A 144,179-nucleotide genomic window follows, 5' to 3' on the forward strand; every position below is an offset into this window, starting at 1 on the left:
AATACAGAAGTTAAAAACCCGGCATGTTCTCGTTGGAGCGAGGGGCACAAATAATAACTTGTGTTATCAAAGCATCCACGGGAATTTAAGTTCTGCGTTGGCGATGCTACTCTGATAAGGGGGTTTTGTGGGTGGCGATTTTCAGTTGCCATTTTAAAGGCTGGTAGGTTTCTTCCCGTCTTTTCCATGTTAAATTGTTTTTCTTCATGTTGATAGGCGAATGGGATCACAGGCTGGCGTTGTGACATGAGCCACACGTTTATATTTGGCTTCTTTCTTTTTTTTTGTAAGCCATTTGAAACATGAACAGTCTTCTGGACTTTTGTTTCTTAGTACGTTTCCTTTTGATTGTAATGAATAATAAGCTATTTCATGACATGACAGTTGTTGAGACAATTTTAAAATTGTAATATCCATATCCTGGAAAAGGCTATAAACATAAAAAGTATGCAGAACAGTTTTTTCTTCTGGAATGTTTCTAAATAGCACCGAAAGCCTTTATTTTAGTTACATTTCACCTTGTGTATGTATATAAATATATATAATATATATATATATATATTTTTATAGAACTTAGAAAGTTGTCTTTGTCTATTCTGGAAAGTGAAACCAGCTGTGTGTATATGTATATATATATATATATATATATATATATATATATATATATATATATATATATATATACAGTGGAACCTCTAGATACGAGTTTAATTCGTTCCAGCACTGAGCTTGTATAGCGAATTTCTCGTATCTAGAACAAACTTCCCCATTGAAAATAATGGAAATCCAGTTAATCCGTTCCGCACCCCAAATATATTAACATAAAAATCAATTTTCCTAACAAATAACACTATTAAAGGTAGACTACAGTATATATAATTTATCAAATAACACTGGTAAATAACATAACTGATTATTAAAAGAATCAAAACAGGTGTCCAAAGTGCAGTAGAGCATTCAATAAATGTTTAAATAAATAATCCTTAAAACAGTTGTGAAGTGGAGGTTTAAAATACACAAGAATAACAATCCTTTAACACAAGGTTAAAACGTCAAAAGGATGCCGTCTTTAAAAAACAGATGACAATCCCCGGTGCTTCTTCTCTGTTAGCGTCTCACCTGCGGGCTCTGCAACAGGCGAGACACTCTTAATGCAGCTGACCTTCTCTACACCGTCCTGCTTCAGCTGTTTGGCTCGCCTGTTCAGCTACACGCGAGCCTGCTCGTCTCTCTCTTTCTCCTTTTACTTCTTCTCCCCCTTAGCCGGCTCGCGCTTCTCTGTATATGCGGGGAGGACATGGCAGCTGCAGCCCATCAGCCACAGGAACAATCATGGATGTGGGCAGTTTCCCACCTGTGCCCTTAAGTGAGAAACGCAGACACCGCAGATCGCGGCTCGCAACTGCTACCACGCCCCCTCGCTAAGCTGAGAGCTATACCCACAGCCTGGCTCGTGGCTCGTTACGCGAGCCAATGCTCGCATTTAGATCAGAAATTTTCGCTCATACTTTCCTCGTATTTTGAATTTCTCGTATACAGAGGTGATCGTATCTCGAGGTTCCACTGTATTATATAAATATAAGCTTCAAAGTTAAGTAAGTGTATGGGACAGATAACCTTTATATTTGATTCTTTGTCTTCTGTTATAAGGACAGGTGCGCAGATCTGCCATGTGCCGCGTTTTTCTACTAAAGGAGCGCTGAGGACTTCAGACTTGATCCGTGCGATCTCCATTCTCGAGACAGAAGCTCTTGTGGTGTGAATGCCATGAGAGACAGTGGGCTGGGGGGTCGCGATGCGGTGGTCCAATACACAATCACAAACATGCAGCGATTTCCCTTTGTGTTGTTCCTTATCATGTTTGTGCCATTTAAGGCAGCGGTGTCCATTGGTTTCACGTTTACATTAGACGGTTTTTCATTGATGCCTGTGATGGTGATGTTTTATTTAAATATGCTTTTTAATTTCAGTATTTGAAGTCTCTGTTCTTGGCTCCAGAATTCTGTTACTCAAAGCCTCTTCTGACTGGGGTCTTCGTGAAGACTTGGCGTGGTACAGTGGGCTTCATCCGCAGTGCTTAGAATCTCATCGCGCGATAGACGCCTTTACAGTTTATCTGTTCCTAGGACTCCCACCAGTCGCCCTTTTATGGTGGTTTGGAAATCCACTTGCGGTCCATCCCATATCTGACTCATACAACAATATAAAGACAAATCCTTCACATGAATGTTTTTTTGTTTTCTTTTATTTTACAGTTCGGGGGTCTGCCAGCAAAAGCGCCAATTTCAAACCGCACTCCTCATTGAGGACTCTGATTTTGAAAAGTGTCGTGTTGTCCTTTTGCTGCGCAGGACGTGGCACACGCAAGTGCAGGGGACGTTCATTCATAACATGCGAGAAGCCAGGCAGAGGGGGCATCGCGTGGATAGCCAAAGCTGCTGTTTAGAAACTTTTTGTATTCGAGTTGCACTTGAGCAAAACTGAAGCAATGTTGTGAACTGTATTTTCATGTTTGTTTCCAAAAAAAATGTTCATTTTAACATAAGACTTTAGTTTCGGTTTGTAAATAGTTCCCTATTTTTTTTATCTTGCAGCACCTTTTTTATATTTAGTCACTATTTCAGTGTCAGATTGATGTTCAGCTATTGAAGCCTTTCTCAGTTCTTTGTCCATAAATATATATATTTTTTTTGGCCAGCTGCTAATAAATAGTTGAACCCGAGGACAAATCAGATGGACTGTTAACACACACTTTTGGATTTAGCGCATTGCGGTGCTTTACTTAACTTTCCGACAGAAGCTCCCGTTAGCTGCTTACTAGCCATTGAAAGCGAGTTTGCTTCACAGCAATAAAAGACTCGGAAAGAGGGTTTAGAAGGCAACGTCTGGGGAGACGACGGTACACGAGAGAAGCTCGCCATCATTTACACGTTTGGTTTGGTATTGCAGTAACAGATGCATGTTAGGTTCAGCCGACTCCCAGAAATGCAATTTTTGTAATAAAATTTACATTGTAATAATTATAGTACTTTTTTCTTCCGAAGGTTCTCGTGTGTAAACGGACGTTGCATAATTTGCTTTTTCTTCTGTACCACCTATTTATGGTTTTAAAGGAAAGAAGCCTTGGTATTAAAATTGGGTGTTTATTAAACAAAACGTTTGACATTGTACTTACTGTATGTGCTGTGAAAATTTTCACTAAACAGTTTCACCATTATGATCTGTACATTCTTGTGTTATTTTTACTAAATGTAAATTAACTCTGCCTTTAAAATGGAAATAGGTTATGAATGTTATGTTAAACCTTGCAAATCTATCCATTATTTTAATCTGCTTAGTCCTCTCGAAGAATTTGGGGGGTTGGAGAAGATCCCAGCAGCATCAGGTACAAGGCAGGAATCAAACCTGTCTGAAACGTGACACGCAAAGGACCCTGCAGTGCACTAATTTACACCCCACTAGTGACGAGTGGCTGCTGATGAACACTGGCCGACTTCCACCCTTAAACACTTGATCGGTAAATTAGACAAATTCTCAAAGAATTATTATTTTTTGTTTGTTTCAGCACCTGCTTTTCTGTGCTTTATGGCAGTTTAGTTGAGGTGCTCCTTTACAGGAAGGATTACAGTACTTGAAGAATTGTCACTCTGCTGCCGCGCAGTCAAACTTTAAGAAAGACAGCGAAGTCAGGAATATTGACTGAGGAGAGGGAACGCGAGGACTCATCCTGTGTATGGAGAGGAGTGCATCTATGGCAGAAATGAAAAGACAAGGAGTTAAAGACCTTCTAGTCTGGTGGTCACTCCTTGTCCGAATGTGGATGGTGAGTGAGTTTGTGCTAATAAAGAATCTCTCAGTTGGAATTAAAAAGAGCAGATGAAGAAGAATTTACCTTCGCAGCATCCTAAAGAATTGGGCTTACTAGCTCAAGAGTGTCAGTTTTAGGTGTAAATGTGTTGAGCATGTTTGCCTTTTATCTGAATTGTGGTTTGTAATTATGACAAGAATTATTTTATATTGTACAAAATATATATATGATATACACATTCCACATGTTTTAGTGTAGTGGTCCTCAATCACAGTCCTGGAGGACCACAGTGGCTACGGGTTTTCATTCCAGCCAAGAACTCGGTCCTTGCTGATAATGATAGTTGGTGTTTAACGCTACGCCTTGTTAGCACTTTCATTCATCAAAGACAAATGTTAGTACTTTGTAGATCAGAGGTCCTCAATTACAGTCCTGGAGGTCTGCTATGGCTGCAGGTTTTCACTTTAACCAGTTTCTTAATTAGAACTCTTTTATTTACTACTAAAGCAATACGTTTTTTGGGCTTAATTTTAGTTCCCTTGCCCGTTACCATTCACAGCCCTTAATTGTTGCCTGTTTTCTTACCAGACATTAGTTAATAATGAGACGCTGATGACCAATAAACCAGCAGCTCTCCAGCTCACGTGCTTACCATGAAGTATCTGTGATAAAAATGTTTAGAAATGAATGAGAGGGGAATTGGAAGGACCATTAAGTTTAAATCTGTTCTGCTCCACAAAACAAATGGATGATATTCTCAGAGAAGGAAACTCTACAGTGCAATTCAAATTGCTGTTGGATGAATGTGAGCATGAAGAAGCCAAATAGCTCAATGCCAGGTTTCATTATCAGCATGGACCGCTTTCTGACTAGGAGACTAGCTGGAATAAAAACCTGCAGCCACTGCGGTCCTCCAGGACCGGTGATTGAGGACCCGTTTTAGGGGATTTTATTTTAGTTTTTTTTTTTTATGGAAATTTAACAATAGGCCTTCAGAATTTCATTTGGTAATAAGAAGTCAACAGGTGGACCACTTTAATACGGGCTTCTGTAAGGCTGGTTATGTAGGAGTTCAACAGTGCTTAAAAAAATATAAAGGATGACGGAAAACAACTGGGAATTGGCCAGTTCTAGAAACACGAAATCACTGGTCGGTATCGGCCCTAAAAACCTGAGCGGCCGACACCAGGTAAACAAAAAAATAATAGTTACCTGTGAAAAACCCACCCAGACACGAGGGGGTCATGCAAACTCCAACTGGGGAGAGAGACTGAAGGCCTGCACAGTAAGACCTTTGAAATGGAAATACCGCCCTTCTAATACTTTATTAGTTATATACTTCAATTTTTAAATACAACGTTGACAACACATTTTCAGAGAACAGAGGTCTTCAACGACTGCTCTGTAAACCTGGACCGTGCAGTTCACCTCCAGCCACACTTGGATTAGATGTGGTGGCTCTTGTTTCCAGTGCCCACTATGTGAGTTTTATTTTATTTAGTCCTCTTCATTTCTTGTGCTTTTCTCTATTACATTAGCAGGTGTTTCTTGATGTTTACCCTCCTACTCCTGTAGGATAAGGTTACGCTCCCACCTGGTGTTTTTGAGGAGCCTTCAGTGCAGAGGTGTTTGATGACGGATCGTCATTTTCCATTAACGTCAGGTGAAGTGTTCAGTTCTGTTTCCTGCTCAGGAAATCTTTCATTAATGTGTGAGACGAGCAAAGGCAAGGTATTTGGTTTGGAAGTTCACCTCTGTGTTGATGTGGTCCTTTCAGTTTCTGGTAGGACAGACGCTGGTGCTCATGTTCACATCTTCATGGTGTCTCCTGCCATATACTGCCACTCGTTTGCAGGTTCTTGGCACTGGACGTAGAATCTCCAGCAAGATCTGCTCCTCGACTTGACGATCCAATTAGTGGATGAGGTGTGTGGATCTTGTTAGATGAAAGAAACTTCAACTTTCCCATCACTCTTTACTTTCACTCCTGTTATTGAGTTTTCCACTTTATTGAAAAATGACTTTTTATATTGGGTGTTGCAGAATATTTTTCTTCTGATGCTGTTAATTGAGCTTGTAAACAGTCAAAAGTCAAATGCCTTGTCCTTTAATTGCATTCTCATAATAATAAAAAGTTAGTTTATAGTCTGCTTTCACTGATTAGCTTTTTATTATTTACTGTTTTTGGCTTACGCCTTTATCCAAGAGGACTTACAACACTTGGGAGGTACAATTGATTACATTTCTTATGTCTCACACAGCAGGATTTGAACCCCCAACCTCGGGGTCTGAAGTCCAGCGCCTTACCCAGTAACTACACGGCCTGCCTGAGTGTCAGACCAGCCTTCTACAAACATAAGCAGAGTGTGGAGCGGAGTTTCGGCGGTTATTTCATTTTGTGACAATTTCCCACCTGTATGTTTTTGCCCTCTCTGAGTATCAGTAGTATACAAATATCAAACTCGGGATAAGTCAATGCACTATAATGCAGTATACAGTAAGGAAAAAGACAAATAACTCGGGCACAAGTCTGAGTTTGAAGTAATGGCTTATTTGTTGCATTTCAGCAATCGCACAGAATCAGAACTGTAGTTTTCAAAGAGCAGTATTGTGGTGTTAATATTATAAATATTTTAAATAAGTAGATCATTTTATTGTTTGACAATGTCACTTTACACAAGCCTGGCTGTTTACAATGCATAGATTCTTTAAAAAAAAAAGTTACATATGAGTAGCATAGTTCTAAAACACGTACGTTCCTGCCACTTACGTTTAATTAAATATGCTGTTTAGAAAAAATATATTAAAAAAATTTGAATTTTCCCATTATTCCGTCACTGTTGTTTTTTTTCCGGACCATTTCGTCGAAACAGTTGAGGCTGTAGCGTAAAAGTTTAACTTGCGGTTTGACATGAAAATCAGCAGGTATCCTCCAGTTCCACATTTTCTGTACCTTGAATGAGTGGAAAGAAATAATTAGGACAGGAGTTTAGCATTCAGAGAGTGGAGAAGGGCACCGCTGGACACGTCAACCCGTGAAAATCAACGTACGGGGGGCTTGGGGACCCTGGGGGATCAAACACACTGTCTGTCTGATAGGCACAAATGGATTGACTGCAGTGTATTTACCCCTAGGAGGACATGAGGATTTTTTTTTTAATATTATAAAATAACAACCCAAAAAAACGAAAGAAAAGTTCAAACTTTGCCAAAGAGATAAAGAGCCGTTGCAGTGGCAGCGAGGCACTATAAAGATGTATTGCCGTACTGTAGGTATGAAGGAGCCCCAGTAGTGAGTTTGCGCTCGTCTGCTAAATAATTTGTTGGCTGAAGTTCTCAATGGTTTAAAAATCTGCAACACGCAGTATTAGTTCTAGCACATTCCTGTCATGTCTACTGTATTGTCTGTTCTTCACCTGCTCGAGTTTCTAGTAAAGGCAGATCAGGAAGTTCATCCCCAGCTGATGATCGAACCACAGCCGCCGCCTTTTAATGTGCTGGTGGCCATATTGTGTTTTTAGTTCAAAATAAACCACTTCTACAAGAATTATACCTGCAGTGCACTTCCTAAAGCTCTCTCTTCACCTTCCTATCTCCTCCCTCGTGCACACTTCTCCAAAGCTGATAGCCGGCACAGTAAACCTGGGATTTATTATCTCTTTAAACTCGGCCCCCTTCAGGGTCACCTATTCACCTCCCTAAAGTCTAAAGCCTCTAAACGTTTCCTTTCCTTTGCTGTCTTGTTGTACGTCATTAACGTCCACCCTCTAGTAAGTATTTCATAACCCTGCTCTCTCAATAGGCGGCCGGACAGCCCGGAGTGTTTCCTCCTTGGCAGTGTACAGGAATTCGGGTCTTGGGGAATCTGTTTAACAGTTCAGGACTTCTGAAGACCCGGTCTTTACAAGCACATTTTAATTTCTTTTTCTATTTACAACTCTGATCCGTGCTCAGGGCATGTGGGGTTTCACTGACTGCCCAAACCCCCCACCCACCAAATCCCACATTCTGCTCTCTGTTTCCCAAGAAAAATTCCTGTGCCTCTGATTTCCCTTTGGTCCAGAGACCTTTCTCCTCTCTCTTCACCCCTCTCACAGGACACAGTTTTTTCTAACGTAAGGTTTTGTTCAGCACACCATTTAAGAATTCCTCACAGACTTTCTCCTACTCCCCAGAATCGGGTGGTATCTGACAGACCTCCCTGCAGACCCTCTTTGTCAATTATGTGCCCTTGGTTTACCTGGCACCGTCCTCCTGTCTCTTCCTTTTGGATACACGTCGGTCACCTACTGTTTTCCTTTCTGATTTTCTGTATTCCCCTGCTGCCTCAAAACGTTCTTCTTTTAGACCTTTCTATCCTCCCACTTAAACTCCCTGAATGTAAGCTGTTTTGTTTGGGTAGCCTGGTAGCCAAATGAATTATTCCCTCCCGACAGAGCTCCTTCGATCACTTCAAACATTTGGAGTTGTCTGCAGCACGCTTTAATGGTGCTTCCAGTGATGTAATCGAAACCTGGTCTGCGGCTGCGCAGTTGTGTAAAGCTCGGTTTGTAATGCCTTTACTTTGTCTTTCTGTGACACAATGAGTGTGGCCTGAGCTGCTACAGTGCCCTTGGCAAAGGTCATTTATTTATTTTATTTACTGTGATGGCAGTATTAATGCAGAAAAGTACATGGAGATTGGAGAGCAACATATGCTGCCTTCAACATGATTTCTGTCCCAGGGGTGTCCATGCATTTTTCAACAGGACAATGCAAAACCACATTCTGCACACATTACAGAGGCACGGCTATAGAAGAAGAGGGTACAGGTACTGGCCTGGCCTGCCTACAGTCCTCACCTGTTCCTAATAGAGAATGTGTGAAGAATTTTGAAACTAAAAACATGACAAAGATGAGCCTTAAGATGTGTGTGTTTGTTGGAAGAATGGCACAAAATAACACCAGATGCACGTCATCACTTGGTATCCGCAGTGCCAAAACATCTTTTAAATGTTGTGAGAAGGAATGGCGACAGTACAAAGTGGTGAATGCTTTACTGTCCCAACTTTTTTTGGAATGTGTTGCAGGCCTGAAATGTAGGAATTAATGTATATTAACAAATTAAATGAAGTTGACCAGACAAAACATGAAATATTTTGGGTTCATACTGTCTCCAATGAAGAAAAAGTCAAAGTAAATTTAAGAATCACTGCATTTTTTTTTTTGCATTGTCCTTTCTCTGTCAAATTATTTTTCTTTTATATAGCAATTTACATTGAGAACAGTAGTTTGCATTTTATGTACATAAACGTTAGTATGTCTACTGAAAAATTAATAAAATACTGTATATGCTGATAGTGCCTATAAAAACCCCTTGGACATTTTCACATTTTATTGGTATACAGCATTGAATCTTGGTGGAATTAATTTGGCCTTTTTGACGCTGATAACTGATAAAGCTTCAGCAGTTTTGCAAAGAAGAAATTATTGGAAGGTTACTTGTGACAAAATTAAATGTAATCCAACTTGTCATCTATGCTGCAGTGTAATGCATGCATACATTTCATTTAAGCATGGTTTTATTATATCATATTTAAAACATATCAACCAAATGAATGATTGCTCTTTACTATGGTGTGCAATTTCTGTGACAGTTTAAAATGTAACACTGTACTTTAATTCATGTCCATAGATCTTGTGTCATAAGTAAAAGCAAAGCAAACATAGTGGATTTCGGTTAGTGGCTGCTCTGAGTGTACAGTGATCCCTCGCTATATCGCGCTTCGCCTTTCGTGGCTTCACTCCATCGCGGATTTTATATGTAAGCATATTTAAATATATATCGTGGATTTTTTGCTGGTTCGCGGATTTCTGCGGACAATGGGTCTTTTAATTTCTGGTACATGCTTCCTCAATTGGTTTGCCCAGTTGATTTCATACAAGGGACGCTATTGGCAGATGGCTGAGAAGCTACCCAGCTTACTTTTCTCTCTCTCTTGCGCTGACTTTCTCTGATCCTGACGTAGGCGGTGTGAGCAGGGGGGCTGTTCGCACACCTAGACGATACGGACGCTCGTCTAAAAATGCTGAAAGATTATCTTCACTTTGCTCCCTTCTGTGCTGCTGCTTCCTTTAAGCGACATGCTGCACGGTGCTTCGCATACTTAAAAGCACGAAGGGCACGTATTGATTTTTGGTTGTTTGTTTTTATCTCTCTCTCTCTCTGCTCCTGACAGAGGGGGTGTGAGCTGCCGCCTTCAACAGCTTTGTGCCGCGGTGCTTCGCATACTTAAAAGCCAAACAGCCCTATTGATTTGTTTGCTATTCTCTATCTCTCTGACATGATCTGCTCCTGACGCGCACTCCTTTGAAGAGGAAGATATGTTTGCATTCTTTTAATTGTGAGACAGAACTGTCATCTCTGTCTTGTCATGGAGCACAGTTTAAACTTTTGAAAGAGAGACAAATGTTTGTTTGCAGTGTTTGAATAACGTTCCTGTCTCTCTACAACCTCCTGTGTTTCTGCGCAAATCTGTGACCCAAGCATGACAATATAAAAATAACCATATAAACATATGGTTTCTACTTCGCGGATGGCTCTGGAACGCAACCCCCGCGATGGAGGAGGGATTACTGTACTGCATTTCGATTCATGACCACACATTAATCAAGTAACAAGGGGGCTCTGCCCCCTGCTCATTTCGCTCGCCTACCCCTGGCGTTGGGTATCCTGAAATACATTAGTCGAGCTCGTTCGTTTTGGAGCCGTGCCCGCGGCATTTCAGACGCGCGTTGTAGGCGCCTGCGTTCATTGATCTTATCCAGGTGGGCTCGTGTTTGTATCGTTCAGCTGTATTGTGTTTGAATTTGGTGTAAAGCGTTCAGCGGTTTGTACAATCCCAAGCAGCACATTATTCCTAACTTCACTCTGCAGTAGTGCCACTCACAATATGGCGGTGACGCCTGCGCCTTCACTCCGCAGTAGTGCCACTCACATTATGGCAGTGACGCCTGCGCCTTCCGTACTATCTTTGTGGACCTGTGGGGCCCTCCATAGCCTCTCACGTTTGACTCTGGGGTGCAGCGCAGAATCCTCTTTTGTGTGTGGCTGTGTCGTTAGTCGTTAGCTATGGGCACGTTGTTGCTTCATTTCTCATTCATGTTAGTTGAGCTCTTTCGTTCTTGCGCCGTGACTCCTTCGTTCGCGGTGGATAAAACTTCGCTTGCGGTTTATGAGACGCACGCTGTACGCGCCTGCGCAATACGTCTCATGGTCCCATCGCCGTGTACCTGCGTCCATATCCGGTTTATTCTCAGTTAGTAATATGGATAATGTAGACCACTTTAGAGAGATCTATTTTCACTTTCACCTTAAGGAGTCTTTTTCTGTTGATTAGTGTCCAAAAGGCCGAAGTAAATCCACTTGTATTCAGCATAGTATGTTTAATAGGGAATGTATTTGTTACCACAGAAAACTGCATTTTGGGCGTGAATGTATACGAGGATTCGAGTAAGTTTTGTCATTGTTAGAATAATGGAGTTGACCTGTTCACACAAGATTAACAGAAGCAGTTTCCACTGAAGTACAGCACACAATGGAAGAGTGGCCTAAAATGAGCCATCTAGAGAAAGAAGCACCTACCTTTGAAGAACATGTCAGCATACGCAAATAAGAGCTTCTACGGTTGAAACCTGTTTAACTCTAGAGAGAGGTCATGGAAAACCAAGAGGAATCTTGCATTCCTCCCCTCTCATTTATTGTCAAACACACAGGATCCTATTATTAGCAAAGAAGAGCAGGCAGTCCGAGTTATTTTGGCTAACCTTAGTAGAAGAGACCTCAGGAGTGCAGTAGCTATAGGAGCCGTTGGAGAGCACTTTGACTTGTTGAGGCTGATTTCTTTTTTCCGAGCTCATACTTAACTCTGATTAAACTGCGCTTATGGGAGTTGAACATACCGAGACTGTGCTAAAAAGGTCAGACACTTTATAGAAAAGAGAAAGGGAGACTTTTGGAAAACCTGTTTTGTTTCCCCATTTCCTTTTTTTATTCCTGTGTTATTGCATAATATAAGTTATTATGACAGTATATATCTTAGACTTTTATTCCAAACTGCAGTAACCTTTAGTAAAAGCATAAGAATCAATTTTTGGTATCTCACCTTCAGGACCCTGACCAGAGGTAAGGTCATGTTCATTACTGGGAACTGAAAAATGCAAGCAAAACCAGGAAAAACAAAAACAGGTATGAAAAAACACTCTGTGACGCAGGAGCAATGCAAATATACAGTACATGGCACAAACAAATAGTTCATTAAGTGCAATTAAAACATTTCTTTACTGCAGTATATGCTGGATGCAAAATTAAGAATAATGCTGCTTCAGAGTTGTGTCTTAATTATAAAACACCCACAGGCCTAAACATTGAAGCCTATTAGATGCATTGTTTTATAATACTGTTTTCTCTTGCAGACTTTTTGTCTCTTGCATAAAATTTACAATTCTTCTTTCTGTACAAAATTGAACAACTTAACACAACACCAAAATATAATTCATAGTGGCAACCATTACATTTAAATTCAATGCTTTAGCCGTTGATCAGAAGATGGCCAAGTAAGCAATATGGTTAAAACAGGCATTATTTGCATCTGAATCTACAACTGAGGGTCATTTTGGGTTAAACAGGTTGTTAGTGTTTATTCTGATAAAGAAAAGGACTTGATGTGTCTGAGGAGTAAAATCTCTCCACTATCCCTTCATTACTACACACTTCATTGTGTTGTAGATTTAATTACACTGGCCAACAACCATTTTGCTACTGGGATTCTTTCATCTGTACTTTAACAAATTTCACTTACTGACTCCAAATATGAAAACCGTTTTCATCCAGCACGTCCTGTTTTTAGTTATGATGTTCCAGGTCTTGGACAACTAGGGTGACTGGACAGTAAAGGTGATGCATTTTTCAGCATTTAAGAAATAAGTCTGGTCTCGAGAAAAAAAGAAGCCAAAATTAAGGAAGGTGTTTTTGTTGGCCCTGAAATCCGTGAACTGATGCTTGATGACGAGTTCAAAAGGAAACTGGAGCCAACTGAATCAGCACCCTCATTCGTGCAGGTTGTCTATAGAATTTTCTTGACAGTCACAGAGCAGAGAATTATACGGAGCTTGTGGAGAATATGCTGAAAGTATATTAGCTTACAGGAGCCAGAATGTCACTGAAGACGCATTTTTTACATTCTCATCTCGACTTTTTTCCACCAAATCTAAGCGATGTCAGAGATGAGCATGGGGAAAGATTTCATCAAGATATAAAGGTGATGGAAAACTGATAATCGGGGAAAATTCACTCCGAGCATGATGGGTGGCTCTGGTATTGTCTTCTGGTTTGTTTTCAGAATAAATACATCAAAACAATTTTGGTGGGACATAGTCCAAACTCCAGATATCGTGTTGATATATTCATATTCAAAAGTGTCAAAACATCAATGATGTGTATTTCAAAAACCTGACGTGCTAGCTTAATTCCGATTTCATATATGAAATCAGTGTAAAAAACTCTGAAGTTCCCAGTGGCAAACAAAAAATTTTTTGTAGACCAGTGTTATAAATGGACAAATCTGCCCATCAATCTACATCCACTTAATGATCCATAGTGACAAAATAAAAATATGCGTTCATAAAGGTTTGGACATTTCATAAAAATCAAAAACTGAAATCTCTCATTCATGTAAGTATTTAGACCCATAATTCAGTACTTTGCTGTCAACAGGGTTTCTACAATCACAGCTTTGAGTCTTCTTTGGTAAATCTCCACAAGCTTTGCAACCCTAAATATGGGAGTTCATTTCATTCTTCCATTAGATTGGATGGGAAGCAATTGTAAACTTCCAGCTTCAGGTCTCTCCACACATGTTCTGGGGGATTAAATCTGGGCTTTTTTGGACCACTCAAGGACAGTCAGAGATTTGTCACAAAGCCACCTCAGTGATGTATGCATCAAGTCATTGTCATTCTGAAAGGTTAATCATTGCCCCAGTCTGAGGTTGAATGTACGTTGTAGCAGGCTTTCTTCAAGGACCTCTCTGTATTTGGCTGAATTCATCCTTCCCTCTATCCTGACTAGTCTCCCTGTCCCTGAGATGCACCCCAATAGTTTGATGCTGCCACCACCATGCTTCACCATAAGGATGGTATAAGATAGGTGGTGAGAAGTGTCTGATCTACATCTTATATAGTGTTTACAGTTCTACCCAAAAAGTTCTCAAGAGTGGCTTCTTTCTAGCCTCTACTATGAACGGCTGCCTAATGAAGTGCTGCTGAGATGGTCATCCTTCCAACAGTTTCTCTCTGTTTCTGTGTTTCAAGTTCTATCCAAAGATTTCAGAGACCAGAACATCTTTCCTCATGCTCTTAAGAGTACTTTAAATGCTGTTGGGTAAACTGCAAGTGGGAGTTAGCCACTCTACCATAAACACCTGATTGGTGGAGTGCTGATGAGATGGTCATCTCTCCTAACAGATTCTTCCATCTCAGCAGAGGACTTCTGAAGCTCTGTTACAGTCACCATTGACTTCTTGGTAACCTCCCTGACAAAGTCCCTTCTTGCCAGGTCACTGAGTTTGATGGTTGTAAACTTCATCCATTTGACAATTATTGAGGCGTCTTTGCTCCTGGAAACACTCAAAGCTTTACAAATGGTTTTAAGTCCATGCCCTTGTCCTGATCTTTACCTCACCACAACTTGATCACAGAGAGCTCCTTGGACTTATGGCCATGTTTTTGTCTTGTTATGCAGTATGAATTGTGGACCTTATATACAGAGGTATGTCCCTTTCTAAATGATCTCCAATCACTTCAGTTTCCCCCAGGAGCACTCCAATCAAGTTCTCAACACAGCTCAGCACAATTTAAAGTGCCACAGCAAATGCTCTGAATGCTTACAGAAATGAGAGATTTCAGTTTTTAATTTTAATGAGAAGTAAAGCAAAATGACACTTTTTATTGGCTAACTAAAAAGATTACAATATGCAAGCTTTCGAGGCAACTCAGGCCCCTTCTTTAGGCAAGATGATTTTTTAATTCATTTGCAGAGATTTTTTTCACTTTGTTCTTGTGGGTTACCGAGTGTAGACTGATGGGGAAAAAAATGGCAAATTTATCCATTTAAAATTACATCTACAACAGAAAGCATACAAAAAGTTACGAGGTCTGAATACTTTCTGAATCCACTATATGTAATTGTATACTGTAACATTCAAATATTTCACTGTCCATAAACTAAGAAGTTAAAAGCCTTTTCTCAGCCTGAAAGGTCCCCTTTTGGCAACATCCAAGAATATTTTTATTCTGACTTTTCTAATCCTGGCTTGACAAGCTAGCACTTATACCTAAGTGCAGAGGGTTCTACATTTTGGTGTAGTGGGTATTATAGTGGGAAATCTCTTACTATAACCTGATAAAGTAAATAAAAGTTTTATATTTTCCATCCAAGAATTGCTCCCATTTTGTGTTGTCAATTTTATTTCAATTCAGTTCAACTTTATTGTCCCAAGGGAGAAATGTTTGTCTGCAGGTCTTTCACCGAGAGACTAAAGGCACTGTCACATTACACAACTTTTCCAGCAAATTTCAGTCCCACAATTTATATAGATAATGTTAGTGAGTTGAAGCAATCATCGCACATTTCCATGACTGTCACTTATATAGCCTAACATACGCAGTAATTCAGTCTGTGACTCGCCCCGATAAAATCAAACAGGTTTGATTTTTGCCTTATCTTGTAGGCTCTGGGACAGGCTCTGTGTGCAAAACTTAAAAGCCAACGAGCACTCATCCAGAAGTACAATTTTGCTGCACCTGTAAAGCCTTCATACAAGCTTTTACATTATTGGCTGTCACAAAAAGGAGAGAGCTCGCAATATTCTGGAAGTGTCTGTAAAGTTTCTCACCCCTGCAATCAAAAGTTGTATCATCTGAGATCCTCAGGCGACAAGATCCACAACCAGAGTCATCAGGTTTGAAATACCCTCCGAGTAGAAGTAATGTAATGTGACAATGGCTTGTGTCATCATATTAATAGCAGAGCAAACAAGCACCCAGCCATCAAACATAACTTTGTACAAATAATGTAAAGCAGTGAAAAATAATGCTTACAAATATCAGCTAATATATATTGCAAATAGAAGTTGTTATGCCTTGAGCAATAACTGACAAATAGTTATTCCTCTGGGTGTTTGTTAGAGTAAAACTTAACTTAAAAGATTAATGGCTTTTGGAATGAAGGTATGCTGTATTTAAAATGGTTGTGAACCCATGTTTTTGACAGTTTTGGCATCCCAGGATCAGTCCGTCAAAGCACTTGCCTATCAATGCCGCCCTTGCCACAATGCATCAAACCCTTATGACTCCTCCTACAGGTGCTGGGCCAACCAGAGCACAGTGAAACTTGGAAGGATGTGATTGGGTATAATGGCATGTCAGAGCTACAGTTGTAAGGTCGTTGGTGCCTGTCGCAGTGGGAATCTCTATACCCGGTGGTGGACACATGTGGTAAAGGGAGCTGTCAGGCAGAAGAAGGAGGACTTCAAAGCTTGTGGAACATCGGAAGCAGCTGACAACTATCAACGGGCCAAGCAGAGTGCAGCAATGGTAGTTGCAGAAGCAATACACTTTGGTGTGGCAGGAGATCAGTGAAGCCATGGTAAATTACTTTCAGACAGCCTCAAAACAGATTCTGGGAAACTGTCAGAAGGGATGAAGTGCCTCTAACCTGAACCTTTGGATATGTTGTAGTTGGGCAGTGGAAGGAACACTTCAAGGACCTCCTAAATCCTACTGATATGCCTTCCTTTGAGGAAGCAGAGCCAGAGGACTTTGAGGGAAATTGACTGGGGCACATGTTTTTAAAGGTATTAAAAAACAACTCCTTGATGGCAAGGGTCTAGGGGGGCTGGATGAGGTTTGCTCGGAGTTCCTGAAGGCTCTGGACATTGCTGGGTTGTCTTGGCTGACATGCCTTTTCAACACTGCATGCAGTTTCGGGACAAGGCTTCTGGACTGATGAATTGGGGTGTTGGTCTCCATCTTTAAGAAATGGAGACCACAGTATGTGTTCCAACTTCAGGTGGCTCACACTCCTCAGCCTCCCTGGGAATGTCTATGCCAGGGTTCTGGAAAAGAAGGTTCAGCTGTTTTTCAAAGCTTTGGATTCAGGAGGGACAATGAGGATTTTGTCACAGTCATGTGACACTGGACCAGCCTTTATCCTCACAAGGATTTTGGAGGGTTCACAGGAATAATCCCAACCAGCCTGCACATGTTTTGTGGACTTGGAAAAGGCACATAAAACAACATCAAGAGCACAGGGTACCAGGTCTACTGTTGAAGGCTATTCAGGCCCTATTCAAACAGAGAGAAATCTTGGTTCAGATTGCCAGCATAAGACTTGATCCTGGTGGGCGTGAGACTTTGGCAGGGCTGCCCTGTTGCTGATTCAATTCATAACTTTTGTGGATAGAATTTCTAGGTGTAGCCAGGGAGTGGACGCTGTCCAGTTTGGTGACCTAATGATTACATCTTTGCTTTTTGTTGGCGTGGTCTGCAGCCAGAATGAAGATCAGCACCTCTGACCAAGTCTGAAGTCATGGTTCTCACCTGGAAAAGTGTGGAATGCCCCATCCATTTTGAGGATGACGTGTTCACACGTGAGGGAAAAAGGATAAACAGGCAAATCGGCACAGTAATGCAGACTTTTCACTGGTCAGTCATGGTGAAAAAAGACATGATCCAAAAGGCAAAGCACTTTTGCCCGTTGTTCTACTTTCTTGCTCTCACCTATTGAGAACTAGGAGGAGGTGGCAGGGAAAAGAGTCATTGAGGCATCTTTGCTTAGACTACTGCCTTTGCAATCCAGACAGGACAAGCTGCAGAAACTGGATTGATGGATGGTTGGATGTGAACTTGATGGCAAGAACTAGAATTGTGAATGTCATGGTTTAATCTTGTCTAAGATGAATGCACTCCGCTTTGTGCAATTCTGTTTATTAAACTGATGTGTCGGATTTGACTGTTCACCCTTGTTATTTTACTGCCCCATTTTGTAATTTCTTTTATCCTGTTTACCGGCTCACAAAATGCACACAACATGATTAATCTCTCATTAAACTTACCAGCAGACTCCGCCTTAGGCACAACGCTGGTCTGACTCACATTTACTAGAGTTTAAAAGAAAACAATAAATATTATAATCACATATTCAATTCCACATTTTTATATTTTGCATTATTTTATTTACTTTTGTAAGAACATATACAGCTCTTTTATCTAGACACTATACTTTAATTTGACACACATTTATACTATGCAGTGTAAACTAGTGATACATAAGCAATAGGAATAACAGTGAAATATACTAAAAATTAATAAAATATACAAAAATATTAAAAAAAACAAACAGGTGGCTATACTGCTGCGTTGAAGCTTCTTTCTCAAATTATGAATAATTATGCAATAATATGAACATATCTGGCCTGTTTGACTTACCTGGGGCTTGGGTCTTTTCAGGTGGACCAGCTGTAGCTGAAAGTAACAACATATTGAAACATATTGAAATCTATAATACATAAATATATATGTCAGTTTATCTATACACTGGTGTTGAATGGACTGTCTAAATGTGCTTTTCCTCAGCGGGACTTCAGTTTTATTCTCAAAGACTTACAAATACAATCTGCAGTTGCAACACATGCCAGAAGATGTTGGATGTATAAAGATCTCGCACTACTGGACTCATACAGCCTTATCTGCAGTGGCAGCACTAAGCTAGTTGTTAGTAGACAAAGAACACAGAAATGAGGACTGGAACAATACATACAGTATTTGCATTTTTCAAAGTATAATGACTGAGATAATGGCTCATGTAGGTAATGCCTGGCCTCTGAAATCACTCCATAGTAACAGGCCATTTACTTTTAGTTTGTCTCCTCATTAAAAAGACATTATACAAACACAACCAAATTTTAAACACACTGTAATCTACATGTTTTTCTTCCATATAACTGAAGTCCAATCAACACTAAATGTTTTATTTAACTATTACTTTGCCTAAAAATCACCCATATGTTCTCTTACTAAAGAACTGGCTTCAGCTCCTCTACCCTTATCTGCTTATGACACTGTAATCAGAATTTTACTGCTTTGAGAGTTTTCACATCAACAGAAGAACATGTAGACTTGGTATTCCTGGTGTGTGTGGATGTAAGGGCATATATTCATATATAAATAGAAAGTCAGAAAGAGATAAATATGTAAATATATACTTTGTGTGGGTATTTAGTGTACTGTATATATTATATACATACACAGGAGGGTATGTCAGAATGTATCTGTATAAACTCTTCATACTGTTGTTTACAGTGGTAGTTGTGCCTACATGAGTGAGCACCGGCCAGTAAACCAACTGCATTTCATAATCACCATACTGACATATTCTTAGAGGCAGACTAAGCTCCTGGTGGCTTTTTCCAAGGGTGTTTCTTATATGTACAGATGTTTGGATCAATGCTATTGGCCTTTTCAGCCAAAGACATAAAACTCTTCAACCAAATGCAATCCTAATCCTGTGCAATTCATGTTAGTACGAGCAGTTTTATAGTAACTGGAAAGTTTTGAGCAACTCATACCTTAGTCTAATGAACTGTAATAAAGAGATCACCGATTCTAAACATATGCCCACTCAGTTCTATGCCACGCTGTAGGCCATAGGCAATGACAAGTGATCTCATGTTCTAAAGTGCAGGATTAATAAAAAATCCAGAAAAAAAAATCAGGATAAAGGTTCTGCCCACAGTTCCACAGAAGAAGACCACCGTGGAGGACAATCTTAACAGACTATAAATGAATTTCTAAAAAACACAAAATCTAATAGGAAAATGGAAATTATAAGGTGAACACAAAAGCTAATGTTATCCTTAGGCTTTCTGTTCTCAGAGCTGAGAAATAATATCCACTTTTCTGATTTTTTAGTAAATCTTCCTTTGGTAGGAGCAAAATGTTTTTGTGCTTCCTTACCTGTCAACATTGTCTGGGCGATAGCACCATGTGAATCCCCTGTAGCTAATGACAGAACAGCAGCAACAAGAGGAAATATTTAAGTACACAATTTACCGTATAATATGCTTCTGGTAATACAAAGGCTCTTTGAAGTCTGCAAGATATTTTGTCCGTTTATAAGACTGCTTTCATATTAAATTTTAAATAATATAAATTTGATTTCTTTACATTCATTCTCTTTAAACTACTTATTACTACATATGGATGCAGAGGGCCACAAGCTTCTGGCACATAACAAAAAAACACCTTGGACAGGGTCACCAAGCGATTGCAAGACATACAGTGTCTTCAGAAAGCATTCAGACTCCTTCACTTTTTTCACATCTTTCTATGCTGAAGCTAAAACCATTTACAGTAAACTCATTTCTCCCCCCATCAGACAACAGTCAATATACCAGAATGACAAAGCAAAAACAGTATTTTAGAAATGTTTGCAAATTTATAAAAAATAAAAAACTGAAATATCACATGGACACTTTACTCAGTACAGGAGCAATGACTGCAAGGAGAAAAAAAAAAAGTTCTACATATTGGTGTAAGTCCATCACAGGCCACACACTAGCACTCTTGCTGGGTCCAATTTACAGTCCCCAAAAACACAAGACTTTGGGCTGTGGGATGGGGAATTGGTGCACTCTAACATGGGGAGAACATGCAAATTCCACAGACAACGACCAGGCACAGGATTTGTTTTCAGGATCAGTAAGGGTGCAGCAAAAACCACCAAGTGACTGTGCCACATTAAAGCCCTGTTTCAAATGCACAGTACCGGCCCCTGCTCCAGTTACAACAGAGTTACAGAATTGATTAAAAATGTAACTTATCAACAACTTACCTGGGGTTGCTGTGTATGAAGCACCTTCAGAAGTAGCACCCGTGCATACAAATAAAATAAAATCATCAATGACAACAATATATCAGACAGGATACATATAAGTGGTAGACTTTGTCACTCATAAAACTGCTTAAAATGTTTTCTGCTTTCTGGATAGACAAAACTTTGCAAACATACTTCTGACAGATTTACTATGGCAACTCACCTGTGGAATCTGTTGAAGTAGTAACTACCACAGGGTCTGCACATAAAACAAATATCAGTTTATTAAAGAAATATTCTAGCAATTAATAATTGACCTTCTAAAACAGCACTGCTAGTTGTTGTGATGTAAGATTTTGCATATAATGTGATAAATATTTTGTATGTCTTTATTTGTAATTTAGGTAAAGCAATGTAATTTAGTGTTACATTAGTGAGAAGTATTCATGTTTACCCCCCTTTAGGAATGGGTCTCTGAATTTTACGACAGAGTTGGGGGAAGTGCTTTTACACAAATGTTTCTCTGCTGAAGTCTTTCAACCCCCGCAAGAAAGCCAGGTTGTCTAACTGCTAAGCTGTACTTTAACATATGGTTTGGGTGCAGGTGTTAAGATGTTCTATTTCCTACCTTTCAAAGACCCAAGAGGACATTGGGAAAAAGATCTCTTAATCAATCAATATATCAGAAAAGGAGTGGAAGGTAGCAATGCAGAGAATTCACTTGAGCTCCATATGTGCAAAGCATAGAATTATTCAACTAAAAATTGTATATCGAGCTCATCTGTCTCACTTAAAACTGTCCAAAATGTTTCCAGGGCAAGATCCAACCTGCGAACGCTGCAACCAAGCTCCTGCCTCACTGGGTGACATGTTTTGGGCCTGCACCAAACTAACATCATTTTGGACCAGAATTTTTAAGTGCCTTTCAGACAGCCTTGGGGGCACAATCCCTCCTAACCCATTAACAGCTCTGTTCGGTGTTCTTCCAGACGGACTTGAAGTGGAGAAGGACAAGCAAACGGTGATTGCATTCACAACACTTGTGGCACGCAAAGTTATTTTGTTAAATTGGAAGATTCCTAACTCTCCTCTGATAAGTCAGTGGGAAACCGATGTTTTATATTATTTGAAATTAGAAAAAATCAAATGGATCTGTACAGAATTTTTTCAAAACCTGGCAGGATCTAATCAATAATATTTCAGAATAAGAGAAATAATTAGCCTATTACCGCTTTATTTCCCTTCTCCATTATTTTTTTTTCTTATTTTATTTACCTATATATATTTCTTCCTTTCTTTTGTTTATTTTTGCCCTATTAAAAAGCCCTAAGCAATTCTCCTTTGGCTAAGCTCTCCTTCTCAAGGGCGGGGTTTGATTTATCTTTAATTCTTTTTTGTTATGAATTAATCTATATTGTATGGAATGATTACAATAAAATTAATTAAAAAAAAAGATGTTCTATTTCCTCATTGGTCTTTAGCATGGCTCTTTGGAATTGACTTCTATCAGAAGCTTTTAACTACCATGATGTCCTATTGGCTGTAGGGGTTGGACAGAGAATCTATAAATCTGCTTGTTCAACCACATTCTCTCTCTCTTACTAACCAACATATGATGAAGAAGTATCTCTCTTACTAACCTCTGATCATGAAGACCAAACTGATGAACTGAATGGACAACACAATGGAGACCACAGCTTGGCAGCCATATTTGAACAGGCTTGCAGCCTATTCTGAAGAAAGCTGAGCACCAATGATGCCTTAACTAGAGACATTTTAAATAACTACAAGTCTGTGTGCTGCCTGAAACTACACATCACCATTTAGTCAGGTTGTATGGTTGCCAATATTCAAATGTACTTTGCATATTGTTATTATTTATGAATATTATCAATAATATATTGTTTTATGCGTAACTTAACTCCTGCTTGTCTTTTTACTACACCTAATTGCCTGAGGTTATAGATATAGAAGGGAAGGTGGGGATAAGTTATATACTGTAATACCTTATAAACAGTGGTAAGTCTGCAGGATTAGGCATTCTGACAAAGGCTACTTATTAATAATAAAAATTACTCTACCAAGATAAAACACTAGTATAGTTTACCTGGCTTTCACAAAAACAACCTTTCGGTAAATCTCCAGTGAAAGAAAATGAACTGCATTCTTATAGTGGTTTCAGAAAGTATTCAGACTTCTTCACTTTCTGTGCACTTCATTGTGTTTTAAATGAAAACATGTTTTTCAGAAAGGTTTGCAAATTTATAAAATCAAAAACTGAAATCTCACATTTATATAATGAGAACCTTTGCTGTGGCGCTCCAAATTGTGGTCAGATGCATCCTGTTTGCATTAATTCTCCTTGAGATGTGTTGAGAACTTGATTATAGTCCACCTGTGGCAAACTGAATTGATTGGAAATGGTTTAGAAAGATCCCATAATTCACACTGCATGCAAGGACAAAAACCAAACCATGAAGTCCAAGAAACTCTCTGTAGATTTCCAGAATGATGTTGTGGTAAGGAAAAGATCAGGGCAAGAGGATAAATCCATTGCTAAAACTTTTAATTATTCCCAGGAACACAGTGACTTCAAGAACTGGGAAATGGAAGAAGTTTAACACCACCAGGACTCTTCTCAAAATGGTCTGTTTGGCCAAACTGAGTAATCAGGCAAAAAGGGTCTTGGTCTAGGACAGTGTTTTCCAAACTCGGTCCTGGGGACCCCTGTGACTGCAGGTTTTTGTTCCAACCACATTCCTAATCAGTGACAACACCTGACAGCACTGATCTCATTAAATTAGCTGGTATTTTTTTTTCTTTTATTCGACATTCAGAAAAGCACAGCAGCATGATTTTTACAGTTATAAGACATTTAGAAATATTTCTGTTTTTGCTATAAATTTAAATGCTTAACTCTCTTTTGTTGATTTCATTATACTTTGCCATTTCTCTGTGCAGTTTTTCCCCCTTCATTGTATCTTAATAATGACAATTTAAAACGAGCAGATCAGACAGCCAGGCAAACAACGCTGAGTAATCAAAGGCTGCAACTTCTTTAGAGTCAGACCCACTAATTAGTAAATAATGGATTAATTAAACAATCGGAACACCTTGAAAAGTAGAATGAAAATCAAGGTGAAAATACTGTTAAAAAGAAAAAAAAATACATTATTCCTATATAACTGCTTGGTACATTTTAATATTTTTTTTTAGCAAACTTTAGTTTTCTAATTTCTATATTGTTCCCTAAACACAGAACTTGGGAAATATCAGTTCACTTAATTAGCCCAGGAGTTCAATTAAAAACAGAAGCTGGTTGGGACAAAAACATGCAGCCACAGGGCGTCCCCAGGACCGAGTTTGGGAAACACTGATCTAGGAGGTGACCAAGAACTCGATGGTCACTTTAAGAGAGCCTCTGCTGAGATGGGAGAACCTGTTAGAAAAGATGACCATCTCTACAGCACTTCATCAATGAGGTGTTTATGGTAGAGTGGCTAACTCCTGCTTGCAGTTTACCAAACAGCATATAAAATAATCAGAGCATGAGGAAAGATGCTCTGGTCTCTGAACTCTTTGGATTGAACTTGAAACACAGAGAAGCAGAGAGAACCTGTCGGAAGGATGACCATCTCAGCAGCACTTCATTAATCAGGTGTTCATAGTAAAGAGGCTAGAAAGAAGCCACTCTTGAGTTATAGGTTTATGACAAATTAAAGGACTCGGAGAGCATGAGTTTAATGATTTTTTGGTCTGATGAGACAGAAACTGAACGGTTTAATCAGAACTCCAAGCACTTTAGCTGACAAAGACTAGGCACTGCTCATCACCAGTCTAATACCACCCCTATGGTTAAGCATTCTGGTGGCAGCATCAGGCTATGGGGTGCTTCTCAGTAGCAAAGACAGGGAGCCTGTTCAGGATTGAGGGAAGGATGAATGCAACCAAACACAGAGATGTCCTTAAAGAAAACCTGCTCCAGAGTGCACCTCACCTCAGACTGGGGTTATGGTTCACCTTTCAACATGACAATGACCCAAAGCATACCACCAAGACTATGCTGGAGTGGCTTCAGGACAAGTTTCTAACCATCTTTGACTGCCCCAGGCTTAATTCCCATAGAACATCTGCGGGGTGACTTGAAGATGGCAGTTTTTCAGATTGTTCTCAAACGATCTAACTGAGCTTGACAGGATTTACCAGGAAGAATGGAATAAACTGCCCAAATCCAGGTTTGTAAAGCTTGTGGAGACTTGCCCAAGATTCAAAGCTGTAATTACTGATAAAGGGACTTCTACAAAATTCTGAATTACGGGTCTGAATATTTATATGAATGAGAGATTTCACTTTTTTATTTTTAATAAATTTACAAACCTTTCTGAATGCATGTCTTCACGTTATCATTATGGGTTACTGAGTGTAGTTTGATAGGCAAAAATCACAAATGTATCCATTAAAAGTTAAATCTACTGTACAACACAATAAAATATGCAGAAAGTCAAAGGGTATGAATTCACTCTTAAATTGCTACTTAAAGCTGTCTATGTGAAAAGATAGGATGCTTCTCTGCAACAGATTTTTCTTCAATATTTTTTAGATAATTATTTACCATTTTTGCAATATATTTTAGATTATTATATAAAATTCTCTTCAGCCATATTTTTTTTTCATGCTTATGCAGGTGCCTATTAAACACAAAGTAAGCAGCTCTTTTCTGTGATCTCAGATTTGAAGCAGCTACCTCTCATACCAGCTATGTCACACTCTGATATGAACCATTTCAGAGGTCAAAATGACAGTAAATCCTTCCTCAAATAGCAGTGACACGGTCCTCAGGCTGCCAAACTGAACACTCACGAAGTCTCAGTAATGGCTTAACAGACTGATAATGAAAATCACCAAAGAGAACAAGAGACAAGGCACACTGTGGACAGGCCCCGATACTTCCAATATATAAACTCTCTTAATGCCAAATATGTAAAACACTTTATTACATTACTTACTTGTGTACTCTAAATACATGTTTTTTAGAAATCTTACCTTATTTTTATCTTCATTAAATGTGGAACAAATACCGTGGAGTTGAAAAAATGTACTTTAATCTTTTCTGGTGACAGGTGAATGCCAATACCTATTTGTTAAATTTTAATTCAATTTCTGGATCATTTCTATTGGTTTTTTTTTGTCAATCAAATACATGCCGATGTATTTTACTCAGTGAAAAACTGAATATCTGATAATTCAAATATATTTTTCAACAATGAGTTCAAAATAGTAATGTTTATAACTTGCCTTTTAATTCTGGTCCAGGAGTAAACTCTTCAACAGTACCTGTAACAAATGCATGACACCCTGTAACTTTAGAACTGCATGGAGCTGCCAGACTCAATTAAATGTTTGTAAGAAATCCATTGTTATAAAAAAAAAAAAAAAAAAAAAAAAAAAAAGAAGGCCAACACTTGTTGGACTGAAATTTCAACCTCTGTTGCTGAAATAATAAAAACAAATGACGGGGGCAGGGAGTGTAACTGAAAAAGAACAACACATTATAACAATAAATACAACAAAACAGAGGAACATCACCTGAACAGTCACAACAGACCACTGATAGTACTTGCAGGAAAACTGAGCCTCTCAATCTGCAGTGGTGACATGTTACGACAGTAGCAGTGAAAAGGTCACATTTCTGAATGTTGCCTTCTAGGGCAACGTAAAGGTGCTCTGTAGGGTTAAAGTCAGGAGGGACTACAGGCAGAAATGGCACCTGCACATTAGCATTCCTCTCAACAGATGTGTCTTGCTATAGAAGACATCTAGGAGCTGTTAGCAGAGGGTCTCTGAGAGGCCAGCACCATGCAGAACCTGTCTCTCTCTTTGTCCAGTCACTGATGGGGATTGTATCTACTGAGAGTTTTCAGCAACACTACAAATGGCAGATTTCAACCAACATCACACATTGCCCAATCTGCTGTGTCAATCCTGATCTGTTGGGCTTACTCGAGGATAATCTGCCCTGGTGCCCTGTTGAAACCTTTCCTATAGTCAGGACACAGGGGAGAGGTATAACCCATAAGGTCTGGCATCATTGGCACATGATATGCTTGTCTATGTCTAGTAGTTGATCCGGTATACTAGATGAAATTCTTTTTCTGGGACAGTTTGAGAAAACTATTTTATCAGTATGCTAAAAATGAGTGAAAAACTTGAGAGCACATTTAAGCATAAAACATACAATGTTTGTGCAAAAGTCAAGTCAAGTCAAGTCAAGTTGGGGAGCATGCACTTGTACAGTGCGTTGCTCCACCCACTACACGACAAAATGACTCGGGATCCTGGTTTGCAACCTCCCAGGCAGACACGCAGTCCAGTCCCACCCTCTGGAAATGACCCTCTATCTGCCGCAGCCAGGTGTTACATGGGCCTGGCCTGGTCCAGCCACTTGGGTTCTCAACAATAAGGATGCTGCAAGCCAGATCACCCTTGGGGAAACGCGCCACATGGCTGTAGTGCTACAACTGACGCTCCCTTACAATGCAGGTAATGTGCCTCATTCGTGACTCCATGAGCAACCGCTCATTCAACACAAAGTCCAACCAACGGTACCCAAGGATTTTCCGGAGAGACACAGTACCAAAGGAGTCCAGTCTTCATCTCAGGTCACTGGATAGCGTCTATGTCTCGCAACTATATAGCAAGACAGGAAACATCAGGGGCCTCATGCATAACACTGTGCATAGAATTCGCACTATAACATGACGTAAGCACAAAAGTGGAAATGTGCTTATGCACAAAAAAATCCAGATGCATAAATCTGTGCGAATGCCAGCTTCCACGTTCTTCTGCTACATAAATCCCGGTCAGCAAGAAAATTAACGCACGTGCCTGCTGTCCTGCCCCAACTCCTCCCAGAATTACGCCTCTTTGAATATGCAAATCAATATAAATAGCCCTTAAGCTCAGCCTTCTGTGAAAAGACAAAGGCAAATGTTGAAGGGAAAATAGAAGAATTTCAGCGAATACCAAGTGGAGGCAAGGAAAAACGCACTATTTGTTGGTTTAAACAGTGGTATAAACAACAAAAGGAAGTTGATCGAGTCACACAGCGTGTCGGAAAAACTCGAAAGCTCAAGTTCACAAAGTCGCACAGTGCCGAAATAAAAAAGAAGTTGTCAGATATCAAAGTCACCGTGAAAAGGTGAGTCGTAGCCCACCGTCTGAGTGTCATATGAAAGCTTATTAGGGTACACAGAAAAAAAAAAGGCACACAGTGTGAAAAAAGCACGAAATTTCCACTTTAATCACATAGTTTATTTTGTCATTAAAGTAGAACATCATAAACTCGTTTAATTTACTAGTTTCTCAAGTCCCATCGTAACTAAAGTAGCACGTTAAATGCTTTGTTTTGTATTTGATCTTCTATGTGCTATGCTATGTGCGTGAATCACTATGTGCTTCTTAAATGGGCTTTCTCTTCCTCCGACAGGACACAGAATCCATTACATTCGTAATATTACAGCTCTCTGAATAATTAAAATACTGAGAAGTATACGTGATATCATTTTCACGATGATCAGAGTTAAAGCGTGTTATTAAACATGGGAACACAGTGGCGCAGTGATTATTCATGTCTCATGCAAGATGCTTGCTGCGCCATGCGCGACCTTCGATGAAATACTTTATTACAGAAGTCTCTTTCAAACGTACTAACCTCCAATTCCTGTCCTTACTTTTCTTTCTCCAAATGCCCAATCGCCACACAATCAGCTCTGTAATAGACGTTAAGCCATCTGTAAGCTTAGAACGCCGATTCTTCAAAACTTTAAGGAACATTGAAATATATTCGTAGTATTTAATTATTCTATCAATCTATCCTTCCAGTGTCGCGCCAGCCACAGCAAGAATACAGTGTGAGGCAGGAACAATCCGTGAACGAAGCTCCAGCTCTTCGCTAGCACTGCGGCACCGTGTAGTTAAAGTTTTATCTGTATAATATAATAAACATTTTGCTGCATTTCATCTTAAAAATGATATCGTCATCATATGTAAATATGCGCTTTATAAAGTGACTCAGGTTGTGCAATATTATAACTGTATCGCAAGTTTACAGTGAGGTAATTGTACTTATAAGTACAAACAGTTCTACAAGGAGCACTTGATGGACTGATTGAGTGCGTTTATAGTTCTTGGGATGAAACTGTTTCTGAACTGCGAGGTCAGTACAGGAAAGACTGAAGCATTTGTCGGATGAGAGCAGTTCAAATAGCGAATGGCTGAGGTAGCATGTGCTTGATGCTGTATACTGATAATTTTCTTTCCGATCAACTGCTGTACAGCTGTGATTCACACTCAGATACAGTGATATAAATATTCCGAGTGGTGCAGTGAGAGTAATATGGAAAAAGATGATCCGATGTGGCAACCCCTAACGGAAGCAGCTGAAAGAAGAAGAAGAAGGTGCAGTGAGAGTAACAGCGCTAAAGCAGTTATGGCATTTGGAATAGTTTGACCATTCTGTGGACCATTATATTGTTACAGGTTAATTACAATCAGATGCATTAAACTAATAAACAATATGCGGTTAATTTCAGTGTATTTATAAAGCCGCATCAGAGATGTGGATCTAAAAAAAGAAAGGATAACCACACAGGAACAGTAGCACTGCTTTGACACTGGGTGCCGCCAGTTTGCAAAACCGAGTGGAGAACTTGCGTATGACAGGGTATGAGCTACCGTGGAAATGTGCGTAGCTTTACGCCAAGTTTAGGTTTTATACATCGCGATTTGAAAGTGGAAACGTTCTTACACAACATTTTTGTGCGTATGCACCGTTTATACATGAGGCCCCAGGACTCAAGACTTGGACCTTCGTCCTTTTACATAGATATCGGGAGCGCCACACACCCCTTTCCAACGACCTCATGACAACCATGCTCTCCCATAGGAAGAGTCACCAGAGACATGAATGTCACTGTCAAGGTAAGTAAACCTCTCGACAAGGTCGACACTCTCTCAGACAGATGCACTGCTGATGGCTGTGCCCAAGAGGTCATTAAAGGCCTGGATCTTGGTTTTTATCAGGACACTTACAAGCCCAGACACTCAGACTCCTCACTCAGTCTCTCGAGCACCCTGATCAGAGCCTCCATTGATTCTGCAAAGACCACAGCATCGTCAGCAAAGTCAAGATCCGTGAATCTTTCTTCACCAACAGATGCCCCACAGTCGCTGGACCCCACGACCTTGCTCAACACCCAGTCCATACAAGCATTGAACAGAGTAGGAGCAAGAACACACCCCTGATGAACCCCAGAATCAACTGGGAAAAACGGAGAGGTTCTGCCTCCACTCTGCACAGCACTCACAGTACCAGTGTACAGGCTGGCCATGATGTCCAACAACCTCAAGGGAATCCCGCGAATCCTCAGGATGTCCCACAGGGCAGCTCAATCAACTGAGTCGAACGCTTCGCGAAAATGTCAAAGGCTTCAAAGATATTCTGCCAATATTCATGTTTGTGCTCCATGAGAACCCTCAGTGCCAGGATGCGGTCGATGGTAGACTTCTTAGATGTAAAACCAGACTGTTCCGGTCACTGGTAGGTGAGTAAGTGATCACGGATTCTATTGAGGACACCCTAACAAGGACCTTACCCAGCACAGAGAGCAGTGTTATCCCCCTGTAGTTGCTGCAATCCAGGCGATCACCCTTTCCTTTCCAGATAGGGATGACAAGTCCTGTTTTCCAGTCAGTTGGGATGATGCCAGTCTCCTAAATGGAAGCAAAGATTGCTTGCAATGCCAGGAGGACAGCCTTACCACCAACCTGGAGAAGTTCACTCCGGATACCACAGATCCCTGCAGCCCTTCCCCCCCTCAGCTGGTTCACCACCTGTGCAATTTCAGTGAGATTGGGTGGTTCACAGCTAATTGGAGGATCAGCCTCAAGAACCGTGAACTCAGAAAAGAAATGGGAAATATGATTTTGTGTTGGAGTATTAGTCTCTTAAATGTAGTGTCTCTGTATGTGAATAGTGTGTAATAAGTGAACTTACCACCCTTTAACAGTATTAACCAGAGTGCTTCAATAGAACTTAATCAGTCCTATTCACTTAATTCTTCCAAAATAACACCAAGTCTAGTGCTGTGTGGATCAACCTGAATGGCAAGTTAATGTAAACAGGAAGGGAGGACAGATAAAAAGAATCTGAGTGAGAAGGGTCTACCGGCAGACCACCAGAGAACTGCAAATGACAAGCTCTGCTGAACAGCCAATCAAATTGCACATTTACAGTATGTCACATGATTTACACAGCAGAAACTCTATGAAGGGCACTCTGTAGCACTGCACAACAGTGTCTCTCTCCAACAGACAGTCCTACTACATGAAACTTCCAATGCAAAAGACACACCTACTCAATAGTTGTCATTACTATGGAGTCTGTTAATCCTCCCACAACCCTGATCTTAAGCAAAGTGTAAGGATGCATTAAGAGAATGAAGTGCTAGATTTGCTATGAAATGGCCTTGTTGTAGAAGACACAAAAACCTGCAGGTATTGCATTACATCACTGACGTATAATGCAAAGGTAACTAAACGTCATTGAATGTGTGTAATTTGATTGGCTTTTCAACAGTGCGTAGCTCTGGAGGTTGGCAACTAGACTCTGTTGGTTTAATAGAAAGAGAGAGAGAGACAGAGATTGAAGTTATTCATTTACTGGTTCAAGAGAGATGAACACTTGTAGTCGAATCTGCCTGACTAGCAGAGAGCAAGCGTTTCAGTAAATAAAGGCCATAACTATAATTACATTAATTAGTAATGTATGTGTTAATGAACAACTTTCAGTTTGAACAGTATAAGCAGATACATTATTCCTTGATCTAGTTACGTCATCAAAAATTTCAGTTATGCTGTGACATGGTTTTTATCCTAATACCACCCACCCCTAAAAGCAGCATGCCAATGGCCCTTTCCCTTGCTTCTGATGTCATGTGAGACTATATGGAATATGGTATCTTATTGATAAAGTAGATCCAGTAGAATTCTTTCACATTAATGGTGAATCACATACTCAACAATACCAGTAGAAAATGAGGGAAAGCACTTCTTTAAGAAAAGAGTTGTGGGAATCTGGAACAATATACTGTGGCATACATTTGAAGAAGAAAGTTTGACAACCTTTAAGAAGAATCTGGATATTGGATAGCTTAGCTATTAGCTAAACAAATATGCTTAATGAACTGAATGGTCTTCTCTCATTTGTCAAATTTCTTATGTTCTTATGTACAGAAAACTGATTTGGTGTAGCCTTTGTCTGGGGCTGTGACCTAAATTTTGAGTGAAGGCTTTCTAATGGCGACTTGACCAGGCATTGTTCCACTCAAATATTGCTAGGTAAATGCTCCTAATGAGCTTTTTGTGTTCTTAAGAAGTTGCAATGGCTTGCCATGCAAACTGGATTCCTGGTCAGAGTGTGAAAACAAATTGACAACTTTTTATGAAAATTCACAAGCTGTAACAATTGCTTTTCGTTCTTTTTTACATTGTACATTTTATTTTGGATTATTCTATGTTACCTGGGAAGTCTGTTTGTAAACTTGTCACATTTGGATCCCTTGAGTCTAAAATAAAGAAAATAATAAAAAGAAAAAAATGAGCAATTCCAAAAATAGGGGAACATATTTTCCTGATTTGTTTCGAAAACCATGGCAACCATACCATGGCAACCATAACATCTTAGTTTAATTCTTATATGATAAGCAACGTATAGTGCATTCAGAAAGTATTCTGACCCCTTCACTTTTTGTTGTTTTTTAAATTTTGCTATGTTGCTAAAATGTCACGACATGGTATTGTCTGAGCCACTTAATCCAGACCAGGGTCACCATTGGGCTGGTGGGGGCTAGGAGCAAGCACAGGGTACAAGGCAAGAACAAACCCTGAAAATGGTGTTGTTTTCTTTTTTTCATCTTTTTTGTACCCACTGGCTATTATTATTAATACACTGCATCTATTTGCACTTAAACAATTCATACCATACTATTTTCTAAATCCACTTAATCCTGAGCAGGGTTGTGGGGGCGCTGGAGCTTAACCCAGCAAGCATAAGGCACATGGCAGGAAAAATCCCTGGACAGGGCACCAGTCCTTGCAGGGTGAACATAAACATGTGCCAAGGCCAATTTAGCATCACCAATTCATCTAATCTGCATGTCCGGACTGTGAGAGGAAACCGGAACACTCTGAAGAAATCCACCCAAACATGAAGACAACATGCAAACTCCACATGGGGGGCCTGGGTTGCGAACCCTGGTCTCCTTACTGCAAGGAGCAGTACAACCACTGCACCAACATGTTAAAATCATTTAAATTCATTTTTCCTCTGATCAAGCAGAATTCTCACAGAGCTGCACATGAAATATCTGGAGTTTTTTAGTTTCATTAAAAAACGCATTTCTAAACACACAAAGGTACCACAGCTAAGCAAAAACCAACCCATGGGAGTCAAGGAATTAATTGCCTGTAGCGCTCAGCGACAGGATTGTGTCAAGGCACAGATCTGCAGAAAGACATAAAAAATTCTACAGAATTGGAGATTCCCAAGAGTGCAATGGCATCCATAATCCTTAAAAGGAAGAAATTTGGAAACACCACGACATGACTTCTTAGAGTTGGCCACCCAGTCAAACTGAATAATCTTGAGAGAAAGGCCTTGGTAAGAGAGGTGACCAAGACTTCGATGGATACTCTGACTTAACACCAGGTAACTTTCGTGGTGATGGGAGAAAGTGGTAGGAGGACAACCACCACTGCCACACTCCACTAATCTGGGCCTTATGCCAGAGTGGCCAGATGATACATGAAAGTCTGCCTGGAGTTTGCAAAAAGGCACCTAAAGCACTCTCAGACTATGACAAATAAGATTCTTCTGTCTGATGAAACCAAGAATGAACAGTTTGGCTTCAACTCTAAATGTCAATTCTGAAAGAAAACAAGCACCACTCATCACCTGAAACAATACTACTCTGATGGTGAAGTGGAGTGGTGGTGCCATCATGCTGTCAGGTTGCTTTTTAATGGCAAGGACTGGGAGACTAGACATAGTTGAGGGAAAGCTGAACAGAGCAAACTACACAGATATCCTTAATGTAAACCTGCTCCAGAGCACTCTGTACCTCAGACTGGGTTGAAATTTCGCCTTTGAACAGAACAAGTCTAAGCACAAAGAAAAGACTAAACAGCAATAGCTTATGGACAACTTTGTGAATGTTCTTTAGTGATCCAGCCAGTGCCCAGAGTTGAACCCATCTGAACATCCCTGGGGAAACCTGGAAGCACCTGTTCACTGATGGTCTCCATCCAGTCTGACATAGCTTGAAAGGATCTGCAGACAGGAGCAACAGAAAATCCCCAAATCCAGGTGTTTGAAGCTTGATGCTTCATAACCAAGAAGACTCCAGGTTATAACCTCTGCCAAAGGGGCTTCAGTGAAATGCTGAATAATGGGTTTAAATACTTGTGTCAATGTCATATTTCATTTTTTTTTTTTTTTTAACAAATTTGCTGAAATTCCTAAAATCCTGTGGTATTGAGTGTTGCTTGAAGGAAAAACTGAATTTAAATGATTTTAGTAAAATGCTGTAGCATAACAAAATGTGTCAAATTGAAGGAGTCTGAATACTTGCTGAAGGCATTGTATATTTATTGGGAAAATTAAAAAATGATTATTTGTTGACCTAACCAAACCTGTGAGTCACTATTTTCTATATTTCCTTTAAGTACATCAATACAAGTACATTGTGAAAAAGCAGTACAGAGGCACTAAACACAAAGCCAGGGTAACACCTGTGATTCAGCTATAATCTTATACATGTTAAATGGGAAAATGTATCTCACGTGCACCCTCATTTATTTCTCTGGTGAGAGGATTTAGTGCTTCAAAAAAATTGCTGTGCTCACTTTTCATGATTTTTATCAGGAACTCATACATTTGACATTAGTGAAATACATGAAGTCATCTTTTAAAATTAAATTAATGACCATTTTCAAGGGTGTATGATGGTGCAATGGATAGTGCCACTGCCTGTTAGCACTATGGACCTTTTATTGATTCCCTGCCTGGACATGCTGTCTTTGTGCCTGAGTAGGTCCTCTTCAGCTTCTCACTCAAATCCAGAGGCATGCAGGGTTACATTAAAATGACAATTTTAAACTCGCCAGGTGTGACTGAGCATGGATGTGTGCACATGTGTGGGTGTGTGCCCTGTTATGGCCTGTTGTGTTCAGCGCTGCTTCTTGATTTCTCATATATGTTTGGCTAACTGTGGGCCTTTTCCCCACTAAAGGTTTTTCTGAAACAATATTACTGTGTTTTTATAAAAGGCTTACTTACCAACACTTGCTCAAAATATTACTTCAGAATTACCTGTGAAATTTGTATGGAGGATGATTTCAAGCTGATCTCCAGCACCTACAGTAGAGAAAAAATAACTTAAAATAAGGTCTGCTATATTAGTGCACATTTTCACTCTGAAAAGCTCTCTGCATTTGAGAACGGGATTAGGAGCAAAGACAAAATAAGAAACACTACATTACAAGAAAAACTACCAAGAAACAGCTGCAGCAAAAATTACCAGTGGGAGCTGCAGAAAATGTGCTCTGCTGATCAAGTGAACCTGAAAAAATATGAGAAGAATGTACCTATAAGTAATTACATTATCTGAAAACATTTTAACATCAAATGATTAGAATTTTGATAAAATAAACAAAAGCAGTAGTTATCACCACCTGTGTTAAGCATCCATTTAATGCTAATGGTTGTGGCGAGTGGCTGGGGGTGGTACCCAGCCAGGACTCCCAGGAGGGCTTACGCCTCCTCCAGACCACGAGGGGGCAACCGTGGCTTTGGGGACCACGGGAACAGAGCTTAGAAGCTCAACCCTATTAGGGCCCGTGGTCACCACCAGGGGGCACCCCAATGCCTGAGGAGCCCTGGCCCTCAGCACTTCCACCACACCCGGAAGTGCTAGAGGGAAGAAGACCAGGGACACCCGGAGTGCTTCCGGGTGTGCAGCCAGTACTTCCGCCACACTTGGGAGTGCCGGCGGAAGCTAATTGGGAGGCACCTGGAGCACGCCCGGGTGTGTATAAAAGGGGCCGCCTTCCTCCATTCGATGGCTAGAGTTGGGTGGAAGAGGACCGAGCTTGGAGGAGAGGAAACAGAGGCAGTCAGAAGAGAGAGAGAGAGAGAAGGAGAGAGAGAGAGAGAAGGAGAGAGAGAGAGAGGCATTTGGAGAATCCAGGACTTTGGGGTGATTGGTACTACGGCACTGGGGTGTGTGCTGTTTATTTGTAAATATTATTGTAAATAAAGGTGTGTTGGGTGATAAAACAATGTCTACCTGTCTGTGTCCAGGCTGTTCCCCACATGGTTTACAACCATTTAATGTTGTTATTAATGCCCAAGGCAAACATGTTTTCAAGGTTTTGATTGAAAGAAAGCAGTTAATAGATTTTTCTAACTGGTGAAAAAAATACTTGAGTTGCAAAGATACATTTCCATCCATCCATCCATCCATCCATTGTCTCCCGCTTATCCGAGGTCGGGTCGCGGGGGCAGCAGCTTGAGCAGAGATGCCCAGACTTCCCTCTCCCTGGCCACTTCTTCTAGCTCTTCCGGGAGAATCCCAAGGCGTTCCCAGGCCAGTCGAGAGACATAGTCCCTCCAGCGTGTCCTGGGTCTTCCCCGGGGCCTCCTCCCGGTTGGACGTGCCTGGAACACCTCACCAGGGAGGCGTCCAGGAGGCATCCTGATCAGATGCCCGAGCCACCTCATCTGACTCCTCTCGATGCGGAGGAGCAGCGGCTCTACTCTGAGCCCCTCCCGGATGACTGAGCTTCTCACCCTATCTTTAAGGGAAAGCCCAGACACCCTGCGGAGGAAACTCATTTCAGCCGCTTGTATTCGCGATCTCGTTCTTTCGGTCACTACCCATAGCTCATGACCATAGGTGAGGGTAGGAACATAGATTGACCGGTAAATTGAGAGCTTCGCCTTGCGGCTCAGCTCCTTTTTCACCACGACAGACCGATGCAACGCCCGCATTACTGCGGATGCCGCACTGATCCGCCTGTTGATCTCACGCTCCATTCTTCCCTCACTCGTGAACAAGACCCCGAGATACTTGAACTCCTCCACTTGGGGCAGGATCTCGCTACCAACCCTGAGAGGGCACTCCACCCTTTTCCGGTTGAGGACCATGGTCTCGGATTTGGAGGTGCTGATTCTCATCCCAGCCGCTTCACACTCGGCTGCGAACCGATCCAGAGAGAGCTGAAGATCACGGCCTGATGAAGCAAACAGGACAACATCATCTGCAAAAAGCAGTGACCCAATCCTGAGCCCACCAAACCGGACCCCCTCAACACCCTGGCTGCGCCTAGAAATTCTGTCCATAAAAGTTATGAACAGAATCGGTGACAAAGGGCAGCCCTGGCGGAGTCCAACTCTCACTGGAAACGGGTTCGACTTACTGCCTGCAATGCGGACCAAGCTCTGGCACTGATCGTACAGGGACTGAACAGCCCTTATCAGGGGGGCTGGTACCCCATACTCTCGGAGTACCCCCCACAGGATTCCCCGAGGGACACGGTCGAATGCCTTTTCTAAGTCCACAAAACACATGTAGACTGGTTGGGCAAACTCCCATGCACCCTCCAGGACCCTGCTAAGGGTATAGAGCTGGTCCACTGTTCCGCGACCAGGACGAAAACCACACTGTTCCTCCTGAATCCGAGGCTCGACTATCCGACGGACCCTCCTCTCCAGGACCCCTGAATAGACTTTTCCAGGGAGGCTGAGGAGTGTGATCCCTCTGTAGTTGGAACACACCCTCCGATCCCCCTTCTTAAAGAGGGGGACCACCACCCCGGTCTGCCAATCCAGAGGCACTGTCCCTGATGTCCATGCGATGTTGCAGAGGCGTGTCAGCCAAGACAGTCCTACAACATCCAAAGCCTTGAGGAACTCCGGGCGTATCTCATCCACCCCCGGGGCCCTGCCACCAAGGAGTTTTTTGACCACCTCGGTGACCTCAGTCCCAGAGATGGGGGAGCCCACCTCTGAGTCCCCAGGCTCTGCTTCCTCATTGGAAGGCATGTTAATGGGATTGAGGAGGTCTTCGAAGTATTCCCCCCACCGACCCACAACGTCCCGAGTCGAGGTCAGCAGCGCACCATCCCCACCATATACAGTGTTGACACTGCACTGCTTCCCCTTCCTGAGACGCCGGATGGTGGACCAGAATCTCCTCGAAGCCGTCCGAAAGTCATTCTCCATGGCCTCCCCAAACTCCTCCCACGCCCGAGTTTTTGCCTCAGCAACCACCAAAGCCGCATTCCGCTTGGCCTGCCGGTACCTATCAGCTGCCTCCGGGGTCCCACAGGACAAAAGGGTCCCGTAGGACTCCTTCTTCAGCTTGACGGCATCCTTCACCGCCGGTGTCCACCAGCGGGTTCGGGGATTGCCGCCACGACAGGCACCGACCACCTTACGGCCACAGCTCCGGTCAGCTGCCTCAACAATAGAGGCACGGAACATGGCCCATTCGGACTCAATGTCCCCCACCTCCCTCGGGATGTGGTCGAAGTTCTGCCGGAGGTGGGAGTTGAAGCTACTTCTGACAGGGGGCTCTGCCAGACGTTCCCAGCAGACCCTCACAACACGTTTGGGCCTACCACGCCTGACCGGCATCCTCCCCCACCATCGAAGCCAACTCACCACCAGGTGGTGATCAGTTGACAGCTCCGCCCCTCTCTTCACCCGAGTGTCCAAGACATGTGGCCGCAAGTCCGACGACACGACCACAAAGTCGATCATCGAACTGAGGCCTAGGGTGTCCTGGTGCCAAGTGCACATATGAACACCCCTATGCTTGAACATGGTGTTCGTTATGGACAATCCGTGACGAGCACAGAAGTCCAATAACAAAACACCGCTCGGGTTCAGATCAGGGGGGCCATTCCTCCCAATCACGCCCTTCCAGGTCTCACTGTCATTGCCCACGTGAGCATTGAAGTCTCCCAGCAGAACGAGGGAGTCCCCAGAAGGTATGCCCTCTAGCACCCCCTCCAGGGACTCCAAAAAGGGTGGGTACTCCGAACTGCTGTTCGGTGCATACGCACAAACAACAGTTAGGACCCGTCCCTCCACCCGAAGGCGAAGGGAGGCTACCCTCTCGTCCACCGGGGTAAACCCCAATGTACAGGCTCCAAGTTGGGGGGCAATAAGTATACCCACACCTGCTCGGCGCCTCTCACCGGGGGCAACTCCAGAGTGGTAGAGAGTCCAGCCCCTCTCAAGGAGATTGGTTCCAGAGTCCAAGCTGTGCGTCGAGGCGAGTCCGACTATATCTAGCCGGAACCTCTCAACTTCGCGCACTAGCTCAGGCTCCTTCCCCTTCAGAGAGGTGACATTCCACGTCCCAAGAGCCAGTTTCTGTAGCCGAGGATCGGACCGCCAAGGTCCCCGCCTTCGGCCACCACCCAACTCACACTGCACCCGACCTCCTTGGCCCCTCCCATAGGTGGTGAGCCCATGGGAAGGGGAACCCACGTTGCCTCTTCGGGCTGTGCCCGGCCGAGCCCCATGGGTGCAGGCCCGGCCACCAGGCGCTCGCCATCGAGCCCCACCTCCAGGCCTGGCTCCAGAGTGGGGCCCCGGTGACCCGCGTCCGGGCAAGGGAAAACGCCGTCCAAAATGGTTTTTCTTCATAGGAGGTTTGTTTAACCGCTCTTTGTCTCATCCCTCACCTAGGACCAGTTTGCCTTGGGTGGCCCTACCAGGGGCATAAAGCCCCGGACAACAGAGCTCCTAGGATCATTGGGACACGCAAACCCCTCCACCACGATAAGGTGACGGTTAAAGGAGGTTAAAGGATACATTTAGATGCATTAATTACTCATAATAGTGGGTTTTGATCTTCATCTGAGTCTGTATAATAGGCAAACAGAATCTGTTTAAATTAGGATACACTCTAGCAATCAGAGTTCTACTTGTTAATAATGAACACACCATTTAAACATTTAATCTTGGTTCAAAACGTCTGTGAATCTCTAGATTAAACAATGTCTCCAAAAGCTAACTGATGTTGGGTAATGAGATGGGATTGGAGGTACAGTTTGAAGGCACACAAAAATTTGAACAATGACAGAGTCTGCTCTCCTCAAGAAAGATTTGTTCATGTGAAAAGGAAAGCCATTTTCAGTCATTCATTCATTCATTTTCAAACCTTCTTAGTCCTGAGCAGGGACGTGGAGGTGTGCTGGAGCCTATCCCAGCTAGCACAGCTTTTAAATTTTTAACAACCTAGCATACAGAGAATGTTTATGCTGCAGTTACTATCTGAATGCCTCCTTTTTCCCTGTTCTGTAGGGTTCATTCTGCATTTTTTTTCTGCAGAAAAAAATATTTAATTCTTAAAAAAGGTTATTTCAAAGGTCATGTGAACTGGAGATATTAGTTAAACATTACCTTTCAGCAGTTAGTTGCAATTTAGATGCAACTTTCATCATACAAAATATTTAAGGGATTTATTTACTTTATTTTCACAGTATTAGGTCTGGAAAAACACACACTTCACATTACAAGAAAAAAGAAAAACTTACTTGATGATTGTGTTGGAAAGTTAATGCTGGAGGGATCTCCTGCAAATTGAATACATCCAAAAATGAGTATACTATTTATACATTTTAGTACAGGATTATCAATTTGATTGATATGATTTATATTTTATTTGTAGATATTAGACAAAAAAGCCACCCTAGATGACCCTGAACTTTCACTTGCACTGTCTATCCACATCTCCTGAGAAGGGTGACTATGACTGTATACACAAAGCAGTCGATATTAGACTACAGTAGACCTCATCCCTAACAAGACTTTCCATCTTTTTGGCACAATATCCAAGTCTGCTTGGAGATGGACTCCCTTTTGCTGTCCTGAGTCACCCGTGGGTGTTCAAGGTGCAACTGCTGTAGAATGTGTGATGTGTAGAATGAATGCATCTTTACCAAATACCGAAAACATTGTTGACCAATGTCCGTACTTTGAGACTTTTTCAATCTGTTGGTCACTTTGCTAATAGTGTCAGCCTTCATTTATGAACAAGAACACGTGCTACTTAAACTTCTCCACTTAGATACAGCTGCTTAATTGGCTACTTGCTTAACAACTGAATAACCAAAATGTCAGCTCAAATAGAAAAAATACAGCAAGTGCTTGGAGTTCATTTACATTGTTGGTGAATTACTTATTATATTTGTTCAACATTAACAATTAATTGATTACATGTATACAGTAATCCCTCGCTATATCACGCTTCGACTTTCGCGGCTTCACTCTATCGCGGATTTTATATGTAAGCATATTTAAATATATATCGCAGATTTTTTGCTGGTTCGCGGATTTCTGCGGACAATGGGTCTTTTAATTTCTGGTACATGCTTCCTCAGTTGGTTTGCCCAGTTGATTTCATACAAGGGACGCTATTGGCAGATGGCTGAGAAGCTACCCAATCAGAGCATGTATTACGTATTAAATAAAAGTCCTCAAATATATTGTGAGCACAGGGGCTGTTCGCACCCGTAGAAGATACGGCCACTCCTCAAAAAACACTGAAAGATTACCTTCACATTGCTCTCTTCCTTGCTGGGCTTAAATGTGGCTGTTTTGTCAAGCGATAGATAGATAGATAGATAGATAGATAGATAGATAGATAGATAGATAGATAGATAGATAGATAGATAGATAGATAGATAGATAGATAGATAGATAGATAGATAGATAGATAGATAGATAGATATGCTTCCTGCATGGTGCTTCGCATACTTAAAAGCTCAAACGGCACGTATTGATTTTTAATTGTTTGTTTTTCTCTGTCTCTCTCTCTCACTCTCTCTGACATTCTGTGCTCCTGACGGAGGGGGTGTGAGCAGGGGGGCTGTTCGCACCACTAGACAATACGGACGCTCCTCTAAAAAAATGCTGAAAGGCTACCTTTATATTGCTCCATTCCTAGCAGCTGCGTTGTCCGGCGGTGCTTCGCATACTTAAAAGCCAAACAGCCCTATTGATTTCTGATTGTTTGCTTTTTTCTCTCTATCTCTTTGACATTATCAGCTCCTGACGCGCACTCCTTTGAAGAGGAAGATATGTTTGCATTCTTTTAATTGTGAGATGGAACTGTCATCTCTGTCTTGTTATGGAGCACAGTTTAAACTTTTGAAAAAGAGACAAATGTTTGTTTGCAGTGTTTGAATAAAGTTCCTGTCTCTCTACACCACCTGTGTTTCTGTGCAAATCTGTGACCCAAGCATGACAATATAAAAATAACCATATAAACATATGGTTTCTACTTCGCAGATTTTCACCTTTCGCGGGGGGGTCTGGAATGCAACCCCCGCGATAGAGGAGGGATTACTGTATAAGGATTTTCTAATCTACTCAAAGTGCATTACATAGACCATGGGAAATCACAAAATCCACCAGGATAATGCAACAGCAGCCATTTTGCAGCAGTGTACTCATCACGCATTACCTATTAAGTAAAGAAGGGGTGAGAGACAGAGTTAGCCAATATGGGACAGGGGATGATGTGGGGACCAGAATAACCAGAATATGGTGTGCAATTTTGCCAGGACATCGGAGAACACCCTACTCTTTTCTAAACATGTCCAGGAATCTTTTATCATTACAGAGAGAGAGGACCTATATTTTTATGTCTCTTCTGATGAATGGCACCAATTTATATAGCACAGTGCACTTGTCACTGCATTGCAAATCAAACACAAACCACAGGGTAAGCTCACCAGAAGGCCTCACCAACACCTCTTCCTGCAGCAGTCCAAGATTTTCCTAGATGGTTTCCCATAGCTGAGCCCAAACATGCTTAGCTTTAGGTGCAGGTGGTACGGCTGCTGGGATTCTATCACTTATCAAATTAATTTTGCAATGTAGAGATGACAACATGAAAGCACAATAAACCACAAGCAGCATGAATATATCTAATAGTTCTTGATACGCTAACTTTTGCTTAGCGGTGGTATCCCAGGGACCAGTCACAACCTTTTAACAATCATCTGTGAAGTGGCTGAGAGTTTGTCCATTCCTGCCTAATTGGAAACGTTCTACTAAATGTCCTAAAGAGGCTGAGGAGTGTGATCCTACAGAGTGTAGCTCTCTTCCAGGAAGGGGGGCAGTACCTCAGGGTGGTTATTCTGCTTTACAGAATATCTGTTTGTTATTCGAGGAAATGTTAACACTGTTTCATGAATATTCATGTAAATAGTTGTAAGGAAAGGGAATTAGAAAAACAGGAAGTTGGTGGGTAGACAGTATGCTTTGCGAATAGTGTGTGTTTCTTAGTCTTATTGAGGCAATGCTTGTAAGCATTATTTTAAATTAACTGGATTAATATATAGCTAATTTATTGTTGTTCATTGTAGACTGCTAATTATTTGCAATTTATTTCTTTTTAGTTTCACTCTGACTTCACGAAAATCAAAATCAAATTGGAGGAAGGTACTATCTCCTGAGTTTATGAATCTTCTGTGAATTAGAGTTTGGCTGCGGTTTAGTTTTGGGTTCAAACACCAATGACGAGAACAGCACACTAGTAGTTTTGAGATACTACTACCATTTTCATGGAAAATTCCATAGATATCCCCAAAATACATTATCTAGCACTTTTGAAATTTCTAGCTGGATTTTGTCCATCACGTAATCTGTCACTCTATAAGTTTCTGTGCACCAGTGATGAATTCTGATTCTATCCAGAGCTTATTTTCAACAGGCTTACTACGTTTATGGAAGATCAGCATGAGGCTGAATAATCACCTTGATTTATTTTGATTTGGCTCATTAACCACATGCAGCTTGGCATATTCTTCTCAGTATCACATAGGCTTACACTGTTTTTAGCATAAATATGTACATTATTGGTTAAGTGGCTTAGTGAAGCTATTGAAATGAGTTTGTCTTTTGGTGGACTGACGTCTTGATCAGGTTTGTTCTTGCTTTGTGTGTTTTGCTGCTGGAACAGGCTCAGGCCTCTAAAGATATGCTGTAAAGGAAGATGTGATTTCACAAAAGGCATCTTTGTCTAATTAAACTTAAAAACACATTTGCATGTCCTCAGCTCAAATGATAATTCACAATTTGCTGTCTTTACCTGCCAAATCCGTATTTAGATAATCTGACTGAGGCATGGTGGCAGATTCCACTCCTGTATAAGAAACAAAAGTATAAAAGACGTTTCAAGTTAATTCAACTTTTAAATGCCATTTTATCTAATTGGTGAATTCAAGTGAATGTTGGGGGGCAAAAATTCCTGGTCTATAGCACAAGAGTAGGGTTTAGTTATTGAATATGCTACTAGGTATTGCACGTTCACAGAATGATTAATCAAAAAGTTGATGGGTGCGTATTTCTAGTGTTTATTCTATAATCGCACTGGTGACCATGTCACTTTTTTTTCCCTAAAAGCCACTGTGGCAGATTTTCAGGAGACAATGATGATCATGTTTTTCAACATTGATGGACATATCATAAAGAGTTTGTTCCCCATAAATGGGCAGTTAGTCAGCCACATTACACTGAGCTGCTGCAACATTCATGGGAAAACATCAGTAAAAAATCCACAGAATAGATGCATGTTGTCAGTCAAAGGCTTTTTGACCAAAAACAATGTGGTTGTTGTTTTGCAACCACTGTTTTGCCAAATCTCGATCCCTATGACATCTTTTTTGTTGTCAAAATTAAAATTTAGACTGAATGGAAGAAGATTAGCTACCATGTAAGAAATCCTGGAAAAAACACAGGAGGTTTTAGACATGGTCAAAGAAGATGAGTACAGCAGATATTTCCAGGAATGGTAGTAGTGCTGGGACAAGTGTATTACATCTGAAGGAACTGCAACAAGATACATAATTATTATTTTTTTTTTAATATTTCAAGAAGTTTTGGGTGCCCCCTCACATGTAGCATTAATAATGAAGATTCCTCTGTGGCTGATGTGATTTCCCAATGAAAGTTATCTTGAAACCATTGTAACTAGATTTTGTCTCTTATGCATTTGTCAGGTTGATTTCTCATATTTTATTTTCACGTACGTACAGGATAGGGGTTATTCCATATTTTTTTTCAATGTGCAGTTTACAGTTTCTGTCAAATCTAAGCATCAGAAAGATTCTTTGGGTTTCAAAACCCTATTTTGCATGGAAAATTTTTATATAAGCTTGTAAAAAAATAAAGCAGCTAATCATAACAATTACATGGAGGCTAGATTTCTATCTCAGTCTTGTTTCAGTCTCGCCTCCCATTACAAGCTATTTCTTTAGTCTTAAAATTAATATTTACAGAAACAAACAATTATTGCTTGGTGTTTAAAATGATACTCTTGTAGGTCCTTCCATTAATCTTCAGTAAGCAAACCTCTAGCTGACTTGGAAATCCAAAATCGATACTTAGGAGGCAATCAGCATGGAAACAAATGAGCAGCACTACTCATAGCTGAGGAAACTATATGCCAAAGAATAAATAATAATTCTTTGCATTAATAAAATAATAAGACTAAAACTCTGCTACAGAGCAGTATGAGGTTACCATGACTAATAGAATACATAAAGGCTATCATCTTCTGTTTCTTACCAATATAAACAACTACTACTCTTCCAAGAGAAGATGGAAATTTGTTTCAAATGTTTCATTACAGAAGAGCTCTTAATCATTTATTGCTTTAAGCAGTTTATAGAATTAGCTCTAAAATGAGCTCAAATTGTGATCCAAAGTAATTTTATTTTGTGTACTGTTTAGTTCAGCATGTTGACTGTAGATCACAAAGAAATTAAAAACTGTGATGGTTATTATACAGAATGAACATAGTAATTAATGGTTATTCATCAGATGTTCTGTTAAAACGTCCAGTCTATTTTTGGATGATTCTGATGCTTATTAATTCAGAGGTCTGTCAAAATACAAAAATGTGACAATGTAACACTTGACAGAAAAACAAACCATACATTGTGTTCTTGTTATATGTTATATTGTTTGTGTTTATCACTTTTTTGAAATTCCTCATAAGGCCACTTAGAGTTACAGTGCTTGTTAGTTTACAGTGGATTCAAACAGTAGACAGTTATTGAGATGGGCCCATCTTCATGAGCAAGCCACATCCATCAAGCTGTAATTATAGACAGAGCTACACTGACTTTAATTTGTCTATGTGTACAGACCCTGTAATTCTTAACAGTCTTTGTAAAACAGACATGTATGAAATTGTTAAAAGCATTTGGTGAATGAACAAAATTAAACATTTATAGAATTATTATTATTATTATTATTAATTACATTTGAACCTTTTATCATGCTATAGCAAAATATGTCTAACTACAACATTCTCACATTGGCATTTATTTCTTTTATATTGGCTCACACAATGCAAGTTTTTCAATTTGGCTTCTTTCATACCATAAGATGGAGAAGCTATGACATATTTAGTAGAAAAAGCAAATTGTAATAAAGCCAGGGAAATCTGACAGTGATGGAAAGTTAACGTTTAACCAACTCACATATTTGCCAAACTCCACAAAACTGACTCGATGAACCTCAGCAGAGTAAAAAAAAAAGATGCTTCAGCCAAACAAAACTGATAATTTCATCCATGTGTAAAATATAACTTGGCATAATTGCTCTTAAAATTGCATGCACTTGCTCTGGTCCAGTGGAACCAGTGCCTTATTAATAAAGTACCTGACTGAAACATCATCAGAAACGCAAGAACAACAGCTACAGTGGGGGAAATAAGTACAGAATGCATCAACATTTTTTTCAGTAAATCTACTTCCAATGAGGCTATTCACATGAAATTCTCACCAGACAGTGGTATTAACTCAAGAAATCCACAAATATAAATAATTTACAACATTAAAGTACAAAATAATGGTACATGTAATCAAGTGGAACCTATTGAACACAAAAAAAAAAGTATTGAACACACTAAGAAAAAACAGTAAACCAATGCAAGGAACCAGCTGAAATCTGTAAGTAGTCAGAAAGTAATTCCACCTCCTATCTGTGCAAATTGATATCAGCTGGGTTAGTACATGCCGATGGACTATAAAAAGGGCTACCAAGGTGTCACATAAGAAGAATCTCATGATGAGTAAAAGAAAAGAGCTCTCCCAAGATCTTTGCAACATATGTACCACAAAAGTCATTAACTTCTACAAAGTACAAAGTTTCTTCACCGGCTACAAAGAAACAAGACTGCACACTACAACCTCAACCATTCTGTTGCCTAGTTGGGTCTTAGGTTCTCTAATGCAGAGAAATAAACCCATTGAGCACTGAAGTTTAAAATGAGTTTAAAAAAGAGAAAGATGCTAGTGGATCAAGAATATGTAAGGGTAATATAAGGTTAGGCTCAAAGAAAGCAAAGCAGGAACAAATACGGCAAGCAAAAACAACAATAAGGTAAAGCACTAAAAGTGATTTCTTTATTGTAACAACATCAATTGCAAGGAATTTGGCTTGATGACACCTATACAAATACAACATTAATATACACAAAGCACATTAAGGAATGATTATCAGTTCCAACAAAAGAATTAAGAAAAATTTTAATGGAAAACACAAAAGATGTCAGATATATGTTAGATATTATATATATTAGATACTGTATATGTTAGACATATCATCAGGTCCAGACAGAGGAGCAGCTTCAGCGACAGACTGCTGTCACTTTCCTGCTCCACTGACAGACTGAGGAGATTGTTTCTCCCCCACACTATGTGACTCTTCAATACCACCCAATGGGGGTAAACGTTAACATTATTCAAAGTTGTTGTCTGTCTGTATACCTGCATTGTTATCACTCTTTAATTTAATATTTTCTTTATCAGTATGCTGCTGCTGGAGTATGTGAATTTCCCTTTAGGATTAATAAAGTATCTATCTATTTATCTATCTAAAAAGAGCACTGAGAAAAGGACAGGCTCTTACCAATTGCCTAATTGGAAATTGAATCCTTAGGACTTTTTTTGGATATAAACAATCACAAACATAAATACGTAGTAACAGTTTAGTAAGTTAGGCATAGTAAGAGGATCTGTGCCAGTAACTGACAGGTACAAGTTGCCTTTTATAAGTGGGATAGTATTATACTGACCTAGGGCAAAATACTGTAATGGTAAACTTAGGAACAGTAATGTGAAGATCAAATATACTTATAGACTAAATATACTACTCTGTATCTATTTATTTAGCAATTGTGAAGCCACAGGTATAGCCAATTATTCAACGTAAATTGACAATCTACCAGTAAGTTAAAGTTTGCAAAATTAACTAATCTGTAGAGTCACCTGAAGGGCTGGAACTCTGATGATCCACAGAACCTGAAACACAAACATGAAATGGGGCAGAACACTGTAAATGCTGCTTGATCACATATATCCGAGGTTTTATTTTGGTGGAAAAGACAACAAAGTGTTTTTTTCCCCTAAACTTCTGTTTTTGTTACAGAAATATTTTATATACCAACATTATTGCTACATAAATTCAGAATGTGACTCAATAAGTTAAAATTAAAAGAATCATTCATAAATGATGAAATACAATAATAATAAAAGTTGAACACACATGTTCCTTAACAATTGTACCTGTCAACACACTGCAATGACACAGTATTTACTAAACATAAACATGCACATGTATTGCTGTAATTTACATCACTGAGGAATGGCTTACTTCACAAAATGTTGGATTTATGTCCAACCCATACTATCAATAGATGTAATTTGACGCATTGTTCAATTTTGATGAGAAACTAGAATATTTTAAAATAATGTATTAATTCACTATCATACTGTTTTAAGGTAAAACAGACATACAGAAGAGAAGGAGCAGAGCTTTTACTCTGTTTAAATACAATAGGATCGGTGTCTTGACTGACATGGAGCTGCTGCAGGTAAAATGCTAATTCATCTGGTATCTATATAACATACTGTATTTGTGTTTTTCATGACCACTGGGTTTGATTTCTGGCCTAATCAATGTTTGGAGTAGACGCATTATCACATCTGAATGAGTTTTCTCCTTTCCCCAAAAGGAGCACTTTTTAGATTATTTAATTGGTAATTCTCAACTGAGGTAAGGTGTCCTAATAGCTCACTAGTTACAATGTTGTAACTCTGCACCCTACACCTTGTTGTTATCTTTGAAAATTTTAATATTCTCCCAATATTTGTGTAGGTTTTCCTCCCACGTAGGTACACTGATGAGTTCAAATTATCCTTTTTGATGGTGTGTGAGAGGGCCCTGTCATGGACTAACACTTGCTTCAGAGCTGTTTCCTGCCTTGTGCCCAGAGTGGCTTACACAACAAACAACCCACTGTGAATGTTTTTTGGCTGAAGCATGTGTGAGAATGTTATATTAAACAGGTATACATTGAAAAAATTGTTTTGGCTATTTCTTGTGATTTTAATATATTTTTCGGTGCCAAATTAAAAAATGAAAAACATTTTTTTTCTATTACGTACCATTGTTTTACAAAACAAAAAAAATGTAAAAAATTTAAAAAAAATAAAATAAAATAAAGAAGTGACAAAAACTAGAGAAGTTTTATATAAGAAAATGAATCTGAATTTTTGTTTTCTTGACATATATGTTTAAAAATATTAAATCAACTAAATATCTTCATGTTACATTCATTACTGTATACATTAATAAATTGTGTAGTTTGTTAAATATTAATTACATTTCTTTTCAATTTTGTACTTAAATATGACAAGATGGAAAACATTTCAATTACATTTTTATAGTGCTTTTTAGGAGTTTAATTTTGCAGATCTGTAAAATGTGTGTAAACTCGACACCACGGGGGGTAGGAGGAAGGGTATGCAGATGGGAAAAAAGGGTCTGAGACCCCTGTCAACTGTACTATCGCACCCTCTCAGTTTTGGATAAAAGAATTTTTAACACTTCTGTCTAAGGAGCTGCACTGGCAATTGGAAGGTTTCCGTTTCGAATCCCGTAAATGCCAATAGGGACTCTGCTCTGTTGGGCCCTTGAGCAAGGCCCTTAACCTGCAATTGCTGAGCGCTTTGAGTAGTGAGAAAAGCGCTATATAAATGCAAAGAATTAGTACTTAGTATTAATTCACATCAAAAGTGACACATTGGCCCAATGTAAATGTCCATCTGTCCAGTTCACTGACTCCAAATTGCATTGAAATACTACAAGCAAGAATAAAACCAGCTGCTTTCATATTCTGAAAATCTTTTGGAGACATTTTTCAACTTCCATGTATTAGTAATTGGTAAAGCACATTGTTGGTGATTTTAGTTTCATTTTACTGTAAATCTGTATTGTGCATTTAGTAGGTGAATTCAGCTTCCTATTTGCAGTAGTTGTGAATATTCACGTATTGCTTATTTGTCCTGTATTAACACTTATAAACACATTGTATTGCACATCAACTAATCCTTTTAAGTAGGTGCATGTGAGAAGAAGTCAAACATATTATGTTTTTTTTCTTTTTGAGCAGTTCATTAATAGGATAATAAAATATCAATTAAATAAAAATCTGACTTATTAAATAAAACCAGATGTTAACAGGAAGTATTCATTATGAATTCAATGTTTATTGGGGATGAAAGTGAAAGTAAAATTTCACTTGAGTAAAGGCTCTGTTTTAAAGAAACTATATCTGCTCTCCTCAGAATTTCAGTTGCTCTGCTACATATTATTTCCAGGTGTTGGCCCTAAAGCTTCTCTAAGTCTGGAAGAAATAAATCATCACTTAATCATTTAGATTTTTACAGTAAGCAGACTTTTATAGTTCTTTTTAACGGAAATGAAATGGTATGCCTTTGTACAACAAGTCCTTGCTTTATGATGTCAGAATCTAACCTTAAAGCTGATTGGCTGGAAAAAAAATCATCCATGAACGCCTTAACCCAAGCCAATACACTAATACTCCTTGCCATAATACAAACCCATAACATATTATTTTAATTATCAATACTACTTTTCCCCTCCAGTTTTTACTTTAAGAATATTACCGCCTCATTACATTACCTGCAGTATCCAAAGGAGAAGTGCTGTGATCCAGAGGACCTAAAATAAACAAATCAACTCAATTTAGTGTTACCTTGCATTTTTAACAATATGTCATTATACAGCTGATCCAAAGTAAAAATGTCAAAGCTGAAGTTTTTGATATGCATTTGCATATATTTTATTGTGAAAATGAACACAATATATGTGTTTGAAAATACTAGGGTGTTTCAGTAAGTAGCAAGTAATAAAACATAAGCAACAAGTCCACTGACAATAAAAACAGATTATTATCTGGGTAGGCATAGTTGTTAATATACGTATTATGTCTGGTTATTCTTTCAGGCGATCAGAGAGTATGATTAATTATTTACTGTGGTACATGTCACTTTGAAGATTGTAGACCATCTCAAAACAAGGTAAAATGTTGGCGTGTGTAGTGCGATTGGATTTCTGCGTGCCAAGGGCTCAACCCCAGCAGAATGTCTCATTGCTCCTTTGGTAACCTGTTTTTAATTGATGATGAGAATGATGAAATATCCTGGCTACACTGCCTTGCCTTGACGAACATTTCTTTTATATGGGAATTTGCCTATTTAGTGTCCCAGTGAAGTAAATGTTTGGACATGCTCACCAATTACATAGAAAAGTACTTCTTGACCATGTCTGTTCTTTTATTGTGAAAGTGGAAACCTTTGAAAAAACATCCAACTGCATTACCATACTTTTGGAATTCATGCAACTTTATGAGGTTAGGCTTAAAAATATCAGTAAATGTGCAAAGAAACTCTGTTTAGTTAATATTTTATACAACAACAGTATCCTAGTTGTTTGCATAAGTTACCCAAATCAAAAATGGTGTCTTGAGTGAAATAAAGTGTCAAAATCATCAGATTGAAAAAAATACAACTAAAGAATGGCTGCTGAGGCTGAACAAAGAAAATTAATATTATTCTGGTCTCACAAATCATCTTAATCATACCTCAAAACAATAGCTAATTTGCATGTCCAGTTATAGAAAGCCGAATCAACACATAAAAGGTTAAGGATGTGTCTGAAGCAGATGGTCACATTATGCAAATTCTAGTATGTCAGACTTGCCGGCTGCTGTTGCTAATCTTATCACATGACAATGTCAATTGACACGACTGAAAATTGCTAGGTATGTCAAATTTTGGCGACTGTGTGGTGACTTTACAGCACTATTGTGATTGCCTCTTTTTCTGACATGTGCTGCCTGACAGAGCTGGTGCTGTATGAAAGGTTAACAGGTATGGGAAGTTCAGCCACCGTCTTCTTTGTCTCCCTACACCCACCACTTTCCTGTCCTGTCTCACCATATCCATAAACCATCTCTTAGGCCTTCCTCTTTTCCTCTTACCTGGAAGGTCCACCCTTACACCCTTAACATCCTCCTCCCAATATACCCAACATCTCTCCTCTGCACATGTAAAGTTACTAACAACATTTCATTTGATGAACGGACCAAGAAGGAATATCATAAAACTTGCTACAATGGTCCAGTGAGCTAGAACAGAAACTCAGCTTCAAAACCAAGTACCCCTGCCACTTCTGAAGTCAGTTATTTTGGGCACCTGCTCAGTGGTCATGACATGAAAGTATATCCTACCAAGAATCCTGAAATGAGGCACACAGAGCCACCTAAAGAAAAAGGATAACTGCAAAGTGCAGAAGACATTAGTGTTGACAAAATGTCTACTGTCATGTCATCTTCTAAGTAATGTAACACTGACACTTAACATTTCATGTTATGCTAATAATTGCTGCATACTGACCTGTCAGGTCTGCTTGAGAACTTGTGCTTGTAATATCTCCATTATCTGAAAGCAAACAAAATCAATAATTTCCAAGCATTATGTAAAAAGGAAATATAAAAAACTCAAGCTATTGACATATTTATACAGTCTCCCACTTAATTCTATTAAATACTTCATATCATGAAAATGAAATATTTTCTGTCAGTAAATATTTCAACAATTCTTTCTCATGATTGAAAGTATCTGTGAAATGATTACCAAAATACACAGCTCTTGAATGTGCAACTGTCTTTAGTAATATTACTAAAATATACAGCTATTGCAAATAGCCAAGTCCTGTATACTGTACTTTATTTTCCATATAAATTTATTTTCCATACAACAGCATTAAAAATACTATACTCTGGTCTAAACCATAAAACTATTGTATTTTTAAGCATTTTAAGAATTAAGCCCAGCCAGAAATATGAGGACTCAACATATCCAGAATCATTCTATTAAAATGTGATTCATTACAAATGCTACACTGAACTCTTTCTCTGCAGTATTATAATGACAAATAATAAATCATGGTGGTCTGATTTTGGATTTTTAATACGTGGTGGACTAATAAATAGCATACTGCATCACTAAGTAGGCAGATACACAGTAGAAGTCAGATTTGTAAGTAAGTGGGCTGTCTTTGCGCCTTCGTTTATTTGTTAGAATGTATTATATGTGCCATGACAGTGATCGTTTTCCAGACTCTGGCACTGATCTTTTAAGTCAGAACTTTAATCATTAAAAATGTACCCAGTCTAGATGTATACAACAAAAAGCCAGTTATCATATTTGCTTCGCAGTATTTAATCTTTGTTTGCAAGCATATTATACTATAATCCATTTTTAAGTAAAGTTATTTCCGGATCGCAAAACAAAATAAAAATATTTAATTGGCCACAAAGAATGAAACAATTAAAATAATGTGAATTAACTAACTTTACAATAAACCCATATACAAGGGACGTTCAAAAAGTTTCCACACTTTTTTAAACTCTATTTATTAAGAGTTTCAAAAACAAAATACATCACTTTTCTACATATTCACCTTCGTTTGCGATGTAATTTTCACCAGCGTCGTAGAAACGTTTTAATGCCCAATTACTACTCCTCCCGCCTTCACCGTTTACAACGAAACTATAAAACTGCGGAAACTTTTTGAACGTCACTCATATTACTAGGACACAACGCTCAAGATAAACCACTCTTACGTTAGTCTAATTTTTAATGTTTACATTTGAGTTAGGATTATGGAAGAAGACGATCAGCTGTGGCAACCCCTAACAGGAGCAACCTAAAGAAGAAGATATTTGAGTTAGGATTAATATTGTGTTGTTCATAATATTTTATAAGGTATTCTAGACCAGTGGATCGAAAAAGTATTTTGGACTGAGGACCACTTTGCTGAATTAAAATCTAACAACGGACCACTTCATAATATTCACCTATTATTTTTTAAGCTTAATTTACGAAACGCATTTGTGTGAAAAATAGCTGGATTAAAACCTAACAGATATATGTTTCAAAGCCCTAGATTTCAGCCAAAGAGCCATAATAATCCTTACCCATAAAGGTCGATTAACAGCGGGTATGTGAGTCACCGGCTACAGGGATTTAAAGAGAAGGTTCTCACGGTGTACGCTCCGAGTAGCTGTCAGGTAATACGTGAAATAAATACATGCCCAAATGTTGCCCTTAAAATGCCCATTGGCTATCCTGCCACCTAGCCAGAGCCTCCACATTCTACTGCCTTTCTGTTCCACCGCTCCGTTTCCGTTACAGACTAGCACACGTAGTGTTCTGTTGGGGCCACTACGAGATTCCACTCCCGCCTCAGCGAAGTCTGCCGCTGGTCACGTGGGGTTCGAGGTCACAGTTCACCTTTGGCGCCAACTCACCGATTCGTATTAAGATCGAGAAGCGCCAGGATTTTTGAGAAAAAGAGCGTTTGAATATATGAGTGGTGTCTTGCTCTGTCCCTTATTGCAATCACTGTTTTTTAGTTTTGGTAAACGTTTTTGATATACCATCATTTTTAGAACAGTTTTTAAAACGGTCAGATGAATTCAGAGGAAAAAACATTGACGAACGAAGATGAGTTTTATCAATTAAAAGACGAGTGGTAGCAATTATTAGTAATACACCTTTACTTTTAGTGTTAGTTAATATTAATTTAGAATGTTTCTTAACCCTTTATTTTTTCATTTAAAGTTAAACGCAGTAACAGACTGAGTGCAGAAGTAGAACCACACAGCCATTAAGAAGGCATGGGCTTCACACATTGACTTTGTTATTTTTCTCCCTTTTTTGACCTTAAGATGTATTTTGGGTTATTTCCTATTTTTTCATCAACATTCATATGTAACTGTGCAATTTTTATAAATTAAAAGTATGGACATTTAGACTTTGTATTTTTTTATTACCTCTCAAGCTACACCACTGTTCTTACATTAAAATAAAGCATATATACCAAAGCATGAGGGGGAAAGAAAAAATACTTTTAGTTGTGCATGGTAATAATAACATACTTAACTTTCTTTTTTTGGTGTGAAATTGTTAACACTTCATTTCATTTTTTGGAGCAAGTACACCAAGGAAAAAGGTTGAGAACCCCTGGCCAAGATATATATATATCACAGCACTTTAACACACATGTCAATAGTTTGCTGAGGTTAAACAATTGCTTTCATTAATAGACCTACAATTATCCAAAATGATACAGTGTGACTACTGTTAGTAGTAATAAAGACCAAATATTATGCTCCACTTTGCACAATTAAGTTTATATTAGTGGTGAGCCCAGAAAAGAACACACAATATTTTGAGCGGCCTCAGCATAGAAAATTTGGGAACCCCGTTCAAGACCTTTATTACCAAAGATGTGCATACATTTTATATTCTTAGTATTGTATTTCTAAAGATAAGTGACACTGCAGCAGTAAATTCAGTATATACTGTATTATCTATGGATATAAGTTGATTTAAATTGTCTACTCGAATTCTAGAAACATAAGTTTACTTTCAGTTTCTGAGTTACTTAGGCTTATTTCTTGAAACAGTTATTTTTACATTCCAGGAACATTTGTTAAAACAGTGTATATGGTGTGGAACAATACCATAATCCATATACAAAAGCAAATTTTGCACCAAAAACCCTTAACTCATGCTTCAATATTAAATTATTTTGTCAATGAATAAGTCAGTGTCAACAAGATGAGAAATTCCTTTCACATTGTGTAGAACCATGGTGGTCAAAATGTTTAGATGTTATGTCTGTATGACAGTGGACTCTGGAAATGTGTTCCTTATATTCTAATTTAAGTCTTCTAGTAGTGATATTATAAAATAATATTTTATTAAAATATTTACAGATGTATTTTCAAATCAAAGTTCTAAGGAAAACAGGTAAATAATTATTAATTCATTTATTAGTTTATATTTAAAAACAGTTATTACACAGTTTATAGTTAATATAGTTTACAGAATATTGATATGCTTAAAGATAAACGCTGAATGATGTGTAATACATTGATGGCTTGGGCACCTCAGTGATTAATTAGCACTGCTGTTACATACCTGAAGAATCTACTGGTTGATGTCCATTATCTAAAAAATAATATTATATTAAAATATTCATAACTATGTTTTCAAATCGAAGTTAAAAAGAAAGCAGGTATATACACATTGATTCAGTTTATTGATTTATGTTTAAAAATAGGTATTACACAGACAGATTTTGGTTAATACGAGTGTATAGAATATTAATATGCTTTAAGATAAACTCGAAATTACACATATTAGGTTTTTACTGTTATTTTTCTAGTTATTTTGTATCAAAATGAAAATTATTCAGACATTCTACAATTGAAGGTTTTACATTCCAGTCTGCAGCTAAAGCAAAAGAGACAAGCATGGAATGTTTGGATAGGAAAATCAGTCTGTGCCATTGTAAGGCCATGGTTAATGACATGGACCATAAATGTGGCTCGTACTTCATCTGGGAAACATCTGAGAACTTTCTGACCCCCTTTTCTATTTTGCTGTCTTGCTTCCATACCTCTGCTACTTATCTTTACTCTTCTTCCTACTCCGTGAACAGGCTGTTGCCCAAGTTCAAAGTTTGCCTGAACAGGTTCCTCCATATTCAGAAGGTACACAAATTTAATTGCACTCAATCTCTATGGATGTGTTTGACAATTCTCAAATCTCATGAGTCCCACCTGTGAGCTAACTTGACAGTAAGTGTCACTGGTTGATCTATGATGTGAGAACCTCCAATTTGTTAGCGAAAGAGCTATAACCACTTTAAATTCTATTACTTGTAGGGATGTTGTTAAATGTTAAATTCTGTATTATTATTTGTGTACTGCTAAAAAAATTAATTCTTTTTTTGTACTAATCTTGAGTGTGTGTATATGCAATAACATTGGTTGTCAAATGTGCCTTTGCTCTTTATCTATTTGTATTTTCCTACAGCTGCAAACAAATTTCCCTCTGGGATAAAAGTCTACTTCAGTGGTCCCCAACCTTTTTGACAGCAAGGACCACTTTATTAGATGCAAATTTTTCCACGGGTGGCACGGTGGCGCAGTGGTAGCGCTGCTGCCTCGCAGTTAGGAGACCCGGGTTTGCTTCCCGGGTCCACCCTGCATGGAGTTTGCATGTTCTCCCTGTGTCTGCGTGGGTTTCCTCCAGGCGCTCCGGTTTCCTCCCACAGTCCAAAGACATGCAGGTTAGGTGGATTGGTGATTCTAAATTGGCCCTAGTGTGTGCTTGGTGTGTGGGTGTGTTTGTGTGTGTCCTGCGGTGGGTTGGCACCCTGCCCAGGATTGGTTCCCTGCCTTGTGCCCTGTGTTGGCTGGGATTGGCTCTAGCAGACCCCCGTGACCCTGTGTTTGGATTCAGCGGGTTGGAAAATGGATGGATGGATGGAAATTTTTCCACAGACCGGTCGGTGGGGGGGGGGGCTCGGGGGGGCAGTTTTATACACAATTTACATAACATTTCTATTATTATTAAGTTATTAAGCAGTTCGCATATGTTTGCAACCCGAGATTTTTCTTCTTTTTTTGCATATAACAAAGACATATGCTTTGCATTTGCCATTCCAGCAGACTGCACATCGCAAACATTAACACTGTTATCGTTTTTTTCGTGTCTGCCGTTTCTATAGGAGGGTGACAATGAGTTAAATTCCAATGGATGTTTTTCAGATGTTGACAAGCAATAAGCAAAAGGTATCACTGAAAACCACAGAAAACAAAAACATCAAAAAAAAAATAGTACGAGGAAAGTTCAAAGAAAGAATTTTTTTTTATAATGTTTCTGTTTGGGGATCGTTGTGTAGCCTAAATGTGTACAACTGAGCTGCTGCCACAGATCTAACTGCTCTGTGGATGATTCATTCAAGCATTTCAAGGTCACCTCGTTGTAATGAAAGCATCTGCTGAATGTACTTTGTAGTAACGAGATTTCTATAGTCTCGTGTCATATGGGGAAACTGTCGGAACCATAAAAATACTTTGTTGTAATACTCTCTCACCTCGGTCTCTCTCCTCTCTCTGGGCCGCTGCAAAGCCCAGCCCACCAAGCATTCTGAAAAGTCTGAGTGAGTCTCTCGCGGCCCGGCTGTCAGACGGCTGCGGACCGGTGGTTGGGGACCCCTGGTCTACCTAACCTAATCTGTTAACCAGTTTAACACTTTAGGATACATTACAATAACTCCATGTAACTGTAATTAAAAAAACAGAATTGACAGATTGTGACAAATGAATGGGCTTTTGTGCATGTGATGACATAAACATTTGTGGTCACGCATCGTAAAAAAAAATTCTGAGATGTGTATTGTGCAGCAGCGACACGTGAAATTGATCACTATGGGTCTGTAATGCCTTTAAATGTCCAGGACTGCCTGCATACTACACTGAAGTTGTTTATGATGGGAACTAAGGTAACATATTGACTTTCTACCTTGAAATGTTGATTTTTACGTACCTGCAGAATCAACCATGGAAATCTCAATTGGTTTATGTCCATTATCTAAAAAATAACATAAGAATTTTCATAAATAAGATTAATGATACATTTATTCAATAAATGAAAGTAATGTTACTATAAGCAGATTTAGTTTATAACACTTATTTTTTATTTTGCTTAATCAACATTATAAACTAAAAACTGCAAAAACTGTGCTTACCCAGCAATACTGCATATACATTAATCTATATTTGTTAACTCAATGGCCTGCACTGTACATACCTACAGAGACTGGCTGATGTCCATTATCTAAAATGAAAAGATTAGAAAAAAACATAATAATAAAAGGAAGAGCACTATGTATGAATGAAAGGTTTTTATAGACTTGTTATGCTGAACACTGTTACGTGATTAAATTACAGCATAAATGGATCCAATACTGAGCCCACTTTTTCCATGGCAGGACCAGTCCTGGAGGAGACTGTGGTCCATTATATAGCACACTCATGTTCAAATGCTCTTTGCCTTATATTGGGCCAATATCAGGATGTCTAGGGTTGGGGCAACATCTTAGTCTCTAAAGAGAACTCTTGTGAGCATAGAGAGTGCAGGCAAAATGCACACCACCCATATCCCAACCAGGACTCTTGCTAGGATCGAGATGAATGGCAACACTACCCTATGCACCACCTCAATAAATTACTGTATATGAATACGAACATTTCCAGGAGTTGGGTTTTCCAAAAAATGCATAGATTCATCGAGATGTGTGAGGAGAGAGAGAGTTCTCCATTTAATGTATAAAGGAATCAAAGTATTTCTTCCCTAATTTCATTGTCTTTTTAGTGTTATTGTTAATGGAAGAATTAGGGGACAAAGGGTCAATTAAGGGATTGTAAAAATACACAAACTGAGGTCAAGAGGTCAGGCACCAGAACAAAATCACCAGACAAAAGTCAAAATCAAAAGCCATTTGCAAAAGTGATCAGTAAAGCAAACTTGAAACCAAAAACAAAGCTATGAATATCTAGGCAATGACTGTAATGTGCCACCTTATTTTATTTATGAAACATGTAGAGGATCATGTGACAATGATTCATAAAATGGCAATGCCTTTTGCAGCAAAAAAAAAAAAACCTATATCAAAAAATAAATGTTATACAAGTAAGAGAAGTATGCCAAAATATCACAATAGTTTATACAAAGCAAAGGAAAGTAAAATACTAGAATAAGACATCAGAAATTGACTATTGATGTCCCATTTTTAGTGTCTATATTTACAATTTTGTTACCTTTTAGGATTTCCTTAAAAGTTTCCTCAAGTAAATTTCACAGACTACACATGACAGGAGAGATGGACAGATTGGCACTTGATTCTTTTGTTTTTGTGTGTTTTCAAAGGCAGCAGATCACACCATGATGATGTGTATGTAGTTAATTAAGACCTGGTCTGTACCTACCTAGGGGCTCTAAGTGGGTAACGTCCACTGGTTTATGCCCATTATCTAAAATATAGAATCAAATAGATTGTAAAATTGAATAAATTGAACCTGATTAAATTAATTAAATGAATTTTAAACACAATATAGAACATTTAACACATTCAATTCTCAGGGCTTTACATACCTGACAAATCTACATAGGTCACATCTACTGAGTGATGTCCATTATCTAAAATATTGAATCAGATAGACTAAACATTTGAAAAGAACTAATGTGAATAATTGAAAGTATTACATTATATGCAGAAAAAATAATCTTAAACACATTTTAGAAAATTTCAGTAAATCTAACAATTGATCTTTACATACCTAACAGCTGATGTCCATTATCTGAAAAAAGATATTTTATTAAAATATTTACAAATACATTTTCAAGTCAAAGTTCTAAGGAAATCAGGTAAATAATTATTGATTCATTTATTAGTTTATATTTAAAAACAGTTATTACGCAGATTATAGTTAATATAATTTGAAGAATATTGATATGCTTAAAGATAAACGCTGAATGTTGTGTAATACATTGATGGCTAGGGCAGCTCAGTGATTAGCACTGCTGTTACATACCTGAAGAATCTACTGGTTGATGTCCATTATCTAAAAAATAATATTATATTAAAATAAACATTACTATGTTTTCAAATCGAAGTTAAAAAGAAAGCAGGTATATACACATTGATTCAGTTTACTGATTTATGTTTAAAAACAGGTATTACACAGACAGATTTTGGTTAATATGAGTGTATAGAATATTAATATGCTTTAAGATAAACTCTAAATTGTATGTAATACATCAATAGCTAGGGGCAGCACAGTGGTTAGCAATGGTATTACATACCTGAAGAATGTACTGACTGATGTCCATTATCTAAAAAATAATATTTTATTCAAAATATTTATAAGTAAATTTTCAAGATAAAGTTAAAAAGAAAACTGATAAATAACTATTGATTTAAATTATTAGGTTTAAAAATCTGTATTACACAGACAAATTTTAGCTAATATAATTTACAGAATATTGATATGTTTTAAGATAAACACTGAATGATGTGTAATAAGTACATTGATGGCTAGGTCAGCACAGTGATTAGCACTGCTGTTACATACCTGAAGAATCTACTGGTTGATGTCCATTATCTAAAAAATAATATTTTATTAAAATATTCATAACTATGTTTCCAAATCGAAGTTAAAAAGAAAGCAGGTATACACCGGTCCTATTCAAAGGAGTGACATAACAAACGAGTGAAACCTCAGATATAAATTTCAAAGGAGTGACAACCATCCAATCAACCATCCAAGTGGTACGTGAGGCGACAACAATTTTTTGGCGAGTGTACTTTCAGTTGTTTGTAGTAGGTGAGGCAAAAACGATTTTTTTGGCGAGCATACTTTCAGTTGTGTGTGGTGGGTGAGCCGACAATGATTTGTCACTCCATCGTTATGTCACTCCTTTAATATGGTATTTATGTCACTCCTATGAAGTGTCACTCCTTTGATACAGACTCGTATATACACATTGATTCAGTTTATTGATTTATGTTTATAAACAGGTATTACACAGACAGATTTTGGTTAATATGAGTGTATAGAATATTAATATGCTTTAAGATAAACTCTAAATTGTATGTAATACATCAATAGCTAGGGGCAGCATAGTGGTTAGCAATGCTATTACATACCTGAAGAATGTACTGACTGATGTCCATTATCTAAAAAATAATATTTTATTAAAAATATTTATAAGTAGATTTTCAAGATAAAGTTAAAAAGAAAACTCATAAATAACTATTGATTTAATTTATTAATTTATGTTTAAAAATGTGTATTACACAGACAAATTTTAGCTAATATAATTTACAGAATATTGATATGTTTTAAGATAAACACTGAATGATGTGTAATAAGTACATTGATGGCTGGGGCAGCACAGTGATTAGCACTGTTGTTACATACCTGAAGAATCTACTGGTTGATGTCCATTATCTAAAAAATAAAATTTTATTAAAATATTCATAACTATGTTTCCAAATCGAAGTTAAAAAGAAAGCAGGTATACTGTATACCGGTCTTATTCAAAGGAGTGACATGTCATAGGAGTGACATAACAAATGAGTGAAACCTCAGATATAAATTTCAAAGGAATGACAACCATTCAACCAACCATCCAAGTGGTAGGTGAGGCGACAACGATTTCTTTGGTGAGCGTACTTTCAGTTGTGTGTGGTAGGTGAGGTGACAACGATTTTTTTGGCGAGCGTACTTTCAGTTGTGTGTGGTAGGTGAGCCGACAATGATTTGTCACTCCATCGTTATGTCACTCCTTTAATATGGTATTTATGTCACTCCTATGAAGTGCCACACCTTCGATACAGACCCGTATATACACATTGATTCAGTTTATTGATTTATGTTTAAAAACAGGTATTACAAAGACAGAATTTGGTTAATACAAGTGTATAGAATATTAATATGCTTTAAGATAAACTCTAAATTGTATGTAATACATCAATAACTAGGCACAGCACAGTGGTTAGCAATGATATTACATACCTGAAGAATGTACTGACTGATGTCCATTATCTAAAAAATATTTTATTAAAAATATTTATAAGTACATTTTCAAGATAAAGTTTAAAACAAAACAGGTACAGTATATGCATATTGATTCAGTTTATTGATTTTTATTTATTTATTTAAATTTTATTGATTTTATTGTAATCACTCCATACAAATAGATACATTTTTACAAAAAATAGGATTGAAAACAAATCAACCCCCCTCCCCTGAGAAAGAGAGCATGGCCAACAGAGTAAAACTTAAAGCTAGTAAAAATAAGTAAATTGATGAGTTTAATAGGCGGATAAAAATAAATGGAGAAGAAAAAGAAATAGAAAGAGAATCTGCCTCCTCAGTGGTTTAAGAGCTTATTCTAAAATATTATTGATTAGATCCTGACAGGTTTTGAAAAAGTTCTGCACAGATCTTCTAAGTGAGAATTTGATTTTTTCCAGTTTCAAATAATATAAAACATCACTTACCCACTGACTTAAAAGAGGAGAGTTAGGATTCTTCCAGTTTAGCAAAATAAGTCTGCGTGCCAATAGTGCAATAAAGGCAATCAGTTTGTTTGTCCTTCTCAACTTTAAGCCCATCTGGGAGTACACCAAACACAGCTGTTAATTGATTAGGACAGATTGTGATACCAAGGCTATCTGAAACACACTTAAAATTTTTTGTCCAGAATGATATTAATTTGGTGCATGCCCAAAACATGTGACCCAGTGAGGCTGGAACTTGATTTCAGCGTTCGCAGGCTGGAGCTTGCCCTGGAAACATTTTGGACAGTTTTAAGCGAGACAGATGTGCTTGATATATAATTTTGAGTTGAATAATTGTATGCTTTGCGCATATGGAGCTTGAGTGAATTCTCTGCATTGCTACCTTCCACTCCTTTTTTTTGAGATGTTGAGTGAGAGATCCTTTTCCAACTGTTCTCTTGGATCTTTGAAAGAGAGGGATTGTAAAATGATTTTATGTATTGCAGAAATGCTGTCTGAGTCCTCGAAACTGAGCAATATTTTTTCCAGCACAGAGGAAGGTGGGAGATGAGGAAAATCAGGCAGGTTCTGTTTAACAAAGTTTCTAATTTGAAGGTAGTGAAAGAAATGTGTTGCTGGAAAGTTAAATTTGGAATGTAATTGTTCATAGGATGCAAATATGTTGTCTATATAAAGATCTCTAAGTAATTTAATCCCAAATGTTTTCCAGATATTAAAAACTGCATATGTTTGTGAGGGTTGAAAAAGGTGGTTCTCATGCAGAGGTGCCACAGATAAAAGATTCTCCATCTTAAAATGCTTTCTACATTGGTTCCATATTCTGAGTGAGTGAAGCACAATTGGGTTATTAGTATATTGGCGATAACTTGCATTTAGAGGGGCACAAACCAGGGAATATAAAGGAGTAGTGCAGGATTTTATTTCTATTGCGTACCAAACCTGTGTATGTTCATCTATTTGTGTCCAGGTTTTTATAGCTTGTATGTTTGCTGCCCAGTAATAAAACTGAAAGTTAGGTAGAGCCATGCCACCTTCTGCCTTAGGTCTTTGTAGGGTCTTTCTTTGGATACGTGGATGTTTTAAATTCCAAATAAATGAGGTTATGGTTGAATCTAATTGCTTAAAAAATGATTTATTGATGTATTTTGGAATGTTCATATTCATCTTAACAACGTTAATTCTTCCAACTAGAGTGAGACGAAGGGTTGACCATCTATGCAAGTCTTGCTTAATTTTTTCCATACAAACAGAAAAATTTTGTTGATAAAGACCTTTATGTTTACTTGTGATATATACCCCAAGGTATTTAAACTGATTTGCAATGATAAAAGGGAAGGTGTCCAATCTAATATTGTATGCTTGAGCATTCACTGGAAAGAGCACACTTTTATTCAAATTAATTCTGAGACCAGAGATTTTTTGAAATTCTGTAAGTGCTGTTAAGACTGCAGACACAGCATTTTATGGGTCTGATATATACAGTACCGTATCATCTGCATATAGAGAAATTTTCTGTTCAAGTCCTTCTCTGATAATCCCCTTTATCTGATTAAGCATTTTGACAGTGAACTGCCAGTGGTTCAATGGCAAATGCAAATAGCAGTGGTGACAAGGGGCATCCTTGTCTGGTACCACGTTCTAGTTTAAAGTAGTCTGAACAAATGTTAATACAAAATGAAGCTTCTGGATTGGTATGCAGTAGTTTGATCCATGCACAAATGTTCGGGCCAAACCCAAATTTCTCTAATGTAGTGAAAAGGTATTTTCATTCAATCATATCAAATGCTTTTTCTGCATCCAACGATAATAATATCTCTGAGGTGTTTGACTTTGCAGATGAATATATTACATTAAACAGGCATCGAAGATTGGAAGTTAAGTGTTGGCCTTTAATAAATACAGTTTGATCTTGTGATATTACTGAAGGCAGCACTTTCTCCATCCTTCTAGCTAGGATTTTGAAAAGTATCTTAACATCATTATTCAGAAGTGAAATTGGTCTGTATGACGCACATTATAATAAGTCCTTATTTTGTTTAGGAAAGATGGTAATTAATGCTTGGTGAAAAGTTTGAGGTAAAATTTGATTGTCTCTAGCTTCTGTAAATGTTACTAATAGGAAGGGAGCTAGCTGAGTGGAGAATTTCTTATAAAATTTGACAGGGTAGACATCAGGACCTGCTGCTTTCCCACTCTGAAGTGACTTTATAGCATCTAGTAATACTGATAGTGCCAGAGGTTTACCCAATTCCTCTGCACTAAGAGTGGTATCTGTAATGCATCCAGAAATGTATTAGAATGTGTGTTGTCTTCTTTAAACTCAGTAGAATATAAGGATTTATAGTAGTCTCTAAATATGTGCATTATATTTTTATGGTCAATGATTTTATCTCCGTTCGTGTTGGTGATTGCTGGGATTGCATTGCGAACTTCTTGCTTGTGGATTTGTTGAGCTAAGAGCTTATTAGCTTTCTCTCCATGATCATAGTAATGATGTCTTGATTTAAAAATGAGTTGTTCAGTTTCTTTCGTTGTTAAGAGGTTGAGCTCTGAATGCAGAGGCTGCCTTTTCCTATGAAAAGCCTCACTTGGACACCTGGCTGTTCTTGATCTATTCTAGTAATTTCACTGGTTAGCTCTGATACCTTCTTGGTTTCTAATTTATTTCTGTGGTAAAGATATTAATTAATCTGTCATGTTAAGGAGGCCTTTAGAGTTTCCCAGAGTATTCCTGCAGAGACCTTTGAGTATGTATTTGTCTCTAGAAAGAAACTGATTTGTTTTGATATAAATTCTGTACAGTTCTCGTCTGCTAATAGAAGTGGGTTAAGACGCCATCTGCGAGATGAGTATGTGGGGCATAATAATTTTAGCTCCACGATCAGAAGGGCATGGTCAGAAATAACAATAGCGTCATACTTGCAAGATTTAATCACAGGGAAGAAATTATTATCTATAAAGAAATAATCAGTTCTTGAGTAGCAATGATGTACTGGTGAGTAGAAGGAATATGTTCTGGAGTTTGGGTTTAGAAACCTGCAGGGGTCAATTAAAAACTGTGTTATTGTCTTTGCGGTGTTAGATGTCATCACCCCTGTGACAGCAGACCTATCTAAGAGTGGATTTAAAACACGGTTAAAGTCCCCGGCCATTATAATTTATATGAGTGTTTACATTGAAAATGGATGCAAATACATTTTGCATGAATTCCCTATCATCGACATTGGGTGCATACACATTTATCAAAATCACTTTACAGTTAAATAAATTGCCCATGACAATCACATATCTCCCTTCAGGATCAGATACTACAACTGATACAACAAATGAGACTGTTCTATGTAGGAGAATTCCCACATCTCTAGTTTTCTTTGTAAAGCTGGAATGGAACATTTGGCCAGTCCAGTCTTTTTGCAGCCGGAACTGATCTTTGCTTAGTAAGTGGGTCTCCTGTAAAAATACTATTTTCGCATTTAGACCTGTTAGGTGAGAGAATACTTTCTTTCTCTTTAATTCGTGATTCAGGCCTTTAACATTCCAGTTCACAAAGTTAACTGTTCCATCATGGAGACATTGATTCTTAATTTTTGATGTCATTTTGTAGTTTTAACTAGAAGTGAGACAGCTTTAACCTTAATTTCCAATTTTCCCACGAGTTATTGCCATGCAGCCTATTGTTACATTGGTAATTATAATTATAAGGATTAAAAGGATAGATTAGATATAGCTTGCTCTCTTTCTCTCCCCCCCTTATCCCCACCCCCCATATTGATTTATATTTAAAAACAGGTATTACACAGACAGATTTTGGTTAATACAAGTGTATAGAATATTAATATGCTTTAAGATAAACTCTAAATTGTATATAATACATCAATAGCTAAGGGGAGCACAGTGGTTAGCAATGCTATTACATACCTGAAGAATGTACTGACTGGTGTCCATTATATAAAAAATAATATTTTATTGAAAATATTTACAAGTACATTTTCAAGATAAAGTTATAAAGAAAGCTGATAAATAATTATTGATTTAAGTTATTAATTTGAAAATGTGTATTACACAGACAAATTTTAGTTAATATAATTTACAGAATATTGATATGTTTTAAGACTGTGTAATAAATACATTGATGGCTAGGGCAGCACAGTGATTAGCACTGCTATTACATACCTGAAGAATCTACTGGTTGATGTCCATTATCTAAAAATAATATTTTATTAAAATACTTTCAAATACATTTTCAGACCAAAGTTAAAAAGAAAGCAGGTACATAACTATTGATTCAGTTCATTAATTTATGTTTTAAAACAGGTATTACACAGGGAGATTTTAGTTAAAGTACAGAATATCAATATGCTTTAAGATAAACTTTGTATGATGCATTATATATTGATGGCTAGGGTTAGCAATGTTATATCTGGGACTAAGGGTCAAGTGTTCAAATTTTTTGCCTGTGTGCTGTCTATGTGCATCTTGCTCATTCTCCTCTTGTATGTGTAGGGTATTTCTCACACATTCCAAAGGTATTTGGCTAATTTGGTTCACTTTGTTGTTAATATGTGCAAATTTAACATAAATGTCAACAAGTCTCCAAGATGAATTTCTTCTTTTTTAGAACCTTTTTAGGAAAGTGTGGTGTCAGTCAGTCAGATCAGTAAGTTGGGAAACAGTAAACATGTCCAAATCTTACATCACTAAGCCGTGAGCCTCTTATTTTTCAAGGGGAAACACAAATACATTTATTTCCATTCTGATCATTAAAATTGCTATGGCAGAGATAAATACATCAACAGTTCAAGCAGGGTACTTATATTATATCTCTCTATTATATAAAAAAATCCTGGGATGAGACAAGACTTTTTAGCCTGGAACAAGACGTGACTTTTTCAGAGAGATACTTTCATGTGCCACGAGACAAGACTTTGTGCCAAGAGATTTAACCATGCCCGGGTCCAGAAATAAAAGACAAAGAGTAGCTGACAAAGTAGAACATTGTAAAGAGGTTCAAAAACGTTGGTGCGATACACATGCAGAACAGGTTAGAGATCATGGAAGTACGAAAATTCGAAACTCTCAAAAAAAATGATAGTAAAGATCACATTAGCGCAAACAAAAGGAAATTATTACTCAGTGAAATAACAGAACAACAAAAAGAGATTGAATATATTGTTCAGATTTAAACTTTAAGTCGAAGACTTGTAGATCGTCTAATTCATTTTGCCATCAGGGAAAAGTAGTGTTTCTTCCCAATGAAGAGGCGTACCTGCGAGAATTAAAAGATTTGTTGTTTTGTGAAAGTGAAATTCACATACGCGAGTGTCAGAGACGTGAAGTGGCTGGCACTTAATGCGGGCTGAGGGGGGTTGGCGAGTGTAGCGATTTTTATATTATAGTACATACAGGGTACTATATAGTACATTACTTTATATTTACAGTTCCACTTGTGAGGCTCCACTTAAAAATGCTACTAGTAGCCTACACTTTCATATTTGTGTATTCTCTTGACCTTTGACTCCTGTACAATGGGTATTAATAAGATCCCCTGTCTGGCTGGATGAAACATTCACTAAAACACACAGGTTGGGTTAACCTTACCATCACAGAAGCACAGTTTATCTGTTCTAATAAAGTGTATTTTAAATATATGTTTTGGTGTCTTGTTGGGTTTGACTAGCTTTAGTAATAACAAATGTGTGTTGAGATTTTTCAGGTAAGGAAGACAAAAGATCTGAGTAATATTATTATACTCACTAATGTTGGCACTGGAGAGTGGTAACATGTTACATGTTGATTAGCACACACAAATAAGAATTTCACTCTTTTCTGTATACGTGGCAACAATGACCTATAAACTGGCTCAGTCTGTGTGATTGTAGACCCTGCACTGTACTGATGTTCATTCATGGCTTACACCTAACATTGCAAAAATCTGGCTTTGATCCCTTGCAACCCAAATGAACTGACTTAATCTGGTTTGACAATGTTATGTTACAGACATTATTTATTTTATATAGCGCCTATTCTATAGGTTACACCATCCCAGGGTGCTTTTATAAGTGTGGTGCAGTAGCACAACGGCATCCTGAATATTTTTAATAAGCAGAGTTCTGGCATACTAAATGGTTTGCTCAAATTTGTATGTGGCCCTGTGGTCAAAAGTCTTGTGCTGTAGAAACTAGGCCATGCTGCCCTCAGAAGAATGATAGTTCAGTGCAAGTGAGCAGCACTAGAGGAATGAATTTTGTGTATCAGTTTATTCAGTATTATTATTCTACAATAAAACTGATCAGAAGTGTATTAATTTGTAGATTACAGCTTCCTTCATCCAACCAGGCAATATGACAAATTAAAACATTTGAATGCACTTAAGACTTATAATGTCCATCCATCCATTGATCTGTTATCAAATCCATTTAATTCTGTTCATGGATACTAGATCCAGAGCTTATCCTATCCCAGGAACAATGGGCACAAGAGAGGGATCAGTGCATGACGGGATGGCAGTCCATCCAAGGGTACACTTAATAAACAGTCTTTCAGATAGGGTCAATTTGAAGTCACCATTTATCTTGAGTAGAACATCTTTGGGATGTGGGAGAAAACCCAAGGACTCAAGAAAAAAACAGACAACATGTGAGCAGACAATAATTTGAACCCAGGACTGTGAAATTGTGAGGTAGCACTATCTACCTTTGCACCTTCCTGCTGCCCAGACTAGTAATTTTAGAACTTAAAAAACAATACACTTAAATAAAATTTGAATGACTGGTTTAATTTTTACCCTAAATTTCAAGTAGAAGGGAACATTACCTGAAGCTATGTAACGTTACTCAACTACTGTACATACCTAATGAGTCAATCTGCTTACCCGGAGCCTGTGCATCACCTGAAATACACAAAGTAAAACAGAAGAAAAAATCTAATGAAATGCAGGTGACATGATTAATTACATTTAATGTGAAATTTGGGATAATTAAAAGCACATAATTTGCACTCATTTCTAATGCATTAAATATGCTTTGATCAAAATTTACCCAAAAATTTGTCTAGAGAAGTTTCAACTTTCATTATAAATATAAGTAACCATGTGGATTTGTGGAATCAGAAACATGTTTGTGTCTAATAATACAATAATGTTAAGAAGTATTAAAATCTTAAAGCTTTTAGTCTGCCTTTTATTGATAAATTTAATTAAACAATCAACTATAGCTTCTGCTGTCTTACCACATGAAAAATGCATCTAACCATATAAAATGTTTCATATGTATCGTGGCAAAGCAGTCTGCCCTGTGACACTATGTACTAGTATAATGGCAGCATTCCTGACTAAAAAACTGGCATTTTAACTACCTGAAGATGTTCTTGATCCCAATGGATAAGTCAGATCTGATTGGATGAACCCACTTTCAGTTAAGATTTACTGGTTTCACCAAGATTTCCCAACATATTGTCTTCTGGTAATCATTTCATACTCCTCTCAATGTGTAAATTAAACAAATATATGCCTTAAATAGACATTTTATTAAATATTTGTAATGTAATGCTGTAACTTTGATTTTATATATATATATATATATATATATATATATATATATATATATATATATAATACATACATATATATTATATACTGTATAAATAATATATACAGTACATATATATAATACATACATATATAAGTCAATTCCCATTATAGTGAGTACTGAAATAATGACATTTTCAGCATAACAAATACTTTTTGCTGGGCCAAACAAACATTCGTACAGCATCGTGTTAAACAAATTTTGTTTTAACAAAATGAAAATTTCGGTATAATGAAATTTCTGGTCTGTGGCAGTTTCGGCGAGGCTCAGTGAGAGTGTAAGTGCAACATCATACACAGCTGAATTCTGAGTCAGTGCTCTGCCTAGCATCCGTGTGAGTAGTTGTGTCGTGTGGATGCTGTGCTGTTCTAGTTTCATAGCGGTTCTTAAAGTTTTCTTTTCAATGAACAAAAAAGTAAGAAACTGTGTCAGTTTACGTTGAAAGAGAAATTAACAATGCCCAAGGTCTCAGCTTGATGACTTTGTAATCGTGTCATCAGATCTGCGACCTTATGTCTTGGACACTCGGGTGAAGAGAGGGGCTGAGCTGTCAACTAACCACCACCTGGTGGTAAGTTGGATCAGATGGCGGGAGAGGCTGCTGGACAGACCAGGCAGACCCAAACGAATAATGAGGGTCTGCTGGGAACGTCTGGCGGAGCAACCGGTCAGAAAGATCTTTAACTACCACCTCCGGCAGAACTTCAACCTCATTCCGAGGGAGGCGAAGGACATTGAGTCTGAATGGGCCATGTTCTGAGCCTCCATTGTCGAAGCAGCAGAACGGAGCTATGGCCGCAAGTTTGTCGGTGCCTCTCGTGGCGGCAATCCACGAACCTGGTGGTGGACACCTAAAGTTCAAGAGGCCATCAAGCTGAAGAAAGAGTTCTATCGGGTCTGGTTGACCAGTGGGACTCCAGAGGCAGCTGAGGGGTACAGGCGGGCCAAGCGTGTGGCGGTATCGGCTGTTTCAGAGGCAAAAACTTGGGCATGGGAGGAGTTTGGGGAAGCCATGGAAAACGACTTTTGGTCGGCACTGAGAAGGTTCTGGCAAACCGTAAGGCGCCTCAGGAGGGGAAAGCGGTGCTCCACCAACACTGTGTACAGTGGAGATGGGGCCCTGCTGACTTATTGACCGGTGGAAGGAATACTTTGAGGATCTTCTCAATCCCACCAGCATGTCTTCCTTAGAGGAAGCAGAGCTGGAGGACTCCGGGGTGGCCCGTCCATGGATTGGCAAACCAGGGTAGTGGTTCCCCTTTTTAAGAAGGGTGACCAGAGGATGTGCTCCAACTATAGGGGGATCACACTCCTCAGCCTCCCCGGTAAGGTCTATTCAAGGGTACTGGAGAAGAGAGTTCGGTCGATGGCCGAACTTCGGATTCAAGAGGAACAATGCAGATTCCGTGGAACACTGGACCAGCTCTACACCCTGGCCAGGATCCTGGAGGGGGCATGGGAGTTTGCCCAACTAGAGTCAGCACCTCTAAATCCGAGGCCATGGTTCTCAGCCGGAAAAGGGTGGAATGCTCTCTCCGGGTTGGGAACACAGTACTGCCTCAAGTGGAGGAGTTCAAGTATCTCGGGGTCTTATTCACGAGTGAGGGAAGAATGGAGCGGGAGGTTGACAGACGGATCGGTGTGGCATCTGCAGTAATGCTGGCTCTGCAATAGTCCGTCAGGGTGAAGAGAGAGCTGAGCCAAAAGGCAAGGCTGTTGATTTACCAGTTGATCTACGTTCCTACCCTCACCTATGGCCACGAGCTTTGGGTAGTGACCGAAAGAGCAAGATCGCGGATACAAGCGGCTGAAATGAGTTTTCTCCGCAGGGTGGCTGGACTTTCCCTTAGAAATAGGGTGAGTAGTTCAGTTATCTGGGAGAGACTCGGAGTAAAGTCGCTGCTCCTCCGCATTGAGAGGAGTCAGTTGAGGTGGTTCAGGCATCTGGTTAGGATGCCCCCTGGACGCCTCCCTGGGGGGGGGTGTTCTGGGCAGGCCCCACTGGGAGAAAGCCTCGGAGCAGACCCAGGACACGCTGGAGGGATTTTATCTCCTGGCTGGCCTTGGAACGCCTCGGGGTCCTCCCAGAGGAGTCGGAGGAGGTGGCCGGGGAGAGGGAGGTCTGGGCTTCCCTGCTTAGGCTGCTAACCCGCGACCCGACCTCGGATAAACAGTGGATAATGGATGGATGGAAAAAGCTGATTCTGGAATGAAGAAAAATGATGTGGTGAAAGCTTTCAGGATCATGCCTTTATCTTCATTTAACGTTTCGTTTTCATTCTGTATTCATACCTGTATTTCTATAAAAAAAATTACATCCAACATCTCATTTTCAAATATAATATTATTTGCAGTTTAAAAGCCCTGTTTTCTTATACAGGTATTGTCAAGCATAGGTCAGAGAGTTACACAATAGACAGGAAGACGAGTCCAGGTTTTCAAGGAAATTACAGGCATTTTATTACTGTATAGAGAAGGCAGATAAAGTGTCAAGCCTTCATTCAAAATAGGAGTTGTTACTTCAGCATTCAAGCACTTCAGATAGGAGCCACAACATGGTGAAGCATCCTGCTTTAACTCCCATCTTCAGATTAGAAGAACACCACTGGAGAATAGAGACCAGGGGCCTCATGTATAAACGGTGCGTACGCACAGAAATGTTGCGTACGAACCTTTCCACGCTCAAATCGCGATGTATAAAACCTAAACTTGCCGTAAAGCCACGCACATTTCCACGATAACTCATACCTTGGCGTACGCAATTTCTCCACTCGGTTTTGCAGACTGGCGGCACCCAGCGTCAAAGCAGTGCTACTGTTCCTGTGTGATCACCCTTTCTTACTTAGACCCACATTCCTGACGCGGCTTTATAAATACACTGAAACTAACTGCATATTGTTTATTAGTGTAATGCATCTGATCGTAATTAACCTGCAGCAATATAATGGTCCAGGGAATAGCCATAGTATTCCAAATACCATAACTGCTTTAGCGTTGTTACTCTCACTGCATCTTGTTCTTCTTTTTGCTGCTCCCGTTAAGGGTTGCCACTGCGGATCATCTTTTTCCATATTACTCTCACTGCACCACTCGGAGTATTTATATCACTGTATCTGAGTGTGAATCACAGCAGCAGCTGATCAGAAAGAGAATTATCAGTATACAGTTTCAAGCACACACTACCTCAACCGCGGCAAAAAGCGTCAAAGCCTTTCCTGTACGGACCTCGCGTTTCAGAAACAGTTTCATCCCAAGAACTATAAACGCACTCAATCAGTCCATCAAGTGCTCCTTGTAGAAATGTTTGTACTTATAAGTACAATCACCTCACTGTAAACTTACACTACAGTTATAATATTGCACAACCTGCGCTACTTTATAAAGCGCGTATGATGACAATATCATTTTTAAGATGAAATGCAGCAAAATACGTTGCTTATAGTATACAGATAAAACTTTAACTTCATTTAAATAATCTGTATTGTTAATAATTAAACATGTGAGGACACGGTGCCGCAGCGTATAGCTAGTTCAAGGATAGCTCCTGTCTTGCGCTGTATTCTTGCTGGTGCTGACGCGACACTGGAAGGATAGACGAATAGAATAATTAAACATGTACTATGAAGAAATTTCAATGTTCCTTAAAAGTTTTGAAGAATCGGCATTCTAAGCTTACAGATGGCTTAACGTCTATTACAGAGCTGATTGTGTGGCGATTGGAGAAAGAAAAGTATGGACAGGAATTGGAGGTTAGTACGTTTGAAAGAGACAGTACTTATGTAATAAATTATTTCATCGAAGGTCGCGCATGATGCAGCAAGCCTCTTGCGTGAGATATGAACAATCACTGCGCCACCGTGTTCCCATGTTTAATAACATGCTTTCATTCCTATCATCATGAAAAAGATATCACGTATACATCTCAGTATTTTAATTATTCAGAGAGCTGTAATATCTCGAATGTAATGCATTCTGTGTCCTGTCGGAGAAAGAACGAAAGCACGTAGTGATTCACACACATAGAGCACATAGAAGATCAAACACAGAACAAAGCATTTAATGTGCTACTTGAGAAACTAGTAAAATAAACGATTTTAAGATGAAGTTTATGATGTTCTACTTTAATGGCAAAATAAACTACGTGATTAAAGTGGAAATTTCGAGATTAAAGTTGACATTTCGTGCTTTTTTCCCACTGTGTGCCTATGTTTTTTGTTTGTACCCTAATACGCTTTCATTATGACACACAGACGGTGGGCTACGACTTGCCTTTTCATGGCGACTTTGATATGTGATTTCTTTTTTATTTCGGGCACTGTGCGACTTTGTGAATTTGACCTTTCGAGTTTTTCCGACACTGTCACTCGATCAACTTCCTTTTGTTGATTATACCACTGTTTAAACCAACAAATAGTACGTTTTTCCTTTGCCTCCACTTGGTATTCACTGAAATTCTTATATTTTCCCCTGTGCTTTTCCCATTGTCTTTTCACAGAAGGCTATTTATATTGATTTGCATATTCAAAGAGGCGTAATTCTGGGAGGAGTTGGGGTGGGACAGAAGGCGCGTGCACGTGCGTTACTTTTCACGCTGATCGGGATTTATGTAGTGGAAGAACGTGAAAGTATGCGTGCGCACAGATTCCTGCATCTGGATTTTTCTGTGCGTATGCACAATCCCGCTTTTGTGCTTACGCCATGTTATAGTGTGAGTTCTACGCACGGCGTTATACATGAGGCCCCAGGAGAGTGAGAGGAACAGCAGGTCAAAGCCTGGTGTTAAATGTTCTAAACATTGTGCGATAAGCATGTAATGCGGAATTCTTGATCCTGCAGAGGACAACCAATTACTTTGCAATCGGCTTACTGTTTACCAGACACAGCAGAGCACCTCTACAGTTAGAGATAGTGAATTGCTGACGACCTCAGTCACAACAATATACATATTTTCCCCATATTCATTGTAATGTAATTTCCATTGTAGCAAAATATTTTTATGGTACCATAAGTTTTGTTAACAAATGTAATAAATTTATTAAAATAATAATAATAATAATAATACATTTTATTTATATAGCGCCTTTCCCATGCTCAAGGCACTTACAGAATATAATAAAGAACGGTAGAATATACAGTATATAGCATTGTAGATTAAGACAGTAAATTCTGAAAAAAAAACAGACAACATAATTGATGGTCTCGCACACACACATACAGGTTACATGAGCATCTTGACAGAGAAGTAAACTGAGAGAAAGGTAATAAAGTCAAGAAGAGCTAAAAGCCTTCCTGAACAGATGAGTTTTGAGTTGTTTTTTAAAAGAGTTCATGGAGTCAGCTGACCTGATTAATTTCAGTAGGTCATTCCAGAGTCTGGGCGCTATACAGCTGAAGGCCCTGTCACCCATGGAGTGTAGATTAGTGAGGGGCACAACAAGATTACCAGAATCAGAGGACCTTAGTGGGCGGGCAGGCACATAGTGATGGAGAAGGTCACTGATGTAGTTTGGTGCGAGGTTATTTAAAGCTTTGTAGGTTATTAGTAGGATTTTATATTCGATTCTGTAGGACACAGGGAGCCAGTGAAGACGGAGCAGGATGGGTGTGATGTGCTCGCTGCTGCTGGTTCGAGTAAGGACTCTTGCAGCTGAGTTTTGAATAAGCTGGAGGTGTGATATAAGATTAGAAGGGGCACCTGCCAGTAGGGAATTACAATAATTGATGCGGGATGTGATAAAAGCATGGACAAGTTTCGCAGCATTAGAGAAGGAGAGGAAGGAGCGAACACGGGATATGTTACGGAGGTGAAAGTAAGAAAGTTTCTTAATGTGATTTATGTGGGCGGAATAAGTGAGGGAGGAATCAAAAATGACATCAAGATTTTTTACAGTAGAGGCAGGTCTGATGAGATCACTGCCAAGATGGACTGGGAAGGAGCTCATTTTATTAAGTTGCGTTTTAGTCCCAATTTGCAGGAGTTCAGTTTTGTTGCAATTTAATTTTAAAGAGTTCTGCTCCTTCCAGGTTTTAATTTCACTAAGGCAAGTTGTGAGCTGAGAAAGCTCTGATGAAGTTCCACTTTTAACATTGAAGTAGAGCTGAGTATCATCTGCATAAAAATGATAACCCAATCCATAACTACGGATAATATGGCCAAGGGGAAGCATATAAATACAGAAAAGCAGAGGACCGAGGACAGAGCCCTGAGGGACTCCTTGTGTGACTGGCACGGAGTTGGATCTGCTGTTGCCAAGACTAACAAACTCTTGCCTATCAGTCAGATAGGACTTGAACCACTGGAGGGCAGTGCCAGAGATACCCAGCATGTTCTCCATTTTGGACAGTAGGATGTCATGTCTAACAGTGTCAAATGCTGCACTGAGGTCTAACAGAATTAATATGCTAGTTTGTCCAGAGTCTGCTGCCATAAGCAAATCATTGGTTACCCGTAGCAGAGCAGTTTCATAGCTGTGCTGCGCCTATAGGGCTTACAGCACTTGAATTTATGATTTTGCACTTCCAGTCACATAAAATGTTCATTTTACAGGAGAGTTTTTTTTTCTTCTGCTTGTCAGAACTGATTAGAAATTGAAGATTACTGAATTACCTTATAAGCAGGTGATACTAGCTTCAGAGTGCCAGGATTCATGGTTTGAATTGTGTCAGGTGTATTGGCCATTACAATATTTTGAGTGTGAGACTAAATATTATTTAGAGGCAATTGTGTTGATTTTCACTGTTACAGTTTGCACCAATTCCCTGACAATCCTTGGAAAACATTAGAAAGGGGACTGAAAACTCTGTGGCTTAGGGCCATGACCTTCACCAATTTTCAGGAGGTGAATGACACTGTACTAGACAGGGCAAGCCCAGAAGGGATGACTGGAATCCCAGGGAGACGCAAACAAAGACAGGGGAAAAGCAAGATGACTGCTACTTCTAGTGATGTAACCCCAGAGAGGTATACAACAGGGCCAGAAAAAGGTAGATAGTGGAAAGGCAATTAACCTTTGGCACAGTAAGAGTCAGAACCAAGTCTGAAAAGTAACTTGAGATAATAGATTATTTCTGACAAAAAAAAATCTCCATCTTTGAAGTTGGTTAAGACTTTAGAAGACATTTGTTTCACTTTTTCCTAATGTGTAAACTGGATTAAGAAGGGCTTGATAATAAATGAGTTATAAGAACAAACTTACTATTAAAGTGTCTTTGAGCATGGGTAAGGTCCTATATAAATAATCTTTATTATTATTATCAACTTGTTATATGTATTTTTAAACGTCATTTACTTCTTCATTTGCTGTTTTATTTATCGAAGCAGAAAATGAATACAGTAATCCCTCCTCCATCGTGGGGGTTGCGTTCCAGACCCCCCCGCAAAAGGTGAAAATCCGCGAAGTAGAAACCATATGTTTATATGGTTATTTTTATATTGTCATGCTTGGGTCACAGATTTGCACAGAAACACAGGAGGTTGTAGAGAGACAGGAACGTTATTCAAACACTGCAAACAAACATTTGTCTCTTTTTCAAAAGTTTAAACTGTGCTCCACAACAAGACAGAGATGACAGTTCCATCTCACAATTAAAAGAATGCAAACATATCTTCCTCTTCAAAGGAGTGCGCGTCAGAGAGAGAGAGAGAGAAAAAAGCAAACACTCAAAAATCAATAGGGCTGTTTGGCTTTTAAGTATGCGAAGCACCGCCGGACAAAGTAGCTGCAAGGAAGGGAGCAAGCATTTTTCAGCATTTTTTAGAGGAGCGTCCGTATCCTCTAGGCCAGTATGCGAACAGCCCCTCTGCTCACACCCCCTCCGTCAGAGCGAGCGAGAGAGAGAGGAAAGCAAACAATCAAAAATCAATACGTGCTGTTTGATCTTTTAAGTATGCGAAGCACCATGTGGGAAGCATATCGCTTGCAAAGCAGCCACATGTAAGCCCAGCAAAGAAGGGAGCACTGTGAAGGTAATCTTTCAGCGTTTTTTGAGGAGCGGCCGTGTCCTCTAGGGGTGCGAACAGCCCCCGTGCTCACAATATATTTGAGGAGTTTTATTTAATACATAATACGTGCTGTGGTTAGGTAGCTTCTCAGCCATCTGCCAATAGCGTCCCTTCTATGAAATCAACTGGACAAACCAACTGAGGAAGCGTGTACCAGAAATTAAAACACCCATTGTCCGCAGAAATCCACGAACCAGCAAAAAATCCGCGATATATATTTAAATATGCATACATATAAAATCCGCGATAGAGTGAAGCCGCTAAAGTCGAAGCGCAATATAGCGAGGGATTACTGTAATCCTCTAATGACACCTCCTACTATGTACTAAAAATACAATGTATTTTATCAGGTTAACTGTGGAAATATTAGAAAGGGGAGACTAACTGATATATTAAATGGAACCCTCTAAATAAAAGAGGATATGTAAACGAGAACTGAAATTCATCTTCAGTTTAGCATTTTGTAAGACAAAATAAGGAACCTTAACAACTGGAAGCACTGGTGTATACGGTTCAGTACCTGTAGAAGGCACTTGGGAGACATCTGTTAGCTGATGCCCGTTATCTAAAAAGAAATGTACATGTCAGGAAATGCAAAATACATTTAACAAAGAAAGACTGGCATCTTACTTATGATGCTAAATAAGACAACTGGGATGATCAAATGATCTGAGTAGTGAGAAAAGCGCTATATAAATGCAAAGAATTATTATTATTATTATACATGAACCAAAACAAAAACTTTGGATGTGCTGTGTCTTTTAACAAGAAGATGTCTTTTAGAATGGTATCATTTCTCAATGCAGTTTTAATAGTTACATACCTGTGGAATCGACATAAGAAATGTTTATTGCCTGATGTCCATTATCTATACAAAAAATAGTAATATATATTATACATACAGCATGTTCTTAATATCTGCAGCAAATCCACACAGATAGTTTGTATGTACATTTGTAAATGAATAATTTAATAACCAGTAATAAAGTCCCTATTTATCTAACTAAAGGGGGCGTCTATCAAGGGATGTATTGCCTGGCAGATCATCTATCTCCTGATTCTGAATGTAATTTGAGGGGACCAGCAGTGACCCCAGACATGGTGGTTTAAATGGCAGCAGTAAGAGACCAGACTTGGTAAGAGAAGTAAGAGAAGGCAAAGGAGGTGTTTGAAAAAGAATTTTCACCTACACTTGACCTGCCAATGTGCTTTAAGAATTTGAGACACTCTATAAATGGAATATAAACAGCTCAAAAAAATTAAAAGAACACTTTGAAAACACATCAGATCTCAATGGGAAAAATCATGCTGGATAGCTCTACTGATATGGACTGGCTAATGTGTTAGGAACGAAAGGATGCCACATCGTTTGATGGAAATGACAATTATCAACCTACAGAGGGCTGAATTACAAGACACCCAAAAAATCAAAGTAAAAAAATGATGTGTCAGGCTAGTCCATTTTGCCAAAATTTCATTGCAGCAACTCAAAATTGTACTCAGTAGTTCATATGGCCCCCACGTTCTTGTATGCATGCCTGACAATGTTTGGGGGGGGGGAGTTCTGCTCCTAATGAGACAATGAATGGTGTCCTGGGGGATCTCCTCCCATATCTGGACCAAGGCATCTCTGGGCTATTGGACAGTTTGAGGTGCAACCTGGCGTTGTCGGATGGACAGAAACATAATGTCCCAGAGGTGTTCTATTGGATTGAGGTCAGGTGAGTGAGCATGAGGGCCAGTCAATGGTATCAATTCCTTCATCCACCAGGAACTGCCTACATACTCTCACCACATGAGGCCGGGCATTGTCATGCACCAGGAGGAACCCAGGACCCACTGTACCAGCATAGGGTTTGACAAAGGGTCCAAGGATTTCATCCCGATACCTAATGGCAGTCAAGGTGCCGTTGTCTGACCTGTAGAGGTCTGCATGTCCCTCCATGGATATGCCTCCCCAAACCATCACTGACCCACCACCAAAACTGTCATGCTGAACGATGTTACAGACAGAATAACGTTCTCCAGACCCTTTCACGTCATCACATGTGAATAGCACAGGGAGCCAGTGGTGGACCTGCCAATTCTGGATATCTATGGCAAATGCCAATCGAGCTCCACGGTGCCGGGCAGTGAGCACAGGGCCCACTAGAGGATGTCGGGCCCTCAGGCCACCCTCATGAAGTCTGTTTCTGATTGTTTGGTCAGAGACATTCACACCAGTGGCCTGCTGGAGGTCATTTTGAAGGACTCATCCTGTTCCTAATTGCGCAAAGGAGCAGATAGCAGTCCTGCTGATTGGTTAAGGACCTTCTACGAGGGGCCCTGTCCAACTTTCCTAGAGTAACTTCCTGTCTCATGGAATCTCCTCCATGCCCTTGAGACTGTGCTAGGAGACACAGCAGACCTTCTGGCAATGGTACATATTGATGTGCCATCCTGGAGAAGTTGGACTACCTGTTCAACCAAACTCTGTAGAGTCCAGGTATCGCCTCATGCTGCCAGTAGTGACACTGACCGTAGCCAAATGCAAAACTAGTGAAAAAACAGATGAGGAGGGAAAAATGTCAGTGGCCTCCACCTGTTAAACCATTCCTGTTTTGGGGGTCATCTCATTTTTGGCCCTCTAGTGCACCTGTTGTTAATTTCATGAACACCAAAGCAGCTGAAACTGATTAACAACCCCCTCTGCTACTTAACTGACCAGATCAATACCCCAGAAGTTTCATTGACTTGATGCTATACTCTCATTAACAAGTGTTCCTTTAATTTTTTTGAGCAGTATATTATTTTTATTATTATTAAATGCAGATACTAATGCTAAGAACAAAGGCTAAATCCAATGCTGCACATGTGACTGTTCTGTTATTATGGCACAATCAACTGAAGCATTAAACCCCATACCAATAAGAAACACTCGGCAGCCGACCTTTCCTGAAACGTTTGGGGTGATGAAATTCAAAGGGTGATATTACTCTATTGAAACGTATGTGAGCAGAACTAAATGGAAGCATTACATATTTATGTTTAATTTTTTATCTCAAATTGTAATTCTTGAGTCTATTGTGACTTTGATTTAGTTAAAGTAAATCAATTTAATTAGTTAAAGTAAATCCAAGTCAGAAATATAAACACTCCATAATAGAAATGATCTAATTGCTAACAATAAAATTAATTTTCTTTGCATACCTATTGTGCCAGTCAGAGGAGCATTTACATGTCCATTGTCTAAAAAATATTTAAAGATTAGTTAAAAAATTCAGGAAAGCGTTGCAAATTGAATTTATGAAAACCTAACAGCTTCCAATATTTCAGATTCTTATTGAGTTATAGCTCTGCTCAGAAGGCATATTGGAATTCAATGTAAAAGTTCAATCTTGATTTAGATATCATCACTCAGAATTAGTGCTGCTGATCACTGTACTTGGTGATATTCTAAAGTTAAATCTGCTCTCTTAAGAGGCAAAATGAAATAACTTATTTTACTTACCTGCAGAATCAACTTGAGTAACATCAATTGGTTGAAACCCATTATCTGAAAATTGATAAAGAATAAGGAAAGAGAAGTCATATTGTGTTAGTGTGAGATTTAGCAAGATGGGGAGCCGGGCATTGCTAGAAATTGTTACAAAGGAGACAAAATAAAGCATGCCCAAGGGAAAAATATGATGGTGGAAGGGTTGTAATGTTTGAATTCTACAGAGTGTTTACTCAAGTCAGACAGGATTTTGTATTAGCAGTGGCAGAAAAGAGCAAATGTCTGTTACACTGAGTATCCTTTATTCATTACCAAAATCAAATCTCTAGCCGTAAATCTTTAGTCAAAACAAAGCAAGAATTCTTAACCAGAAATTATATTTTCCTAGCAAATGTTCATTTTGCCTGAATATGAGTCTTTCATGGGTTACAATGAGGAACTTAAGTTTTGGATGCCATTCACCTTGGGTTGCTATCTTTTTTTTCTCATAATATTAGTCATGATATCATACATTACCAGTAACGAAGAGCAACCCTGGCGACAAAATGTTAGTGTCCAAATAAACAACCATACAAAACAAAGGCACAGAACAGTGGTGTGTGATGATGTAACGATAAAAACTACTAGAAACAAAAATGATGATTAATAACTACTTTAACCCATTTGAAACCTTTCTGACTTATTGTTGCACATCAGTTTAGTTATTAAAGTTGTTTGTCTTATGATTCTTAAATTTGACCGTTACTTTATGTTAACGTTATCAGCATAGGCACAGCTGTATTTTTTACCATTGCCGGGTTCAGTTACTGGTAATGTTACCTGCGTCAACTGCCTCTTAATTTAGTGTTAAAGGTGGCTAATATGTCATGGTACATATTTAATATGGTGGTGCACAGAGTTAGTCATCATAGCTTTGATTCAAAATATTCATTTTGCTATTCTAAATATTATTAATTTAGTGAGGGATATTTTTTTCTTTGAATTCACCATATTATGCTTGGAGTAATCTCCTCAGATCAGGACAGATTCTGAGAGAATTTCTGTATACAGGTTAAACATTTACTGAATAGTCAGTCATAATAACAGAAACTGCACTTGTTCTTATATACCAAACATTATGGCAAAGTGGGGCTGTTTTGGAGTCAAAAAACAATTGTGGTTGACTTTGGAAAGTTAGTTTAGAAGGACTGGAAAGGTTAACTGTTAATAATTTAAAGAATCAATTAACTGTTTTCATCAAAGGCTACACCTGAAAGTTGTTTTTTTCTATTTTCCATTTCAGAAAGAGCAAAGAATTATATGCAATAACCCCTTTAAGTTTTCTGAGTAACCACTTAATAAGCACGAGAATGTTATAAAGTAATTTAACATTCAATCACCCAGATGAGATAGAAATTAGATGATTAATTTGAGCTTGCCTGTCGACTCCACTTGAAACACATCAGATGGTTTATGTCCATTATCTAAAAAGAATTTGTGAAGAATTAATTAAATATTGTTATAAGATTTCAGAATACTAAATCACTTTATTTAGATAAGGTGCAATTTCGTTTTCGGTATACTAAATGCATATTTCCATTATTAAAGTTGTCAAATTCATCACAGAGCAGAATGGAGCTAGCTGCTCATGAAGTGCAACTGAGAAAAATGGCAGCACTAACTGCCTTCTGCGTTTCTTTGTGCTTGCCAGATGTATTTTTTAATAGCACGCAAACTGTAATTTTAAATTTAAAAAAATGTTAAAGAGGAGCTAAGAGAAACTGCACTTTATTGGTTATGTGTTTCCAAGATACACCCATCCATATTTAAAACCAGTTGCTGTTCAAGAGGACACCCTCATGCACACATCTGCTCTACCCATACATACATAGTGATTTGGTGAACCTCCTGGCTGTCTGCAAATCTTACATATTGGGAAGGTGGTTTGGGGATCATTTTAAGGAAAATGAGCCATTAAGATCAAAGATCTCCCCATGCCTTCAGTTTCCTTGATCATAACCACATTGATCTTTTTGCTTGTGTCTTTGTATCTCCTCATAGGTTTAAAAAACACTTTTCAAAGAAAACCAAAAAATTTCTGCTTATTCTGAGCTTAGATTAAATACTTTCCTTCAGCGCTGAATGACCTACTAACCTTTTGATCTGTCTATTTTTTATGGGTTGAAATAACATTATTATTTCTCCTTTTGCAGATACATGTTGACACAGCCCATTTGTGTGCAAATAGAGTACGGCATAAAATATTCATTGCTTCCATTTAAAATATAATTCTGTTCTATTTCTGGATATAAATTTTTACACTTCTTGGTTTTAACATACCTGTAGGGTCCAAATGTGAAACTTCACTTGGTTTATAGCCATTATCTAAAAAAACAAAACTTGGAAGCATTACATTTAGAAATTAAAGAAAATTAAAGACCCAAAAGAAGAGTGACACATTGTGACTTTGGAGCAATAAATGCTGAACACCTTTGGCTTGACTTGTCAGATAACATATTTATATTTTTAAGATAATTTTCCATTTTCACTTGCTGCTGAAAAACTAGTGAAATCACAGAGAGAGAGAGGTTGGGAGCACCCACCAGTTTTACAGTGCATTGCCACATCCACCACATGACGAACCACCCGGAATAGAAATATTTTAAAATGTATATAACTTTTTAACAAAAAACATTTATTATATTTATATAATAACAGCAGTATAAACAGTTTTGAGTAAGAAAATCTCCACATGCCAAATACAATATTGTCTGTATTTATGTAGATATAATTATTGCACATTTGAATAATTATAAATATTTGTAGAATAGTAAAACAAGTGTAAAAAGAAGAAACAGTCTGACACATGATAATGTTTGTTCAGTGCAGTATGTATAGCAATTTGTGAAATTCACATTTTAACATATATTTCTACTTTACACTTTTTAAGAATGTTAATGAAAAACATTTAAGAGTCAAACAAATAAACACCATGTTAATGCAGAAAATATATGCAAATAACCATTACACACCTGTGGAGTCCACTATTGGTTTCTGCCCATTATCTACAACATGAGATACAGAGTATTACAACACAGAACATTTTCTACCAATAATTTCACTGGGAAGCAAACTATCATGCTTTCAATTCTTCTTGCCCAGACTGCTCAGATATTAATATTCAGCTTCAATAGTGCTCATTTTCTGCTTTGAAATGTTGCTTTTTCCTGTGATTGATGGGTGTCGCGTTCAGGGTTATTCCCTGCCATGTGTCCGGTGCTGCTGGGATAGGCTAGGCCTACCTCTGGATTAAACAATAATGCTTGTGTGTAAATACAGGTAAAATCCCGTTACAACAAAATTTTCATTACAATGAAGTATTTCTATGGTCCTGACAGTTTTCCCATTTCACACGAGTCTATAGAAATCTCGTTACTATGAAGTACATTTAGCAGATACTTTCATTACAATGAACTGCCCAAAAGACCTTGAAATGCCTGAATGAATCATCCACAGAGCAGTTAGTTTTTATGTGGTTCAGTGATGCTCATTCAAGAAAATGTGAGGTTTCTAAACTCTCTTGGGACCTCCCCCAACTGGACAACCCGCCGAAGAGTGTCCCTAAGTGCGATTGCCATGTCTGTGGAAGACTGTTTATCCATTGCTGGGGCAACAGCAGGCTCACAGCTCTGGGGCGGCTCGCCACCGAAGCAAACAGAAAAGATCTCGATGGGTGATGCAAGGAACATTGTAAATGCAAGGAACAGGATTACTTGGCCACTAACCTGGCCACGACCCTGCCTGACTGCTGTGTCGGTGTATAGCAGAGTGGCAGATCCCGCTACAATAAGTAACCATACTGTTCCTGTTTCAAGCTGAATAAAGCTGGTTTTTCTAAAGTACAGTAATCCCTCGCTATATCGCGCTTTGCCTTTCACGGCTTCACTCCATCGCAGATTTTATATGTAAGCATATTTAAATATATATCGCGGATTTTTTGGTGGTTCGCGGATTTCTGCTGACAATGGGTCTTTTAATTTCTGGTACAGTAATCCCTCCTCCATCGCGGGGGTTGCGTTCCAGAGCCACCCACGAAATAAGAAAATCCGTGAAGTAGAAACCATATGTTTATATGGTTATTTTTATATTGTCATGCTTGGGTCACAGATTTGCGCAGAAACACAGGAGGTTGTAGAGAGACAGGAACGTTATTCAAACACTGCAAACAAACATTTGTCTCTTTTTCAAAAGTTTAAACTGTGCTCCATGACAAGACAGAGATGACAGTTCTGTCTCACAATTAAAAGAATGCAAACATATCTTCCTCTTCAAAGGAGTGCGTGTCAGGAGCACAGAATGTCACATAGATAGAGAAAACAATCTCTAGCAAACAAATCAATAGGGCTGTTTGGCTTTTAAGTATGCAAAGCACCGCGGCACAAAGCTGTTGAAGGCGGCAGCTCACACCCCCTCCGTCAGGAGCAGACAAAGAGAGATAGAGAGAGACAGAGTTTGTTTTTCTGTCAAAAATCAATACGTGCCCTTCAAGCTTTTAAGTATGCGAAGCACCGTGCAGCATGTCGTTTCAGGAAGCAGCTGCACAAAAGATAGCAACGTGAAGATAATCTTTCAGCATTTTTAGACGAGCGTCCGTAACGTCTAGGTGTGCGAACAGCCCCCCTGCTCAATCCCCATACGTCAGGATCAGAGAAAGTCAGCGCAAGATAGAGAGAAAAGTAAGCAATCTTGCTTCTCAGCCATCTGCCAATAGCGTCCCTTGTATGAAATCAACTGGGCAAACCAACTGAGGAAGCATGTACCAGAAATTAAAAGACCCATTGTCCGCAGAAATCCGCGAACCAGCAAAAAATCCGCGATATATATTTAAATATGCTTACATATAAAATCCGCGATGGAGTGAAGCCGCGAAAGGCGAAGCGCGATATAGCGAGGGATCACTGTACATGCTTCCTCAGTTGGTTTGCCCAGTTGATTTCATACAAGGGACGCTATTGGCAGATGGCTGAGAAGCTACCCAACGTACTTTTCTCTCTCTCTCTCTTGCGCTGACTTTCTCTGATCCTGACGTAGGGGGATTGAGCAGGGGGGCTGTTCGCACACCTAGACGATAGGGACGCTCATCAAAAAATGCTGAAAGATTATCTTCACTTTGCTCCCTTCTGTGCTGCTGCTTCCTTTAAGCGACATGCTGCACGGTGCTTCGCATACTTAAAAGCACGAAGGGCACGTATTTATTTTTGGTTGTTTGTTTTTATCTCTCTCTCTCTCTGCTCCTGAAGGACGGGGTGTGAGCTGCCGCCTTCAACAGCTTTGTGCCGCGGTGTTTCGCATACTTAAAAGCCAAACAGCCCTTTTGATTTGTTTGCTTTTCTCTATCTCTCTGACATGATCTGCTCCTGACGCGCACTCCTTTGAAGAGGAAGATATGTTTGCATTCTTTTAATTGTGAGACGGAACTGTCATCTCTGTCTTGTCATGGAGCACAGTTTAAACTTTTGAAAAAGAGACAAATGTTTGTTTGCAGTGTTTGAATAACGTTCCTGTCTCTCTACAACCTCCTGTGTTTCTGCGCAAATCTGTGACCCAAGCATGACAATATAAAAATAACCATATAAACATATGGTTTCTACTTCGCGGATTTTCTTATTTCGCGGGTGGCTCTGGAACGCAACCCCCGCGATGGAGGAGGGATTACTGTACTGAGACTCAGCCTCGTGTTTTGGGGTGTAAGACAGGGACTTATAGCACGACTCTAATCTTTTAGGATTCACTTCTGTGGCACTTCACTGCACCGCTGTGAGCTTGCTGTTGCCCTACCCCACTTCAGCGTGACGTTCTCGTTGGGTGGGGGGATCCCAAAAGAGTTCAGAAACCTCACAATATGAAGAAGAAGAAAAGGATGATTTGGCTTCTGATTGATAACTGTGCTGCCAACAACATGCTTCCACATTTAGATAATGTTCGCGTTGAATTCCTCCTACCCAGGTGCACAGCAGTGCATTAGCCATTGGGTTTGGGCATCATTTGCACCCTGAAAGTGTATTATCGGAAGGAAATGCTGAGAAACATTCTCATCAGCATAGCTTGTAGACAGGAGAAGATTAAAATTAACGCTAAAGAAGCTATTGAAATGATTGGAAACGCCTGGATGCAAGTTAAAGAAAGCACTATAGCTACAAATACAGAATCTCATTACAACGACATTTTCATTACAACAAAATATTTTTTAGGCCCCTGGCAGTTCGTTGTAACGGAATTTTACCTGCAGTTTAATTGAGGAAACAGTACATTAGTAGTAAGGTTTACTACATATTGAAGGGTGTGTCATTCTGTCTTCAAATTAGAAATTTAAATAATTCGGCTGAATAATGTTTGGTCTTTATTTTTATACTAGCCGATGCCCGCCGTAGCATACAGCGGTGTAAGAATAGGAACGGAAAACAGTGAGAAAGGAATTCAGAAATCAAGAAGAAATAAATACTTCTTGAAAGACGCAGTGTGCATGTAGAATTTCAGGCCAAGCAGGATTACATGTGAAAGTGATAAATAAATCAGGCTTTCCGAATTTACGTACTGTGGCCATGGCATCCTAATAGTTTTGTTGCATGTATCTTGGACTTCCTGGAAATGTTGACGGTAATATGATAATTTTGCCTACACGTACGTTGTTATTTTCAGCGTTTGCTTGCAGTGCGCACCCTCTGTTTTAACATACGCATCTATGACATACTGTTGGAATAGTTTGCCGCTGGAGTGCAAAATACTAAATGTATTTCTCATTGCTAATCTGTACATGTAAAATTGAGTAAGCCTTACTCGCTTGGCGATTCTTTTATCGGGAACATGTTGTAAATCTTTGTGCCAGCCAATGTCTCCGTAAGGGAATAAAAGTGGGTAAACCATAGGATCGCAATTCATATTGAGCGTGGAAATCTGTTTACAGGAGTTGCCTATGGGATAGATGCAAATGTCCCTTTTGGCAGGCATTTTGCCATCTTCTCCGATGAAAATCGCTGCAACATCGGTGTGACATGTGGGGGCATTGTATCGTTGTAAATCCTGCCTAGGGTTTTCTTTGAAAACCATTCATACAGATGCTGTTGGATTGGACTGAGCGATTTCATGCATGTGTTTGTATGATTTAGCGAAGGGGTTGATGGTTCTGAGCATGGAATCTAGCTGGAGAAGTACATTTTCGCTTGCGCTGTGTCAAAAACATACAACCGTCCATATTGCCCGTGTATTTTTAAACAGTATGGTCCGTGGCCAGGAGGTTGAGTTATCTGTGCACCCATGGAAGCAAACGCTAGAGAAGAGTTGTATTCTCGAATGTGTTCACAGTAATTTTTAGCTTCTGATGTTTGCTGTGTAAGAAGCTGTTGTAAAGACACAGGTAGCTCCCGCAAAGGTGGTAAAGCTACTTTACCGTTGTAGCAGCACCTCGAGTACTTGTTGGATGTATTACACTCAGCAGGCCAGTATAGTGCATGACATGGAAGACGATGAATAGGAATCGAGAAATGCTGTGTCGGCTGCATGTGGGCGGGACCGTTTTTGAAGAGGAGCCGCAGGTAGCGTGGGGAAGGGTTTGGAAGAGGACGAATAGGAATCGAGAAATGCCGTGTGGGCTGCGTGTGGGCGGGACCGGTTTTAAAGTGGAAGCAGGATGAACCAGAAGAGAAATATATATAAGAGATTTTGTCTAGTATTAATTAAGGTCCCCATTCTCATGGAGCGCAGAACATAGTTATTATTATAATACATATAGAAACAGAGAAAATAATGGAATAATGATGAAATACCTATGAATCGGAGTAAATTTTAATCTCCCAGCTAAATAACTGCTCAGGACAGACATGTGAACTAATAAACAGCATGGCAGTATAAGCAAAGACTTTTTAGTGAGAAGTGGTAATGTTATCACGTCAAATTACAGAAGACTGCAATATAAAATGGAAAGGAAATCAAGAAATGTTATTATTCTTAAGGAATAAAATAATTTTAAATAAATGCCATCCTAATACAGTATATAAGAAACTGATAGAAGTACAGACTCAACAGAGCGGATATCTTATTTTTAAGGACAATGTAGGCCAATATTTTTTACATGACAAGAAACAATTGTAAACAATAATAAACGATTAAGTTTTTATTTTTGGTTTCACTTAGTATTGAAGATTGATCAGCCGCCTACCTAAATGGGCCAATTTTCACTAAAAAAGACTCTATTGTTGATTGGTAAATTGGCCGATTATAAAACACGATCTTTTCAGCCCCTACTTTCCTAGGCTTTACAATAATTTAGTTGCAGTAATGTAGCTCCTTTAATACTCCGGTATTACGGTAATTGAGCCAACACAATTTTTATTTGTAGCAAACTTCCTGTAGTGTAAACATAACAAATTTAGGTTTATTTGGCAAGAGAGCAACATACAATTGGAATATTAGCCTTTTTAAAGGGATTTTTAAAGGAATAAAAGAAAAAAAAAATCAGAATATGTATGGGAACTGGGCGATCAAGTAACATGAAATTGTGATTGGTATCGGCTTTCAAAACCTGATCAAAGCAACCGTAAATTATTCTTCTGCATATATTGTTGCATACAAAATATAAACAAGGGAAAAAAATGCAGGTGAAACAACAACAATGCCAGTCACTTGTGGTCTGTTGTTCAGCTGTGAGCTCTGTTCTGCCATGGACAGGCACTAAGATTGTCCTTTCAAAGTATTAAATGCAAAACATTATTGCAGATTTCTCTGATTTTTTTTCTTTTTTAATCAAATTAACTTTATTTTTGAGATTAGATTTTCCTGGACCTCATAGTGATGACTTTGATTCATTAATGAAAATAGTTTTTATTTAGGATTAGAAAATGATATGATACACATATCTGTATTTTTTATATACTATATATAAAATCTTTTTTAACAGATCTTGGAAAAAAAAATAAAAAGGTTTTACCTGGTTGAGTTATACAGTGGCATGCAAAAGTTGGACATTCTTGCTTAAAATGTCTTATTTTTTTGTAGCCAGCTAAAAGTCTTTCAATTCGTACTTGGGGTATTTTTCACCTATTCATCCTTGCAAAAGGCTTCTAATTTTGCAAAATTCTTGGGCCATCTTGTATGCATTGCTATTTTGAGATCGCTCCACAGATTTTCAATGATGTTTAGGTTGGGGGACTGTGAGGACCATCGCAAAAATGTCAGCTTTCACCTGTTGAGGTATTCCATTGTAGATTTTGAGGTGAGTTTCAGATCATTGTTGTAGCACCCATCTTGTTTTTAGCCTCAGATGGTATAATGTTTGCTTTCAGAATTTGTCGGTATTTATTTAAATCTGTTCTTCCCTCTACCAATGTTGTGCCATTGGCTATGGCACAAGCCCAAGGCCTGATTGATCCACCCTCATACTTAATAGTAGAAGAGGTGTTCTTTTCTTGGAATTCACACCCTTTTGTCTCCAAACATACTTTTTCACATTATGGCCAAAAAGTTCTATTTTGACTTAATCAGTCAACATGACTTGTTTCCAAAATGCATTAAAGTGTGTTTAAATGTTCTTTTGCAAACTTCAGGCGCTGAATTTTGTGGCTAGGTTGCAGGAAATGTTTTCTTTTGCCAACTATACTATATTTGTTCAGGTGTCGCTGTACAGTAGACCAGTGTACCACCACTCCAGAGTCTGCTCAATCTTCCTTTTGCTGTCAAATTGTGGGATTGTTTAATTTGCCTTTCTAGCAATCCAACAAGCAGTTCTTTCAGAATGTCTTCCTGGTCTTCCGGACGTCAACTTGACCTCCACCGTTCTTGTCAACTGCCATTTCTTAATAATATTACAAACTGAGGAAACAGGTACCTGAAAATTCTTTGCTTTCTTCTTCTAGCTTTTTCCTGCTTTGTATCAATTCTTTTATTTTTCAGAGTGCTAGGCAGCTTAGAGGAGCCCATGGTTGCTGATTGTTGGAACGAGTCAGAGAATTTATACAGCTTTGAAATTTGTATCACTTGGGGTTTCTGATGAGTGTGAACAAGCCATAGTTGTCCTAATGAGCTAATTAAGGTCTGATACCTTGGTAAAAGTTATCTGAAACCTCAATACAATAATCTTGAATTGAATTAAATGCAGAAAAGAAATGTGATCTTTATCTTTATGTCTTTGGGTGATCAGTTCATCTACTGCTCACTTAACTATTTGCAGTAACAGACATTTTAAGCAAAGGTGGCCAAACGTTTGTGTGCTACTGTATGTGTATAAATATAGATTATCTTTGTTATTGCTAATACTACAGTATATACTAAACAGAGTAGCATTATACTGTATGTCAGTTGGGGTCATGGCATAAAATGTTCCAGAAATCTAATCAATTTACCATGCAGGTATTAATTTTAGGCTTCAGATTTTTGCATATCAATGTTTTTTAAAAGTATATCAATTTGTTTTTAGTAAAACAATAATTGTTGGTGAACAATGTATACATCACCAATATTAATTTTGTGAAATATGGAATGTGCCAACTGTTTGATTATGAGCAATAAATTCAGCCTTGCCATTTTGTACTTTTTTAAATCAGTTCATCTCACTGAATATTTTCTCAATTTTATCCCTGCTTTTTTATTTAACACCAATAACCATGCAACAAGAAAAGTGGACAGTTCCACAAGACCAGTAAATATATGTCATCCGATTTCTTTTTGAATTTTCTTTTTAATATATAAGTAATATGTACCTGTATAGTCGGTTTGTAAGCTGGAGACTGGATGGACAGATGCACCTGCTAAGAGAGAAAACTAAACTGGAAGTTTACTGAAAACGTGTTTCAGAATTATATTATAACATGCACACAACATTTATCAGTACATAATCTGGGTGAAAGATATACTGTACACAATGAGGATTTCACTTCATAACTTTCTTGAAAGTATCAGTTTTGAAAAGAAAAGATTATTTTGTTGCTTTGTTTTCATCTTTAATGAAGAGTTAGAGAAAGCTGGCAGTTAAGATGTGGAGTACCACTTTGACATAGATAGGGATAGATTGAGGCTTCAGACCTGTTAGATATATCCTAAAAGTTGTAGCTTTGTCGCCTTTTAAAAAAGGTTTACAAATAATAAGAACAAAAAACACAAAGAGACATGTGATTGAGGGCTAAGTGTTTTCTGTCAAGAAAATGTTACTAGCAGTATCCTCTTTAATAAAATCCCTGTGTGCGTCCATGTGTCCGTGTGTGTGTCTTCTGGTGAAGTGCGCCTGATAGGGTACTCACGGCCGTGCACATAAAATCCGTGGCTGGGGAGACGCCACACATACAATCAGCTGCACGCCAGCACAGATTAAAATACTTGCTGGGGAACTGCACAGTACTTGCTGGAGAGACGCCACAGCCAGGATTATCAGCTGCACGCCACACATTACATCAGTTCCTGGGGAGACTCTGCTGATTGCCCGCTGTTGTGACAGAAAATTAAACGCATATTACGGACAAGGCAGAAGTACAGGGAAGGGCGGAATGAGTGGCAGAGTCACTGGCCTCTAGCAGATGTTTCAAAGGCCACCTGACGCATCACACAAGACAGAGAGGGCAGGACCTATAAGATATTGCGCGGCTGATTCACCCTGTGTGCGTCCATGTGTCCGTGTGTGTGTCTTCTGGTGAAATGCGCATGCGCAGGGCACTCTTTAATAAAGGACATCATTGCTGGGGAGAGTGCTGATTGGGTACTCGCGGCCGCGCACATAAAATCCGTTGCTGGGGAGACGCCACACATACAATAATCAACTGCACGCCAGCACAGATTAAAATACTTGCTGGGGAACTGCACAGTACTTGCTGGAGAGACGCCACAGCCAGGATTATCAGCTGCACGCCACACATTACATCAGTTCCTGGGGAGACTCTGCTGATTGCCCACTGTTGTGACAGAAAATTAAATGCATATTACGGACAAGGCGGAAGTACAGGGAAGTGGAGTGGCAGATTCACCGGCCTCTAGCAGATGCTTCAAAGGCCGCCTGACACGTCACACAAGACAGAGAGAGCGGGACCTATAAAATATTGCGCGGCCGATCCAATCGGATTTCGGTAAATGAGGTAACACCTAAAACATAAGGCACGAAAAATCCAATCGGGTACTGAGACGCGGAGACCAGCTTCCCCAAAGAGGTGGGATTAGTGTTTGTTGTTGTGCAAGTGTTCACTCTGAGGATATCAGATTTGTGATTAAGAAGCTTGGCCCGGTAAAGTGTAAAGTGTCAGTCGTTGAAGGGGTTTTCCTAAATATACGAATTTTCATGATATTACAATAGGATGACTTTTAAAAGTAGATTTATTTTCGCACACATAAAATCCGTTGCTGGGGAGACGGCACACATACAATAATCAGCTGCACGCCAGCACAGATTAAAATACTTGCTGGGGAACTGCACAGTACTTGCTGGAGAGACGCCACAGCAAGCTAAAATAAAGAGAGGCAGGATAGGAGATCTTCAGACAGACGCAACACATCAATCAACAGCCACAAAGGAGAGGATAAATGTAATATTAATTATACTTACTGTATTGTCATATACGTTTCTGTATAATTTTTATTATTATTTTACTTTAGGCTTCTTGCAAAAATATTTTTGACAAAAAAACTTATGCACTACTGTTCTAGCGCGCGTTATTGTAACAGGCTTAATGTCTAGTAAGTAATAAAAGGCCAGAGAATGAGTGGGTGCTAACTGAAATTCTCAGCAAAATTTGAGGCTGGAAAATAAATACGATCTAGCCCAAAACCCAAAACAATAACCCTAAATGGAAGTTAACATACAAAGCCTAAATTTTGCTTTACAGGAAACATTATCCAAATGAGAAAGTATAAAGTATGTATGCTGTCAAGAATTTATCCACACCATATCGGTCAAGCAAAAAGTTCCAGATCTCCATAAAATGGTGTCGAAAAAACAAACAACATTTTTTAAACTATGTTAAATGCATTATACTATATATATATATATATATATATATATATATATATATATATATATATATATATATATATATATACATATATATATACATATACATATACATATATATACACACACACACACACAGTATATTTATATATACAGTACTGTGCAAAAGTTTTAGGCAGGTGTGAAAAAATGTAGTAAACAAAGAATGCTTTCAAAAATGGAAGTGTTAATCATTTATTTTTATCAATCAACAAAATGCAGTGAATGAACAAAAGAGAAATCAAAATCAAATCAATATTTGGTGTGACTACCCTTTGCCTTCAAAACAGCATCAGTTCTTCTAGGTACACTTGCACACAGTTTTTGAAGGAACTCAGCTGGTAGGTTGTTCCAAACATCTTGTAGAACTAACCACAGATCTTCTGTGGATGTAGACTTCCTCACATACTTCTGTCTGTTCATGTAATCCCAGACACACTCACTGATGTTGAGATCAGGGCTCTGTGGGGGCCATACCATCACTTCCAGGACTTCTTGTTCTTTTTTACGCTGAAGATTTTTCTTAATGACTTTGGCTGTATGTTTGGGGTCGTTGTCCTGCTGCAGAATAAATTTGGGGCCAATCATACGCCTCCCTGATGGTATTGCATGATGGATAAGTATCTGCCTGTGTTTCTCAGCATTGAGAACACCATTAATCCTGACCAAATCTCCAACTCCATTTGCAGAAATGCAGCCCCAAACGTTCAAGGAACCTCCACCATGCTTCACTGTTTCCTGCAGACACTCATTATTGTACCGCTTTCCAGCCCTTCGACAAACAAACTGCCTTCTGCTACAGCCAAATATTTCAAATTTTGACTCATCAGTCCAGAGCACCTGCTGCCATTTTTCTGCACCCCAGTTCCTATGTTTTCGTGCATACTTGAGTCGCTTGGCCTTGTTTCCACTTCGGAGGTATGGCTGCAACTCTTCCATGAAGACCACTTCTGGCCAGACTTCTCCGGACAGTAAATGGGTGTACCTGGATCCCACTGATTTCTGCCAGTTCTGAGCTGATGGCACTGCTGGACATCTTCCAGTTTCAAAGGGTAATCAGCTTGATGTGTCTTTCATCTGCTGCACTAAGTTTCCTTGGCCGACCACTGCATCTACGATCCTCAACGTTGCCCGTTTCTTCAAAAGAGCTTGAACAGCACATCTTGAAACCCCAGTCTACTTTGAAATCTTTGTCTGGGAGAGACCTTGCTGATGCAGTGTAACTACCTTGTGTCTTGTTGCTGTGCTCAATCTTGCCATGACATGAAACTGTCTTCCACAACCTCACCTTGGCAGCAGAGTTTTAAGCCTCCTACACAGCTGTTTCTGTTTCAGTTAATGACTGTGTTTCAACCTACGTGTGACATTGATGATAATTAGCACCTGTTTGGTATAATTGGTTGATCATACACCTGACTATAATCCTACAAAATCCCTGACTTTGTGCCAGTGTACCTGTAAGAATCGATGCTGGTTTGAAGGCAAAAGGTTGTAACACCAAATATTGATTTGATTTAGATTTTTCTTTTGTTTGCTCACTTTGCATTTTGTAAATTGATAACAATAAACAATCATTATTTATATTTCTAAAAGCATTCTTTGTTTATAGCATATTTTCACACCTGCCTAAAACAGTCTTTTGCACAGTACTGTATATATATATATATATATACACAGTTTATATGTACAATATATATATACACTTTTATGTATATATACAAAATTTGAATCCACATACTTCAAAACCCAAAATTGAGTATGAAAAAGAGCAGGAAAGTATAACATAAAAGTCAGGAAAAATTAAAAACTAACTCAAAGTGGGTGTAAGGTTTCTGCTTAAATATAGTATATATGCAGTTAAGGTTGAATCGAGTGACCGCAGAGTAGTTGGCATTGCCAAGCAATGACACAATACAATTGCCAAGCATTGTAATTAGAAAAATAAGCATGAGATTGTGATTGAATAAGAGACGTGTGTTTTTTATAGCATTTGCATAGATAAACAAAGCTCATTATTTTTGATTAACACCAAACTTTTGAAAGAATGTATTAATAAATTGCTATTTAATCTTAACATTTGTGCTTTTTAGGATTACAATATATTGTGTTGATGGTGCCGTTTTTTTACTTTGGATTAAAATGTTTTCTTTAAAATTATATTGCAGGAATAGACAAAATGTGATTGTTATAAACAGTAAGGCTTAAGTCTCACTTACCACCAGGACTGATGCCTGCTATAATTTCTTGCTTACTTCCAGCACCTAAAAAATAAACTTGCTTGTAAACTATTGTCTGAACATTAATAGAGCAATACACGAGGACACGGTTAGAAACTTCTTAATGGCAGATTTCCCACAAATGTTAGAAAGTTTTTCTTCACACAAAGAACCAGAGACACATGGAATAAATTACCAAGTAGTGCAGTGGAGAGCAGGACTTTAGGAAGCTTCAGAATTCAACTCAACATTGTTTTGGAGAATCTATGTGAATAGGATTGGTAATCATGGTTGGCTGTATGGTCTTGTATAGACATAATTGTTTTAATGTTCTGATATGTGGTGTTAATGGAAAATTAAAAATGTCCAGTTAATCCAATGACCTGGGTTCAAATCCCATACCTTGGCCCTTATTTATCAAGTATCTTCAAATTACTTCTAGGCATCCTACACCTAAGCATTCACGTTTGAGAATGGATGATGTCACAGTTTTCTGATACTAATGCTAAGGCTTCACCACAAAAATGATATTATTATTATTATTATTAATAATAATAATATTCAAAGTAGTAGGTGAAGAAAAATAAGCATAATAGAAAACAAGAAAGCATAATAAAGTAAGATATTGCCCTAAGTTGCACGTAATTGTTGTCACTTTTAAACAAGATCAAGAATAATGCCATTTTAATCTTGGACGACCTATGTGTTGATAATATGCTATTGATTGTGCACATCTTGAATACTAATCTGAAGCCTCTTGGAATTGACTTTTTGAATTAAAGACCTGCCTCTTTCTCTCATTCGTTGGTCAAGAATCCTGTCTTCTGCTCAATAAGTCAGTCCCATACAGATTTAGTTTTGTGCTTGTGATGTGCACTAATTTTTCTGGAAGTAACTAGTTGATAATATTTAAGCTGATAAGCATGTACAGTATTTTGCTTATTTTGAACATGTGTCTTGATAACCGACATGTGGATTATGTGACCTGAATAACGTGAGATTTTTCTTCTTTTTTCCATGGAAGTACTTCACATTGTTGGCCATTGCAAAGTATTGGTCACTGTTGGCTTCGATTACGTCATGAACTTATTCTCTCCAATTTTTTTCTCACCCACTACTTTAAAGTATGGGGAAAGTAACATATAAAAAGTATAATTTTTGGGTGAAGTACTTCTTTAAAATAACACACGTCTTTGGTTTGTGGTAATGCAAACCTGAGATCAGGAAAAAAAAATATAGTAGTGGGGAGAATGTATAATTCCCCTCCCTCTAACAAAATGCACATAATAATGCTAATAGTGCAAGTACAATATAAAATTTAAAGTGATTTAACTTACCCTGAACTTGTTCAGATACACTCCCTGGCATACTTTCAGGACCTTAAACAGACAGATTTAATCATGTTGCAGATAACTGAGTCACTGATGCTTTGCAAAACCAACAGTGAGGAGCCATTTGACTGTGGAGAAAAGCAGCATCTTATGCCACTTTATAATTTTTTGCTTTGTCTTCTTTACACTTTGAAATCTATCCAACAGTGGTGTGTGTATGGATTTTTATGAAATCTCAAAGATTGCACCTTATGACTTTCCTGTAATGGTAAAACAGCAGAATCCATTATTTTGCTTAAGGAAAGTCTCAAGGGTATCACCCCCACTCTCAGACAAGTGCTTCAGCAGATAAGAACTTTGAAAATAAAATTAGCACCCTATTATTTTACAAATGCATATTGTCCATTTGTGGCAGTAGTAAAAGATCACCCATTTGGCTGAATGTTGTTGAATGCCAAACAAGACTAGCATAAAATTTTGTGCAACGAAGACATGCAAATATTTTTTCAAAAGCTAAGATATTTTTAAACAGAGTTCAGAAGAATGAGGAAGAACTTTTAACACTATTAAAATGAATGGAAGTTGATGGAAGTATAATGTAAATTAAACTTCCTGAATGACTCTCAAGAACAGCATGATCTTTCAAGTTCATTTCATACATACTCCACAGAATCTTGGATTTAAATTGAGTATGGTAGCTCATTTAGTCAAAAACAGTCCGTGGTAACACACGGACACACTTTGCTGATTTATGATGAATTATCCAAATTTAGTTTGATTAGCAGTTAATGCAGAATGGTCATAGTCCTGTTTATGTATTGTATTACTTTTAGTTTCTTGTGTATTTTAGGCCCATGACTTTAACACATTGTACATCTTTAAATGCATGTTGGGACACACTGCATACAGCTCACAGACTTAAACCTTCTAGATGGTAGAATTAAATTTAGCCTCCATTGCTTCTAACATTAACTGTAGGTAAGTCACTTAAGTCAGCCGAGTTATAATTTTGCTTACTTGTGTGCTTTTAAAATATTACTATGTAAGGTACAATATAAAATAAAAAGTGGTAATAAATGACCTAATACCTATCACGATAATAAGCCTAACATCGACAATTTTCTTAGTTGTTGTTTTGATAACTTGTAATGCAGGTCACCCAGTTTACTGTTCACAAATGTTTCCTAGTAAATGATTGAAGTAGTATTTTTATTAGCAATGTAAGCATTTTCTTACCCTTTTCTTTTGATGATGTAGTTGGCCACTGTGGAATCACTACACCTGGAAAAAAAACATAAGAAAATGGCAGCATAGTGGTTAGCAGTTTAGTCTCATGGATCTAGCATACTGGGTTAGAATTTTTCATCTAGTCGTGTGGTCTAGGTGGTGGTTGCACTTTCTCCCCATGTGTATGTGGGTTGGTTCCTTCTTTGTGCCCAGTGCTGCTGGGAGAGGCTCTAGCTCCAATGAGTGGAACCTGTATTATACTGACTTGGAAATGGAATGTTATGTTGAAAGAAAATGCCAAAAGATGTGTCACATATTATAGTATACTACAAAATGTAGTGAATGAGTTCTTATTTAGTTGATTTCAACTTAGATACTTTTTAAGTATTATTGGCACATGTACATTGAAATTCATGGCAAATTGCATTTGCTAATCAATATGCAAGATGTTATCAGTCTCTGGTACCCTGATTAGTGAGTATGAGAAGTGAACCTCAGAACTTCTGTTTTCATTACCTGAAAGAACCTTATTTGAGACAAATAAAAATGATTATGGTACTGTTTATATAAATACAGAGATGTAGATATATAAATAGATTCATAGAAATATATATAGATATTAAGGTATTTAACTTCATTTTGATATTACATGGTTAAAAAATGAATGTCCTTCAAATTAAAACAATTATGTTATATTCTAGTATTAGCTGTAATTTTTTTTTAATATATTTTAAATTTTATTTTGCTATGCAAGTATTGAATTCATTATAATATAAAGCAAAGCATTATCTTTCTGATGGGTTGTCACCAGAACACAAGGCAGTGTGAGGTATAATGTTGGACACCCTGTACCTGTGCTAGGCAGCCGTGTCCAGAAAACCAGTAGGCAGCAGCACCAGTATGTGAGAGACAGAGAAAGAGGAAAGATGAAAAGAGTACTATCTACTCTGGACACTAAACGGCATTCAATGAGGAAAATGGTGGTATAACTAAACCCCTGTGAAGACAGATAAAAGTTGTTTAGACTTCTCTGGATGCTGGAACACAGTGTAGCCATTAGGAGGCAGCACATAGTGGCAGTTAAAGAAAAGTGAGGCAATATTGCCCTTTTTAAACAGAAACTTAAAGGAGTCCATTAATTAAACTCTAGTCGTGTTAGGTTGCACCTCATGATCCCAAATTACTGCAGAAAGAGTGAGACCATGTTGCCTCTGTGTAAATGAGACAGGATGTGTTCATTGAATATAGTTTTCATCAGGACCCAGGCAGAAGCATGTTGATCATAACCTAGCATTCTCATATTCACTTAATCCAGATAAGGGTTGCTGAAGGTTGGGGGTATGAGGGGATATCATAAAGCACAAACCATGAACCTGTCCATTGCAAGGAAACTTCACCCACATAAGGAGCTGTAGTGCAAACTGCCATTGCAAAGGCTGGTTAATTTCAGGCATTTATTTTAAATTGTTACAAAGGTAATTAATACATTTTATGAAAAATTGTTTTTTTTACACTTGTCAGTATTTATAGAGCAGGTTTTCCTGCTTCACTTAAGTAAATTAAGCTGGTATTTTCAGCATTTCAGTTCCACTGTGTTATCTTCCATTTCTCCCTCTGTAGATCTGACAGTGGCATGGCCAGCATGTTTTGATTCTTACCGTCTCTGTCCTCCTCAGAAATTTCATCATCTGCATCATCTGTATCATCATTTTCAACCTCTTCTGTTTCTTTATCTGCAAGTAACAAGTCATCATTAACCATAAAGTTAATTACTATTTTTCTGCTGTTTTTTTTATCAATCTGCAGTACAAGGTTGATCTGTATTACCAGTTCTAATAACAAGTCTCTGAGCTGTTTTGACTGAAGAGACATTTACATGTAATTTATAATTGTTGTGTCATGTAATAGGGAGTACACCCCATTCAAATAACATGTTGTAGTGTAACTTTAACTGGCCAGTATGAGTGAGCATGGCCTTGTGACTGAGTGTGCCATGAAGTGGACTGGCACCTCATCTAGCAATGGCTTCTGCCTTGCACCTGGGGTTGATAGGGTAGGCTGTTGTTCTCCTTGATTCTACATTTAGACAACTGGGCTAAACAAAGAAAGTAATTCTTCTCTGTGATTTAAAAACTGCTAATATGATTTTTGTTACAGTGACTTATTTTACAAATGTACAATATATTGTAAATTCAGAAATTAACAAATTCTTGAAAGTTTAGTAGAGTGCATTTTAAGAATTTTAAGAATTTTCTACACCCATGCACAAGTATTTGTAAGTCAGAAAGTGATCAGACACAGGGAAATGAACCTGGGAATCCTTTTATTGATTTTCTTAAAATCAACACGATCAGACAAACAGTTCAATGTTTTTAGAAAGGCCTATAAGGCAGCTGTGGAGAAAACACTCCAGTACAATATAAATGTATTGTTCTCACTTCACGCTAAAAATTTGGAAAACAAATTACCTTGCACACAAACATTGTGCTTTAAGGGAAAGCTGTATAGATGTTTCTTTAATGACTGTCCTCCTTAATGGGAGTGTAACTGAATTAACATCATGGTAAACTAACTATATCTACCCATCAACGTGTTCTTTCCCTTTTTGCATTCTCACAGAGAAACTGTTTGCACTTCACATGATTTAAAGAGCTAAAAATCCTATGGTTGTTACTCACTGTAATTCTGGGAATACTTGGGAGGTTTCACTTATTTTCTTTTTACTTTCATTATAACTACTAGGCAAGTTAATGATAAAGTCAGAATTTGACAGATTTACATATTTAGTTATCATTAAACCTGATTTGACCACTTTTGTGAAGAGTGACGTCTGTTTATCAGTATGTGGATGGGTGGAACTGGTGTTACTTCAAAGCACTGTTTCTTGCCAATTAACTCCTTTTCCCATATCAGCAATAAACAGGGCAACCTACCTGAAACACCATCTCTTTTAAATGTCTCTAAATGTACCACCTATGAAAGATGGAGGCACATGGTTTCTGATATCTCGGTATTGGATCGATTCTATAAACAAACTTTTGTTTTGACTGAAACTATGTTTTCTTTTAAAAACTGCATTTTGTATCTTTTACAATGGTTTCTGATTGAAATTCTAGAAATTTTAGAAATTTGGAAGCAATTTTTTTTCTGTGCATTTGCATTATTATGTTTTGAGTACCTTTTTGTTCCTTTATTTATTTAAGTTGTTTAGTTTGCCTTTTTGTTTTCTTTTCCGGCACTGACCGTGCAAGTTTTTTGTTGCCTCAATATTATCCTGTGAAATGGTCTTTTGGGGTTTTTGCTCCATATGCTGGTTCTTCAGTTTTTTGTTTTCTTGTCACTGTCAAAATCCTGGTGACTCAGCAACCAGCTTTCATCGTTAGATATAAATTGGTCAGTGCAGGTTGATAGACAGTAATATACTCATCCTCAACATAGAATGCGAAGTATAAAGTAAAATAAAGAAAAAACACTGCAAATGAAACACAACTGCAAAATACAGAATTCTAACCAAATATTGTATATTATACCCCTCTACATGTATGCCCAGTGTGCATTTAATATATGGTGTCTCAAAAGAGATTTGTCCCTTTACTGATTTGTTTGTTATAGTTTGCGAAGTTGAAGACAGTGTGTACACCAGTGTTCTACCCTGGGTTGATTTCTAGAAGTCCAGTTGATCTTTAATTGACCTAATACTTTTTTTAATGCCATCCTTTCTTTTCTTCTGCTACTTTTATGCTTGGAATACTGTCATTTTAGGTAGATGGTATGGCCAGGTGAAAAAATTCAAGGTTGTCAGGGTTAGTGCCCACCGCTAAATGAGTTACTTCATCTACCTGTGGTGTAATACCAAAAACATATTAATAAAGTTTAGTAGAGCTATGTACATGTAAAGCTATGTGTAGTGAGGTTCACTCTAGAGAGGTGCTATATAGAACATACTATATTGATAACTGAATCAATCGAAGAATTTGCATGGTTTTTTTTTTCTGGAAACAAAATAGCACTTTTTTGTAGGCTAGATTTACGAATTAAAAATCCATCCCTTTGTTGCTCTAAACCAGGGGTGGGCAAATTCATTCCTGGAGGGCCGCAGTGGCTGCAGTTTTTTGTTCCAACCCAATTGCTTAATAAGAAGCACTTATTGCTCTAGAAACACTTCTGCTTCATTTTAGTTATCTCCCTCGTTAAGATTATGAACCCTTATTGCTTATTTAAGTCTTAAACAGCTGCATTCTTGGTTTTTAATTGCTCCTTATTAGCAATAAGATGCAAATGACAAAAGAAACCAGCAGTTATCCATTTTGCTTGTTACCCTTTACACCTGTGTGTATTTATCGTGCATTATTTGGTTTAATTAAATACTTGGAAGGAAAGAGAAGAGAAAAAAGTGAAGGATTGAGAATTACCCATCCGTTTTACACTTCAAAGTATTTGGATGATATCCTTAGAATGGAAAAAAAATCTAGGATATGAGAATGACTTGACATAGCAGAGTTAAAGCACTAACAAGCCATGAAATGTAATTATTGGCAAGGATTGTTTTCTAATTAAGCAACTGGGTTGGAACAAAAACCCGCAGCCACTGCGGCCCTCCAGGAATGAATTTGCCCACCCCTGCTCTAAACTACTTAGTCCATCAAAGAGAAGGATAATGGTAAGCCATTGCAGGGCCACACTCAGTCATGCTGGGCCAAGTCAAGGTCACCTTAGCATATACATCTTTGAGAAGTGAGAGGATACAGATGTACCTTGAGATAACCCAAATGAATGTAGAGAAAAATGTGTAAAATGTAATCAGACAGGAATTTGAACCCGGGTCTGGGAACTGTGAGACCACAACTCTGACCAAATCATTAATACTTGGCCCACTCAATGAATATATTAAATACGATCTGTCCTTACCTTCCACAGGAGCAGCAGCAACTGTAACCACCAGATATGCCAGGATGGGAAATATTATTAGATTTCTAGAAACACAATAAGCGGTTTTAGTATTAAGGTTTATCAAATCCAATATTGGTTTAGAAAAATGAAAACCAAATTCGTTCATCAGTTCAGTGATTTCCCCCCTAAAGCTTTCTCCTCAATCACTCTACTGGTAAGATGTAGCCATGCCTCCATTACAACTTCCTGATTAAAGCCAGATTTCAACTTCCTCTTAATGGATGTGAAATTATCTAATTTAGTTTGGTATTATGCATTTATTGGATACTGTTTATTCACTTATCTTTATTTGCTCTGACTTTATCAGGCCACACTCTGATGTTTGTAGTATTTAATTATGTCTATAATACCATATCTATTACAACTGCATTATAAGGTAATGACATTTCAGTTCAATTTCCTGTTTTTGTCATTGCACTTCTGGTAAACTATTTAGAAGTATACCAACAATAAAAAATGAATACATAGCCAAAATATTAATGTTGAACATTTGATGACGTTATAGTTATAGTGAGTTCATGAGAACCACCCTTGTGTACAACAGTGGTTTGGGTAAGTAAGGAATTGTCTGTTCTTCCATCCATTTATTAAACACATTCTGCAATTTCTCCGTTCTGGGTATGACGTTAATCTGCATCCAGCATTACAAGCAGGTCCTCCAACTTGCAGGGAAAACTTGGGGGTTGGTGGCAGGATTGGCACTCCAGCCACTGTAAAAAAAACTCACACTGTTCAGTGTGGTGATGAGGTGTCACCCATTGCACGGCTGCACTTGGATCTCAATCTGGGTGGTGGGTGCGGCGATGCACTGTAATCAACGCATGCTCCCAACCTCTCCTCTCGCTCTCTCTTAATCTTTCAGTTTTCTAACCCCGTTATCCAGTTGAGGGTTGTGGGGAGCCAATGCCTTTCTTGGCTGCACCACAGTAGACAAAATACATAAATTATCCCTGATTACATCTTGCCTGAAGAAGGGGCCTGAGTTGCCTCGAAAGCTTGCATATTGTAAAACTATCTTTTTAGTTAGCCAATAAAAGGTGTCATTTTTCTTGACTTCTCACTACATCCATTATACCTAACATGATAGAACACCCTAGTACTGCCAATAAGTGTTGGAAAAGAGTAAGACTTCAGAGGTCTTATATAAAAAAAGCCACACAGACACAAGGAGAGTGTGTAAACTCCATACATATAGTGAATGAGCTGGAATTCAGACTTCGGGATTTGTAGGTTTTAGGAAGTAGCTTTAACCACCATCCTGCCCATAGGGAAATATTGTTCTTAACAAATTAGCCTGACCTTAATAAGAACTAATTTAAATTCAATAGAATGGTCATAAATTAAGTTTTTACCAAAAATCTAGTAGGTTTCATATAATATTTCTATTGTACAAAATACATCAAAAGACAAGATAAGATATTGCTGAGTTTTAGAAGGGTGTCTAATGGGAGCTATTTAAGACCATAACAAATTTTACAAACAAGAGGAGAGCATTAAGTCCACCAAGCTCACTTATTTATCTAATATCTAAGCTGTACCAATATCTCATCCAGATACTTCTTAAAGGTTGTCAAGGTTTGTACTGCATCTACATTTCTAGGCAGTTCATTCTAGATTGCCACTACTTTTTGAGTAAAGAAGTGCTTCCTGGCTTCAGTCTTAAATGCCTGTTACTGGTATCTTCAAGTAATAATAATAATAATAATAAATTTAATTTATATAGCACCTTTCCAGTGCTTAAGTATGTGATTCATCATTAAGTTGAAACAATTCGGCTAGATCTACTTTATCAATGCATTTGAGCTGGTTAAAGAAAGCATTACTGTTACTGAGGAATAGACTACATGTGTTACTTTTAAAGAAAAAAAGTGCCAATTTAAATGCATGTTTTTGCAGTGTAATAGGCAGTCTAGGTAGTTGACCATGGGAGTTTATTCCAGCTGCTTGATGTTCTTTTCATGCATTCTAGGTTTAATTGTCCCCTTAGAATTGATCTGTTGAGTGTGTGTGGAGGTCCAGCATCCACAGAAGGTTGTCTCCTGTCTGATGCTGCCTTGATAGGGTCTGCCACTAGTGACCTTGTAATGTGCTATATAGATGCAAAATGCAAAAATGTGCTTTTATATATAAAATATCTCATTCTGCTTTTCCCTCTGTCACAAATCAGTGATAGACCATAAATAGAATAATTATATTTAATTTATGTATTGATGTTTGTATTATTCTCATATATATATTTTTTTCTTTTGAGGAAACATTTTCTGCAATGAAATATCTTTTTAAACTGTGCTAAACTCATGGCTAAAATGTATCCAGCTGCTAACAGTCAATTGAAAGAAGCGAATGCATTAAAACATTTCTCTCTATGAAACATGATATACCCTTGACTAACCAAACACCCTAGAATGGGATTAAGAAATCTTGAAAATTGATGTTTGGATGGGAACATTTACGAAATGAATACTGTATTGGTTAATTCGTTTTCTGAACCTCGTTTTTCAGAGGGATCCATAAATTATTTTAGCGAAACTAGGCATAATGCCAGCAGCACTGGGGCACACTTACACATACTAGGCCAGCTTAGTTTTACCATCCCATCTAACGTGTGCCTCTTTAGAATGTAGGAAGATAGCTGAGTCCCTGAGGGGAAAAAGTAAGACTCCGTACAATGTGCAAAATTCTGACTGCACTGTGAGCTAAACAAGACTAAGAGAGCTAACTGGTGCACTGCCATACCACCCAGACTAAGATTAGGCCTTTTAGAAAAATGAATTATTTATATTTCATATATCAGCATAAAAACACTTATTTTTGTAGTGGACATTACCATAAAGTACTTTAGAATGAAGGAACATCTGTATATTTCCAGTTATTTCCAGTTATTTTTCCATTAAAACACTGGACCATTAAGAGACTTTCTCGGGGTCACATATGGAGTCAGCACCCTTGTGCTTTATACCACAAAATGCCAAGTCACTCACTCACAGCCCTGTTGACCAGTTTCTTATTTAAAACATTACATGAACAATGCAAGCATTATGCTACTGCTTCTTAGGTTTGGTGCAGTTTTGGCCCTGGGGTATCCCATTAGTTTTTGATTTTCTCTCCAGTCAGCCCTTGCCATTAAATTTAATTCAAAATCAATGTAAGCCTGTTGTGATTTTTCTGCTTCTAAGAGCTTAGTGTATATACTGTGATAACCATTTGGATTTACTTATATTTTTAAGGATTTTGGTAAAGATGAGTGTTTAATGTACAGATATAATATTCACTAAACTTCTTATTCCTTTGAAATTATAATATATTTTATATACTTTATGACATAAACATATGGGCAGATGACACCAGCTTTTTCATTATGAAATATCAAACATTATTTTATTGTTTTATACATGTATATGTTCTTCCTAAATGAAAGCTTTGTAAGAAAATTTTTAAAAAGCATGAACAAAGAACACTGTCATAACAAACATCAATCCATTCATTATCCAACCCGCTATATCCTAACTACAGGGTCACTGGGGTTTGCTGGAGCCAATCCCAGCCAACACAGGGCACAAGGCAGGAAACAAACCTTGGGCAGGGCACCAGGCCACAGCAGTCATAACAAACAATTTATTATTAAAGAATGACTAAAGAAAATGAGTTACTTTATCTGTGTTAAATGGCAGCAGTGGCCACAGTATTTCTTATTAAATGCATTATACATACAACACATACTGTATTAAAATGTATTAGGAAAGGAATTAATGATTTAAATACAAAATGTTTTAGTTAAAGGCATGTCTGTGTAGAAATGTTGGCTAAATTTAAAAGAAACACACTTCTCTGCATTGATCATATTTGGTTTCCCTGAGACTGAAGATCACATCAAGTTTGATGGTTCTTCCCCTCAAATGTTGTCAAAAAGATGTTGACCTTGATCATACCTGTACAAATCACACAAGGCCATTGGGTAAACTTTTATTTTGTAAAGCAGTGTGGTGTAATGCTTAAGGCTTTGGACTTCAAACCCTGAGGTAGTGGTTTCAAATCCTGCTACTGACGCTAAGTGACCATGGGTAAGTCACTGCACTCGCCTGTGCTTCAATTGGAAAAACAAAAGAAATGTATCCAGTTGTATCTCAAATGTTGTAAGCTACCTTGGTTAAAGGTGTCAGCCAAATATGTAATACATTTAGGCCAGAATAGATTTTGCCATCCTTTTTATCATTTTAGTATTCTTTGGACATATTTTATAATATACAGAAATTTTGATCTCACAGTAATGAAAAATTGAATGTTACTATAGTAAAAATTCTTCATCTTTAATTTGGTATAGAAACAATCATGTTCAAGATGCCTTGCTATTTGTTTGTTGTTTCATATCAATATCAAATTATTATTCCTTCCGGTTAATTAATTTGAACTAGTCGTCAGCACATCAAGAATTTTTTCTCCACAATAACTTGTTACCTTAATAATAACCCTGCCATGAAGTTCAAATTGTATTTGAACTGTAACATTTAAAACACATTATGTTAAATACATGTTCAGACACTTATTTCTAATTCTGTCAATTGTTTGGAGTTGATGGAACTAACCCTGGATGGGATGCCAGTTCTCCTTCACTGACACCAGTCCAATTATGAGTCACCAGTTAACTAAAGCTGCATGTCTTTAGAATGGAGATTGAAATTGAACTAAGTCTTTGGAGCTATGCAACAGCAGGGATAAACACTGAGCCATATGACACATGTTTATATAAGTAAATACACTTAAAATAGCACTGTTGAAGTATATAATTGTCATAATGTGGAAAGGTTCTTTGGAATCTTCCACCCGTCCACTTAATTCAAACAGCTTATTATATATTATGAAATGCATCTGCTATGTACAGAAATATATTCATAGTATTTATATATGAGTGCAATAAATTTATCTCTCCAACTAAACATTTTAGATCCAAATAAATCTCCTATAGAACCCATAAGTTATTCTAAGCAAAGTAAGTACAAGCCTTTTAAGAAGTGTTTGACTGGCTGCCAGATCTTTTAATCCTGTAACATCTGTGTTTAAAAGACAATGTATTTTTTTCACTTACCGAGACAACATCTTTGCTCAAGGGGCCTGCTTTAACTCATGTGTTAGGACCACTCCGACTTTCCACTTCCTTAATGCTTGACTGGATATCACCTATATGTTTTATACTCCTACAGCCTCCCGACATGAGAAGGGGCAGGGCTTGAACAATAACCCCAGCCCCTGAACTGAAATTTCTTCTAAGATTACTTTTAATTGAAATGCTGGAGATGCAGCAATGCTGAGGGTACCCAAGGATCTTCTGATTCCTGTGGTTGCTTTTTACTTTATTTCTTTATGTATGAGTGGTTTACATTTAATATGTTTTTCCAGTAAATGTTTAATTGAATTAATATAAAATTAGAAGAAAATCACAAGCGAGTTTATTTTTTAAAGCCCCAGTTTATGAAGGTGTTCCAAGTCTGGAATTTTTTAAAATTGGAAATGTATATTGCAGTTTTGTTTTTTTTTTTATAATTTTTTTGATATGAACACTCTAGCACAAAAATGGTTTCTTCTTTTTTGCCTCTTGATTCTAAACATGTTTGGGTGCTAGGATAATTAGTGATTATAATCAGGCCCTGTATGAGTGAGTGTGGTGTGCATGTGTGAGTAGTGCTACATCCAGGGCTGACTTGCATTCAGTGCTCCTGGATGAGCTCTGGCTGCACACATAACTAAAACTGGACTGAATGTTTAAGCTAATGGATGATTGAACAAAATTAACATTTTATATCAATTCAACTAAACTCTTTGGTATGTGTCATGCTTCCCATTTATAAACTAACAGCGATGCATAAATTTATAAATAGAATATAATTAATATAAAGCCATACATTGTGAAGCTTTGTGGCACAGTGGTCAGCTCTTCTGCTTCTAAGATTCAACATCATTGGGTTCAAATCTTATGGTTAATCATTTTTTGCATAACATTTAACACTTTCTCTTCCATGTCTGCATGGGTTTCTCTGTAGCTGCTCATACATATTATATTTAAGTGATTTAAATGTAACTATAGAAATAATTTTTGCCTTATTTACCAACACAATATGCCAATGGGGTAAGCAAAACTGACTTGAGTAGATTTCTTTAAATAAGCTAAATAATCTCAAATGTAAGATTTATTGATTTACCAAGAAATCTGTGATAAGAAAAATAAGACATAATAGTTTGATATAAAAACTTTTCACTTGCTTTGATGTCATTATTTTGCAGTGATGGATGTGATTGCAGTTTATATGCAGTGTGTTTCTGTAATAATTTCTAAGCAATAGTCTTGTGGCCTGCACTAGACTAACAGCCCTTTCTGAAAAATGTAAATTATGTGCACATACTTGAGTATGTATGTACAGAAAATAATAATTTACATTTACAAAAAGATACTATGCCTGCGGTGAGCTTGCGCCCTGCCCAGGGTTTGTTTCCTGCCTTGCGCCCTGTGTTGGCTGGGTTTGGCTCCAGCAGACCCTCATGACCCTGTAGTTAGGATATAGCGTGTTGGATAATGGATGGATGAATGGATACTATGCCTATGTGACATAGTTTGCCGTTCTTCTGTAGTTTCTCTGTCACTGTTTTCAAGTAAACTTTTGAATCCTTCATATCATATCTTGTTCCTTAAATGATGGAGCAAGATAAGATGGGCAATAGCACAGGGTGTATTTTGAATTTGTGATGATTTCAGAAGTGTTGTCAAACAGATTTGAGTTATAGTCCTTATAAAAAAAAGAACGATGTTTTGTAAATGCTACGACATAAGTGTGATAGCAAGTATTTACAGGGAGGCACCTATTTCAGACAAGAAGGAGGGCAGAGCCATCAACCAGGTATTTTAGTGTTACCTTTTTTCCTTTGCCAGTGACACTGTACTTTTAGGAGACTTACCACACCGCAGTCATGTCTCAGTAAAGGGGCCCCTGGAGTTTATCAGCATGAAAAGAATAACAGCAAGATAGTAATTAGGCTGCGGTGGGTTGGCACCCTGCCCAGGATTGGTTCCTGCCTTGTGCCCTGTGTTGGCTGGGATTGGCTCCAGCAGACCCCCGTGACCCTGTGTTCAGATTCAGCGGGTTGGAAAATGGATGGATGGATAGTAATTAGGCTCATGGAGGAAGACCTTCATTTGGGTGGATCCTCTAAGAGTCAAATGATCAGTGAAGCATCTCAATCTGGGTTACTCTTCCCATATAATTTTTTAAGTAGGGTGAGGGGTGTTTCCCCACACTATTATAAAAATAAACAAGTAAGTGTTCAAATAATTAGGAGTGGATGGCCAATATTCTTTTGTAAGCTATGATTTATGCAAGACTCTGACATGGGCACTGTTTAAGCATAAGATCCATCCACCCATCCAGTTAATTTTTTTAACCCACATTCTCCATGACAGGGTTGCAAAAACCACCTATGAATATCATGAAAAGTATTAGAGGACTGTGCTGCGGCACATTAGTAAGTGCTTCTGATTCACAACTCTGGAGCTTTGGCTCAAGTCGCTGTCTGTATAGTCTCACTGGGTACGGGTGGGTTTTCTTAGTTCCCCCCTTCCAAAGGCATGCATGGTAGGTTCATTAAATATGAATAAACTGGTTCTCTATGGTGAATGTATGAAGTAAATGACTGAGATGCAATCTAGAGTTAATTCCTGTCTTGTGCCCACTGATGCTGCTACAGACACCTCAGAAAATTAATGAATTTACTGCAGTGGAAGAATTCTGACAAGAAGTCCCATCATTCATGATAGCGGGGAATTGGAAAGACATGGATGACAAAAGCAACTCTAGACAAATGTATGGTAATGGCATAATATATTTAGAATCTGTTTCCTCCTCCTTATAACATTACACTTCACTACACTACACTAACTTAGGAGATGCTGTTGTTGATTTTTTTTGTGGTTTACAACCTGATTTGTATGCCTGAACATGACATAATATTTGAATGAAATTGGTCTGGCCTAGGGAGCTGTCTGCATGGAGTTTGTTGACAAAATAATTGGCAACTCTAAATGTTTGAATGTGTGAAGACTGTATTGCAACACTGAAGTGACGTAGACAGCTACTGTAAATGGAAAGCTGGCTTCCAAGGTCAGGATACAGTGTAATTGCTTACATATTTGTTTTACAGTTGAAGTATTGGTGAGTTAAACCCCTGTCACATCACATGACATTGTAATCTTCATTTATATAATCTTAGTGAGTTGGGAGCAGTCACAGAATGCTGCCATGATTGCCAGTCATGTTGTAAAAGTCAGACCTATTGCGACTCACTCTGACAAAAATCAAACATGGTTGAGTTTGGTTTAAGTAACAGGTGCGGACTTGTGTGTGTGTGAAACAGCTGACAACCAATAAGTGGTCACCCAGAAGTACAATGCATACAAAGAAGAAAAGCCAGTGTTTTGGATTGCATAAACAGGAGGGAGGCCTGTCTGTCTGATGTCTTTTGTTTGTCAACCCCAACAGAATTGAAAATAGAAAATAAAAGGCAAATGACTGCAGCTTGCCATACCTGTAAAGCATTCATACAGGCATTGGTGCTGTCAGCTCATGACACTTTTAAATGTGAAACTGTGCTGAAAAGTCAGTGTGTTGTCATGTCATTATGGCGATGAGATCCAGCATCTGCAGTTGTTAGTTTGACATCCCCTCTGACTAGTAGTTTTATAAAGTGCCTCCAAATTTGAGTTTCTTAGGATTACACAGTGAATCAGACTTTATTGAACTGGTAGTCTTGTGTTTTAAGGTTCATTGTCTTAACCACTACACCTTACTGCAAGCCTGATAGAACAGACAAAGCTATTTGGCTGGATTTGCATTGATTAAACATACACTCACTGAGCAAAAGTATTGGGAACACCTGTACACCTGCTTATCCATGCAGTAATCCAATCAATCATGCAGCGGCACTTCAATGCATAAAATCATGCAGATAAAGGTCAGGAGCTTCAATTAATGTACATTAGAATAGGGAAAAATGTTATCTGTGATTTTCATTGTGTTATGATTATTGTTGAGAAGTCAAGCAAAATGACACCTTTTATTGGCTAACTGGAAAGATTACAACATGCAAGCTTTAGAGGGGCCTGAGTTGCCTCAAAAGCTTGCATATTGTAATCTTTTTAGATAGCTAATAAAAGGTGTCATTTTGCTTGACTTCTCACTACATCCATAATGACTAACACGGTACAACACCCTAGTAGATAGATAGATAGTATCAGATTGTAGTATTGCTACATTATCTGACTGCATTCTGTTAGAATGTTTAGTTCCATAAACATTGCTTTCTAGATTTAAACTAAAAATTTTATTAAACTCACATACCACAAACCCGCTTAATCCAATTTATGGTTATTTATTAACTTATTTATTTGTCAGCACTAACAGCAAGGCTGGAACCATCCCCGAGCAGGGAGCCAGACCATCGGCATCTATTTAAATATATTTGGATGAATGTGAATTATAATTGTAACAGGTATGGTAAAAGATTCCATAAGATTCCAAAAGATTGTCATTTCACTTGACTTCTCACTACAGTATGATATGAAATTAAAATGTACAGCTTACCAAAAAAAAAAAAAATTATAGAGTAACTATTAGCAGGCGATGCAGGTGCCTCCCACCTCCCTTGACCCAACCCCTCTCTGGTCCATCAATGCTATGCTATGGTATAGCCAGGCTCTGAAATTCACAATAACTGCAATTGTAATGCACCAGCGGAAGGCGCTCTTGTGATTCAAAAACATTTTATATAGATTATGGGCCACTAATCTGAATATATACTGTACAATTTTATTGCTTATTAAATAGTAAAAAATCACTGCAACAGTCTGTGGTTATTGATGAAATTTTATAAGCACATGGCAAAAATCAGTTCTGGATGGAGCACTCTTACTTTGTCACATTGGCCAAGTTTAGAATTACCACTTAATCTAATGTATAAATCTGTTGGGTGAGGGGGAAAATAGTGTCCCCATGAAGAAAATTGACATGTAGTCTTCGTGCATGCAGGCCGTCAATAATATTCAAATCCCTGGAAAAGTGCAGCTTACAACAATGTTCTGCCGTGGCACCACATATTAATCAATTTGCATTTCTGCAAATTGTACAATAAATCACATGATAATTAACATCACACATCTGAAACAGGCAACAAATGAAGTGTCACAAAAGTGTTCTTTCATTGACAGTTCCTTATAAAAAAAAATTACAATCTTTACATTTGCATTATTTGTTCAACTTGAATTTTCTCACCCTTGCAGCAGTGGAAAGAAAGGAAGAGGAAGTGACCGTAACATACTTAAGCTCATTTCCATTAAGAGTTTCAGTTTATATTTTAAATAGAAAAATACTATCTATTGTGGAAGTGGGCCCGGACACGTTCAAGTCACCCACAACACGTTTATTATACATTATGTACAAAACAGTGTACCACAGACCCCCAAAGTCCAGGCCAACAGTCCAATGCCTTACTCTTCAGGCCGCCTCCTTGCCTCTCCTCCCAAGCTCCGTCCTTCTCCACTCCCAACTCAAGCCCACGAACGGAGGGAGGTGGCCCCTTTTATAATCACCCTGATGTGCTCCAGGTGCTTCCCAGCAATCTTCCACCGGCACTCCCCAGTGTGGCGGAAGTGCCGGCTGCGCACCCGGAAGCACTCCAGGTGTCTCCGCTTCTCTTCCCCCCAGCATTTCAGGGTGTGGCGGAAGTGTTGAGGTCCAGGGCTCCAAAGGCATTGGGGCGCCCCCTGGCGGTGACCACGGGCCCCTACAGGGTTGAGCTTCAAAGCTGTGTACCCGTGGTCCCCATAGGTGCCAGGGCGGTCGCCCCCACGTGGTCTGGGGAAGGCGTAAGCCCTCTTCCGGCCCTCCGGGGCGTCCCAGCTGGGTCGCCCCCCCCAGCCACCTGCGACACTATCTATCTATCTATCTATCTATCTATCTATCTATCTATCTATCTATCTATCTATCTATCTATCTATCTATCTATCTATCTATCTATCTATCTATCTATCTATCTATCATCTGCCTGTCTTCAGAAACTGCATAAAATGTAATTTTAAAGCTCTGTTTTCATCTGTGATATACATTTTATTGAAATTAATGGCTAGCTCTTAGTCTGATGTGACATTATAATTTAATTTTCTGATTAATATTCAATAACAATGATACCAATCATTGATTTAATTACAAGTTGCAGATGAACAGGGATAAGCTGCTCACATGACATTGCAATTAAATTAATACACTGGCCCTGATTGTTGGTCACGTATCCTATGTAATATGAAACTCTTCTAGTTTTAAGATTAGTTTAATTCCATATGCCCTGTTACTGCTCTGTTCTTTTACCACAAGGGATGCTGATAGCAGGAAAATTTAGTGCACAAGGTTACAATGTCCTTTACAATAATCTTCTTAAAGTAACTCCTCAAGACTCACAATGCACTCTTTATATTTGTTCACTCTTTATATTTCTTTATTTCCAAGTAAAGTGAATAAGTCCTATGTGTTTAAAAAACAAGCCATTCCTCCTCATTATGAGGTAAGGATTTTCTGCAGAATCATTCTGAGATAAAGTGTCCCACAGCTCTTGCTGATATTTATTAAACCTTCTCTTTCTTAGTAAGGAAATATTATAGTTTAACTTCAAGCTTTACCAATGATCTTTTAATTTAAATTTGACTTCCAATGACCATTATTTCTATTTTCCGTTCATCGTCAGGGAAGCAGGTTGTTACAGCTCACTAGTGTATAAACAGTTGTGAGTTCCAGACAAAAATATCTACTTAATTCAGAGTTTATAAAAATGAACTGATGAATGAATTGCACACTTTCTGTTGCAGATTCAACTACTATTGTGCAAGTATGAACAACAAAAATTGTTATGCAAGATATTTTAATGATGATTACGATCCTAACACATTAACGCTCCTTCTTTTTCATTGTGTTCAGAAATTTGTTGATGCTTGTTGGGAATCGCCAGGGGGCTCTCTTTGGATAATGGTACTCTGCTGACTTATAGTAGTTGATTGCGATGACTGAGAAAGGATTACATTTTTAATACAACAAACCCGCTGTTGTAGCAAGTTTTCCATTGAAAAATATTACATTTAAATGTTGAGTTAGTAGCGTCTAACATTTTTGCATCAATGTGCTGATATGTTCTCTGTGTGCATGTTGCAAGTTTTTGCTGTGCTATGGGTTTTACTCTAGAAATGCCAAAATCCAAAACAACCAGAACAACATGCTTTTAGGTTGGTTGCCAACACTGAATTGGCCCTGAGTTAGTGAGTTTGATATACTGTAAGTGCTTCATTGTACTTTGTAATGAACTGAAAGGCTCAGTTTCTGACAAGAGGGTTCAGAAAATGAATATTTTTTGCACAATACTAGAGCACTGTTAAAACCCAAAGCTCAATTTGCATCTGCTTCCCATTGCTAGAATCTGAATATCTTTGAATTTTCATCATGTTAATTGGGGCTTTACACCTTACTTTCTTTTTTGTGATATATAATATATTGTTAATACAATAGCGAATACAAGCGGCTGAAATGAGTTTCCTCCGTAGGGTGTCTGGGCTTTCCCTTAAAGATAGGGTGAGAAGCTCAGTCATCCGGGAGGGGCTCAGAGTAGAGCCGCTGCTCCTCCGCATCGAGAGGAGTCAGATGAGGTGGCTCGGGCGTCTGATCAGGATGCCTCCTGGACGCCTCCCTGGTGAGGTGTTCCGGGCACATCTAACCGGGAGGAGGCCCCGGGGAAGACCCAGGACACGCTGGAGGGACTATGTCTCTCGGCTGGCCTGGGAACGCCTTGGGATTCCCCCGGAAGAACTAGAAGAAGTGGCCGGGGAGAGGGAAGTCTGGACATCTCTGCTCAAGCTGCTGCCCCCCGCGACCCAACCTCGGATAAGTGGAAGAGAATGGATGGATGAATGGATAATATATTGTTTTATATTATTCTGTCAATTTTTGCTTTGGTGCAGTCATGTTGTTTAGTGTTGCTACAGAATTCCTGTTACTGATTGCCTGAATGGAAAGTTACATGATGTGTTACGTCATCACTCAAATGCTATTTAAGATGGTGATGCACATCCAAAGACATCCTAACTTTTGATCTCATTACTAAAGCCACTTGTTATTAGGACTGATTAAACTAATTCAGCAATATGATTTTTGGTTTTTATTTTTTTTTGGTGGACTTTGGACTCCTTTTGTTGATAGATCTTGTTTGATTCCCCAGGGACTCATAAATTTGGTCTTTTTTTTTGCCTATTCTCATCCTTACCACATCATCCCCTGCTCTCACAACTCCTGTTTTACAGTTACATTTATTTGCTTAGCAGACACTCTTATCCAAATTGACTTACAAAAAAACAGGTCAACATAATCAAATTAACATCAGTCTGGGGGGATTGTTTGGGAGTAAGTGCTACAGGGCAAGGTTGCAAAATTGATCACCACGATTGAAGAGCTCTGAAAAAAATACAAGTGAGTTACAATTCCTAGATAATAAAACCTAACAGTTAATATCAGTTAGACCAAAATTCACCAAGCAAGAGAGTCTTCATATGCTTCTTAAACACATTGAAGGAGTCTGAATTTTAAATGGAGGTGGGCAGCTCATTTCACCAGGTAGGAGCTACATGGGGAAAAAAGTGTGGATTCAGATTTGATAGCATGCATTACCCAAAGATACTCATTGCTAGACCTGAGTGTTCAAGACAGAGCATAGGATATTACAAGTGCCTTCATATTTAGGTGCTATTGGCTACTCTGTAGGTAAGCATCAAGGATTTCAACTTTATACGTGCTACTAAAGGGAGTCAGTGTATTGATCTGAAAAGAGCAGTTACATGTGCCCACCTTGGTTGACTGAAAGCCAGATGTGCCACTGTATTTTGAATCATCTCGAGCAGCTTGGAAACACATATATGGTACTCCTGCCAGCAGAGAGTTGCAGTAGTCCAGACATAACAAGAACAAAACCTGCACCAGAAGTTGTGCTCCATACTGCGTCAGATACAGTCTGATGTTGCATAGAGTAAATGTGCAAGACTGTGAGACTGTAGCAACAGGGATAGTGAAGGACAGTTGGTCATCACCCCAAGGTTGTGCACAGACTTGGTGGGTATTAGCAATAATGAGCTAAATTGAACAGATGTGCGGTGCTGAATAGATGGATGGGCTGAGATATCAGGAAGGACCATCTTTACCACAATGAGCTGGAGATGGTGTTCCTTTATCCAGGTTGCTTCATCCATTTTTGTGCTTATTAATGTCTTAATATGCAGTTTGAAGAATGGGATGTTATAGAATTTCTTGTAATGGAGAAATAACAAGCATTCACACATGTTTAAAAATATATACAGAGACAGTGCTTTTGATGAAAACATTATTAGTTGGGGCTTCAAAGGTTTTAAGAAAGTACCAGTGGAGCTACTTAATGCACCTCACTTTGGTTGGCCAACAACAGCATTCACCCTAGTATTGCCGATGAACACATCCAAGACATTCGATAACAACTGGAAAGATTGCAGCTGATCTCCCAGTATCCCAGGGAAGTATGAACAATATTAATGATGCCTTTGGATAGTCAGAAAAGTGTACATGTTTGGCTGCATGAAACATTATCATTAATCATAAAACTATATAGAAAGGGATGTGTTCAGATTTGGTCTTCTGTCATATGTCAGATGATGAAAGCTTTTTGTCATGGGTTATCACTGATAATAGATGATAAAATATGGATCAATCACTTTGAACCAGACACCACAAGACAGTCACTTGGAATGGAATTTCTCAGCTTCTCCTTAGATGAAGTTGAATGATACTCCATGAACAAAGAAATGTATGGCCACTGTTTTCTGAGTTGCTTGATTTTTATAGACCTTATGTCACTTGCTTAAACCTTTAACCGAGATCTCTTAATAAGCTGCAGAAACATCTAAGGAGAGTTCAACCTTATTAAAACGTTCCTGAAATCCTTAATCAACAATGGTAATGCGTGACCACACACATTTATGAAAACATGAGAAGCAATCAGAAAAATAGTTTTTTCTGACCCATACAAAGAATCGAACCAAACATTTTGGCTTTATTTCAGGTAGGTCATGGCCAAGTAGATCACTGATGCCTTGTGTGTGTCTTGTGGTCATTGGTATGGAATTACAGACAGAGGTTGTCAGACTGTTGTTTAAATAGCACAGAAGCAGTCAGGAACTGTGGCTTAGAGGTTTTTTGTCTCTGTGGGTTGGTCAAAGACATCTCTGCTGCAGATAGGAACAAAGAGCTGTTAGTCTGTTGTGTCACCTTAAGCTCCTTTCCCCCTGTATGGATGTGGTGAGAGAAGACATGCAGGTGATGGGTGTAACAGTGCAAGATGCAGAGGACAGGAGGATATGAAAAGAGATGATCCACTGTGGCGACCCCTAACAGGAGCAGCCGAAATAAGAGGAGGAAGGTCAGGGATATGCTTTCTCCAGCTCGCAATATCAGCAATATAATTCATTTTCATACACTGCACAGTATATGTAATGCTGATGAGGTACATCTGGGGCAGCCGGCCCCAAGTATTTATCCCTTGCACCACAGGGTCTGTGAGTGTTAGTTATGGTGACAGAAGCTCAGGAGACACAGACAGAGGTAAAGGCCTCAAGAGTATTATTTTATCCCATGGAGGCATGTTGGTACAATGGTTAGCACTGCTGCCTCACAGCTCAAGTCACATTTTTGGCCATAATAATCAGTCCAGCACACCTGACTGATGCTTTCCGAGCCCTCAGGGACACTTAAGGGACCATTGCACTATTATAATCCACCCAAAACTAGTTCAGCTTATCCTTCCCCACTGACTTCAATGCATTTTGCTGAGGTCACTGAAATTCCCTAACACATTTTCACAAAACTTGAGGGGAACTGAATTCAACACAGTTCTCTAATCTATAAAGTTTATACTCGTGGTACATTTGGTTAATGAACTGTCAATATACAAACTTCTAAGGGTCCCAATACCACACCTATTCCATTTATTACATATAGTGTATTTGACTGAAGTCCTACTTTCAGTGTGAGGTGGTTTTATAGCTTGGATAACCTAAGGGGCAGATCCTGGAAGGAGAGTAAATTACATAATTTGTTGTTGGGAGGGACTCACAGTGGTATGTGGATGGGAAAAAAACTGTTAGTGCATATCCTTCTCTCAGTTGTTTGTTCAAATCAGTCCCTGTCAGGTACTCGCCAGTCTCATATGGTTAATAAGTGACTCTAAATCTGCTTGGTGTGTGTATACGCATACTGTAAGTGTGCTCTGTGAGGGTCATGGATGCTTTATTCCTGCCCTGTGCATAAAGCTGCTCAAGCACTCTGTGATCCTGATATTGATTGAACTTGAAAATGAACAGATACTTGCATTGTTTGGATAAAAAAAACAACTAAATATATGACTTAATGGTATGTTTTTTACATTTTTTACATGATATGAAGAATTGCTTTGCATGTCCTGTAACTGGAATAACATTGTGGTAGTGCAGAATTTGAGTCACAATATAAGGTGCCTTGGGTTTAGGTGCTCTGGCACTGGTAAAAGTGTCAGTGACACAAGACCACCAACAGGACCACTGTACTCCAATGTAATGAAGCATACTTAGAACATACAGTAAGTGCAGAGAGAACTGGAGGACCTCGAGATACAGGACAGTAGTTCACCAAGCCAATACATAGCTCCCTTGTCCCTGTTGTGACCAAGCATCTCAAGCATAGTTTGTGCCTTTAAAGAAATACTTCACCCTAAAATTATATTTTTTGTATATGTTACTTATCTCATGTAGTTTTTAGTGTTTTCTGAGCAAATGTGTAACATAGAACACAATTAAGATATATTACAAGCTAATGGTGATCAATGCAATGGCAAGAAATGTGAAAGAGGAAAAAAGAAATCTAATGTTACTTGAGTTATCCAGTCATATACTCAAAACGTAAAAAACGCATATAGGGTTTACAGAACAGATAGATTAGTGCACATCATAAACAGTAAATGCATGTCACATGGGATTGAGGTTTTGAATTGAAGGCAAGATTCTTGACCAATGAATAAGGTGGTGTCATGGATCTTCAGTTTTTCATATTAGAACATAAGAACACTCTAGACGAGAACAGGCCATCCAGCCCAACAAAGCTTGCCAGTCCTATCCACTTAACACTTCTAAAAAAAAAGCATCAAGTCTAGTTTTGAAAGTCCCTAAAGTCCTACTCTCTACCACACTACTTGGTACTGTAGTGTATTCCATGTGTCTATGGTTCTTTGTGTAAAGAAAAACTTTCTGATATTTGTGCAAAATTTATCCTCATCAAGTTTCCAACTGAGACCTTGTGTTCTTGAGGAACTCCTTTTAAAATAACAGTCTTGATCCACTATTCTAATTCCCTTTGTTATTTTAAATACTTCAATCATGTCTCCTCTTAATCTTTTTTGAATAAACTGAATAGACTCAGCTCTTTTAATCTTTCCTCATAATTCATCACCTGTAGCCCTGGAATCAGCCTAGTTGCTCTTCTCTGGACTTTTTCCAGCAATGCTATATCCTTTTTTGTAGCCTGGAGACCAAAACTGTATATGGTACTCCAGGTCAGGCTTCACCAGTGCGATATAAAGTTTGATCATATCCTCCTTGGACTTGTACTCTACACATCATACTACATAACCTAACATTCTTCTTAATGGCTTCTGAACATTTTCTGGCAGTTGATAGTGTACAGTCTACTGTGACTCCTACATCCTTCTCATAAGGCATAATTTTGATTTTCAGACCTCCTATTGTGTATTCAAATCTAACATTTTTACTTCCTTTGTGTAATTCTTTACATTTACTTACTGTATATTAAATTTCTTCTGCCACAAATCTGCCCAAGTCTGTTTGCTGCCCAAGTCCCTCTGTAATGATTCAACAGATTCCAGATTATCTGATAATCCACCTATCTTTGTATCATCTGCAAACATAACACGTTTATTACTTATATTTCTATCCAAATCATTTATATGTATTAAACATAGTGACAGACTTAGCACTGACACCTGAGGAAGACCACTCTTAACATCAGCCAATTCTGATAAGGTTACTCACACCATACCACTCTGCTTCCTGTGTCTGAGCCACTTTAGCACCCATCTGCAAATAATACCCTGAACTCACACCTCAAATGCTTTCTAAAAGTCAAGATGAATAATAAATATCATGTGCTCCAATTGATCATATCCTTTTATTGTCTCTTCATAGAATTCCAGCATATTGGTAAAAGATGACCCTTCTCTTCTTAACCCAGACTGACTGTTCAGTAAAACTCTTGTTCTTGTACTTGTGTTGCTCAGTCTTATCCTCAATAATTCATTACTTTAATTTTCCTTTGATGCACGTTAATCTTACTGGCCTATAATTACTTGGATTTGCCTGGTCAACCTATTTATATAACGGGATAATATTTGCCATTTTCCAGTACTTAGGAATTTTCCCAGTGTGCAGTGACTTATAAAAAAATGCCTCTTGCATTTATATATGTACTCGCTAAATTCCTAAAGAACTCAAGGGTAAATATTATCTGGTCCTGGTGATTTGTTTGATTTCTGCCTATATAATCTAAGCATTTACTTCTCCCTCTACAATGTCTAAATTAGTACCTCCTTAGTACTCCCTTTTACCGCTGGGAGATAATCTACCTCCTCACATCTTAATGGTTGCCCTCATGTTTTAATTTGTCCTACGATTCACATTGGAGTTATCAGTCTTATAAACCTTTTTCTGCTGTTTTTTACTTTGCAGCTTTTTTCAACTCTTTTTTGACCCACTGCAGAGGTTTTTGTTAATATTCTACTAATTTCAGTATGTACCTGTCCTGCTTTATATGTAAAATATTTTTAAACCTGTTCCACTGCTCCTCGACAGTCTCTACACTTAAAAGCTTATGCTATTCTATCCTCCTTAGACTTGGCTGCATCTGCTCACTATGTGCTTTACCAAAGTTAAACTTAACAGTTTTAGTCTTTGCATCAGCACTCTTCCAAAACACTGAGAACTCTATTATATTATGATTACTTGACCCTATTGGTTCAATCACCTCTACACCCTCAGTTCTGTCCTGATTATTACAAATTATTAAATCCAGACAGGCTTTACCCTGCATTGGTGCTTCAACATACTGTGTTAACAGTCACTGATTACATCTTAAAACTCTTGCTGTTGTTCTCTGCTATTTTCAAGGTTATCCGAGTTAATATTTGGATAGTATGCTCCCCATGACTAAAATATCCCCTGGTAAACTTGCCTTTTCTGCATTGGGTGGTCTATAATACACTCCTAAATTAAGGCCTATTTCCCTAATAATTTCCAGACAAAGCAACATTTCCTCACTAAGATGGAGCTGATCATCCAATTGAAGAGGACTTTTGTTTAAATTCTGTTTGACATAAACAAGAATCCCACCTCCTTTTCTATTCTGTTTATCCTTTCTAAAAAACCCTCTATGTTATACTCATACCCATCCTTGTTCTTTAATATAATTATGTACCACTACATACAACTCCAACTCACTTGTTTTATTTTTGATACTTCTAGCATTAAGGCAAGCTGTTTTTAATGTGTTTAATGTATTACTCATTTTACTTTTGCATTTAAATGTTGGGTTAAAATTTACATTATTATGCATTTTTATTTTTACACTATTGTTTGTTCCTTCATGTACAGGTCTAAACCTCACCTGTTCTAAATTCCTGGCCTTACCCCCTACCTTACTGTAGTTTAAACAATTCTTAACTAACCAACTCATGCCACTCAAGTTCAGAACAGGACACATCTGTTCCAAAAGGAGTCCCAATACCTCATAAACCTATACCTTTCCCCCCCACACCAAGGTTTAAGCCATGCATTTAACCTTTTAATATTCTCAGTCTTACCTGGACTGGCATATGGCACAGGCAGAACTTTGGAGAAGACTACCTTGTCAGTTCTGCTCCTCAGCCTTGCACCCAGTTCTTTAAATTTGGATCACAGAACTGACAGACTACCCATAAGTATGTCATTTGTTCCAACATGGACAATGACAACGGGATCCACCACCACTCTGGCCAAAAGCCTATCCACCCTTCCAGAGAGGTCTTCCACCTGTGCACTTGGAAGGCAACACACCATGTGAGACTCCTGTCTCTGAAGCAAACCTGCGCTTCAATCCCCCTAATGACTGAGCCCCCAACTATCACTTCCACTCTCTTTCTGGAAGCTGGTTTTGAGGTGGCCCACAGGAACTCCTCATGCCTGCCTTCCACTTCAGAATTTTCAGCTCCTCAAGGACCTGAAAACAGTGTGACACTTCCACTTCTGGGGTTGGTGCCCCCAGACAGTGTGTACTCTTTCCACCCTTTATCTTGCACCTTGTGACTGTGACTGTGATCGTTTCCCATTGTACATCATCGGTTGCCATATACCCTTATTATGTCATAAGCATGTTTTATCTGTTTTGCATGAAAACATGATAGTAAAATTTTTCTTAGCCATTAATGCAAACTTCTAAGCCACCACTTTAATATATGGGGTAAGTAACATATAAAAAATAGAATTTTTGTGTGGAGTATTCTTGTAAGAGAATGCCGAGATCACCTGGGGTTGCTAGGAAGAACCCAAGTTGGACAGCTATAGAGAATCTATAGGCCATTCTTGATGTACCTGTAATGATTTTTGAAAGGAGAAACATTAATCATCAAGGAAATGAAGGCACCAAATGGGATGAAGCAAAAGAGCATTTCAGGGTCAGTCTTAAATATGACAAAAACAAATTGAGAACCAAATCAAAAATCAAACAAAATTAAAAGTTAAGAAATAAAATTGCTCAAAACCAAAAAAAAATAAATAAAAACCTTGCATTATATATTCGTATTGGCAATGGCTATTAAACTTGACTTCTCTAATGGTGATCTTTATTTTGCTGAGAGAGACAAGTTCAGATAATACCTTGTGGGTGCTGTCATGTTTCATAGTGGCAGACTGTTGAAATCAGACGTTGTAGTAACACTGCTATTGTAAACATCAAAAATAAACTGCAAAGTAGCGGCATCCATGAAACAAAGTGGATACACAGAAATCTCACAAAATAATTAAAAAATAATAAAGAGTTCCTAACACTTGACTCTCTAGAAGATGTTTTTGGGTCTAATCCTAAAAGCTCCTTCTAAGCACCAGTATTGTGAACTTGTACATAATGAGGAGAGATGGACAAGGGAAAGAGGAGAAGAGGCTAGGAAGAATTGAAGGAAAGTATAGAAGGTGAGAGGATAGGATTTGTTTTACTGCACTGAAGGTGAGTAGAACAGGCTCTCCATCTAATGGGAAAGGACCGAAAGTCTGTTAGACAGTTTTGTCTTCTTCTCTGTTGCTGGCCATAGCTATTGTGAAATAATAAAGTAATGAGACTCTCACAACAACATTTATACTAAGATTGTCGAACTCTGATCCTGGAGAGCCACTATAAATGTGACGTAAAAGCCACATCCTGATTCTCTGTGGTCATAAAAGATCCCTGAGCATTTTTTGAAAAGAGTAGGGCATTTCCAGATGTCCTGGCCAAATTGCCCACCTCAACTTTGTCATTCTGTTTCCCTAATCATCCTCTGACCCTTATCAGCTCACTATTTCTCTCACCCATTCACCACCTAATAGCTAATGTGTGGTGAGTATACTGGCACAAGAATGGCTGCCATCAAATCATCCAAGTGAATGCTCCACATTGGTGGTGGTGACTGAAGTGGTTCCCCACAGTCTATGTAAAGCACTATGAACAGGTTAGAAAAGTGCTATATAAATGTAATTAATTAATTAATTATTAATCTGCTTCTTAATTAGTAACCACTTGCTGAAGCTAAGTAACAGAATATTTAGGTAATGAAGGCAAATAGACAGGAGGTGCACTTCAGTTAAGCCGATTTGTGTGTTTTCCATAAAATGAAGTTCTGCATTTTAGTATGGCATTGGTGTGGGGTACACATTGACAGCAGTGATTGTTGAAACAGGCAAGTTTCTATTCACATACAGTTTGTTGGACTGACACTAAAAATAATGTAAAATTGTGACGTGAAAATCACAAAAAAAAGTTTTTGAACATTTGCAGTTTTTTTTTTGTGTGTTTGTGGAAAACAAGGATTACTGTTCCTCAAAGCCTCATTTACATTTCTGTTTTTACCTGCTTTGTTTTCAGCTGCTGTATAGCACATTTAATCCATCACACATCAAAACAATCCATTCTGTGTATGTCTCTCATTCACATCACCATGAAGGAGTGCAGTGTTTTGTTTGTTTTTTTTTTAAATATGACATGCTGCTTATTTTCAACACAGAGACTCACTAAAATGCACCATTGTGTACATTACTGTGTTTTCTCTAAAGGAAAATTACGCTACATTTAGGAATTTATGTTGATGCGATGTTTACATTGTCTAATCAATGTGTAGAAGCAATTAAAAAGGGAAATAAAATGTTTGGTTATATCGACTAAACTGTCGAGTATAAATCGAGGGACCATATAATGCACTAGTGAGTCTGCATCTGAAGAATTGTGTGCAGTTCTGGTCACCATATCAGCACTTGAAGCTGTGCAGAGGACAGCAATCAAGTGCATCCCAGAACTTAAGGACAGACTCAGAGAATTAAACCTGTTTAGTCTTAAACAGAGTAGACTATGTTGGGACCTAATCCAGGTCTTCAAAAGTCTCAAATCAATGAATTACATAGATGAGGACACCACTGGAAATTAACAAGGATTAACATTTAGGATTGAACTAACAAAACATATAGTTGAAACAGAAACCTTGACAGCCTTTAAGAAGTGTCTGGATGCAATGCTGGAACAGCTTATTTATTAGCTAAACAAACAAGCCTGAAATACTGAATGGTCCCCTCTTGTTTATCAAATTTCCTGTATGTTTTTACATGGGAAGCAGCCCCCCATGCCATTTCCTAGCAGCTGCTTTTTCCTGTATGTTGATTTTTGCAGAAGAATTTGAGAATATGCACTCTTGAAGTACCATGGAGCTTCAACTTTCTTTTCTGTCTCTGATGCATCTTTAGACATACAATCACCAGGATTGTCATCATGATTGGCAAAGTGGGGATTGCACTACCAGAACACATCTGGGAAGAGTTCTGGGAAATGTCAACACATGACAAGAAATGAGTCTGATGATCTTTGTTTTCCACTAGATACCGTTATTTAAATATTAAACGACAATAACACATATTAATGCATGAAAATGTTTCCAGGCAGCACTTAACACCTTTCTTCTTGTGTCAATGGCATACATTTTTCTGGGAGCAAAACGCAATTCTTTGTATTTTGTTTCTCTTTTTTTTTTTTTATTTTATTGTTTTTTCCCCCTTTAAGTTTCACTTTTTAGCCACCCCCCTTCCTTCTCCCCAGTATAGTTTCTTTAATAAACACTTTTGTTTAATTTACTTGCTGTCTCCTTGAAGTCATTCTGGGTTTGGGGACATATCATAATCATCTCTCCAGTCTACAGTGCATTTAATACCTCAGTACCTTAACTAATTGCATAAAACATTTTCTATTAAATTATGTTTCTTTTCATTTTCATTCTTAGCCTTGCAGTAGACTGGTGTCCTGTCAGGAGCTGTTTCCTGCCTTGAATCTAGCACTGCTAGTTAGGCCGCACCCTGCTCCGACTGTGAATTGGATCAAGTGAACTAGAGAATGAGGTGAGCTGACATGAAACATTTTCAGTATACAAATGACTTTTGGATTCTGGCTATGAACAATTTTACATGTGCTGTAATTTTCAAGAAAATTTGGCCACACTAAAATCACGTTTCAGAATAATAAACAATAAAAAAATGAATGCAACAGTTTGCAACAAACATTTTGAGCTCTGTAAACTTCTGCTAAAATTAAGTAGATCCAACACACTTCAGAGAGTAAGGTGAATTAGCGTTTTCTTTATATTTAAAAGTAATTTTAATTGGCATGTACTTAATAATTACCTTTAAAAACCTATTTTTAAGCTTACCTACTCACAAAAATTAAGTTATTCCAAAGTACTAATTTTTCAATATGTAAATGTATTTTGAGTATCAACTATCAATCCTAGGATGCAAACCCTTGGTATTCTTATTGAGAGGCAGCAATGCTATCACTGCACTGCTGTGACACCTCTTTATGAATCAAGTACTTAGTAAATATAAGTAGGAATACTGTATGCATGTTTAAGTTGACAACATTTCACATATTTCAGTTATTCTGAGTAGTTTTATCTTATTATTTGTTAACATTTACCATTATCAAATTAAATTGTGACAACAGCATAAAAACATATTCCATTATTACAGGAACCAAAGCCTGTATACAGACATCGCATTGATCTTGAGGATGTGCTTGAAAATAAGATAAGTGAGTGTTTCTGAACTGCAGACATGTTAAGTGGGCAGGAACATAGACATCCCATTTCAAATAAAGGTGGAGAGAAATCCTGCCACCCAGCCAACTTGATTAAGTTGCTCTAATGTAATTGTTTTTTATTATAAATTCAAATTACATACAATAGTAAGTTAAAGTAATTACTACTATTATTGTGTCAGTACAACGTATTACATAGCAACTCTGAAGGTTTGACAAAATCATTCAACCATGAATTTTTTGAAGTATTTGCTAAAGTTCCCCTTAATTATTTCTTAGAGTGTATTAAGAAGAATTATAACAGGAGGTGTAGTGTAGTGGCTAGGGTATTGAACTTTGAGAAAGAAGGTTCAGTCCCTGCTTCCAACCTGATATGTTGTGGAACCCTGAGTGAAATGTCTGTGTTGCAAAATGTACAATAAGATGGAAACAATTATGTAATAACTTGGTACTGCAACTTATCCTGGGCGTTATTATGAACGAAACATGCAGTAATTACAATGAAAGAACCTCTTTTTAAGTAATTGTAGGTGAACTTTAAAAAACACAGACTTTTGTCACACAGTTGGAAGGTCTGTTTGCCAAGTTTTCTCTTAACTCTGACCCTTGCTAAACATTATCTTAGCGTAAATGTTGCTACTCAAAAAAGGAAAAAAACAATGAGTTCTTTTTATTGAGTGAAACTATATCAGTAACGTCGTCCCCTGGCGGCAAGCTAACTGGCTGGACTGTTGGTGGACTCTTGGTTTTCTATCCAGCATCATATGTACAGTCCCAACTTTGTTTATTTCCTGCTTAAGATTTTTTTGTAATGAAAGGCTTTCTATTAGACATTCCATACATTTTACACAGATATCAAAAGCTTAATTTAGACTTGTTGTGCAAGTCGGCTTTTAAAGTAAGAAATAAATGCATCTCTATTCTCACTGAAATGGCTCAGACAGGATCTTAGTGGGAATATTATATCCCTAAGAAACTAAACACTTTATTCAGCATTTTACCCCTTTTTGACTGTTTTTTCCCTCCCATCATCTAAAATGCTCAGTCCTTTCACATAAAATGCAACTAATATGTTACAATAATAGAAGAATGCTTCTTTGGAAATGCACAACATTAAAACTTTCTTCCAAATAATAAAAAAGTCTCTATCAATGTAATACTATTCAAATCATGCCTGATGCTGAGCTTTACTCTCTTGTTTACATCTGTATATATTTTATTTTGTAACATTACTGGAACTTGTTTGCTGATGCTGACTCTTTTCCCATCTACTCTGCATTCACTCCTTTTTTATTTTTACATGGTGGTTTGGCAAGCATTTAAATGGTGTCAAAATACAAAAGGACAAAAAAGAGTTGTGGCTCCTCCAGGACTCCCTGTTTAATCTTCTGAATTGAAATAAAGAAAAAAAAAAGTTAACAAGAATGAATCATGCATCGTGATGATTTTCTAAGTCATGACTGTGGTACTTCAGTTCAGGGCTCCATCCTTTACAAAAGTAGGTCCGGCAATAAACCCCAACTTCCAGTTGTTTTAGTTGGTTAAATAGCTGACGTACTTGAAGAGATGGGGCTTGTGGCAGTCGTACTGAAAGTGACATCAGTTGTCCTTTGGTGGCTTCTCATTCTAGAGGAAACAGAAACTACACAAATTATGATGTATCACTCCCCCCCCCACCCCCAATAACCCAAACCATTCCCCGTGTGACACTACCCACACTTGAGTCTATTACAGTGGTCTGGTGTTGTAGTTTGTTGCTTTGCTGCTTGGATATTTACTGTATGTTGTGGGTTACGTTGGCAGAAAGTGTCACAGAGGTGGAAGTTTGGAAAGCCAGGAGATACAGTATAAAACAAGGTTTTCTGGGAGATAACAGAGACTCAGTTATTGAGCAGAAAAAGGGTCAAAATCAGTACAGAGAAATATCTAGTGACTGAGTTCAAAACAAAAAGCAAAAATCACATTCGGAAAGTGAAGAGCCAAAGACAAAAGCAAAACTAGTAGAAGGAAGTCCTTAACAAAAATCAGTTGAGAATTTGTTTGCAATTTCCCTAAGCTATTGCCTAATCCTACCATCACAAGCACCAAAAGGGGAGCAAGCCTCCAAAAATCATCACAAAAGGCCAGACCTGTGTTTAATTCAAGTTTGGGCACCTGGATTAGGCCTCACATTAGACAGCCTAACTCAACTCAAAAGGTAGGCTTTGGCCAGCACAGGCCCAGAAATAGGTCTAAGGCATTAAAAATTCCAAAATAATCAGTTAAAAAAATGGAGAAGAATAAAATTATGAAACCTAAAATCCAAAAAAACTATACAAAATATTTTATAATCAAAAATGTATTAGAAAAAAAAGAGAGCATAAAAGGTAGAACAGGAAGAAGAGGGGAAAACAAAGCAAAAATACTTGTGAACAAATTCTGACAAACCTCAAAGAGAGGTTTAATAAACAAAATTAACCTTAAACCACAGCAACGTACCTGGCTAAAACATAACAAACGCCGGGATACCTTGATTACCAACCTGCCATTTTCAATAGCATTGTGATAACAGTGTCATGTGTTGTAGTTCTGGTGATCACATGCTCAGCAGCAACCGTTGTTGATATAAAAGAGACAATATAGATCATCATAAATCAAAGCATGTGTAAAACAGCAGCGCATACAGAGAAAACCTGTTCAAAAATGGGGTGAAAGTAACATCATTGTAATTAAGAATTATATGAAAAGGTAATCAGTATATACAAAAATGAATGAAAATGAATGTACATATGCCAAAGCCAATTTTCACTATTTATCTTCTTGCATTATATAGAGTGCTTTCTGGTGTTTCATCATTCATTAAGTCATTTTCACATTTCTTGGTGAGGTTTATGGTGCCAACCTATTTTTACTTATCAAAGTTTTATAGTTTATGCTGGAATTTCTGGATGCTTCCAAGACAGCTGAGAAATGCAATTTCACCATCATAGTCTGTCTTTGAACCTGCGTTTTCTACCATTGAGTTGTGCTCAATGAATATAAACTAGGAGAGGAATATGGACTAACCAGTAAACTGATGTCATAATCATTTGTCTAATGTTGTGTTCTTTTGAAGAACACCTACCAAAGGACAAAACATTGAGACTCTTGGACCAGGAAATGAAGCCACACCAGGAGAATTGTTTTCTCTTATAAAGAGGGCACACTGACCACTATGCCACCAAGCTGCCAAGTATTCAGTAATGCTTTTTTAACAATATAATCTAAATATTTCATTTGAAAATTACCTGTATGTTGTTAAAATCTCTGTATTAAAACACTTTATTTCGGATTATAACAAACATGGATTTATACATAAATGGTAAAGATACAAGGATTAATATTTCATATGTGAAACTGAATTTCTTTTCTGAGACATTCACAAGCTAATTGACCTATAGTGGTACACAATCAGCAACATGACCACTGTAAGACGCATCAAATCAGTCCAGCGGTGTACAAAGTGTGTAATGTTTAAGAAAGTCTGGTGAACACATAATTAAGGTTTTAGATACAAAAGGAATCACTGAACTATATTTAAGAATATCCACTGTTACCATGTGGCTATTTTACTTCAAGAATGTCATTTTTTCTGGCTGTAACTCATTAATGAAGATTTCAGCCTTTTCAGTCATTTCAGTCGTTTCTTGTTCTTTACTTTGTTTTGACCACCAATGTTTGCCTTAATGAATTTTTGTGCTGAGTGGGTCAGTGACCTTGTCTATTGTATGGTGACTTCATCTTAAGGTTTTATGTTGCAGATTGTCTGTGACCAGTGAGATTTATTTCTCTGGAAGTGGGCATTTGATCAGTTTCAGCTGGCACATGTTTGATCAACAAGTGGCTAGATGTCTGTTATTAATGAAAGACCTTTGCGTTTGAGCAAGTGAACAGAAAAGATTTTATTTATAAATTTTGAATATATGGCACATACAGTATGGCTGCCATATACTGTATCATTGTATCTGTCCATTTTCTAACCCACCTATCCAGAATAGGATCATTCCGACAGCATTGGATTCAATGCAGAAACCAACCCTGGATAAGGCACCTGTCCATCTCAAAGTACCCTCACAAGAAGTTACTGTAGACACAGGACCACAAAACAGATTTTACTTTACCATTTTTATTCAGTAACAGATAGACCAATATGCAGAATCCAATTGTAAAAAGCTTAGTTCTGTGTAAAAAATTGTAAATTGTAAAAAGCTTAGTTCATTGATGTATCACATCTAAAGAGTGATATACACTTTACTTGAGTATTGGTGGTTACCCAAAGCTCTGAAACAACTGTGCGTTCTTCTCCTATGGCCATTTGAACTGACACCACATATCCCAAGTTATTCAGATAAGGCAGATAAAAGGTAAAGTAGTAGGTGATGTGTTGTGTGTATAGCCTAAACAATAATTTCACTGTAAACTGAGTATGTGACAATAATACCTCTGTAAACCCATACACCAGTAGTTTAGATTTTTTTTTGGTGTTTGGTTGCACTGTATAGCCTATTAACCTAACACAAATGTCTTTGGGGAGGTGGGAGAAAAACGGATTACTCATTAAAAACACATGCAGACACAGAGAACATGTTAACTTGACATAGAGAGGAGGATTATAACCCTGGATGCTGCAGATATTAGGTGGCATGACAGTAGTAAATGCTGCTGCCTCACGGCTCATTGTGATCTAAACATAATAACAGCTTTTTCTAGCTTATGTGTGTTTTATTTTAATTAAGAATTCAATAAAATATTTTGCCTCTGTATTTGTATTTATACCTTATATTCCAGACACTACCGTTGGACACTGTGGTTAGTATTAGCACCCACAGCTCCACATTTTTTCCCCACACACTCTGCTTGAATCTGCCTAGGTCTTTCCACCAGTTTTCCTTCTACATCTTAAAGAGCGGCATCTCTCCATTGACGGAATGTGAGTCAGTATGCCCTGTGATGGACTGGTGTGCTCTCAGCATTTGTTTCTGGCTTGTGCTTAATGATGTTGTGATAATCTCAGGAAGTGAATCAAAGTGGTTCTTATATTCCATCCAGGCGCCTTCTTTTTCTTTGATTAAACAGTAGACAAAATGTTAGTCTATCCCAGGATGCATAATCCTATCATGCCAGGTTAGGGAAAAGCCAAACAATAATAACAAAGGTGTCCAAATCATAATACAGTGTTCTTCATTTTTTTATTACCTAGTTAAAATCATCAGTTGATTGGAGTTTTAAATTTCTGGTTGCTGTGTAATTTGGTAAACCTTCTTTTCTTTGATGTTCTAATAATAGTGATGTTCTTTTGAAAATATATTCACATTGGGTAAAGTACTTACTAATCTTCCCTTAATGATATTGCTCTTACCTCTGCAGACATCACATCTATGATCAGCAGAGCAGAGTGATTTGTTTTTACTTGGCTGATCAAAGGTCCACTCAGGTCATTTTGCCAAGAAGATAAAAGACAAGAGTGATTTAATCAAGTTGCATAGAGCCACCTGGTATCTGATACATCAGAATGGACAGTCTTATGTTTGTTCTTATAGATTGCAGTTACCATGCAGAAAATGTGCAAAATTAGTGTTTCCTTGGTATATATTTTATCCAAAGCAATATGATACTTTGCTTTATTCCTACATGAATTACACTTGTCTGACATCACTGTGTTCAGAATTGCTGTTATCCTCATAATCCAATCTATCATCTGTGGAGGCTTCTTTGGTGACACAATTCATATCTAAGAACAGCCAACCATGTAGCTTTCAAAATTTGAGGTTTTCTGCTTTCAAGCTTTGTGGTAAATTTGCTGGTTGGAAATATAAAAATCCTCTTTTTTGTGCAGTTGTTGATGCTGCATTTTTCACTTTTTCACTATTATCAATTTTGCATCACACTATATATGTACCACTCTGTCATCTGTACATCATGGATGGTTCTTCCCAACTTGTGTTTTTTTGTGGTTCAGGTGCAGTTTTCCTTTTTAGGTACATATTGCGTGAATCTCTTTAAAAAGAGACCCACTCAGAATTGTAATATCTCTCGTTCTCAACAGTCTCTCGTCGTTCTATACGTCCCTTAATAAAGTTTCCTTTCTGGTTTGACCTGCTGACTTACTTTAGTCATTCCGGATGCCTTAAAACTGCTTTTCATTCTTCTGTTCTTACACTCCAGATATAAATTAAGCTACCCATGAATAATCCAAATGCTCAGATCATTATAATATCCTTTGACATTGCTGCCATTTGACAAAATACAGCCATATACTGTAGATGTAAAGTGAGAGCCTTGCAGCGAACCACTGCTCAGGAAAATCTTTTGGCATTGAATTGTCTAAATTGAAACAACAACACCTCACGTTTAGAATCAAATTGCCTTGAGGTGAAAAATGACAAGATACAATAACATGGAAAGAATGCACAATCTACACACATTGCATGACTCAAACTGTACACTGCACGTCCAGTAGCAACACTAATTACCGTATGCCGTGGTGTTTTCTGGACAAAGGTAGTAAACAACTGAAAAAATGATTTTGTACATACTTATAAGTTCTTTCGACACCAGGTTTCTATGCTTCTTTGAAACAGGAGTGTCATACTGCTAGCTTCTTTTCCACAAAGACGAGGAGCACATGTAGGCTTCCCATGTGGCTTTTTTGGATTAGGCATGGTTCTCTTCAGAGACAAGATGCTGTATAATCACTTGTGAATGATGTTTTCCTGATACTGATTCCTTTTCATTTTTTTTTTTATAAATTACTATGGCTACCTTGGAAGGAGAAAATAGTACTGGCTTTTTCAAACTTCTTCGCTGGCTTGCACTATATGGCCATGACTGGGAAAGGCTGTAACCAGAAGTGCCAATGCACAATTAAAAAAATAAAAATACTACCAAGAACAACAACAGCAGAGCGACATTTTAATATTTGCAATAACCTGCAAACCCCATTGCTAAACTGAAATTTCATATTGTACTTGGGCGCAAACACCCAAGGGTATACAGACACACTGTAGGGCCAATTGGACCAGCACCTCAGTCGGAAAAAAATTTGCAGCATATGGCATTAGGATATTGTCACAATATTTTTCCGCATAAGTGATTACATTCAGCATATCACAGAAAATTTAAGAAATTACTTAAGAAAACAAAGTACATTCTTTAATAATAAATTAAATTACTGAGGGAAGCTTATTACTTATTTTTTGCATCTGGTTGAAATGCCACTGCTATCTACTAGTTATATCAAGATACTGTTGGATTATTTGTGATATTCCCTTAAAAGCACTGTTTACTCATTCATCCATTTACTTTTTGAGTTCGGTTAATTCAATTTTAGGGAGTCTGCTGACCAAAACCATTCAAGGAGAAGTAAACTAACCCTGAACGATGTGCCCTGTTCATCTCATGATACATTCACTCGCACACACTCCTATATACACCTGAACTCGGTTAATTTAGAGTTGCTTACCCTGAAATGCGTTTACAATGTGTTAGGAGAACCAAAGTACCCAGAGAAACCACAGGACGAATGTATAAACTCCATGAGCAATGACCAAGTTGATGCAACAGTGCCAACTAATGTGTTGCCCAGACCTTTTTCAGCAGTTACAGAATGTAGCTGACACTTTATCTAAATTGAATTTTCATTTGACCTTTAATTAGATTAATTACGTTTGAGAATCTTGTGTTATCTATGCATAAGTCAAGAAAACGCCAGTGTTAATGAGAACAGAGAAAGAATACAGCAGGAACTCCCTGAATGGAACTGAAATGTCCATTCATTTTAATGAAAATATGAAATATCTAACAACTTGTATAGCCCAAAATCACACAAGGAATGCCTCAATGGGCTATAACAGGCAATATTTTTTGACTGCCCCCCAGACTTGATTCTCTAACAACTTCCCAAATGCTCAGCAATTCATTATCCATTCCATTTCTGCACCATCTTTTCCATTAGAATGTCACAAAAAGTTGCAGCCTTTCCTGGAGCACTTTCACATTCGCTGGCTCAATCTAGAGCCCCTCAACCCCCAAAAACTCACACACACAGGTCTTTTTGACATGCTGTTTAGTGCTACTGTTGAAAACCCAAGTGGATATGGGAAAGATAAGAAAATTTTACCCAGAGAATGATCTGACCAGGCCAATAAATTAACTCAAGTCCTCAAACTTCTGACACAGAAGAACTAACCTCTGAAACACAACACAACTGTTGTGTTGCCCCAACAGTTCATTCAGATATATAAATAACAGGAGGAGTTATTAACATTAGCTGATAGCAGTCTAATTTTTTACATCAAAATATATATGTTTTGTGTTTTTTTCTGCACAAAGATGTTACTTGTTTCACTTCATGTTAAAGTGAAGTATTTATGGAATCAAGTGGACAGATTAATTACATACGTCAAGCATCACTGAGCATCTATTTGGACTCAAAGCCTAGTGCTCCATTAATTTGCCTTAACTTTTACTCTCTTAGAGCTCCATTTTGGCAAAAGCTTCTATATTGTATTTAACTTATTGACATTTTGTACTGTGCTTTTATTCCCACCACCACTCAACACCCCCTCCTCTAACTTAAGAGTGGCCAAGAACCTCTAAGATCATTTTAGTTGTAATATGAGTAAGATTTGAACTTAGGTCCTCAAAGGTGAATGCTGAAATTTGATATCATTGGGTAACTTGAAAGAGTCAAATAATCTCATATAAAAGTAAAACCAGGGAACAAAGAACAAGAAAAGTGACATTTTGACAATATCTCTAAAGCGTTATGTTTGTCATATATTGAGTTAAGCCCTTTTATAAACAGTGAAATTCAGCATTATAGAATGACATAAAAAATGTCTTCAATGGACATTGCACACAACCAGACCCAAATTTTGCAAAGCTGCTTTTAAGAGTTGCAGTAGAGTTTAATAGAATGAAGCATTAGGCTGGCTGTCTGGATAATAATAACATTGTTTAGTTTTTCCCATCAAAAGGAAAACTGCAAATTCAAAGTGCTGATCTTATTCTCCTTTGTAATATGGATTGCTAATCTAATTTTTTTGGCACATAGCAAGATGACACATTTTAAAATGGATCTTCTGCATTTGGTTGTCCAGCTGAACAAAGTCTTAATTTAACCCATTTTATTAACCAAAGCTGAAGCCATCCTTACCCACATTTCCTGCGGTTTAATTCTTATACTCAAAACCATTTAATATTGTCTAAATAACAATTCCTTTACCTGAAAAAAAAAATCATATTCTTTGGAAAAAGAAATACTCTGCCATCTTTTATTTAGTTTTCAGTTTTTTCCACTTTTTTTCTTGATTGGGCTCTTGTCAGAACACATCCATCCACCCATCCAAATTACTGAACCCATTTAATACTATTTAGGGTTGTGGGACTGGAGCCAGTATATAAATAAATGCATTCACATACAATATAATTAAATCCCATACTTTTCCTTATGGATCTCCAAATATTTACACATTAAGCTTACTGATGAATCTAAATTGGCTTGTGTGGATGTGCACATGAATGGAGCTTGTGCTGGACTGGTGACCTGTCCAAAATTGTTTCCTGCCTTGCACTTATTGTTACCTGAATAGGCTGTGGTCCCCTGTGACCCTGTAGGATTAAGTAGGATGTAAAATGTATTTATGTATGTATATGTGTATGGATGGATGTATTTATTAGAGTTGTGATTGAACTAGCATTTTTAAGTGATATAATTATGTTTTGTCCTGAATATCCTTCCTTGTGCACAGTGCTTCCAGAATAGGCTGTAATTCTCCTTTGGATAAATTGGATTTGAGAAATCAATTGAGAGCATATGTGTACTGTATGAATTTATTGGAGTAATATTGTTAAATGATATAATAGGATTAAGTAGGTTTGAGAATGTTAAATCATGTCATCCAATTTTCTGAAACCACTTTCCTGATGAGGATTATGGTAGTGGAAAGTAAAGCAGGTCTTCCCAGGCTTCCTGTCATAATGTCTCCGCCCAGTGGGACACACCTGAAGCAGTTTAGGGGGAGCCTCCTGCAGGGCATCCTTATGACATACCCAATCCACCCCAACTGGCTTCCTTTGATTTGGAAGAGCAGCAACTCTACTCTGAGACTGTCTCGAATTGCTGAGCTTCTCATCCTATCACGGATTGTCAGCCTAGCCACCCTGCAAAGAAACCTCTTTTCTGCCTTATTTTACTCTCAAACTCATTCTTTCAGACATTACCCACAGCTAATGACCATAGGTAAAGACAGGGATGTACATCGACCAGTAAAACAGGAGTTTTGCTTAAGACTCACCCCCCACTTCACCACCACAGACTAGTCCAGCACCAGCAGAACAGCTGCCATCACTCCAATCTACTTGTCAATCTGATGTTACCATTTGGCATCACTCATGAACAAGTTCATGATACTTGAACTCTTCCACTAATGGCAATTGTCCCCCAACCCTCACCTGGAGAGAGCACTCTCTTCCAAGCTGATGCTGACCCAGCTGCTTCACGCTCAAGTGCATGCTGAAGGTCACAGTCAGATGAGGCAAAGAGGACAACATCATCTGCATAAAGCAATAAGGCCACTCCTAGCACCCCCAATTGTACACCCTCACATCCTCAGCTGCACTTTGATATTCTGTCCATGAAAACTACAAATAGGAAGCACCATTCCTGTTTGTGGTTTGAGAATGTTACAATTACATTTTTCACTGGTTAAGATTTTATTTAGACTAGAGGTTTTTTTTTTTTGCTATTTGATGGTCTTTAAATTCATCTTAACAAATATAAGCACAAATATTTTTATGGATTATCTGTTTCCATCTTTATTATAGTATAGAAATTTTTCTGTTCTCAGTTTTCCTAAGTTCTTAACTCATGACCTCACCTTTGCTTAGTTCAAGTGTCTCATCAGGTTTTCTGCTGCAAGGGTTGTAACTTTAAATTTTGTAGTAGTCTTACATTAAGCCTGGTTGTATTCTCCTCAGCTGTGCTTTCTTTGTAGTTTTATGTGGTAATTATTGTAACATGAAAAGAATACAGTGAAATTCTTAACTTGCCTTTGTTAATCAACATGCAAAATGTCACCACTCTCCGGAGCCATGAGTAATGAGTATAACTACCTTACCTTGAAACTTCTATCTTTTTTACCAGAAAAAATCTCAGAGCACACATTTGAGCATTTAGTTGAATATCTTTTGCATTTAAATGGTTGAAAGGCTCCAAAATTAACATGCTGCCATTGGTTTACTGAATTTGCATTAAAGCACCTATATAATAACCATAAGGATAGCCTCTATTAATTACTTTGGGTGAAATCCTTTGTGAAAGATAGAGGCACTGTCGTCCCCTTGAACCCTCAGATCAGACGTCAGACACCAGATAAAAATCCAATTATTATTTATTTTATAATTATAATGTGCACCAAGCACCCTTCTCTCCACAATACTCATAAATAATCACCAATACACACTACAATAATCAATCCTCCACTCCCAGACGCGTTGCCACCCTTCCACTCAGCTCAGCTCACCCGTCTGGGGTTTCCCAGAGTCCTTTATAGTCCCTGACCGGAAGTGGTTCCATCCCAACAATCCATAAGTCCTCATCACTTCCGGGTCAGATTAAAAGTCCTTTTCTTCAACCCGGAAGCACATCGTTCCTTCCGGTCATGTGATCATGACGCACTTCCGGGTTATAGGGCATGTAGCCTTCTGAAAGCCTCCCTACAGTGGCTCCTGGTGGTCCCCATGGTATCCAGCAGGGTTGTTTATAACAACTACAATGTCCATAATGCCCTGCTGGAATTTGGGGACCTTCCATGCTGCTGGGAGACCTCCATCTGGCGGCCTGGAGGTATGGACCGGAATATTTGGCCAGCCATCCCTCACACCTTGAATGAACTGCTCCTCACCACTGAGAATCAAAAGTAAGCGTTCCACCAGTTGAGCTAAAAGAAGATCATCTTATGTAATACAGTATATTGTATGAGCCGCACAGTAACATCTGGGGACTATTTAAGGTTCTTTCTTTAAAGCTTTGCAGTAGCATTTGTTACCTTCTAAGCTTTGTTCTTGGCTCACTCTTTTTGTTAAGAAGTTTGGCCTGCATTGTGACTTTGAGTTTTATTTATGTTTAGATCTTTGGCTTTTGAACCTTATTTTTTGATATAGTATTTTTGATTTTTTTGGCTTTGTGGGTTTGGATTTTATAGCCTTCGGATCTAGGCTATGTATTGAAGCCTTTTATCAGTTGCATGTGATTGGCAGATCATAATACAGTTTAGTGTTTTTTTTTCTTGGCAATCATTTCTAAAGTTATAATCAAACTTTCATGGTGGCCAATGTTTTTTCATTGTTTCCCTTGCTATTTGGCATTTATTTTGATTCAATAAGGTGATGCAAAAAAGAACAAGGACCTCCATGCATTTGTGTCATTATTGGATGTTTGAACTATTCTTTTTTAAAGCTTTTATCTTCACTTGTCTCTTTAAAAATTTTTGTAAAATTTAGAATTGCGGAGAATTTATTGACAGTTACTTTCTTAACTAATTCTGTTTTTGCTTTCATGTATTATTATTGTCATTTATTTAGAATTTATTGCAACTTCATGTTATTTTTATCTTGGCTGCCACCATTTTGTGAAGATGTACAAAAAAAAGAAAGATCGCAGGAGTGCAAACAAACTGAAATTATTACTTGAAAAAGGGAAAATAATGACCACGGACCAGGTGTCATTAAAAAAAAAAAAGCAGGATAAAGTGAGGTCAGAAATAAAAGACAGAGTAATGGAATTCAAAGGACTCAAAAAAAAATGTAAGTGCGAAACACATGCAGAACAAGATACAGAATATGAAAGCAGAAAAAAAGGACAGTGTCAAAACTTTTACAGACGGTTTCAAGACTCTTATTTACTTGAGCCAATCGCTACATTTAAGTCCTATCCACTTAGGGAAGATGTTGAGGGTGATTCACCCGCATCAAAAATTGCAACACTGTTTCACCTAAAACTCCTCTACAGTGGAGGATGAGATTTTGACACTACAGGATGACATTCAGCTGAAGTCTGGGGCTCTTGGACAGTTTTGGAACTTACTCACAGAGGAAAAGTACCCAAACATGAGGAAATGTGCTACCTCCTTGTCTGCATTATTCAGCTCTACATATTTATGCGAGTCAGCCTTTTCCCACATGAAGATTATTAAATCCAAATACAGTAATCCCTCACCTATCGCGGGGGTTACGTTCCAGAGTCCCCCGCGATAGGTGAAAATCCGCGAAGTAGCGACCTATATTTATTTTATTATTTATACATATTTTAAGGCTTTATAAACCCTTCCCACACTCTTATAAACCTTTCTCACTCTCTTGTTAACCTTTCCCACACTCTTATAAACACTTCCTATGCTCTTAAACACTTTCTACATTCTTAAACACCTCAGACCAACACTGCACGCAGCGATCAGAAGTCAATGTGTCTGCACTCGCTTTGTGAAGGGGGGCAGCTGAACTCACGCTGAGCAGAAATGGACTTTGTGCTGCTTCTGCCAAAATGCCTGCTTGTCGCTCTGCGCGTTTGGAAGAAGGAGGAGGAGTGTGTGTGTGTGTGTGTGTGTGTGTGTGTGGGTATGTGAGAGCTGAACGCACCTTCGCTCAAACCCCCCCTCCCCGGAGGCGCAGTACGCTCCTGCCACTTCGCATTGTCAAGGGGGTGGGGAGCTGAATGAACGCTAAGGAGAAGTGGACTTTGTGCTGGCTTTGTGCTGCTTGTCGCTCTGCGTGTCAATAATTTAAAAGACTGTACATCACCAATTTTCCTGTCTCACTGTCTTGTCTTGCGTGAAGTTAAAATGTTTTATAATAGTGAGATGTTACTCATATCCTTAGCCCAACATCCACATATCATATGTGTTAACAAAGTGAGTTTTATAAGTTTGCATGTGGGATGGGTATTTTAAGGCTTAAACTATAAAAATGTTTATTTATATGGTCTTTCTATATCGCGGATTTTCTCCTGTTGCTGATGGGTCTGGAACATAACTTCCGCGATAGGCGGGCAATCACTTCTATTTAAAAACCCGCGAAGTCGTGAATCCGCGAAAAGTGAACCGCGAAGTAGTGAGGGATTACTGTACTGTAGTGACCATAAATGTATTAAATTGTTATTGTGCTATAAAGGTTATTCAGTAATGCAAGGTACGACAGCATATATTTTATGTATAAAGTATACTCAGTATATATAAATGCTATATAATGTATAGCATTTTTAATGTAGGTAGATCATTTCGACCTGGTCATTTTAAAAGTAGCTCACAAGCCGAAAAAGTGTGGGCACCCCTGCCCTAGTGTGTGTGTATGTATATATATATATATTTGTATGTCTACAGAATCACAAGATCAGGTCAACCAAGAAAGAAAAGACCTCATTAAAATGGTTTTGAGAAAATAAAAACAAAGCACAAAATCATGAAATTTAGGACATAATAACAACTTACCTCAAGTGGCTAATCTTGAACTTACAATGTTGTGTCACTCTCAATTTTGCTACACGCTGATACAGTTCTTTGTTAAATCTGCACAACTGATTGTGTGACACTAGCCTGGCAGTCGTCTTTATTTTGACTCTGGGTGAACAGAAATGAAAGGTAAACCCTTCTCACTACAACAGGCTTGCAATGTCAAGTAGACTGACTT

The 144,179-nt window shown here is 38.2% G+C and overlaps 2 protein-coding genes and 4 long non-coding RNA genes across 6 annotated transcripts; all 6 read right to left on the reverse strand.

Annotated features, from left to right (window-relative positions):
• Positions 1–18,334: 18,334 nt before the first annotated feature.
• On the reverse strand, positions 18,335–20,981 carry LOC114663882 (uncharacterized). Its single transcript, XR_003718167.2, has 4 exons — positions 20,944–20,981; positions 20,739–20,762; positions 19,862–19,906; positions 18,335–18,370 (listed from the first exon to the last, which is right to left on the reverse strand). It is a non-coding gene; the product is annotated as an uncharacterized LOC114663882 (long non-coding RNA).
• Positions 20,982–26,015: 5,034 nt separating this feature from the next.
• Positions 26,016–40,433, reverse strand: LOC127530072 (uncharacterized). The gene is made up of 5 exons (XR_007936605.1): positions 40,389–40,433; positions 35,357–35,398; positions 35,149–35,193; positions 32,300–32,344; positions 26,016–26,054 (listed from the first exon to the last, which is right to left on the reverse strand). It is a non-coding gene; the product is annotated as an uncharacterized LOC127530072 (long non-coding RNA).
• A 7,695-nt stretch (positions 40,434–48,128) lies between these two features.
• LOC127530073 (uncharacterized) lies at positions 48,129–52,686 on the reverse strand. Its single transcript, XR_007936606.1, has 3 exons — positions 52,635–52,686; positions 50,860–50,898; positions 48,129–48,173 (listed from the first exon to the last, which is right to left on the reverse strand). It is a non-coding gene; the product is annotated as an uncharacterized LOC127530073 (long non-coding RNA).
• Positions 52,687–56,223: 3,537 nt separating this feature from the next.
• Positions 56,224–84,296, reverse strand: LOC127530113 (germ cell nuclear acidic protein-like). The gene is made up of 17 exons (XM_051936133.1): positions 84,236–84,296; positions 82,271–82,315; positions 79,301–79,345; positions 70,043–70,081; positions 67,366–67,395; positions 62,684–62,713; positions 62,087–62,116; positions 61,813–61,842; positions 61,238–61,267; positions 60,969–60,998; positions 60,698–60,727; positions 60,443–60,463; positions 60,258–60,302; positions 60,092–60,136; positions 58,914–58,940; positions 58,650–58,694; positions 56,224–56,261 (listed from the first exon to the last, which is right to left on the reverse strand). The coding sequence occupies exons 1-17, from the start codon at positions 84,294–84,296 to the stop codon at positions 56,224–56,226; spliced, it is 621 nt and encodes a 206-aa protein (XP_051792093.1).
• Positions 84,297–84,574: 278 nt separating this feature from the next.
• On the reverse strand, positions 84,575–93,037 carry LOC127530054 (uncharacterized). The gene is made up of 3 exons (XR_007936588.1): positions 92,989–93,037; positions 85,270–85,302; positions 84,575–84,622 (listed from the first exon to the last, which is right to left on the reverse strand). It is a non-coding gene; the product is annotated as an uncharacterized LOC127530054 (long non-coding RNA).
• A 5,510-nt stretch (positions 93,038–98,547) lies between these two features.
• On the reverse strand, positions 98,548–110,122 carry si:ch211-80h18.1 (uncharacterized protein LOC555593 homolog). The gene is made up of 6 exons (XM_051936134.1): positions 110,066–110,122; positions 104,941–105,005; positions 101,691–101,765; positions 100,042–100,086; positions 98,812–98,853; positions 98,548–98,591 (listed from the first exon to the last, which is right to left on the reverse strand). Exons 1-6 carry the CDS (start codon positions 110,074–110,076, stop codon positions 98,548–98,550), a joined length of 282 nt encoding a protein of 93 aa, XP_051792094.1. The 5' UTR covers positions 110,077–110,122.
• Positions 110,123–144,179: the final 34,057 nt, after the last annotated feature.

Source organism: Erpetoichthys calabaricus, chromosome 13, assembly GCF_900747795.2.
Source record: "Erpetoichthys calabaricus chromosome 13, fErpCal1.3, whole genome shotgun sequence".
Classification (NCBI taxonomy): Eukaryota; Metazoa; Chordata; class Cladistia; order Polypteriformes; family Polypteridae; genus Erpetoichthys; species Erpetoichthys calabaricus.

What these genes read in the sequence shown, in the direction of transcription:
- LOC127530113 (XM_051936133.1), bottom strand. Translation starts at nt 84,296, where the DNA reads ATGAGGAGATACAAAGACACAAGCAAAAAGATCAATGTGGTTATGATC. An exon ending in TAAGCAGATTGACTCATTAG is followed by an intron (nt 67,396 to 70,042) that starts GTATGTACAGTA and finishes TATTATTTTTAG; the next exon opens with ATAATGGACATCAACCAGTA. An exon ending in TCAGTCAGTACATTCTTCAG is followed by an intron (nt 62,117 to 62,683) that starts GTATGTAATATC and finishes TTTATTTTTTAG; the next exon opens with ATAATGGACATCAACCAGTA.
- si:ch211-80h18.1 (XM_051936134.1), bottom strand. An exon ending in TTCTGAGGAGGACAGAGACG is followed by an intron (nt 100,087 to 101,690) that starts GTAAGAATCAAA and finishes TTTTTTTTCCAG; the next exon opens with GTGTAGTGATTCCACAGTGG. An exon ending in TGTATCTGAACAAGTTCAGG is followed by an intron (nt 98,592 to 98,811) that starts GTAAGTTAAATC and finishes CATACTTTAAAG; the next exon opens with TAGTGGGTGAGAAAAAAATT.